The 141284-nt window shown below is 42.2% G+C and overlaps 8 protein-coding genes across 22 annotated transcripts; 6 read left to right on the top strand and 2 right to left on the bottom strand.

Moving 5' to 3' along the window:
* The first annotated feature begins 6046 nt into the window (after positions 1 to 6046).
* LOC146555881 (sodium-coupled monocarboxylate transporter 1-like) lies at positions 6047 to 21619 on the top strand. Of its 2 annotated transcripts, none has more exons than XM_085252140.1 (17): positions 6047 to 6306; positions 6669 to 6788; positions 6963 to 7025; positions 7139 to 7190; positions 7283 to 7350; positions 8247 to 8285; positions 8718 to 8833; positions 8956 to 9096; positions 9420 to 9549; positions 9643 to 9731; positions 9858 to 9967; positions 10094 to 10161; positions 12831 to 12917; positions 20024 to 20238; positions 20777 to 20874; positions 21010 to 21098; positions 21181 to 21619. In XM_085252140.1, the coding sequence occupies exons 1-17, from the start codon at positions 6082 to 6084 to the stop codon at positions 21283 to 21285; spliced, it is 1815 nt and encodes a 604-aa protein (XP_085108266.1). In that variant the 5' UTR covers positions 6047 to 6081; the 3' UTR covers positions 21286 to 21619. The 2 variants fall into 2 exon arrangements, with proteins under 2 accessions (XP_085108266.1, XP_085108265.1); XM_085252139.1 differs by having other exon boundaries at positions 6963 to 7028.
* Positions 21620 to 31928: 10309 nt separating this feature from the next.
* Positions 31929 to 42147, top strand: LOC146555880 (sodium-coupled monocarboxylate transporter 1-like). Its single transcript, XM_085252403.1, has 17 exons — positions 31929 to 32153; positions 32516 to 32635; positions 32810 to 32875; positions 32986 to 33037; positions 33130 to 33197; positions 34025 to 34063; positions 34492 to 34607; positions 34705 to 34845; positions 37279 to 37408; positions 37501 to 37589; positions 37716 to 37825; positions 37952 to 38019; positions 38190 to 38276; positions 40341 to 40555; positions 40914 to 41011; positions 41145 to 41233; positions 41316 to 42147. The coding sequence occupies exons 1-17, from the start codon at positions 31929 to 31931 to the stop codon at positions 41418 to 41420; spliced, it is 1818 nt and encodes a 605-aa protein (XP_085108529.1). The 3' UTR covers positions 41421 to 42147.
* An 8291-nt stretch (positions 42148 to 50438) lies between these two features.
* On the top strand, positions 50439 to 64279 carry LOC146555879 (sodium-coupled monocarboxylate transporter 1-like). 2 transcript variants are annotated; one of them, XM_085252028.1, is made up of 17 exons: positions 50439 to 50741; positions 51104 to 51223; positions 51349 to 51414; positions 51525 to 51576; positions 51669 to 51736; positions 52633 to 52671; positions 53106 to 53221; positions 53336 to 53476; positions 53800 to 53929; positions 54023 to 54111; positions 54238 to 54347; positions 54479 to 54546; positions 57194 to 57280; positions 62891 to 63105; positions 63520 to 63617; positions 63751 to 63839; positions 63922 to 64279. In XM_085252028.1, the coding sequence occupies exons 1-17, from the start codon at positions 50517 to 50519 to the stop codon at positions 64024 to 64026; spliced, it is 1818 nt and encodes a 605-aa protein (XP_085108154.1). In that variant the 5' UTR covers positions 50439 to 50516; the 3' UTR covers positions 64027 to 64279. The 2 variants fall into 2 exon arrangements, 1 of the variants encoding a protein (XP_085108154.1); XR_014889209.1 differs by lacking the exons at positions 50439 to 50741; positions 51104 to 51223; positions 51349 to 51414; ... (11 more) ...; positions 63751 to 63839; positions 63922 to 64279 and adding an exon at positions 58620 to 62734 and having other exon boundaries at positions 62891 to 63024.
* A 9460-nt stretch (positions 64280 to 73739) lies between these two features.
* On the top strand, positions 73740 to 80187 carry LOC146555878 (sodium-coupled monocarboxylate transporter 1-like). The gene is made up of 17 exons (XM_085251481.1): positions 73740 to 74024; positions 74387 to 74506; positions 74681 to 74746; positions 74857 to 74908; positions 75001 to 75068; positions 75897 to 75935; positions 76363 to 76478; positions 76560 to 76700; positions 77026 to 77155; positions 77248 to 77336; positions 77463 to 77572; positions 78033 to 78100; positions 78246 to 78332; positions 79154 to 79368; positions 79494 to 79591; positions 79669 to 79757; positions 79840 to 80187. The coding sequence occupies exons 1-17, from the start codon at positions 73800 to 73802 to the stop codon at positions 79942 to 79944; spliced, it is 1818 nt and encodes a 605-aa protein (XP_085107607.1). The 5' UTR covers positions 73740 to 73799; the 3' UTR covers positions 79945 to 80187.
* A 1155-nt stretch (positions 80188 to 81342) lies between these two features.
* On the bottom strand, positions 81343 to 84428 carry lyrm5a (LYR motif containing 5a). 3 transcript variants are annotated; one of them, XM_085251484.1, is made up of 4 exons: positions 83778 to 84427; positions 82504 to 82556; positions 82243 to 82298; positions 81343 to 82155 (listed from the first exon to the last, which is right to left on the bottom strand). In XM_085251484.1, exons 3-4 carry the CDS (start codon positions 82285 to 82287, stop codon positions 81943 to 81945), a joined length of 258 nt encoding a protein of 85 aa, XP_085107610.1. In that variant the 5' UTR covers positions 82288 to 82298; positions 82504 to 82556; positions 83778 to 84427; the 3' UTR covers positions 81343 to 81942. The 3 variants fall into 3 exon arrangements, with proteins under 3 accessions (XP_085107610.1, XP_085107611.1, XP_085107612.1); XM_085251485.1 differs by lacking the exon at positions 82504 to 82556 and having other exon boundaries at positions 83778 to 84428; XM_085251486.1 differs by lacking the exons at positions 82504 to 82556; positions 83778 to 84427 and adding an exon at positions 82400 to 82487.
* dnai7 (dynein axonemal intermediate chain 7) lies at positions 82573 to 94981 on the top strand. 3 transcript variants are annotated; one of them, XM_085251477.1, is made up of 16 exons: positions 82573 to 82632; positions 84656 to 84673; positions 84867 to 84945; positions 85953 to 86041; positions 86152 to 86256; positions 86344 to 86481; positions 86719 to 86853; positions 86958 to 87061; positions 88578 to 88766; positions 88843 to 88949; positions 90753 to 90913; positions 90994 to 91153; positions 91226 to 91440; positions 91535 to 91693; positions 92481 to 92594; positions 94652 to 94981. In XM_085251477.1, the coding sequence occupies exons 1-16, from the start codon at positions 82588 to 82590 to the stop codon at positions 94925 to 94927; spliced, it is 2094 nt and encodes a 697-aa protein (XP_085107603.1). In that variant the 5' UTR covers positions 82573 to 82587; the 3' UTR covers positions 94928 to 94981. The 3 variants fall into 3 exon arrangements, with proteins under 3 accessions (XP_085107603.1, XP_085107606.1, XP_085107605.1); XM_085251480.1 differs by lacking the exon at positions 94652 to 94981 and adding an exon at positions 94161 to 94339; XM_085251479.1 differs by having other exon boundaries at positions 82613 to 82632; positions 84791 to 84945.
* Positions 94982 to 95019: 38 nt separating this feature from the next.
* Positions 95020 to 125627, bottom strand: irag2 (inositol 1,4,5-triphosphate receptor associated 2). Of its 8 annotated transcripts, none has more exons than XM_085251469.1 (39): positions 125252 to 125627; positions 121861 to 122576; positions 120503 to 120613; positions 119496 to 119676; positions 118737 to 118798; positions 118518 to 118593; positions 118208 to 118366; positions 117992 to 118109; positions 117511 to 117561; positions 117273 to 117350; positions 117025 to 117081; positions 116814 to 116873; positions 116420 to 116484; positions 116139 to 116232; positions 115166 to 115309; positions 114921 to 115016; positions 114093 to 114244; positions 112668 to 112779; positions 111458 to 111737; positions 110124 to 110176; positions 107943 to 108042; positions 107143 to 107323; positions 106125 to 106206; positions 103222 to 103268; positions 103021 to 103109; positions 102759 to 102895; positions 102053 to 102137; positions 101921 to 101963; positions 101810 to 101837; positions 101353 to 101493; positions 100822 to 100956; positions 100590 to 100737; positions 100286 to 100329; positions 100111 to 100176; positions 99448 to 99506; positions 99109 to 99207; positions 97990 to 98115; positions 96355 to 96503; positions 95020 to 95796 (listed from the first exon to the last, which is right to left on the bottom strand). In XM_085251469.1, exons 2-39 carry the CDS (start codon positions 122519 to 122521, stop codon positions 95654 to 95656), a joined length of 4512 nt encoding a protein of 1503 aa, XP_085107595.1. In that variant the 5' UTR covers positions 122522 to 122576; positions 125252 to 125627; the 3' UTR covers positions 95020 to 95653. The 8 variants fall into 8 exon arrangements, with proteins under 8 accessions (XP_085107595.1, XP_085107597.1, XP_085107598.1 ...); XM_085251471.1 differs by having other exon boundaries at positions 107143 to 107320; XM_085251472.1 differs by lacking the exon at positions 97990 to 98115 and adding an exon at positions 97093 to 97119 and having other exon boundaries at positions 125252 to 125626.
* Positions 124498 to 138801, top strand: bcat1 (branched chain amino-acid transaminase 1, cytosolic). Of its 2 annotated transcripts, XM_085251482.1 has the most exons (11): positions 124498 to 124752; positions 125138 to 125197; positions 127472 to 127666; positions 128008 to 128118; positions 128246 to 128365; positions 128451 to 128611; positions 128798 to 128940; positions 129514 to 129599; positions 129843 to 129983; positions 132766 to 132837; positions 137948 to 138801. In XM_085251482.1, the coding sequence occupies exons 2-11, from the start codon at positions 125168 to 125170 to the stop codon at positions 137984 to 137986; spliced, it is 1098 nt and encodes a 365-aa protein (XP_085107608.1). In that variant the 5' UTR covers positions 124498 to 124752; positions 125138 to 125167; the 3' UTR covers positions 137987 to 138801. The 2 variants fall into 2 exon arrangements, with proteins under 2 accessions (XP_085107608.1, XP_085107609.1); XM_085251483.1 differs by lacking the exons at positions 124498 to 124752; positions 125138 to 125197 and adding an exon at positions 125873 to 125936.
* The last annotated feature ends 2483 nt before the right edge of the window (positions 138802 to 141284 follow it).

Genomic DNA, 141284 nt, shown 5'->3' with positions numbered 1-141284 from the left:
ACCATGAGGATCCCGCCACAATGTCAAGGGTCTCATCTATACGTGGTAGAGGATATGGGTCCTTCTTTGTCACCTTATTCAAAGGCCGGAAATCTACGCAGAACCGCCAGTCTTCCTTCACTTTCTTTGGAACCATAACAACTGGGGAGGCCCAGGGGCTGGTGGATGGTTCAATGAGTCCAGCACGCTGCATCTCTTGCAGAGCCCTCTCCGCTGCAGTCTGTCTGGCCAGGGGGCGGCGTCTAGGCCTCATCTGAATGGGCTGTGCATCTCCAGTATCGATGTCATGTTGAAGGAGGTCAGTGTGGCCCATATCATCCTCTGAGAAGGAGAAGCAGTCCTTAAAGTCCAGCAGCAGCTGCCAGAGCAGGCCCTGCTCGCTAGCAGTCAGTCCATCGCAATTCTCCTCCCACACCCCCCTCACAGCTGAAACTCTCCCGCCCTTGTCCGGCGGTTCCTTGGGGAGAAGGGGAGGGCATGAAGCGGCATGGGGTGCAGTTGAGGTCAGTGTAAGTGGTTCCTTGGGGGCGGCCGGACTACCAGTCAGGTCCGGGGAGGAGTCGGCTGCCAGCTCAGAAAGGGCGTGGGCCTCAGGGTGATCAGGTTGGGGTGGCCACCTCAACATCCGAACAACACCACTGTCAGGGAACGAGAGCGTCCCCCCCCCCTTGTGTCAATAACGCAGTCCAGTGCCCTGAGTACATCCAGCCCCAGTATACAGTCTTCCAGGTCTGCAACCCATACAGAGCAGCGGACTGACTTCCCCCCCACACTCAGGGTGAGCAGTGCTTCCCCTAGCATGGGGGCCCGCTCTCCCGTCACAGTCTGAAGCTTCACCATGGTAGGGAGGATGCGATCCCCCCTTCCCACCACATCAGGTCTTAAAACTGTCGCTGAAGACCTGGTATCCACCAGGGCTGAGCACCATAGTCTATTCACAACTAATGGAGCATACCAGCAGCTGCCAACCCAAGTCCTGCCCAACAAAACAAGACGCTCCACCTGTCCATCCACAGCTCCGCAGGGGCGCTGTGCACCCCCGTGGGCCCTGAGCTGGGTTGTTCCTCTCGGAACAGGAGGTCGGGACACAGCCCCAGGGTCCTGCATCGTCCCGGTTATGCAGACCCCATGTCGTTTCCCTGATCCTGGCGGGCGTGGGGACAGTCTCGGGCTAGGTGACCCGGCCGTCCACATCCCCAGCAGACCCTCGGCCCTCTTCTCGGCCTTTGTTCCCCACGTAGCGTGACAGCTCTCACCAATTGGGTCAATCCCTCCGCCCATGCGGGTTCAGCAGCGCCCGGTGCAGTCCCTCCTGTAGTCCCCGTCTGCAGTCCCCGTCTGCGGTGGCCTGGTCAACTCAGTCAGGGGTTTAGCAGCCCCAGCACACAGTAACTCTCTCTCTGTAGCCAGCTCCAGGGCCTCCTGAAGGGATTTTAGGGTGAGCTAACAGTGTCTGGATCCTCAGCTCATCTGGAAGCAGGGCCTGGAGGAAGTGGTCACAAGCTAATTCGCCCTGGATGGTGGGGGGCATGTGGGCATAGGTGCGGTGGACCAGCCCTTCAATGTCATTAGCTAGGTCCCTAATGGATTCTCCTGGTCGACGGCGGCGGCTGCACAGTTCGGAGCGCAGCAGGTTCGGAGCAGAGCAAGAACCAAACCGCCTCTTCAGAGCCCCAACCAAAGCATCATAATCCCCCCTGCCCTCTGGGCTCAAAAGCAGCAAGCTAGACAGGGCATCGCCAGTAAGGCACATAGCTAGCTGCAGGGATTTCTCTTCAGCAGACCACCCACCAGCCCTGGCCAACAGTTCAAATTGTGCATGAAAAGCTTCCCAGTCAGCCTTGCCATCATACCTGGGGGTCTTCATGGAAGCGTGGAAAGTGCCTCTATGCGTCGGTATGTCTTTCTCCACACCCCCAGCCGCTGCAGAAGTCCCCAAATAGCTCTTTCGGCCACTCGAACGGTGAGAGGATGCAAAGCCGGCTTCTCTCGCTCACCCGCTCTCTGTGCTCCGCGAACCTCCGGTCCCCGGCGGAGCAGTCGTGTCCGTGAGCTTCCGCTGTAGGTTTTCGCTTGATCTTGGAGTAATCCATCGGAAGCATTCCGCAAAGTCCCGCAAAAATCTCCAGCGTCCACAGCCAATGCCGTGAGTCGGGGCGGCGTGAGCGCAGATAACTCCGGAGGTGAAAGCTTCGCTTTTACTTCTGACACCAGTGTAGCGTCCCTCGACAGAAGACACAGACGATCAGCGTTCCGGTTACCGGTGTTTATTCAGAATAGTAACACGGGCTACTGTGGGCCGTAGCCAACGCCAAAACAACAGGGAAAAAAGTGCGCTCTACAGCAACAGCACAACCCCCGACACTCTCTCTCTTCCGCCCCACACCACACACACTCTCTCTAACCCCCGCCCCCGAACACTCTCAGCCAACCACACACCTGCTCTCCTCCAGACTCTCTGTCATTGGTAGCTGATCTGATTGACAGGCCAACCGGCCTCTAGACTACCGCACATTCAAGGACACTCAGTAAATCACCATGCTGCGGGTGTGGTCCAACTATGCCATAAGTAACTGGCAATTCTGAACACAAAACACTGATAACACAACAGTCAACTAACTTGTAACCCAGTCCATTACAATATCATTAAATAACTTTAGAAAAACTTCCACTTGACTCTTTACATGTAATGTTGTAAAAATATATATTTTTATTGTTTAATTAATCTGAAAATGTTAGTCTGCCAAATGTGCAGCAATTTAATTTATTTATTCTCTTTAGCTGATAGTTTGTGGGGCCCAGGTAGACTGTATAACTGCATATCTACCAGTTTCTCTGCACTCCAGCCTCCTCTGTGCCATGTGAAGGGATTTTCCTTAAGGCAGGAGAAATGATCTCCACGAAAAGGAACAGGTTCGGCCATCGCACACTAGAACAAATTCTCTTTTTAAATAAAAATGAAAAAGGGTTACCTTAAATGCATCATGTTTTTAATTTGCAAGTTCATAAGCATTTTCCTTTTCCATTTCACAATCAATTCTACCCCCAGGTCAAAAATATGTCTGGGAAAATTTCCCTAATATAATATTATTTATAAATACACCCGTCTAGCAATTAATTGCATAAGTGCATGGAGGCAAGACCTCAGAGCAGAAGCATATTCCATAATGTGTTGTACATTATTATATGTATATATTATATTAAACGTGGTATTTTTCAATTATTGTATTTACCAACATCAAGAAGTCACAAGCAAAGAAAGACCACACCATGGTGCATATTTAAACAAGGAGAGTTTACTGGTCAAAACTATTTATTAAACAAATAAAACACATTTTTAACCACCAAAAAATACACGTTCAAAGCAACACAACAGCGGCCCAATATCAGACAGAATTCCACTCTGTAGAGTGGGCAATCATAATGAAGCAGTTGGTTTTATTTTGTGGATTCAAGCTGCTCTTCATATTTTTGGCCACCAGATGTCACCAGAGAGGACTGTGTTGAAAAGCTTCGAGTAATGAACCGTTTTTCAATACAAGCTTCAGTGCTTCAGGAAGCTTCATTTGGCCATCACTAGTAGAAAGTAAAATTAAATAGTCGGGGGGGGGGGGGGGGGGATGACGACTGACGACTGCTCAAGTGAACTACAGATACCTGAAAGTTGTAGGCCCTAGTAGGGCCTCCTGAATTTGCCTGTGTCAGTGTGTCCTACCATCTGTCCTGCCTTAGGTGCACCTTTTTCTTTTGTACAGCTGAAAGGTGAGCTCTGGTGCCAGAGAGCCATGTTAGTTGCAGTTAGTGAGGGGTGTGTGTGTGTGTGTGGGTGGCTGTGTTCGGTGGTTATTTACCCCTGCTCTGCGGAGAAGAGTGTTTAATGACTAAACTCTTTTTTTACTTTTCAGTTTACTGACCTATGCCTGAGTTTTTGTTTGTTTCTGAAAATGGTGATAGCGGCTTGTCCGTCTCTTTTAGTTGAGTTATTAATAGAAACTTTAATAACACTTTTTAACCCTTTTGCCTCCCTGTGTCCTTTTTCCGACCCAACACTTTTTGTTACATTCCCTCATCGCCTGGACCCTTTTAGGGGAAATATAAAAAAGTATTTGTACTTTGTTACTTAACACCTCTGGGCCACATAGTTTACTTAATGCAGCTTGTTTCCTAGCTGTTTCCATCACTTAAATGATAAATGTCAAATGTGAAGTACAGGATTTTAATAACTTTCATTACACTCAGCACAGTCTCTCATCAATCATCAACACATTGGCTGCAGTGACTCTAGAGGAGCTGATCAAGCCAAATGTCACACTGACTGACAGACAATTGCTTTACATCTCCAGAGCACTGAGTACGTACCTGATCTGTTCACAGTACATGGTGAACTCTGTCCTTTGAGCACTGGTATGTGACTGAGGCTAAAGCTGAATTAGTTAATAAATCTTCATGATTAAAATGTCAGTTGTTACACGATGTTGTTGCAGGTTGCGGTATCGGAGGGTTGTGTGTTTCTATGGCTGGCCTGGCATCACTTATGGGACTACTTGCTCAGGTAGTGAGAATCTGTTGATACAAGTCACAACATGAAAATGCATGAATCTTAAATGTGGCCTACCAAACACTTGAACTTTTTAAACATGTGCATGTGTATATAAAGCATTTAAGGTTTCACTTCAGATGTCTCTCACAGGCAAGAACCATCATGGGTGGGGTCAGTGGAAGTTATAGAACTGTTTGGTCTGTTTGTGTTGGGTATCCTGTGTCCATTTGCCAACTCTGCCACTTTTTCCTCTTCCTTTGATTTCATTACATATATATGATCAGATAACCATGACAGGACAGCTGCACACAGATTGAAGATGCATTCAAAAACATTGAGCCAACTTAAACGTTGAGTCAATTGGGAAACATCTCCCTAAGTTAACAAGTGACTTGCTCATTTAAAATGAATTTGACTCATAGTCCATCCATTTCTTCCACATATACACTCCGGGTCACGGTTGGACTGGAGCCCATTCCCGCTGTCATTGGATCACTGTAAAAATAAAAAGTGACTAAATTATTCTTAGCACCTGCTGGGGTTATTAAACCCTAAACAATCAGAACATAGATGGGAAGGGAAAGGTGGGATTCATAAAATCCATCAAATGAAATGTTAGAGTGAACTTTATTGTTATTCGTACGAGCATCCAGCATTATACCCTGCACAGTGAGAAACTAAAACAATCGCTTCACATGTGAAAAGGTACAACACCAGGGAAGCGACTAATCACTAAACAGAAGAGGCAGTTTATGAAACTCTTATCAGCCACTTACAATTTATTGTTATTACTGTGGACCCATTATGACAATACAACAAATGAAAAATACTAATGAAAAATTTCCATTGAGAATGAGAAACAAACAAAAAGAGGAAGGTTTCTGTCATTGAATTATTTATCCCTTACTTTGGTGTATAATATGAATGGTCATGGTGAACATCTTTATCAGGAAAAACTGTGAAACTTATGAAGATACAGTCAAAAGTCCTAAGTTTAAGCTCTAAAGATATCCAGTGGGGCAGTCTTTTGGCCCACGGGCCCTATGTTTGGCACCTTTAGTCTATAGGATTACTTTTAATGGAGAAGCACAATGGTTAAACAAGTGCTTAGGATGCCATAACAGTGTCTTAAATGCAATAACCGATTATTAAGAGAGCCCAGAACAAATACACATGGTGTTCCAAATGCAAACACAGTGTAATTTGCAGAAATGACCCAAATCTCAGGACAAAGAGCACATCCCTGTCTGACATCCACCAGCCACATGCATCCAGTTTTCTGATAGTTTTCTGGTGGTGGCACAAAGTACTATTGTTACCCACGTTTTATGTGTTTGGGTTCAAACTCTAACTTCTAAACTTTATTCATTAACTTTGAGTGTCAAGTTAAACTGAAAGGACGCGTGCGCGCACCGTCTGGAATAATTTATCTTACAGTTCAATAGAGTACCTGGAGGTGATGACACCGCCTTCCCAGTGATCTACAAAACACTGCCTGATAAACGCTTTAGCTTTATTTCAGTTTTGCTCCGACTGATAAAATGTCCGGGGATGCTCACTTGCTCGTGGCAGCAGACTATGTGGTGTTTGCTGTCGTTCTGCTCCTGTCTGCTGCTGTTGGTTTTTATTACGCCTGGAGAAGCAGGAAACAAGGAACCTCCAGGGACTTTTTAACTGGGGGCCGAAAACTCAATGCCCTGGCTGTCTCCATGTCCCTCACTGCCAGCTACATGTCATCCGTCACTGTGCTCTCCAACCCAGCCGAGGTAACGTGTCGGGACTGTCCTGGATCTGCACTCAGCTTCCTCAGCGCACAAACATTTATTCAGAGCTTAAATTAGAATTTTACAAAATGCGTAAAACTGTGATTTCTGTGCATTAGAAGACGGCTGGAGTCAGCTAACCGAGCATTACTTTGAGTGCACCGCTTTCAATTTCAAACAAATCAAATAACGAATTTAAAGTTTTCGTGTTACTCACCAGAGTTCAGCACTGTTCATATGTTGCTCCAAAGCTCATTCAGTATCAGCAGCATCAGCGTTTCAAATGATCTCCGGCAAAGTTTCACCAGCCAACCAGCTGTTTTGCTATTTTGTGTTTCCATAAATCTTTTTCAACCTGTCTGTAGGTGTATCGCTACGGAGCCATATTTGGCTATTTAAGTATTTCCTATGTAATAGCAGTGGTGTACACATCCGAGGTCTTTCTCCCAGTTTTCTACAGACTGGCCATCAACAGCACATATGAGGTAACTGTGGTTTTGTTTACAACATTATTTTTGCTATATTTTAAACTGTTGGCTGGGCTACACCTGTCAGTAAGTGTACAAAGTACTAGCTTTGAATTGGAGGGAGTGAGGGGAACTAGAAGTTTCATGTATCAGTATCAATATGCGTCTTTTCTCTGTCTGGTCTCTGCCAAGTATCTGGAGCTGCGTTTCAGCAGAGCCACTCGTCTCCTGGGAATGCTGATCTTCTTTTTTAACGTAGTAAGAAGCCAGTGGTTCAATCTTTGCAGTGCTTTGACTTCTGCACATAAAACTACGTTGGTATCAGCAGAGACATGTTGTTGCTGTGACTTTCTAACTCTTTGCCACAGTTGCTCTACACTGGACTTGTAATTTATGCTCCAGCTCTGGCTTTGAACCAAGGTATGTCAGCTCCAGTTCACAGCAGTTAAGTTCGTGAAGGGATCTTGAACAAGAGTGTTTCCCCTGTTAATGAATTTCCCTTCTTTTTGCAGTGACTGGTATGAACCTGTGGGGTGGGATTATTTCGACAGCCACTGTTTGTACTTTGTATTGTGCACTGGTTAGTAAAACATTTATTACATACGACACACACACTGCAGTGCATCACATTGTCAGTCGAACCTCATCGAGCATCACTAAGCCAGGAACCTTAAGAGACCCCCACTTTCACATTCAGCAGAGATTAAATGAGAATATTTACATTTTCCTAAAATTCATGAGGTCCCCTTCCCATTTACCCTTTAAAACAAAATATCTCTCATGTAACATCACCTCTGATTTTTTAAATTTGATGCTTTCACATGCAATCATTAAGGGTCAAAAGTTGGAACCGTCATTGCATAATGTGTTGCATGGTCATAAGCAGAGAGGTCTCGCTGCGCTGCCCTTAGACAGTTAACATGACGAAGCTATTGAGGAAAAAAACGCCACGTATATCTTGTTTATCATGACTCTGGTTTTACGTGGCCTATCACCACAATTTAAAAACTGGTATATATCACCTTGTTGCTTTGGCATCTTAAAGTGGTCATGTGATTGGCTTACCACGACCACTTTATTCTTCCTCAGTCAAACAGCAGCACTCATGCGATTGTTTTGCCCCTTAGCTACAGGTGTTGTGCCAAATTACAGCTGCTTCCGTGCAACTTCTATAAGATGCGGTAAGCTGAAGACAGCTTCAGCCGTCTGTTTGTTGAAAAATAGTAACAGACCGCATTTTCTTGTTAGTAACGGTAATGGCGTTGTAACAAAAGGAATAGTAATTAGTTCGATTACTCATTACTGAAAAAAGTAACGTCGTTACTTGTAACGCCGTTATTCCCATCACTTGTGCTTTCTGAAAATGTTCTACTACAGAATACGGTCACATATTTCCACGTTATGCATTCTGTTCATAAATACAGCTTCCTAACCTTTTTGACAGAAATTTTTCTTGTTTTGTGGCGTTTGTTACAGGGTGGCCTGAAAGCTGTGGTGTGGACAGATGTTGTTCAGGTAGGGTTCTGGATCAAATAAAACGAAAAAAATACACAATACAACATGCCCTCCAAATAGTTGTGGTAGATGGCTGCCCCTCCTTGATGTTGACGTTTCTTCCTGTTAAAAGGAAATTTTTTGTTCACACTGCCATTTGATTGCTGGCGTTTTCTCTGGATTGTAGGGTCTTTATCTTACAATATAATGTCCTTTTGTTATGATTTGGAACCATATAAATATATTCCATATTCTATGTAAGTAAAACTGAATTAAATTGCAATCAGGTTTCAGTCTAATTTTATCGACACCACAACCACGTTTGAGTCATGTCTTGATTCTTTGCAGTATTCATGTAAATTAGCAAGAATTTGATAACTGGGACCAAAATCTGTCAACATAGTTACAGAATACAGATCTGCCAACCAAACAAATCTCTGATTTTTCTTCCAGATTGGAATAATGTTTGCAGGCTACATGTCTGTTATAATCAAAAGTGTGATCTTAAAAGGAGGAATCTCCACTATCTTGTCAGATGCCCAAGAAGGAGGAAGAATTAACTTTGTGGAGTGAGTATATGTGTGTGTGTGTGTGTGTGTTGTGCGTGTGTGTGTGTGTGTGTGTGTGTGTGTGTGTGTGTGTGTGTGTGTGTGTGTTATACTAAAATCATACTTTCATTGTGTAATCCCAGCTTTGACATAAACCCTCTGAGAAGACACACTTTTTGGACACTTGTCATCGGAGGGGCCTTTACTTGGAGCTCAATTTATGGGACCTACCAACCTCAAGTTCAGAGATACAACTCCTGCAAGAGCATTAAACATGCCAGATTGTGAGTGATTCAAAGGAATGTATTCCTTCCTTCCTGTTTAGCTTGCAAAACTAATAATTAAAATAATAATAATAAAAAAAACACCAATAAACAACGATATATGACACGTCTATTTCCACATCTATGTAAATTCTGATTCAGCCAAAGACACTACATTGGTGGGGTTTGCTGGCAAATGACACGTTCTTATCATAAACTCGGAAAAGATAGCTATGATAAATGATGACATCATCAGCATACAGTGATAAGAAATATAATCTCGTTTGCTATGCTACACTGATTTTTGTTTGCATGCTTCACTTTTTCGTGTTGTGTTTTTTCAGAGCTCTCTTCATCAACGTGTTAGGCCTAGTTTGCACCCTGACATCGTCAGTGATTTCAGGGCTGTGTCTTTATTCGTTCTATAAGAACTGTGACCCATGGAAAGCTGGACAAGTTTCATCACCTGATCAGGTACATACACATAAACAAAGAAACCACAGGATGTTTGTTTTTATTCAAGTTATTTTATGATCTTAAAATAAAAATCTTTTTTTCCCTTTACAGCTGTTGCCTTATTTGGTGATGGATATCTTGGCAGATCACCAAGGGCTTCCAGGACTATTTTTTGCTGCAGTATATAGTGCCTCTCTGAGGTTCATACAACATAATTTGATATATTTTTATTCATGTTGCATGTAACATTTAAAGCTGTGCCACATTTGAAGTGTCCGTTATGTCCATTAGTCCAGAGTAAACATGGTTCATTTCTTCATGTTCAGCACAGTTTCTACTTCAATCAACGCAATGGCTGCAGTGACCATGGAGGACCTGATTAAACCACGCATTAAACTATCTGAGAAAAAGCTTCTCTTGATCTCCAAAGGGCTGAGTAAATAACGGGTTTCCTGTTGTTTGTTTATAACACAGACTGCATGTTATATTAGATTAATTACTGCTACGTGGATGCGGCTGTTAGTCAATAAAAATGTCATTTTGTGATGTGATGTTTTTGCAGGTTTGTTTTTTGGAATTGTATGCGTTGCCATGGCTGGACTGGCATCACTCATGGGACATATGATGCAGGTAGAGGGATCTGTTAATGCAGAGCTGTCAATGTGTTCAGGCAAACACATCCAGGAATAGGAATGGGTATCATTTAGGTTTTATCCGATACCAGTACCAAACCGGTACTTTTGAAACGGTGCTGGTGCTTAAACGGTGCTCGAACCGGTGCTTAAAGAATGGAGAACACACACTTTGTCCAAAAACCTCTTATGTTTAGCTGGTTTTTTTGTAAAAAGGTAACAATGTTAGCCTTTTCTGCAGCTATAGGGCATATATGGTGTTACGTCCCTCTGCAGCCTCTAATCTGCTCAGTGTGTTCAGATGGTGCTAATTGGCCACACCTAGTCAGGTGTGGATAAAAGCATACCTGAGGCAAGTGTCCAGGGAGCTCACTAGTCTTTGCCTTGGTGGTACAAGCCATTTGAGCCAACCTGCTAAGCCATTTTAAGCTAAAGCCTCTTCACACTAACACTCTGTTATTCATCTCCGTTTTTATGTTGCGGCTTTTGAGCTGGGTCGTAACATAAGTGGCGGCTCGTCCGGGATATTTGGACATTTTAGTGGAGATTGCATATCAGTTTTTTGTATTGCTTTTAAGTGGGTGAGTGAAGGTGTTCACTGTGATTGAGTAACGTCCCTTTAGTGAGTGTGTTTCAGCTGGGTGTCTGTGCTGCCCTTTCAGCGAAGCACTTGTTTGTTGTTTTGCTTGTTTTAATTTGTTGTGTTTGGTGGCTATTTTGGGTGGGGGTACGCTTCAGAGTTTGGTAGGAGACTATATCTCTGGTCTGCTGCCTGCTCTCGAGTTCGTGTTTAAAGTTGCCTCGAGCCTGGTACACCACTGAAGACTAGGATAGGTAAAGTTAGTGTTTTGTTGTTTTTAGTGTTTTAGGCTGGGAGTTGCACATAGTAAATCAGTGGCACCAAACTTGGTAGGAGGTTTGAGACCATTCATGATTATGGTCTGTAGCTGAGGCAGGTAGGCTGTTTTTAGGTTGGCATTGTGTGTACACCATGTGTGTGCATATGTCAGTGTTGATGGATGCTAATGAGATCTTTGTGAGGTGAGTGTTTTGTGTTGTGACCGTTAGTGTTGTGGGGAATATGGCTATTTTGTTGGATCACTTGTGAGTGTTGTTGGCCAGGTGATGGCAATAACACTGTGGGGTGCTGAGCCACCCTTGATGTGATCATTGTGTGGCCGTAGCTCTCCATTTTGTGGTTGGTCACTAGTGTGCTTGATTTACTGAACTTTTTGGATTAAAGTAACTTGTTGTGGTATAGGGCCACTTGTATGTGACTGTTTGTGTGGTGGAGACAACAGATCACTTAGTTGTGATTATTTGTTGCTACTTTTGGTTTTGTGTTGTAGCAGATCAGGTAATCATTTTGGGTTTGTGACTGTTGTGCTCCTTTGTGTTGGTCACATGTTACTTCAAATCCTCATGCCCATCCATGCTTAAATATGCCAACTTATTTTTGAGGGTTCAAGGCTTCAGAGGGACTTTTAATTTGTTTAGGGGTCCTAGAGGGACCCTTTTAAGGGAGGTGTTACGTCCCTCTGCAGCCCCTAATCGGCCACACCCAGTCAGGTGTGGATAAAAGCATACCTGAGGCAAGCTGCAGGGAGCTCACTTGTCTGTGCCTTGTCTTTTAGCCAACCTGCTATTCCATTTTAAGATAAAACCTCTTCTCACCCATACTCTGGTATTCATCTCCTTTTTTATGTTGCGGCTTTTGAGCCGGGTCGTAACAATGGTATCACTCTTGGCTGGAAGCAGTGCTTAAACAATGGAATAAACACAGACTTTGTCCAAAAACCTCTCATGTTTAGCTGTTTCCCTCTTTTTCTTTGGTCATTTTAGCCTTTTTGGCCAGGGTGAAGGGAGTATCTGCCATCAAACAAGAAGACAGCCGCATGAAACTACGACGGTGTTTGCTAGTTCACCTTACGTGCATTAAATTAATAACGTGGTTAGCCTACTCAACGTAAATTACACACGAACAACATTAAACTACTCACGCAGAGAAGAACGGCTGCTGCCATCATCATCCGTCATCATTTCTGCTACACTGGCAGGGCTAGGGGCCAGGACTCTCCTCTTCGGGTTCTTGGGGGATGTTGCTAACTCCGGGTCCGATAACAGGGGCCACACCCGCAGTAGATGTGCTCGGTGTGAGGTCTCGCAGCAAGCTATCAAATACGGCGCACTTCTCGGCTTTTAACAAAATGCTACACGTCGCCAGGTGTTTCATCAGATTCGAGGAGTTACCTCCCTTGCACAGTATCAGCTTAAAGCACTTGTTGCAGGCTGCTGAGTTTGCATCTTTTGCTGTCAAGTACAGCCAGACTTTTGACCGCTTCGCCTTGGGTATTTTTAATCTGTAGCTCTATTCTAAAAGAACGTACAGTACGTACCTGGGCCCGCCTACTACGCTTGCAAAGGTAAAATGATTGGCTAGAATCCAAAGTGTATGACATCTCAGGAAAAAAACGAAAGCACCGAAATGTGCGCTGCTTTTCGGTCTGGTTACTACCGTTTGTCAGAACCAGTACTGGTACCCATCCCTATCCAGGAATGTTGTTGTTTATTAGAAAGCATGTTAATTACGTAAATAAGTACATTTTTCACCTCAGTAAATACGACCATTTGTAAAGTGTTTTTTGAGCTGCAGGTCTCTTCAAACAGGCAGTGTCCATCATTTGGGGGGTCACTGGGGGTCCTTTACTCGGTCTGTTCAGTTTGGGTGTCCTCTGTCCATTTGTCAACTCCAAAGTAAGTCCATTCTCATTTTGGTATTTTCCTAAATCAACCTAACATCAATTTATCATCGTATAACATAGTACGGGAGCATTTTTCTTATTAACAGTATTAAAAAACACTTTATTAAATGCTTAATGTTTTTAAAAAAATGTTAACAGTAGGATAAAAATAATAATGACCAAACTCAGGGATGTGTGCTGAGTCCCCTGCTGTACGCTCTATACACTCACGACTGCACCCCCCACCCACCCATCCAACATTCGTATGCTGTAAATATTAACTTTAACAAGTTTGCTGATGACACAACTGTGATTGGGCTCATCACGACGGGAGATGAGTCTGCATACAGGGATGAAGTCGAAAATATGTCATCAAGGTGCAGCTGAAACAATCTGGTCGTCAATACCAAAAAACCCCCAAAGAAATAGTAGTTGACTTCAGAAGAAACAAATCTGACCCCCAGCCCATACACATTAATGGGGACTGTTTGGAGAGGGTCTCTGACTCCTGGGCCTGCACCTGGGTGGTGACCTGTCCTGGAAAACAAACACCACAGCTATGATCAAGAAGGCACAGCAGCGACTCCACTTCCTGAGCGTCCTGAAGAACAACGCCTTAGCCAAGGAGCTGCTAGTGTCCTTCTACAGGTGCTCCATTGAAAGTACACTGACACACTGCATCCCAGTGTGGTTTGCCAGCAGTACTGCTTCGGAGTAAGCATCACTCCAGAGGGTCATCAACACAGCACAGAAGATCATCAGCTGTGATCAAGAGCTGTACTCTTCCCTGGAGGAGGTGTACAGGTCCTGCTGCCACAGGAAAGCCTACAGCATCCAGAAGGACACATCCCACCCCGCACATCACCTGTTCCAGCTGTTACCCTCAGGAAGGCGGTACTGGACAATTAAGGCCAAAACAAACAGACAGAAACAGCACATACGCCAGGGCTGTTGCATTTATAAATACACTTGGGAGATAAGCCACTGCAAAAACACAACCTTCAACTGTGCAATATTTTTTTTCTTTTTAACTGTGTAATATTCTTGTTCGTCTTTTAATTGTGCAATATTTCGAAGGAACTGTGCAATATTCTGAGGACTGAAGCACTGTGTGGCAACCGTATTCTCACTTGTACATTCTTGTATACAGACTTGTACATAGTCTAAGGAGCTTGCAAAGAAAAGCGTCTGGACTTCTTTAAGTTGCTTGAAGACGTTTCACCTCTCATCCGAGAAGCTTCTTCAGTTCTAAGGTCAAATGGTGGGGAGTCCCAGATTTAAACCTAGTGGGAGTATCCCCCCGCAGAGGGACAAAAGGACCCCCTGATGATCCTCTAATCGCCTGAGCCAAGGTGTGAAACTGGGTGTGGGTCCCAATCAGCCAGAGTTTCGGGTGTGTTCATTGTGAAACCTGGCCCCACCTTATCATGCGAATTCCTGAGGTCAGATGGCCCAGGATGTGAGTGGGCTTTAAGGCGTCTGGGGAGGGATCTCAAAACTTGATTATAGATGGCAGACAATTGGTGTCGTAAACCCCCGCCTCTGTTCAAAGATGGTCGCTCACAGTGGACATAGATGGCTTCTTTCACTCCTCTTTCAAACCATCTGTCCTCTCTGTCCAAAATGTGAACATTGGCATCCTCAAAAGAGTGACCTTTATCCTTAAGATGCAGATGGACATAAAAGACGGTCTTTCTTATAACTTTCCGGAGTTCAAGTTTTGCAACACGGACGCTCCGTTTGCAGACCCCCCATTCATCTCACCTGAGACGCCTTTGTTCTCTGTCCCTGGAGGCCACAAGATCTGGCGTTCTGGTTCGACTGAGACGGCGCACTAACAGACCACCGTTACCCAGTTTATTACTGGCTAATGTGCAGTCTCTGGAGAACAAGCTGTGCGAGCTTCGGGCACGGATCTCATTCCAGCGAGAGATGCGGGACTGCTGTGTGATCTGCCTCACAGAAACCTGGCTATCGGACAAGGTACCGGACTCCGCAATACAACTACTGGGGTTCTCTGTGCACCGCGCGGACAGGTCACAGGATCTTACTGGGAAAAGCAGAGGCGGTGGTGTATGTTTCATGATCAACAACAGCTGGTGTGATTATGCGAACGTGCACCCGGTCAAATCCTTCTGCTCACCGGACCTGGAGTACCTGATGATTAAGTGCCGGCCATTCTGGCTACCGAGGGAATTTACAGCAGTGATTATTACGGCCGTTTACATTCCCCCACAAGCCGACACTGACCGAGCACTCAGGAAACTGTACAGCGCGATCAGCAGCGAGGAAACCGCACACCCAGAGGCGGCGTTTATCACAGCCGGAGACTTTAATAAGGGAAACCTGAAGAAAGTCTCACCAAAACTCCACCAACACATCCATTTCAACACTCGTGGAGACCGGCTACTTGACCACTGCTACACCTCTTTCCGGGATGCGTATAAAGCCCTCCCCCGCGCCCCATTCGGCCAATCAGATCACCGCTCCATCCTGCTCCTGCCCGCCTACAGGCAGAAGCTGAAACAGGAAGCTCCAACCCGGAGGGCGGTGCACTGTTGGACGGACCAATCGGAGTCTACGCTGCGGGACTGTTTTGATCACGCGGACTGGGAAATGTTTCACGTGGCTGCTAGGGACATTGATGAGTACACAGACTCAGTCTGCGGATTTATCAGGAAATGCGTGGAAGATGTCGTCCCATCCAGAACAGTTAAATCCTTCCCAAATCAAAAACCCTGGATTAACAGAGATGTTCGCGCGGCACTGGCGGCACGGAGCACCGCCTTTGCCTCCGCGAACACATCGGACCACAAACACGCACATTACCAACTCCAGAAGACGATCAAAGCAGCCAAACGTGAGTACAGGGACAGGGTGGAGCAACAGTTTGACAACCCTCGGAGTATGTGGCAGGGACTAAACACGATCGCAGACTTTAGAGGGAAAACCAGCACACCGCAGACCACGGCCTCTCTGTGTGAGGATCTAAACGTATTCTACGCTAGATTTGACACAGCAAACACCATGAGACCGGACAGTGTGTGCACCACGGATGACGTCAGTGCGCACACTGTGTCTGAGGAGGATGTGCGGAAGTGCTTCAGGAAGGTGAACGCACGCAAAGCTACTGGTCCGGACGGGATTCCCGGCCGCGTCCTCAAGTCATGCGCGGCTCAGCTGGCTGGAGTGTTCACGCACATCTTCAACCTTTCCCTCTCTCTGTCTGTAGTCCCAGCCTGCTTCAAAATGGCCACCATCGTCCCTGTACCCAAATCCTCCACCATCTCCTCATTGAACGACTGGCGACCTTTAGCCCTGACCCCCATCGTAAGCAAATGCTTCGAGAAGCTGGTCAGGGACTTCATCTGCTCTGCACTACCCGACTCACTGGACCCTCTACAGTTTGCATACCGCCACAACAGGTCCACTGATGATGCCATAGCCCTGACACTACACACTGCCCTGTCACACCTGGAGAAGAGAGACACATATGTGAGGATGCTGTTTGTAGATTACAGCTCAGCATTCAATACCATCGTTCCCTCGAAGCTGGACAGGAAACTGCAGGATCTAGGACTGGGAAGCTCCCTCTGCAGCTGGATCCTTAACTTCCTGTCTGACAGACGCCAAGTGGTCAGACTGGGCAGCATCACCTCATCCCCCATCACACTGAACACTGGTGCTCCACAGGGGTGTGTACTGAGCCCTCTCCTGTACTCACTCTACACCTACGACTGCACAGCCACTAACAACTCCAACATCATTGTGAAGTTTGCGGACGACACTACAGTGGTGGGTCTTATCACCAACCAAGGCTGGACTGGGACAAAAAATCGGCCCGGGCATTTTGACTGGAGACCGGCCCACCAGGATAAAGATTGAAAATGTGACGTCATTCAGGGGTAAAACCGCAAAGGGTTCTGGGAACTTGTGGCAAGAGGTACTAGCGCACGCAGGCTTTCAATTGAACTCAGTTACACAGCGATAAAAAGAAACCCAAAAAATGGCAAGAAGCTGTTGTATTATTAACTGCAATAGCCGGTCGCATGACAGCCACGGGAAGCCGACGGGTAAAGAGATGGGTTTTTTTTATCGGATTATGTCGTTGAAGAGAAATTTTTTAAGCCATGTTTCCGAAGTAACAGCCACGGATGGTCTGGATATACCAAATATAACGTCTCAGAACACTCCAGCTCACATGTTAGTCTGCTCCAAGCATTCCCACAAAGGTCAGAGTTTTGTAGTAGTTAATACGTCATTTTTCTTAACATAATTGGTGATATAGGTTACAAGCAAGTCTGGCGCTGAACAGAAATTGTCGCGCTATGCTCCTTTGTTTATTGTGCATAAATAGTGAATTGTCCTGACACAATATTGCGTTTCGCTTCTGTTATTATGGTACAGTGACAAAAACATATACTTTTATTCACAGGATAAAACAGTTGTTTTGTATCACTAATTGTCCAGTGCGATTACAACATACAATATTATTGTCACTGCTACATTTCTGTAATGCTACCAGAAATTATTTCCACTACTAATTAATTACCGTTGAGCTCAAAGGTCCTATTAATAAACGGTTAACGAATGTGTATTTATGACGACGATTTGTGAGACTGGTAAACTTACCTTTGTTCGTACGATGGTCTTTCGTTCTACACGGTGCATTTCAAGGTCCTGTACCCATCCGGCGGTAAACTGTACCTGGGCTTGTTGCAGTGACCTGAAGTTACTAAACTTCATGAGTGTATGCACTCACTCCAAGAACCGTATAATTATAAATCTGAGCGTGGTGAAAGTTGGGCAACACGCTAACGTCTTTTGTCCACTCTGTGTGCTCGTAAGGGTCTGACCCTTTCACTCCTTTGATTTTTTCCTCGTATCTTTTCTTTGTCTTTTCGTCGAGTCTGTCTTTGTACGGACCGACATTGTTCTCCTTTTGTTTTGTACATTCCTTTTTTGTGCGTCAAAGAAAAAACAAGAAGGCATTGGAACCGGAGAATGAACGTTTTGCGGTGCTGCAAATGCTTGCATTTGATGCGGTACTTGGATTGTTTTGCCACGAGTTCCCGGCATGCAATGCGCAAAAATCACGTGATTGCTAAACAAGGGGGAGGGTCCATCCGGCCTCCTCGGCTGTAATTGGTCCAGCCCAGAGTCGATCATGACCAATTGGCCAATCCAACACCTTTCATTATATATACCCTTCCTAAAAAAAAAAAAAAAAAAAAAAAAAATCCATCGGCCCATAACAACAAAAAATCGCCAGCGGCCCACCGGGCAAATGCCCGGTATGCCCGATGGCCAGTCCAGCTATGTCACCAACGGTGATGAGACGGCTTACAGGGAGGAGGTCAGCGCCCTGACCCACTGGTGTCAAGACAACCATCTCACCCTCAACGTCGCAAAGACAAAGGAGTTGATAGTGGACTTCCGGAGGTGCAGAGAAGTACACACCCCCATCACCATCAACGGCGCTGCTGTGGAGAGAGTGAGCAGCTTCCGGTTCCTTGGAGTACATCCGGCTGAGGATCTTACGTATTTAGTATACATAAACAAAACAGTGAAGAAGGCGCAGCAGCGCCTCTTCTTTCTCAGGAGACTGAAAAGATTTGGCATGAACCCCCGCATCCTCAGGACCTTCTATCACTGTGCCATTGAGAGCATCCTCACTGGATGCATCACCACCTGGTATGGCAACAGCACCGCCTACAACTGCAAAGCTCTCCAGAGAGTAGTGCGGTGCTTTGAACGGATAATTGGAGGTGAGCTTCCCTCCCTCCAAGACATCTACAGGAAGCGCTGCCTGAGGAAAGTGGGGAGGATCATCAAGGACTCCAGTCACCCCAGCCATAAACTGTTCAGACTGCTTCCCTCAGGAAGGAGGTTCTGCAGCATCCGGTCCCGAACCAGCAGACTGAGAGACAGCTTCTTCCACCAGGCCATCAGACTGCTGAACACGTCATAGACACCTCAGCTTCACTACTGGAACTTTAACATTATGCACTACATACTGTACATTAATGCCACTGTTTTGCACATGTCTCAACTCTGTATGTTTTTATATATTTTATTTTATTGTTTACTCTATTTAATTTGTAAAATATGTGTATACACACACACACACGTAGAAAAACATTTAGTATACACATCCAGAAATGCATATACTATTATATATTGTACATATATTTATTAGTTTCAGATTTAGCCATTCTTGTATTTTGCTTGTTTACGTTATTGTATTTTGCACAACTCTGTTGCTTGTGAAGCTTGCACACAAGAATTTCACTCACATGTACTGTACCAATGTACCTGCACATGTGATGTGACAATAAAAGTGATTTGATTTGATTTGATTTGGACTGCTGAGTCTTGTCCTGTGGAGGTGGCTCTTCTATGCTGTGCCATGCGCTTGTGAAGTGGCTGTTTGGTCTCTCCAATGTAGAGGTCTGGGCATTCCTCGCTGCACTGTACCGCATACACCACATTGTTAAGTCTGTGTTTTGGGGTTTTGTCTTTCGGGTGAACCAGTTTTTGTCTGAGCGTGTTGCTGGGTCTGAAATGCACCGGGATGTCATGCTTAGAGAAAACTCTCCTGAGTTTTTCTGATACACCGATAAGATTCTGATAAGAAGGACAGACGCAACAACATTGTCATCCCCTATGTAGCCGGTGCAACGAGCTCATCCAAAACTCTGGCTGATTGGGACCCACACCCAGTTTCACACCTTGGCTCAGGCGATTAGAGGATCATCAGGGGGTCCTTTTGTCCCTCTGCGGGGGGATACTCCCACTAGGTTTAAATCTGGGACTCCCCACCATTTGACCTTAGAACTGAAGAAGCTTCTCGGATGAGAGGTGAAACGTCTTTAAGCAACTTAAAGAAGTCCAGACGCTTTTCTTTGCAAGCTCCTTTGACTACGATGACCTGGATGACTGAGAACCTTCACAGACAGACTTGTACATACTATTTTTTTTTCTTTGTTTAAAATTTATTGTACATCTATACTTGTTTCTCTTAAATGTGCCCCCTTCCACTTGTACTGAATGGGTTTACATGCAGTTTTTGTTGTTCAAAAGCGCAATGGCAATAAAGATTCTGATATTTGTCCACAGGGAGGTCTATGTGGTCTCGTGACAGGATTGGCTGCAGCTGTCTCTGTGAGCATTATAGGGATGATATCCCCTTCTCCTCCTGAGATGACCCGACCTCTCTTTCTGAGCACTGAGGGTTGTAACTTTACTACTGGTAGCAGTTTCAATTGGACTACCCCACTGCCAACAGAACCAAGTCTTTTTACCACAACCCCAGGACAGAATACTGATGACATGTAAGTGTGGTTCAGTCTGTCTTGAATGAATGAATGAATGAAATATTGCCTGGTGAGATGGGATGACCGAGCTTTCCTATAATAAACGAAAGTATAGTAAAGTAAAAAAAGCCATATGATTTTAAAAAAGTGAGTAAAAGGCAGTGTTGTGAGGTCATTAATAATAATAATAATAATAATAATAATAATGATAATAAACCTGGTGGAAAGCATAAATGTGCCAAGTATCCTACTGCTGGTTTTTAGCCAAGCTCGCAGTGGCACTGTAGTCTTGTTGAATATATTTTTCATTTCAAATTCAAATTCAAATTCAAATTTTTATTTGTCACGTACACAGTCATACACAGTACGATATGTAGTGAAATGCTTGGACAACTGCTCGTGACCTAAAGAAAACAAAAAAGGAAAAGGCTATGAATAAGATTTGCAAACTGTCTTCACAAATTCCTTTGTAGCCTTCAGAATACTTTCATAATATGGTGTAATTACATTAATAAGACATTTGTTAACAAGATATCTACTAATCTCTCACCACCAGACATGCGGTTCAGTGGCACTCTCCATCCTACCTTTACTTCTGTGTCATTGGAGGTTTAACATCTGTTATTGTTGGAATAATCATCAGTCTCTTGACAGGTAAAAAACAAATGAAATAAAATAAATAAAGATTTTGCCATTAATTACCTGTACTTGGGAATGGATCTGTGATCTCAGATCTTCTTATTGTTTCATAAGGACTTTTTGTTTTTGTTCTTCCACTCATCATTTCAGGGGGATTGAGGGAGACGGTGGACCCAAGACTTATGCTAATGAAAGAAGACACTCTTTCTTATCACCTGTTCAAACGTGTCAAAGATGGGGTACGTGCTGAAGAGCAAAGGTATCAAAAGCAACCGACTGATGACAGGCGCTCAATTCTGTCTTATACTTTTCCTTCCTTAGGTCATGGGAGGAACAGACAATGTTGGTCAGCCAAACAAGGAGGATGGAATCAATAAACCTGCAGTAGGGAAATTTGACAACAATACCCGTGTCTCATCTTTTTAATGACCGATACAGCTGAAGAATTTCACAACAAAGCTGCTGTAAAGCTCAAATCCAGGATTGTACTCATCTGACTTCATAAGAAATGAGACCAAAGGAACTGAGTTGTCAGCGAGAAAATAATGTTTTTATTTTTCCAGTGATTCAGTAAAAAGTAGAAAGCACTTCTTTCAAATATCTACTTGTGTACATGATGATTGCATGTTTCTATTGTTTAGATTAACAAATTATTAATAAAAAGCCACATGATAAACATTCCAATTCAAATTTATTGTACAGCGCCAAATCACAACAACAGCTAACAGCTTCAAGGTGCTTTATATTGCAAGGTAAACCCTACAATATGACCCCCATGTTACCAAGTACTTTGGTTACAGTGGGAAGAAACCTAAATGTCAACAAAGCTAAGGGCGGTGAGGCGTCATTACGGGTGCCGCTCAGGTGCGTCCGCCTCCCCTGCAGCGGCGTTGCAGACCACGCCCCGCCACACACATTAACGTGGTAAAATACATATTTAGGCAGAATTTTGCAAATGTCTATTTTTAATTTTTTTTAGCAGCATATTGCTTTTTTTCCAATTATTTTTTAAAAGTCAGGTCGCCCTATGACAGCTGGGATAGGCTCCAGCGCCCCCCGCGACCCTGAAAAGGATAAGCGGAAGCGAATGGATGGAAGTCAGGTCAAGGCTCCAAAAGCCCAAAGGCAATATGAGGGTGGCGGCTCACAACAGTTTTTGTTAGCTACATGGATCATTTTAGTTCAGCTGGGTGTGTTTCCTTTTGTTATATTTCTTTAAGAGTTCAAAATGTGTTCATTACATAAATAAAATGTAATTTTCTCTATAGCACTTCATGGATTTCATAAGCAACAAACATTAGTTGTTCACACAATGGTAAAAAAAAAAAGAAAGGTAAAAAACAATGTTGTGTACAGTGTTATTTTCATTTTAGATGTCAAAAAGTATTTGCGGCTAATTCATTCAATTTATTGTCTTTATTTATAACTGGCATTATTGTTTCATTCTATTATAGAATCTTACAAAAAAGAGGCAAAATTGTATTCCATTATGCTTTATTAGCTGTTTCGGTGAAAAACAAATCAGCAATGCAAAAAAACAAACAAAAAAAACAAAAAAACCCAACATACTGGAAAACAGTTATTCATCACTTGATTGCTTCAATACAACCCTTGGGCACCTCGCTCTCTCTCTCGATCAAATCTCGCTGTGGTAGCAGCTTTGAACTCGTATGACCCAGGCTGATACAGTGTGCCCAGTCTGGATCCAGCATTTTGTAGTCTCGGTTGTTGTGTCCTTGGGCAAGACACTTCACCTACCGCCTACTGGTGTTGGCCAGAAGGGCCGATGGCGCGATATGGCAGCCTCGCTTCTGTCCGTATGCCCCAGGGCAGCTGTGGCTACAACTGTAGCTTGCCTCCACCAGTGTGTGAATGTGTGTGTGAATGGGTGGATGACTGGGTGTGTAAAGCGCTTTGGGGTCCCTAGGGGGGACTAGTAAAAGCGCTATACAAATACAGGCCATTTACCATTTACAGGCTGGTTTTCCTACAAAACACAACAATTATTAGCCCGCAAATCCACAGTGAACAAAGCATAGCACAACGAATTCAATTCAAATCAATATAAGATTTATTTGTAACCTACATCAACAATTATGTTATGATAAATTACGTAATAACTAACAGAGGACTTACCTTTGTGGAAATGCTTGGAGCAGACTAACATGTGAGCTGGAGTGTTCTGAGACGTTCAGTGGCGGTCCTAGCCCGTTTGGCGCCCCGGGCGAACACTCCCTCTGGCGCCCACACACACACACACACACATAAAACATATTAAGGATTATACATTAACATAAAACTGTTGTTGGAACTATACTGAATTTCACCAGAGAAACACACACAGACACACACATATGAAGAGAGAGAGAGTATGCATTGATGCATTGTATGCAAACAGCTACCAAACAGCCATCATAATTTCTCATACAATGAGAACAGGACAAATCAACAACTGACAATGACTAATTAATATTAAAATCTGTAACATATTGTATTGTTTGGAGTTTAGTCTGTTACTGTTACTGTTACTATTTTACCATTTCTTCTTGGAGCAGCTCTAATTCGCATAATTTCCTTAGGGATTAATAAAGTATTCTGATTCTGATTGTTTCAGGATGACCTGCCATTATCCAATGACACATCTGCTTACCTGTATCTTTTGCTCGTTTCTCCTCCTCTTCTTTTCTCTTTTTTCTAAACTGAGGACCTGATGGCTTTGAACTTTTCTTGTCCATCTTGGTTTTAATTTTGCACTCCAGTATGAACACAAATCCCCCAACTCGAGGATCACCACAACATAACCTAATAGACGTCTGTGAAGGTTCTCAGTCATCCAGGTCATCGTAGTCAAAGGAGCTTGCAAAGAAAAGCGTCTGGACTTCTTTAAGTTGCTTGAAGACGTTTCACCTCTCATCTGAGAAGCTTCTTCAGTTCTAAAGTCAAATGGTGGGGAGTCCCAGATATAAACATAGTGGGAGTTTCCCCCCACAGAGGGACAAAAGGACCCCTTGATGATCCTCTAATCGCCTGAGCCAAGGTGTGAAACTGGGCGTGGGTCCCAATCAGCCAGAGTTTCGGGTGTGTTCATTGTGAAACCTGGCCCCACCTTATCATGCGAATTCCTGAGGTCAGATGGCCCAGGATGTGAGTGAGCGTTAAGGCGTCTGGGAAGGGATCTCAAAACTGGATTATAGATGGCAGAGAGTTGGTGTCGTAAACCCCGTGTCGGGATACATATTGCCGTACATTTTGGGAGGAACACCCTTCAACTGGTGCGGGAGTATGAAAGGGAAACAAGGAAACTAGCGGATTATAGGAACCATCTCCGTTTCAACCTAAGATGTAGACAAAGCAGAGTTGTTCCTAAGAGCCTGCACCTTGGATCCACTCTCAGGGGATACAGAGCAGACTTGATTCTACAGAGAGCACAAAATCACCTTTTAAGTGAAAGGATAAGACAGGTCCATTTCACCATAGATGCCCTCTAGATCAAGATCAGCCAGACCCTGCAGGAACTGGAAATCCTTCTACCCTCTCCAATCTTAGAAGAGGTTTACAAGTTTGTGGACAAGGCTCAGCGGGCCCAACACTCTAAAGGAAAAGAAAGACAACGCAGGAAATTTCACACCTTGCTTTCAAAAACACACACTCCTCATCCTGAACCTTCACAACCCAGAGAAGAAAACACACCTGAAGTCAGTCAGGAGAAATGGGTTAAGAACTTTTCAGACAGGATTCTCACTGAACCTGAAAAGAGAGTATTAGCCAAAGGACTTAATTTTGCAATATGTATCCCGACACGGGGTTTACGACACCAACTCTCTGCCATCTATAATCCAGTTTTGAGTTCCCTTCCCAGACGCCTTAACGCCCACTCACTTCCTGGGCCATCTGACCTCAGGAATTCGCATGATAAGGTGGGGCCAGGTTTCACAATGAACACACCCGAAACTCTGGCTAATTGGGACCCACACCCAGTTTCACACCTTGGCTCAGGCGATTAGAGGATCATCAGGGGGTCCTTTTGACCCTCTGTGGGGGGTTACTCCCACTAGGTTTATATCTGGGACTCTCCACCATTTGACCTTAGAACTGAAGAAGCTTCTCGGATGAGAGGTGAAACGTCTTCAAGCAACTTAAAGAAGTCCAGACGCTTTTCTTTGCAAGCTCCTTTGATAACCTAATAGAACTACACCCTGGTTCACAGATTCACTTTGTCTAGGGTTTATTTCTGAGATTTCACACAACCCAGGATTCAAATCATGAATACATAATGGGCTTGGATTTACAACATTATGAATGAAATGTGCTCTATTTGGAAGCAGCTGGCCCCCCTCCCCTTTCGACGGGTTGTGTGTGAGACTTTAAATCATCAAACTGTAAATTATAAATTTTAAATTGTTATTGATCCCTTTACCCCGAGTCCTAAAGTGTATATTTTTTCTTACTCTTTTATATATATATTGTTTGTTTACTTGCACTGCTGTAACTGGAGCCTCGTCGTCTCGTCTCTCTATATACTGGACTGGATGTAGCGGAGATGACAATAAAGTTAACTTTGACTTCAGCAGCAAGCAGGCGCACCGAGGGCTCTCGCGCTCACTTTTCGTATATAGAATTTCGAATTTCAAATTATAAGTGTGTATTATAATGTCTGGTGTTTTCTTGTTTGTTGTTTTGTTTTTATTTTTGTTTTATTTTGCGAGTTGGTTATTAGATGCTGCTCCAGCCAGCCAGAGAATCCCCCGCCGCCCCGCCCTCTCCTCCCTGTGCCGCAAGCAGCAGGCGCACCTCGCAAACGGAGGGCGCCCTTACTCCTAGCAAATGGGCGATAGAAAACCGATTGGTGCCTATGCCATTCCCAGTATGCGCTGGCTGATGTCGGGGCAGCATAAGTACGAGCAATTTTTAATTTTTTTTTGCCGATATCCGTGATGCCGCCCCCCACGACGATGCCACCCCGGGCAATCGCCCGTATCTAAAACCGCTACCGGAGACATTATATTTGGTCTTGGAATGGCTGCAATCCAGACCATCCGTCGGCTCTTTGTTACTTCGGAAACATGGCTTGAACAATTTCTCTTCCATGACGGAATCCGATAACAACCGATCTCTTTACCCATCGGCTTCCCGTGGCTGTCATGCGACAGGCTATTGCAGTTAATAATACAACAGCTTCTTGCCATTCTTGTGTTTTTTTCTTTTTATCGTTGTGTGACTGTTTTCATGTGAACGCCTGCATGCGCTAGTACCGCTTGCCACTCGTACCTACAATCCTTTGGGGTTTTACCCCGGAAATGACGTCACATTTTCAATCTAGTAGAGATTGAAAATCACTCAGATGAGTGATTGAAAAAGAAAAAATCAACTATTTTTATAGAGAAATTTTTTTTTAAAGGGAACATTTATTTTATTTATATTTTATTTTATTAGTATTTTCCTCAAATATGTCAAATATATATTTTCTCATCTAAATGTCCACTGAGCTGTGTGCCAGAGGGCGGTAATGCTCCTTAACATTGGTTGCTAACCAAGAAGAAGAAGCTGTGAGCCAGGAGGGAGGGGGTGAGTGAGTCCTGAGTGATTCGTTCATGCTATGATTCAGCACAGGAGGGAGGGGGTGAGTGAGTACACAAACATCAGTACTAAATAAAGGAAAACAAATAGAAAACAATATAACAATTTGAGACGCACTTGTGGCGTTGTCATGGCAACCCACACAAACGTTTCAGCGTCAGCAATGGGGGTCGTCTTTTTTTCATAGCCCGATATTTTCAAAGGAAATGCAGAGCTTCTAGCTCCTTAATGACATGATTCCCCCTGGACCACCAGCTGTTTGATCTTCTCCGGGCTTGTCACGTCTTTGTCTGAGTCTTCATGAAGAATAGACTGTTAATTCATTTGAAAACCTGATGCTTAGCCTTGTCCACCCCAGCTGTAAAACGCAAAAACCAGTCTTGTTATCATTTATCGTCCACCTGGGCCTTACACAGACTTTCTGTCTGATTCCTCAGACTTTCTGTCTGATTTAGTGCTCAGCTCAAATAAAATAATTATTGTGGGTGATTTTAACATCAATGTAGATGCTAAAAATGACAGCTTCAATACAGCATTTAATCTGTTATTAGACTTAATTGGCTTCTCTCAAAATGTAAAAGAACCCACCCACCACTTTAATCACACTCTAGATCTTGTTTTAACATATGGCATAGAAACTGAACATTTAGCAGTATTTCCTGAAAACTCTCTCCCACTGATCATTTCCTGATAACATTTAAATTTACAATAATTGATTACACAGCAGTGGAGAGTAGACTTTATCACAGTAGATGTCTTTCTGAAAGCGCTGTAACTAAGTTTAAGCATATAATCTGTGGTACCGGCCTGCTTCAAATCCACCTCCATCGTCCCGATACCCAAAAACTCCAACCCATCTTGCCTCAATGATTACCGCCCAGTAGCACTCACCCCCATCATCACTAAGTGCTTAGAGCGACTGGTCCTAGCACACTTCAAATCCTGTCTCCCCCCCACCCTGGACCCCCACCAATTTGCATACCGCCGGAACAGGAGCACAGAGGATGCAGTCTCCATCGCAATGCACTCTGTCCTCTCACACCTGGACAACAACAACACCTACGCCAGAATGCTGTTTATAGACTTCAGTTCAGCATTCAATACAATCCACCCCTCACAACTCATCAGGAAACTGACAGACCTGGGTATCAGTTCCCTCATCTGCAAATGGTTACTGGACTTCCTGACCAACCGCCCCCAACATGTCCGGCTGGATAACCGCTGCTCATCTACCATCACAATGAACACCGGTGTACCACAAGGCTGTGTGATGAGCCCTTTCCTCTACTCCCTCTTCACCCACGACTGCAGACCTGCTGATGGTTCCAACACCATCATTAAGTTTGCAGATGACACCACGGTGATTGGCCTCATCAGTGACAACGATGAGGCCGCCTACAGGGAGGAGGTGGATCGTCTGGCTGAGTGGTGCGACAGAAACAACCTGCTGCTTAACACCGAGAAGACCAAGGAGCTCATCGTGGACTACAGGAGGAATGCTGACCCACATCCACCCATCCACATTAAGGGGACGGCTGTGGAGCGTGTGAGCAGCTTCAAGTTCCTGGGAGTCCACATCTCCGAGGATCTCACCTGGACGACCAACTGCTCCAAGCTGGTCAAGAAGGCTCACCAGCGCCTCTTCTTCTTGAGGACTCTGAGGAAGAACCACCTGTCCTCAGACATCCTGGTGAACTTCTATCGCTGCACCATCGAGAGCATCCTGACCAACTGTATAACAGTCTGGTACGGGAACTGCTCTGCCTCGGACCGGAAGGCGTTGCAGAGGGTCGTGAAAACTGCCCAGCGCATCGCCGGAGCACCACTTCCTGCCATAAAAGACATCTACAGGAAGCGGTGTCTGAAAAGGGCTGGGAAAATCATCAAAGACCCCAGTCACCCATCACATGGACTCTTCACCCTCCTGCCCTCTGGGAGGCGCCACAGGAGCCTCCGGACTAAGACCACCAGGTACCGGAACAGCTTCTTCCCCACAGCTGTCAGACTCCTGAACTCTGCCTCCTGACATCTGACCCACGTTAAACTCATGGACTGAACATACACACACCCACAATGGACAACTGTACCCTCAAACACAATAATAACATGGACTGAACCACCACTCACAACCACTAGCACTTTATATAGCCTCTGTAGAAACTATCTACACCCTCACTTATCTTAACTGCACTACTGTATAGCTCTGTGTAAATAATCATTCTGTACATTCGATAATTTTTAATCCTACAACTGTTTACAACTTGCATAGTTCCCATTTCTGTATAGCTGTATATCCCAGATTCTGTAAAGTTATTTATTTCATATTCTGTATAGTTTTTCATATTTATATCCTGTTCATATCCTGTACATAGCTTGTACTCACTACAGCCTGTACATACTTATAGTTATAGAATATTCACAACATACTTCATACCGTGTACATTATAACATACCATAATAGACCCATTTCTGTAATATACTCACATATCTATATTATTGCTAATATATATTGTAATATATCTATATCACTAAAGCACTTCTGGATGGATGCAAACTGCATTTCGTTGCCCTGTACCTGTGCATGTGCAATGACAATAAAGTTGAATTCTATTCTATTCTATTCTATTCTATAATCTACCCACTGTTATCATCTTCAATGCCCTGTACCAACACAGAGCAGAGCAGCTACCTGAACGCTACTCCAACAGAGGTCGATTATCTTGTTAATAATTTTACCTCCTCACTGCGTACGACTCTGGATACTGTAGCTCCGGTGAAAACTAAGGCCTCAAATCTGAAGTACCTGACTTCGTGGTATAATTCTCAAACACATAGCCTAAAGCAGATAATTCTTAAGGTGGAGAGGAAATGGTGTGTCACAAATTTAGAAGATCATCGTTTAGACTGGAGAAATAGTTTGCTGCTTTATAAAACAAAAGGCCCTAGCCAAAGCCAGAACATCTTACTACTCATCACTGATTGAAGAAAATAAGAACAACCCCAGGTTTCTCTTCAGCACTGTAGCCAGGCTGACAAAAAGTCAGAGTACTGTTGAGCCAACCATCCCTTTAATGTTAACTAGTAATGACTTCATGACTTTCTTTACATATAAAATCTTAACCATTAGAGGAAAAAAATACCCATAATCATCTCACAGATGTAATATTATCTACAGCTACTTTCAGTACCATTGATGTTAAGTTAGACTCTTTTTCTCCAATTGATCTTTCTGAGTTAACTTCAATAATTACTTCCTCCAAACTATCAATGTGTCTTTTAGGTCCCATTCCTACAAAACTGCTCAAAGAAGTCCTGCCATTAATTAATGCTTCAATCTTAAATATGATCGGCTATGTACCACAGGCCTTCAAGCTGGCTGTAGTTAAACCTTTACTCAAAAAGCATCTTTAGACCCAGCTGTCTTAGCTAATTTTAGGCCAATCTCCAACCTTCCTTTCATATCAAAACTCCTTGAAAGAGTAGTTGTCAAACAGCTAACAGATCATCTGCAGAGGAATGGCTTATTTGAAGAGTTTCAGTCAGGTTTCAGAGCTCATCACAGCACAGAAACAGCTTTAGTGAAGGTTACAAATGATCTTCTTATGGCCTCTGACAGTGGACTCATCTCTGTGCTTGTCCTGTTAGACCTCAGTGCAGCGTTCGATACTGTCGACCATAATATCCTATTAGAGCGATTAGAACATGCTGTAGGTATTACAGGTACTGTACTGCAGTGGTTTGTATCATATCTATCTAATAGACTCCAGTTTGTGCATGTAAATGGAGAGTCCTCTTCACACGATAAGGTTAATAATGGAGTTCCACAGGGTTCAGTGCTGGGACCAATTCTGTTTACATTATACATGCTTCCCCTAGGCAGCATCATTAAAAGACATAGCATACATTTTTATTGCTATGCAGATGACACACAACTCTTTCTATCTGTGAAGCCAGATAACACACACCTGTTAGTTAAACTGCAGGAATGTCTTAAAGACATAAAGACCTGGATGAACTCTAACTTTCAGATCAAACTGAGGTTATTGTACTCGGCCCTGAAAATCTTAGAAATATGGTATCTAACCAGATTCTTACGCTGGATGGCATTACCTTGGCCTCCAGCAATGCTATGAGGAACCTTGGAGTCATTTTTTACCAAGACATGTCCTTTAATGCACATATTAAACAAATATGTAAGACTGCTTTCTTCTATTTGCGCAACATCTCTAAAATTAGAAGTATCCTGTCTCAGAGTGACGCTGAAAAACTAGTTCATGCATTTATTACTTTGAGGCTGGACGACTGTAATTCATTATTATCAGGATGTCCTAAAAACTCCCTGAAAAGCCTTCAGCTAATCCAAAATGCTGCAGGAAGAGTCCTGACAGGGACTAGAAAGAGAGAGCAGATTTCTCCTGTTTTGGCTTCCCTTCATTGGCTTCCTGTTAAATCCAGAATTGAATTCAAAATCCTGCTCCTCACATACAAGGTCTTAAATAATCAGGCCCATATCACCATATCACCCTATTAGAGCACTTCGCTCTCGCTCTGCAGGCCTACTTGTTGTTCCTATTTAAAAGTAGAATGGGAGGCAGAGCCTTCAGTTTTCAGGCCCCTCTTCTGTGGAACCAGCTTCCAGTTTGGATTCAGGAGACAGACACTATCTCTACTTTTAAGATTAGGCTTCAAACTTTCCTTTTTGCTAAAGCATATAGTTAGGGCTGGACCAGGTGACCCTGAAAACTCCCTTAGTTATGCTGCAATAGACGTAGGCTGCCGGGGATTCCCATGATGCATTGAGTTTTTCCTTTCCAGTCACCTTTCTCACTCACTATGTATTAACAGACCTCTCTGCATTGAATCATATCTGTTATTAACCTCTGTCTCTCTTCCACAGCATGTCTTTTATCCTGTCTTCCTTCTCTCACCCCAACCGGTCGCAGCAGATGGCCCCCCCTCCCTGAGCCTGGTTCTGCCGGAGGTTTCTTCCTGTTAAAAGGGAGTTTTTCCTTCCCACTGTCGCCAAAGTGCTTGCTCATAGGGGGTCATATGATTGTTGGGTTTTTCTCTGTATCTATGAAGCGCCTTGAGGCGACTTTTGTTGTGATTTGGCGCTATATAAATAAAATTGAATTGAATTGAATTGAAACACAGTGTAATTTGCAGAAATGAACCAAATCCCAGGACAAAGAGCACGTCCCTGTCTGACATCCACCAGCCACATGCATCCAGTTTTCTGATAGTTTTCTGGTGGTGGCACAAAGCACTATTGCTACCCAAGTGTTATGTGTTTGGGTTCAAACTCTAAATTCTAGACTTTATTCATTAACTTTGAGCTTAACCTGAAAGGACGCGTGCGCGCACCGTCTGGAATAATTTATCTTACAGTTTAATAGACTACCTGGAGGTGATGACACCGCCTTCCCAGTGATCTACAAAGCACTGCCTGATAAACGCTTTAGCTTTATTTCAGTTTTGCTCCGACTCATAAAATGTCTGGGGATGCTCACTTGCTCGTGGCAGCAGACTATGTGGTGTTTGCTGTCGTTCTGCTCCTGTCTGCTGCTGTTGGTTTTTATTACGCCTGGAGAAGCAGGAGACAAGGAAACTCCAGGGACTTTTTAACTGGGGGCCGAAAACTCAATGCCCTGGCTGTCTCCATGTCCCTCACTGCCAGCTACATATCATCCGTCACTGTGCTCTCCAACCCAGCCGAGGTAACGTGTCGGGAATGTCCTGGATCTGCACTCAGCTTCCTCAGCGCACAAACATTTATTCAGAGCTTAAATTAGAATTTTATAAAATGCGTAAAACTGTGATTTCTGTGCATTAGAAGACGGCTGGAGTCAGCTAACTGAGCATTACTTTGAGTGCACCGCTTTCAATTTCAAACAAATCAAATAACGAATTTAAAGTTTTCGTGTTACTCACCAGAGTTCAGCACTGTTCATATGTTGCTCCAAAGCTCGTTCAGTATCAGCAGCATCAGCGTTTCAAATGATCTCCGGCAAAGTTTCACCAGCCAACCAGCTGTTTTGCTATTTTGTGTTTCCATAAATCTTTTTCAACCTGTCCGTAGGTGTATCGCTACGGAGCCATATTTGGCTATTTAAGTATTTCCTATGTAATAGCAGTGGTGTACACATCCGAAGTCTTTCTCCCAGTTTTCTACAGACTGGCCATCAACAGCACATATGAGGTAACTGTGGTTTTGTTTTCAACATTATTTTTGCTATATTTTAAACTGTTGGCTGGGCTACACCTGTCAGTAAGTGTACAAAGTACTAGCTTTGAATTGGAGGGAGTGAGGGGAACTAGAAGTTTCATGTATCAGTATCAATATGCGTCTTTTCTCTGTCTGGTCTCTGCCAAGTATCTGGAGCTGCGTTTCAGCAGAGCCACTCGTCTCCTGGGAATGGTGATCTTCTTTTTTAACGCAGTAAGAAGCCAGTGGTTCAATCTTTGTAGTGCTTTGACTTCTGCACATAAAACTACGTTGGTATCAGCAGAGACATGTTGTTGCTGTGACTTTCTAACTTTTTGCCACAGTTGCTCTACACTGGACTTGTAATTTATGCTCCAGCTCTGGCTTTGAACCAAGGTATGTCAGCTCCAGTTCACAGCAGTTAAGTTCGTGAAGGGATCTTGAACAAGAGTGTTTCCCCTGTTAATGAATTTCCCTTCTTTTTGCAGTGACTGGTATGAACCTGTGGGGTGGGATTATTTCGACAGCCACTGTTTGTACTTTGTATTGTGCACTGGTTAGTAAAACATTTATTACATACGACACACACACTGCAGTGCATCACATTGTCAGTCGAACCTCATCGAGCATCACTAAGCCAGGAACCTTAAGAGACCCCCACTTTCACATTCAGCAGAGATTAAATGAGAATATTTACATTTTCCTAAAATTCACGAGGTCCCCTTCCCATTTACCCTTTAAAACAAAATATCTCTCATGTAACATCACCTCTGATTTCTTGACGTTTTCATTTGGATGATTTAATTCAAATGATTTGTTTTGTTTCATGAAAAATATGTGCCCATTTTTAAAATTTGATGTTTTCACCTGCAATCACTAAGGGTCAAAAGTTGAAACCGTGATTGCATAATGTGTTGCGTCACCTGTTTTTTTTTTTTTCTAAAAGTCTGCAAACATTTGAAAGCTTAGAAACCAGTTGTTGTAGTTTACAGAGCACAGTGTTTTCTCATTCATGGGTAATCTAGGACTTCAGCTTTTCAACAGTCTCCACAAAAAATGTGACTCTTCAGACAGGACAAATTTTCACTTTGCTCCACTGCAGATTAAACAGAGGTATACAGCTGCCTGTGGATGCATTAGTTGTTAGTAATCTCTGGCACTTTTCCATAGCTTGTCCTTTGTCCTGTCCCCCCCTTATTAATGTACTTATTACTGAAAAAAGTAACGTCGTTAGTGACGCCGTTATTCCCATCACTTGTGCTTTCTGAAAATGTTCTACTACAGAATACGGTCACATATTTCCACGTTATGCATTCTGTTCATTAATACAGCTTCCTAACCTTTTTGACAGAGATTTTTCTTGTTTTGTGGCGTTTGTTACAGGGTGGCCTGAAAGCTGTGGTGTGGACAGATGTTGTTCAGGTAGGGTTCTGGATCAAATAAAACGAAAAAAAAATACACAAATGCCTCCAAATAGTTGTGGTAGATGGCTGCCCCTTCCTGACGTTCACGTTTCTTCCTGTTAAAAGGGAGTTTTTTGGTTCACACTGCCATTTGATTGCTGGCGTTTTCTCTGGATTGTAGGGTCTTTATCTTACAGTATAATGTCCTTTTGTTATGATTTGGAACCATATAAATATATTCCATATTCTATGTAAGTAAAACTGAATTAAATTGCAATCAGGTTTCAGTCTAATTTTATCGACACCACAGCCACGTTTGAGTCATGTCTTGATTCTTTGCAGTATTCATGTAAATTAGCAAGAATTTGATAACTGGGACCAAAATCTGTCAACATAGTTACAGAATACAGATCTGCCAACCAAACAAATCTCTGATTTTTCTTCCAGATTGGAATAATGTTTGCAGGCTACATGTCTGTTATAATCAAAAGTGTGATCTTAAAAGGAGGACTCTCCACTATCTTGTCAGATGCCCAAGAAGGAGGAAGAATTAACTTTGTGGAGTGAGTATATGTGTGTGTGTGTGTGTGTGTGTGTGTGTGTGTGTGTGTGTGTGTGTGTGTGTTATACTAAAATCATCCTTTCATTGTGTAATCCCAGCTTTGACATAAACCCTCTGAGAAGACACACTTTTTGGACACTAGTCATCGGAGGGACAGTTGGTTGGAGTGCAGTTTATGGGACCTACCAACCTCAAGTTCAGAGATACAACTCCTGCAAGAGCATTAAACATGCCAGATTGTGAGTGATTCAAAGGAATGTATTCCTTCCTTCCTGTTTAGCTTGCAAAACTAATAATTAAAATAATAATAATAAAAAAATTTTTTTAAAAAAGCAACAATATATGACACGTCTATTTCCACATCTATGTAAATTCTGATTCAGCCAAAGACACTACATTGGTGGGGTTTGCTGGCAAATGACACGTTCTTATCATAAACTCGGAAAAGATAGCTATGAAGCTATTATAAATGATGACATAATTTAATTTAATTTAATTTAATTTAATTTAATTATTTATTTCACACTTGGTCAACAGTTTCCACAGTTAGTTCTTTCAAACAAACCAACTACACTTTCTGTCAGTAAAGCACTGCAACCATGTGTGAAAAGGAGCAGGCAGAAGAATATATTCTTATTAAACCCTGCCCCCTATCTACAATCCAACTTATTTCGCAAGTGGGCACCAAAAGTCAAGGAACAAACTAACATTAACACTTATTTCCAGTCCTAACTCAAACCAAACAACAAATTTACAATCAGAATATACCACTCCACCAGGCACGTGCAGAGGGGGGGCTAGAGGGGCTTGAGCACCCGCCCCTTTCCTGATGGGTGCCCTTTTGATAAGGCAACTTTTTTAAAAAAAATTATTTATTTTTTTATGTGTGTGTGCGTGCGGAGTCCTGTCTGTGCCCCTCAACAATAATATTTAACTATTAATCACAGTTTTGCTAAATAAAAGGATCTGGCTTGCATCAGTCACATGATCACATTTAACCAATGATCGCCCTCGACGGCAGAACGCGCTGGTTACGAGACGGGAACGAGCTCACAAAGAGCACGCGCATTTTTAGCGGTCCGGAGCTGTAGGAGAAACACAAGTTATCTCAGAGACACAGACTGATGCGACAAACCCAGTAAGTAGGTGTACAGCGTACACTGTAGTGTGTAGCACCCAGGAGTATTAGCTTATTACGTACACGTTGGTAAGATGTCTTGTGTCAAATGACGAACTGAAACAAACGAGCGTGCTGTGTGTGCAACAGCGCGACAAACATTACTTGTCCTTTTATTAACTGCACAGGTAGTGCTGGTCATAGCTGCTGGCTACCTGTGTAAGGCTGTCATGGGTCTGTAGCTCTGTCACCGTTTTAGGGAACATATTTAGTTTTAAAGTATTTAGAACATATTTAGTTTTAAAGTAAGTTTCCGGGCTTTTCCTGCCTTTCTGGAGGGATTATATTTCACTAAAAAACGATCTAATATGCATGTCCACATAATTATGCATTATAATAATTATAATACATTAAAAAAACACACGCTGTATTTTAAAGAACATACATTAAGAAGCAGATTATATTAGATTTATATTTTAAATAAGACAAAATTTGGATTTTACAGCAGTAAAATGATTGTATCTCTACAGTTTAAAAATGTAATAAGCTTTGCCCCTGCACAGAGTGGATAGTGAAACAAATGGAATCATCATAATGACATTATTTCATATTTATTACTTCCCCCTCCTCATTGCTTTATTATTGTAGCTCTAGTAATAAATAAATTTAAAAAAAAGATTCTGGATCAGCACCATGATGCCCATAGTATATACAGTATTCTGAAGAAGGTCTAAAATGTCATTGTGTGTGCATGTGTGTGTTTCATTTAGATGGATTTTTAAAAAAAATATTACTCATGATATAACATTGTCCAGACATGCCTGGTAAGGACATGAGGAGGAAACAGCAGGAGCTGTGTGAGGCTACTAAAGGCAGTGCTATAACATTTTTCTGTCATCATTTTATTATAGATTAAGTGCAAGAGTTGTTAGGTGTGGATAATTAGATTATAGTTTATTGCAATAGCAAGTTGTGCCTTGTTCTCAGATAGACAGCAAGTGGAGAGTGATATATGAAATGATGGGATGGAAGGAAGAAGAGAAGCAAAGAGTGAATCACAGGCAGAGCCTAAATTATTTCTCACAGTTTTTTGTTGCCTTATGGTTCCAAGCGCTGTCACCAATCTTTGCATTTTGTTATTATCTCATGACACTTGTTTAATCAGCTACCATCTCTCCTATGGACTTTTTAATGTCTACAGTCTCAGATCAACACAGCCCTGCCCTTCCCATATTAGATTCTTGATGAATGTGTGTTGTTGTTATTCAACCTGGTTCAATGTGCCCCTTTTTAACTTTGAGCATCCGCCCCTTTAAACCTCTCTGCACGGCCCTACACTCCACATAGTAACGAGGAGAAAAGATAAGTAAATAAAATAAATGAAACAAAAAATAATGGATCCTTATTCAATTAACTCCAACTTCATTCACATTCTTCATATTGAGTTATCGTTTTAGACATCATCAGCATACAGTGATAAGAAATATAATCTCGTTTGCTATGCTACACTGATTTTTGTTTGCATACGTCACTTTTTCGTGTTGTGTTTTTTCAGAGCTCTCTTCATCAACGTGTTAGGCCTAGTTTGCACCCTGACATCGTCAGTGATTTCAGGGCTGTGTCTTTATTCGTTCTATAAGAACTGTGACCCATGGAAAGCTGGACAAGTTTCATCACCTGATCAGGTCCATACACATAAACAAAGAAACCACAGGATGTTTGTTTTTATTCAAGTTATTTTATGATCTTAAAATAAAAATCTTTTTTTCCTTTACAGCTGTTGCCTTATTTGGTGATGGATATCTTGGCAGATCACCAAGGTCTTCCAGGACTATTTTTTGCTGCAGTCTATAGTGCCTCTCTGAGGTTCATACAACATAATTTGATATATTTTTATTCATGTTGCATGTAACATTTAAAGCTGTGCCACATTTGAAGTGTCAGTTATGTCCATTAGTCCAGAGTAAACATGGTTCATTTCTTCATGTTCAGCACAGTTTCTACTTCAATCAACGCAATGGCTGCAGTGACCACGGAGGACCTGATCAAACCACGCATTAAACTATCTGAGAAAAAGCTTCTCTTAATCTCCAAAGGGCTGAGTAAATAACGAGTTTCCTGTTGTTTGTTTATAACACAGACTGCATGTTATATTAGATTAATTACTGCTATATGGATGCGGCTGGTAGTCGATAAAAATGTCATTTTGTGATGTGATGTTTTTGCAGGTTTGTTTTTTGGAATTGTATGCGTTGCCATGGCTGGACTGGCATCACTCATGGGACATATTATGCAGGTAGAGGGATCTGTTAATGCAGAGCTGTCAATGTGTTCAGGCAAACACATCCAGGAACGTTGTTGTTGTTTATTAGAAAGCATGTTAGTTACGTAAATAAGTAAATTTTTCACCTCAGTAAATACGACCATTCTTAAAGTGTTTTTTGAGCTGCAGGTCTCTTCAAACAGGCAGTGTCCATCATTTGGGGGGTCACTGGGGGTCCTTTACTCGGTCTGTTCAGTTTGGGTGTCCTCTGTCCATTTGTCAACTCCAAAGTAAGTCCATTCTCATTTTGGTATTTTCCTAAATCAACCTAACATCAATTTATCATCGTATAACATAGTACGGGAGCATTTTTCTTATTAACAGTATTAAAAAACACTTTATTAAATGCTTAATGTTTTTAAAAAAATGTTAACAGCAGGATAAAAATAATAATGACCAAACTCAGGGATGTGTGCCGAGTCCCCTGCTGTACGCTCTATACACTCACGACTGCACCCCCCACCCACCCACCCAACATTCGTATGCTGTAAATATTAACTTTAACAAGTTTGCTGATGACACAACTGTGATTGGGCTCATCATGACGGGAGATGAGTCTGCATACAGGGATGAAGTCGAAAATATGTCATCAAGGTGCAGCTGAAACAATCTGGTCGTCAATACCAAAAAACCCCCAAAGAAATAGTAGTTGACCTCAGAAGGAACAAATCTGACCCCCAGCCCATACACATTAATGGGGACTGTTTGGAGAGGGTCTCTGACTCCTGGGCCTGCACCTGGGTGGTGACCTGTCCTGGAAAACAAACACCACAGCTATGATCAAGAAGGCACAGCAGCGACTCCACTTCCTGAGCGTCCTGAAGAACAACGCCTTAGCCAAGGAGCTGCTAGTGTCCTTCTACAGGTGCTCCATTGAAAGTACACTGACACACTGCATCCCAGTGTGGTTTGCCAGCAGTACTGCTTAGGAGTAAGCATCACTCCAGAGGGTCATCAACACAGCACAGAGGATCATCAGCTGTGATCAAGAGCTGTACTCTTCCCTGGAGGAGGTGTACAGGTCCTGCTGCCACAGGAAAGCCTACAGCATCCAGAAGGACACCGTGACAGTTTCACCTCTCATCTGAGAAGCTTCTTCAGTTCTAAGGTCAAATGGTGGGGAGTCCCAGATTTAAACCTAGTGGTAGTGTCCCCCTGCAGAGGGACAAAAGGACCCCCTGATGATCCTCCAATCGCCTGAGCCAAGGTGTGAAACTGGGTGTGGGTCCCAATCAGCCAGGGTTTCGGGTGAGTTCATTGTGAAACCTGGCCCCACCTTATCATGCGAATTCCTGAGGTCAGATGGCCCAGGATGTGAGTGGGCGTTAAGGCGTCTGGGGAGGGATCTCAAAACTGGATTATAAATGGCAGACAGTTGGTGTCGTAAACCACCGCCTCTGTTCAAAGATGGTCGCTCACAGTGGACATAGATGGCTTCTTTCACTCCTCTCTCAAACCATCTGTCCTCTCTGTCCAAAATGTGAACATTGGCATCCTCAAAAGAGTGACCTTTGTCCTTAAGATGCAGATGGACTGCTGAGTCTTGTCCTGTGGAGGTGGCTCTTCTATGTTGTGCCATGCGCTTGTGAAGTGGCTGTTTGGTCTCTCCAATGTAGAGGTCTGGGCATTCCTTGCTGCACTGTACAGCATACACCACATTGTTAAGTCTGTGTTTTGGGGTGTTGTCTTTCGGGGTGAACCAGTTTTTGTCTGGGCGTGTTGCTGGGTCTGAAATACACCGGGATGTCATGCTTGGAGAAAACTCTCCTGAGTTTTTCTGATACACCGATAAGATTCTGATAAGAAGGACAGACGCAACAACATTGTCATCCCCTATGTAGCCGGTGCAACGAGCTCACCCGAAACCCTGGCTGATTGGGACCCACACCCAGTTTCACACCTTGGCTCAGGCGATTAGAGGATCATCAGGGGGTCCTTTTGTCCCTCTGCGGGGGGATACTCCCACTAGGTTTAAATCTGGGACTCCCCACCATTTGACCTTAGAACTGAAGAAGCTTCTCGGATGAGAGGTGAAACGTCTTCAAGCAACTTAAAGAAGTCCAGACGCTTTTCTTTGCAAGCTCCTTTGACTACGATGACCTGGATGACTGAGAACCTTCACAGACAGACTTGTACATACTATTTTTTTTTCTTTGTTTAAAATTTATCGTACATCTATACTTGTTTCTCTTAACAGTGCCCCCTTCCACTTGTACTGAATGGGTTTACATGCAGTTTTTGTTGTTCAAAAGCGCAATGGCAATAAAGATTCTGATTCTGATATTTGTCCACAGGGAGGTCTATGTGGTCTCGTGACAGGATTGGCTGCAGCTGTCTCTGTGAGCATTATAGGGATGATATCCCCTTCTCCTCCTGAGATGACCCGACCTCTCTTTCTGAGCACTGAGGGTTGTAACTTTACTACTGGTAGCAGTTTCAATTGGACTACCCCACTGCCAACAGAACCAACTCTTTTTACCACAACCCCAGGACAGAATACTGATGACATGTAAGTGTGGTCGGGTCTGTCTTGAATGAATGAAATATTATCTGGTGAGATGGGATGACGGAGCTTTCCTATAATGAACGAAAGTATAGTAAAATAAAAAAAAGGCCATATGATTTAAAAAAAAGTGATATAGTAAGGGGCAATGTTGTGAGGTCATTAATAATAATAATAATAATAATAATAATAATAATAAACCTGGTGGAAAGCATAAATGTGCCCTAGTCTTGTTGAATATATTTTTCATTTGCAAACTGTCTTCACAAATTCCTTTGTAGCCTTCAGAATACTTTCATAATATGGTGTAATTACATTAATAAGACATTTGTTAACAAGATATCTACTAATCTCTCACCACCAGACATGCGGTTCAGTGGCACTCTCCATCCTACCTTTACTTCGGTGTCATTGGAGGTTTAACATCTGTTATTGTTGGAATAATCATCAGTCTCTTGACAGGTAAAAAACAAATGAAATAAAATAAATAAAGATTTTGTCATTAATTACCTGTACTTGGGAATGGATCTGTGATCTCATTTTCTTATTATTTCATAAGGACTTTTTGTATTTGTTCTTCCACTCATCATTTCAGGGGGATTGAGGGAGACGGTGGACCCAAGACTTATGCTAATGAAAGAAGACACTCTTTCTTATCACCTGTTCAAACGTGTCAAAGATGGGGTACGTGCTGAAGAGCAAAGGTATCAAAAGCAACCGACTGATGACAGGCGCTCAATTCTGTCTTGTACTTTTCCTTCCTTAGGTCATGGGAGGAACAGACAATGTTGGTCAGCCAAACAAGGAGGATGGAATCAATAAACCTGCAGTAGGGAAATTTGACAACAATACCCGTGTCTCATCTTTTTAATGACTGATACAGCTGAAGAATTTCACAACAAAGCTGCTGTAAAGCTCAAATCCAGGATTGTACTCATCTGACTTCATAAGAAATGAGACCAAAGGAACTGAGTTGTCAGCGAGAAAATAATGTTTTTATTTTTCCAGTGATTCAGTAAAAAGTAGAAAGCACTTCTTTCAAATATCTACTTGTGTACATGATGATTGCATGTTTCTATTGTTTAGATTAACAAATTATTAATAAAAAGCCACATGATAAACATTCCAATTCAAATTTATTGTACAGCGCCAAATCACAACAACAGCTAACAGCTTCAAGGTGCTTTATATTGCAAGGTAAACCCTACAATATGACCCCCATATTACCAAGTACTTTGGTTACAGTGGGAAGAAACCCAAATGTCAACAAAGCTAAGGGCGGCGAGGCGTCATTGCGGGTGCCGCTCAGTTTTCAGGCCCCTCTTCTGTGGAACCAGCTTCCAGTTTGGATTCGGGGGACAGACAGTATCTCTACTTTCAAGATTAGGCTTAAAACTTTCCTTTTTGCTAAAGCATATAGTTAGGGCTGGACCAGGTGACCCTAACTGTAACATCAGTAAAACCTTTTCTCTGAATGTATTATTATATTATAGGCGACTGTTGTTGTGGTTTGGCGCTATATAAATAAAATAAATTGAATTGAAAATTGAAGGCTGGCTTCAGGTACTGTCTGTAGTACGCTGCTCCCCAAGGGTATTTACGGCCAAGATACAGGAGCTTGTTTGGAGATGAGAGACACATTTTTAAAGCTCTACAGCATTGCACACCACCCAGCCTTTTCTGTTTTAACACCAGTGTACTCACATTTTTGTACAGCCTGAGAACTTCAGTTTTTGGCCATGGTCTTTCACACTTTTCAAAGCAGAAGAGGAGAAAGTGAAGGCCAGGAGAGAGAGCACACAGAAACCATTACACAACAGTAGAAAGTAGTAATGGCCCGCTGAAGCTGAAACTCCGGTGCGTGTGTCAAAAAAATCAACACACTGCTTCAGAAGCACTGTATCGAAGCTTGATTCATTTGGCCAGAGTCACGTGATTAGTGACGTCCGAAGCTTCATTTAGAACCTAACTGCTTCGGTATCTGATTCAATGGTTTATAAGAAAGCGAATAATTCGCGGGATTTGTGGAGTGTTTTGATGGTGACGGATAGCGAACCACTGATCATTCCACTGAGAGATTTGGAGCCAGCGAGGAATAGAGGTGGTTCTGTTGTGTGGGAGGATTTTGAGTTGATTTTTGTCAATCGGGTGGATTTTCCAGCTTTGTGTTCTGGCCGTTTGCTTTTGTTTGTGCGTGTTTATTTTATCTTTTTTTTTATTTTTTATTTTTTATCTGAAAACGGGAAAAAGGTAAAATGTCAAAAATCTGCTTCCATAATATAAATATTGTAGCGTCCCTCGACAGAAGACACAGACGATACCCCATAGGGTACCCTGAAGGAAACTGTTGCAGTTGGGCATGGGATTTGGCTGTGGGTCCCTTCCGTGCTGTACAGCTGTCACAGTGGCGGCAAAAGTCCTCTACATCCCATCTATGTCGGGCCCAATAGAACCCCTGCCGGAGGCGGCGGAGTGTTTTGGTGACACCAAAGTGGCCAGACCCTGGGGCCCCATGCACTGCGCGAAGCACCATCTCCTGCAGGGCCCGCGGGACAACCAACTGCCACCTCGTCTCGCCCGTAGCCGGTTCCTTCCAGCCCCTTTGTAGCACTCCATCGTGCCGCCGCAAGGCATTAAACATGGACCAGAGTCCCTTTGTGGCCCGTGACAACATGGCGATTTCCTCCCATTGGGGTTGTCGCTGTTCCTTAATCCACCCAAGCACTGGCTTGATGTCAGCATCCTCCTCCTGTTGACGTCTCCACTCCGTTACATCCACAGCAACCAGCCTCTGACTGGATGGCCATTCCTCCACCCCCGTCACAGCACACTTTACATCGGGCACCAATTGGTCCTCCTCCTGAGCTTCCTTCCTCTCACAGTAGTGGCATCCATCCTGGGCACAGGGTCTGCGGGAAAGCGCATCTGCGTTTCTGTGTTGCACGACCGCAAAATCATAAGCCTGCAGGTCCTCAATCCAGCGTGCTAGCTGCCCCTCTGGCTCCTTGAAAGACATGAGCCACTGCAAGGCAGCATGGTCAGTTCTGACCGTAAAGTGGAGGCCCCCGAGGTAGTACTTAAAGTGGCGTATGGCACATACCACTGCCAGCAGCTCCCGCCTTGTGACACAATAGCGGCGCTCAGGTTTGTTGAAGGCCCGACTATGGTATGCCACCACTTTCTCCCCGCCGGGTGTCACCTGGGCTAGCACTGCACCAGATCCGACACTGCTGGCATCTGTGTCAAGGACAAAGGGCAGAGTGGGGTCAGGCGGAGAGAGCACTGGGGCCCCCACTAGGGCTTCCTGCAGTGAGGTGAAAGCTACCTGGCAGCCTGCTGTCCACCGGAAGGTCACACCCTTTTGGAGCAGGTGGAACAGTGGCGTGGCTATGCAGGAGAAACCCCTTACAAACCGTCTGTAGTACGATGCCAAGCCCAGGAAGCTCTTTAACTCCTGCACAGATTTTGGGGTGGGCCAGTCCTTAACAGCTTGGGTCTTATCATCCATGGTGCTGACCCCCCGGCCCCCAGTGGGTGGCCCAGGAACGCAACCTCATGTCGCATTAAGCAGCATTTCTTTGGGTTGAGTTTTAGCCCTGCTGCCAATACCCTCTCCAGGACCCGTCTGAGGGCCCCGAGGGCAGCGTGGAAAGAAGCACCATGGACCAAGATGTCATCCAGGTAAACCACGCATTCTCCGCGGGGAATTCCAGTGAGCACCTTATCCATGAGTCTCTCAAACGTGGCAGGGGCATTGCAGAGGCCGAAAGGAAGAACTTTAAATTGTCATGAGCCTCCGCTGGTAATAAATGCAGTCTTTGGTCTGGCATCTGGTGTGAGGGGTACCTGCCAGTACCCGCTGCGTAGGTCTAGGGAGGAGAACCATGAGGATCCCGCCACAATGTCAAGGGTCTCATCTATACGTGGTAGAGGATATGGGTCCTTCTTTGTCACCTTATTCAAAGGCCGGAAATCTACGCAGAACCGCCAGTCTTCCTTCACTTTCTTTGGAACCATAACAACTGGGGAGGCCCAGGGGCTGGTGGATGGTTCAATGAGTCCAGCACGCTGCATCTCTTGCAGAGCCCTCTCCGCTGCAGTCTGTCTGGCCAGGGGGAGGCGTCTAGGCCTCATCTGAATGGGCTGTGCATCTCCAGTATCGATGTCATGTTGAAGGAGGTCAGTGTGGCCCATATCATCCTCTGAGAAGGAGAAGCAGTCCTTAAAGTCCAGCAGCAGCTGCCAGAGCAGGCCCTGCTCGCTAGCAGTCAGTCCATCGCAATTCTCCTCCCACACCCCCCTCACAGCTGAAACTCTCCCGCCCTTGTCCGGCGGTTCCTTGGGGAGAAGGGGAGGGCATGAAGCGGCATGGGGTGCAGTTGAGGTCAGTGTAAGTGGTTCCTTGGGGGCGGCCGGACTACCAGTCAGGTCCGGGGAGGAGTCGGCTGCCAGCTCAGAAAGGGCGTGGGCCTCAGGGTGATCAGGTTGGGGTGGCCACCTCAACATCCGAACAACACCACTGTCAGGGAACGAGAGCGTCCCCCCCCCCCTTGTGTCAATAACGCAGTCCAGTGCCCTGAGTACATCCAGCCCCAGTGTACAGTCTTCCAGGTCTGCAACCCATACAGAGCAGCGGACTGACTTCCCCCCCACACTCAGGGTGAGCAGTGCTTCCCCTAGCATGGGGGCCCGCTCTCCCGTCACAGTCTGAAGCTTCACCATGGTAGGGAGGATGCGATCCCCCCTTCCCACCACATCAGGTCTTAAAACTGTCGCTGAAGACCTGGTATCCACCAGGGCTGAGCACCATAGTCTATTCACAACTAATGGAGCATACCAGCAGCTGCCAACCCAAGTCCTGCCCAACAAAACAAGACGCTCCACCTGTCCATCCACAGCTCCGCAGGGGCGCTGTGCACCCCCGTGGGCCCTGAGCTGGGTTGTTCCTCTCGGAACAGGAGGTCGGGACACAGCCCCAGGGTCCTGCATCGTCCCGGTTATGCAGACCCCATGTCGTTTCCCTGATCCTGGCGGGCGTGGGGACAGTCTCGGGCTAGGTGACCCGGCCGTCCACATCCCCAGCAGACCCTCGGCCCTCTTCTCGGCCTTTGTTCCCCACGTAGCGTGACAGCTCTCACCAATTGGGTCAATCCCTCCGCCCATGCGGGTTCAGCAGCGCCCGGTGCAGTCCCTCCTGTAGTCCCCGTCTGCAGTCCCCGTCTGCGGTGGCCTGGTCAACTCAGTCAGGGGTTTAGCAGCCCCAGCACACAGTAACTCTCTGTAGCCAGCTCCAGGGCCTCCTGAAGGGATTTTAGGGTGAGCTAACAGTGTCTGGATCCTCAGCTCATCTGGAAGCAAGGCCTGGAGGAAGTGGTCACAAGCTAATTCGCCCTGGATGGTGGGGGGCATGTGGGCATAGGTGCGGTGGACCAGCCCTTCAATGTCATTAGCTAGGTCCCTAATGGATTCTCCTGGTCGACGGCGGCGGCTGCACAGTTCGGAGCGCAGCAGGTTCGGAGCAGAGCAAGAACCAAACCGCCTCTTCAGAGCCCCAACCAAAGCATCATAATCCCCCCTGCCCTCTGGGCTCAAAAGCAGCAAGCTAGACAGGGCATCGCCAGTAAGGCACATAGCTAGCTGCAGGGATTTCTCTTCAGCAGACCACCCACCAGCCCTGGCCAACAGTTCAAATTGTGCATGAAAAGCTTCCCAGTCAGCCTTGCCATCATACCTGGGGGTCTTCATGGAAGCGTGGAAAGTGCCTCTATGCGTTGGTATGTCTTTCTCCACACCCCCAGCCGCTGCAGAAGTCCCCAAATAGCTCTTTCGGCCACTCGAACGGTGAGAGGATGCAAAGCCGGCTTCTCTCGCTCACCCGCTCTCTGTGCTCCGTGAACCTCCGGTCCCCGGCGGAGCAGTCGTGTCCGTGAGCTTCCGCTGTAGGTTTTCGCTTGATCTTGGAGTAATCCATTGGAAGCATTCCGCAAAGTCCCGCAAAAATCTCCAGCGTCCACAGCCAATGCCGTGAGTCGGGGCGGCATGAGCGCAGATAACTCCGGAGGTGAAAGCTTCGCTTTTACTTCTGACACCAGTGTAGCGTCCCTCGACAGAAGACACAGACGATCAGCGTTCCGGTTGCCGGTGTTTATTCAGAATAGTAACACGGGCTACTGTGGGCCGTAGCCAACGCCAAAACAACAGGGAAAAAAGTGCGCTCTACAGCAACAGCACAACCCCCGACACTCTCTCTCTTCCGCCCCACACCACACACACTCTCTCTAACCCCCGCCCCCGAACACTCTCAGCCAACCACACACCTGCTCTCCTCCAGACTCTCTGTCATTGGTAGCTGATCTGATTGACAGGCCAACCGGCCTCTAGACTACCGCACATTCAAGGACACTCAGTAAATCACCATGCTGCGGGTGTGGTCCAACTATGCCATAAGTAACTGGCAATTCTGAACACAAAACACTGATAACACAACAGTCAACTAACTTGTAACCCAGTCCATTACAATATCATTAAATAACTTTAGAAAAACTTCCACTTGACTCTTTACATGTAATGTTGTAAAAATATATATTTTTATTGTTTAATTAATCTGAAAATGTTAGTCTGCCAAATGTGCAGCAATTTAATTTATTTATTCTCTTTAGCTGATAGTTTGTGGGGCCCAGGTAGACTGTATAACTGCATATCTACCAGTTTCTCTGCACTCCAGCCTCCTCTGTGCCATGTGAAGGGATTTTCCTTAAGGCAGGAGAAATGATCTCCACGAAAAGGAACAGGTTCGGCCATCGCACACTAGAACAAATTCTCTTTTTAAATAAAAATGAAAAAGGGTTACCTTAAATGCATCATGTTTTTAATTTGCAAGTTCATAAGCATTTTCCTTTTCCATTTCACAATCAATTCTACCCCCAGGTCAAAAATATGTCTGGGAAAATTTCCCTAATATAATATTATTTATAAATACACCCGTCTAGCAATTAATTGCATAAGTGCATGGAGGCAAGACCTCAGAGCAGAAGCATATTCCATAATGTGTTGTACATTATTATATGTATATATTATATTAAACGTGGTATTTTTCAATTATTGTATTTACCAACATCAAGAAGTCACAAGCAAAGAAAGACCACACCATGGTGCATATTTAAACAAGGAGAGTTTACTGGTCAAAACTATTTATTAAACAAATAAAACACATTTTTAACCACCAAAAAATACACGTTCAAAGCAACACAACAGCGGCCCAATATCAGACAGAATTCCACTCTGTAGAGTGGGCAATCATAATGAAGCAGTTGGTTTTATTTTGTGGATTCAAGCTGCTCTTCATATTTTTGGCCACCAGATGTCACCAGAGAGGACTGTGTTGAAAAGCTTCGAGTAATGAACCGTTTTTCAATACAAGCTTCAGTGCTTCAGGAAGCTTCATTTGGCCATCACTAGTAGAAAGTAAAATTAAATAGTCGGGGGGGGGGGGGGGGGGGGGGATGACGACTGACGACTGCTCAAGTGAACTACAGATACCTGAAAGTTGTAGGCCCTAGTAGGGCCTCCTGAATTTGCCTGTGTCAGTGTGTCCTACCATCTGTCCTGCCTTAGGTGCACCTTTTTCTTTTGTACAGTTGAAAGGTGAGCTCTGGTGCCAGAGAGCAATGTTAGTTGCAGTTAGTGAGGGGTGTGTGTGTGTGTGTGTGTGTGGGTGGCTGTGTTCGGTGGTTATTTACCCCTGCTCTGCGGAGAAGAGTGTTTAATGACTAAACTCTTTTTTTACTTTTCAGTTTACTGACCTATGCCTGAGTTTTTGTTTGTTTCTGAAAATGGTGATAGCGGCTTGTCCGTCTCTTTTAGTTGAGTTATTAATAGAAACTTTAATAACACTTTTTAACCCTTTTGCCTCCCTGTGTCCTTTTTCCGACCCAACACTTTTTGTTACATTCCCTCATCGCCTGGACCCTTTTAGGGGAAATATAAAAAAGTATTTGTACTTTGTTACTTAACACCTCTGGGCCACATAGTTTACTTAATGCAGCTTGTTTCCTAGCTGTTTCCATCACTTAAATGATAAATGTCAAATGTGAAGTACAGGATTTTAATAACTTTCATTACACTCAGCACAGTCTCATCAATCATCAACACATTGGCTGCAGTGACTCTAGAGGAGCTGATCAAGCCAAATGTCACACTGACTGACAGACAATTGCTTTACATCTCCAGAGCACTGAGTACGTACCTGATCTGTTCACAGTACATGGTGAACTCTGTCCTTTGAGCACTGGTATGTGACTGAGGCTAAAGCTGAATTAGTTAATAAATCTTCATGATTAAAATGTCAGTTGTTACACGATGTTGTTGCAGGTTGCGGTATCGGAGGGTTGTGTGTTTCTATGGCTGGCCTGGCATCACTTATGGGACTACTTGCTCAGGTAGTGAGAATCTGTTGATACAAGTCACAACATGAAAATGCATGAATCTTAAATGTGGCCTACCAAACACTTGAACTTTTTAAACATGTGCATGTGTATATAAAGCATTTAAGGTTTCACTTCAGATGTCTCTCACAGGCAAGAACCATCATGGGTGGGGTCAGTGGAAGTTATAGAACTGTTTGGTCTGTTTGTGTTGGGTATCCTGTGTCCATTTGCCAACTCTGCCACTTTTTCCTCTTCCTTTGATTTCATTACATATATATGATCAGATAACCATGACAGGACAGCTGCACACAGATTGAAGATGCATTCAAAAACATTGAGCCAACTTAAACGTTGAGTCAATTGGGAAACATCTCCCTAAGTTAACAAGTGACTTGCTCATTTAAAATGAATTTGACTCATAGTCCATCCATTTCTTCCACATATACACTCCAGGTCACGGTTGGACTGGAACCCATTCCCGCTGTCATTGGATCACTGTAAAAATAAAAAGTGACTAAATTATTCTTAGCACCTGCTGGGGTTATTAAACCCTAAACAATCAGAACATAGATGGGAAGGGAAAGGTGGGATTCATAAAATCCATCAAATGAAATGTTAGAGTGAACTTTATTGTTATTCGTACGAGCATCCAGCATTATACCCTGCACAGTGAGAAACTAAAACAATCGCTTCACATGTGAAAAGGTACAACACCAGGGAAGCGACTAATCACTAAACAGAAGAGGCAGTTTATGAAACTCTTATCAGCCACTTACAATTTATTGTTATTACTGTGGACCCATTATGACAATACAACAAATGAAAAATACTAATGAAAAATTTCCATTGAGAATGAGAAACAAACAAAAAGAGGAAGGTTTCTGTCATTGAATTATTTATCCCTTACTTTGGTGTATAATATGAATGGTCATGGTGAACATCTTTATCAGGAAAAACTGTGAAACTTATGAAAATACAGTCAAAAGTCCTAAGTTTAAGCTCTAAAGATATCCAGTGGGGCAGTCTTTTGGCCCACGGGCCCTATGTTTGGCACCTTTAGTCTATAGGATTACTTTTAATGGAGAAGCACAATGGTTAAACAAGTGCTTAGGATGCCATAACAGTGTCTTAAATGCAATAACCGATTATTAAGAGAGCCCAGAACAAATACACATGGTGTTCCAAATGCAAACACAGTGTAATTTGCAGAAATGAACCAAATCTCAGGACAAAGAGCACGTCCCTGTCTGACATCCACCAGCCACATGCATCCAGTTTTCTGATAGTTTTCTGGTGGTGGCACAAAGTACTGTTGTTACCCACGTTTTATGTGTTTGGGTTCAAACTCTAACTTCTAAACTTTATTCATTAACTTTGAGTGTCAAGTTAAACTGAAAGGACACGTGCGCGCACCGTCTGGAATAATTTATCTTACAGTTCAATAGACTACCTGGAGGTGATGACACCGCCTTCCCAGTGATCTACAAAGCACTGCCTGATAAACACTTTAGCTTTATTTCAGTTTTGCTCCAACTGATAAAATGTCCGGGGATGCTCACTTGCTCGTGGCAGCAGACTATGTAGTGTTTGCTGTCGTTCTGCTCCTGTCTGCTGCTGTTGGTTTTTATTACGCCTGGAGAAGCAGGAAACAAGGAACCTCCAGGGACTTTTTAACTGGGGGCCGAAAACTCAATGCCCTGGCTGTCTCCATGTCCCTCACTGCCAGCTACATGTCATCCGTCACTGTGCTCTCCAACCCAGCCGAGGTAACGTGTCGGGACTGTCCTGGATCTGCACTCAGCTTCCTCAGCGCACAAACATTTATTCAGAGCTTAAATTAGAATTTTACAAAATGCGTAAAACTGTGATTTCTGTGCATTAGAAGACGGCTGGAGTCAGCTAACCGAGCATTACTTTGAGTGCACCGCTTTCAATTTCAAACAAATCAAATAACGAATTTAAAGTTTTCGTGTTACTCACCAGAGTTCAGCACTGTTCATATGTTGCTCCAAAGCTCGTTCAGTATCAGCAGCATCAGCGTTTCAAATGATCTCCGGCAAAGTTTCACCAGCCAACCAGCTGTTTTGCTATTTTGTGTTTCCATAAATCTTTTTCAACCTGTCTGTAGGTGTATCGCTACGGAGCCATATTTGGCTATTTAAGTATTTCCTATGTAATAGCAGTGGTGTACACATCCGAGGTCTTTCTCCCAGTTTTCTACAGACTGGCCATCAACAGCACATATGAGGTAACTGTGGTTTTGTTTACAACATTATTACTAGTTTTGCCTCTGATTTGTAGGGAGTGAGGGGAACTAGAAGTTTCATGTATCAGTATCAATATGCGTCTTTTCTCTGTCTGGTCTCTGCCAAGTATCTGGAGCTGCGTTTCAGCAGAGCCACTCGTCTCCTGGGAATGCTGATCTTCTTTTTTAACGTAGTAAGAAGCCAGTGGTTCAATCTTTGTAGTGCTTTGACTTCTGCACATAAAACTACGTTGGTATCAGCAGAGACATGTTGTTGCTGTGACTTTCTAACTCTTTGCCACAGTTGCTCTACACTGGACTTGTAATTTATGCTCCAGCTCTGGCTTTGAACCAAGGTATGTCAGCTCCAGTTCACAGCAGTTAAGTTCGTGAAGGGATCTTGAACAAGAGTGTTTCCCCTGTTAATGAATTTCCCTTCTTTTTGCAGTGACTGGTATGAACCTGTGGGGTGGGATTATTTCGACAGCCACTGTTTGTACTTTGTATTGTGCACTGGTTAGTAAAACATTTATTACATACGACACACACACTGCAGTGCAGCACATTGTCAGTCGAACCTCATCGAGCATCACTAAGCCAGGAACCTTAAGAGACCCCCACTTTCACATTCAGCAGAGATTAAATGAGAATATTTACATTTTCCTAAAATTCATGAGGTCCCCTTCCCATTTACCCTTTAAAACAAAATATCTCTCATGTAACATCACCTCTGATTTTTTAAATTTGATGCTTTCACATGCAATCATTAAGGGTCAAAAGTTGGAACCGTCATTGCATAATGTGTTGCATGGTCATAAGCAGAGAGGTCTCGCTGCGCTGCCCTTAGACAGTTAACATGACGAAGCTATTGAGGAAAAAAACGCCACGTATATCTTGTTTATCATGACTCTGGTTTTACGTGGCCTATCACCACAATTTAAAAACTGGTATATATCACCTTGTTGCTTTGGCATCTTAAAGTGGTCATGTGATTGGCTTACCACGACCACTTTATTCTTCCTCAGTCAAACAGCAGCACTCATGCGATTGTTTTGCCCCTTAGCTACAGGTGTTGTGCCAAATTACAGCTGCTTCCGTGCAACTTCTATAAGATGGGGTAAGCTGAAGACAGCTTCAGCCGTCTGTTTGTTGAAAAATAGTAACAGACCGCATTTTCTTGTTAGTAACGGTAACGGCGTTGTAACAAAAGGAATAGTAATTAGTTCGATTACTCATTACTGAAAAAAGTAACGTCGTTACTTGTAACGCCGTTATTCCCATCACTTGTGCTTTCTGAAAATGTTCTACTACAGAATACGGTCACATATTTCCACGTTATGCATTCTGTTCATAAATACAGCTTCCTAACCTTTTTGACAGAAATTTTTCTTGTTTTGTGGCGTTTGTTACAGGGTGGCCTGAAAGCTGTGGTGTGGACAGATGTTGTTCAGGTAGGGTTCTGGATCAAATAAATTGAAAAAAATACACAATACAACATGCCCTCCAAATAGTTGTGGTAGATGGCTGCCCCTTCCTGACGTTCACGTTTCTTCCTGTTAAAAGGGAGTTTTTTTGGTTCACACTGCCATTTGATTGCTGGCGTTTTCTCTGGATTGTAGCGTCTTTATCTTACAATATAATGTCCTTTTGTTATGATTTGGAACCATATAAATATATTCCATATTCTATGTAAGTAAAACTGAATTAAATTGCAATCAGGTTTCAGTCTAATTTTATCGACACCACAGCCACGTTTGAGTCATGTCTTGATTCTTTGCAGTATTCATGTAAATTAGCAAGAATTTGATAACTGGGACCAAAATCTGTCAACATAGTTACAGAATACAGATCTGCCAACCAAACAAATCTCTGATTTTTCTTCCAGATTGGAATAATGTTTGCAGGCTACATGTCTGTTATAATCAAATGTGTGATCTTAAAAGGAGGAATCTCCACTATCTTGTCAGATGCCCAAGAAGGAGGAAGAATTAACTTTGTGGAGTGAGTATATGTGTGTGTGTGTGTGTGTGTGTTGTGCGTGTGTGTGTGTGTGTGTGCGTGTGCGTGTGTGTGTGTGTGTTATACTAAAATCATCCTCTCATTGTGTAATCCCAGCTTTGACATAAACCCTCTGAGAAGACACACTTTTTGGACACTTGTCATCGGAGGGGCCTTTACTTGGAGCTCAATTTATGGGACCTACCAACCTCAAGTTCAGAGATACAACTCCTGCAAGAGCATTAAACATGCCAGATTGTGAGTGATTCAAAGGAATGTATTCCTTCCTTCCTGTTTAGCTTGCAAAACTAATAATTAAAATAATAATAATTAAAAAAACACCAATAAACAACGATATATGACACGTCTATTTCCACATCTATGTAAATTCTGATTCAGCCAAAGACACTACATTGGTGGGGTTTGCTGGCAAATGACACGTTCTTATCATAAACTCGGAAAAGATAGCTATGATAAATGATGACATCATCAGCATACAGTGATAAGAAATATAATCTCGTTTGCTATGCTACACTGATTTTTGTTTGCATACGTCACTTTTTCGTGTTGTGTTTTTTCAGAGCTCTCTTCATCAACGTGTTAGGCCTAGCTTGCACCCTGACATCGTCAGTGATTTCAGGGCTGTGTCTTTATTCGTTCTATAAGAACTGTGACCCATGGAAAGCTGGACAAGTTTCATCACCTGATCAGGTACATACACATAAACAAAGAAACCACAGGATGTTTGTTTTTATTCAAGTTATTTTATGATCTTAAAATAAAAATCTTTTTTTCCCTTTACAGCTGTTGCCTTATTTGGTGATGGATATCTTGGCAGATCACCAAGGTCTTCCAGGACTATTTTTTGCTGCAGTATATAGTGCCTCTCTGAGGTTCATACAACATAATTTGATATATTTTTATTCATGTTGCATGTAACATTTAAAGCTGTGCCACATTTGAAGTGTCCGTTATGTCCATTAGTCCAGAGTAAACATGGTTCATTTCTTCATGTTCAGCACAGTTTCTACTTCAATCAACGCAATGGCTGCAGTGACCACGGAGGACCTGATCAAACCACGCATTAAACTATCTGAGAAAAAGCTTCTCTTGATCTCCAAAGGGCTGAGTAAATAACGGGTTTCCTGTTGTTTGTTTATAACACAGACTGCATGTTATATTAGATTAAACTGAGCACTGCTACGTGGATGCGGCTGTTAGTCAATAAAAATGTCATTTTGTGATGTGATGTTTTTGCAGGTTTGTTTTTTGGAATTGTATGCGTTGCCATGGCTGGACTGGCATCACTCATGGGACATATGATGCAGGTAGAGGGATCTGTTAATGCAGAGCTGTCAATGTGTTCAGGCAAACACATCCAGGAATAGGAATGGGTATCATTTAGGTTTTATCCGATACCAGTACCAAACCGGTACTTTTGAAACGGTGCTGGTGCTTAAACGGTGCTCGAACCGGTGCTTAAAGAATGGAGAACACACACTTTGTCCAAAAACCTCTTATGTTTAGCTGGTTTTTTTGTAAAAAGGTAACAATGTTAGCCTTTTCTGCAGCTATAGGGCATATATGGTGTTACGTCCCTCTGCAGCCTCTAATCTGCTCAGTGTGTTCAGATGGTGCTAATTGGCCACACCTAGTCAGGTGTGGATAAAAGCATACCTGAGGCAAGTGTCCAGGGAGCTCACTAGTCTTTGCCTTGGTGGTACAAGCCATTTGAGCCAACCTGCTAAGCCATTTTAAGCTAAAGCCTCTTCACACTAACACTCTGTTATTCATCTCCGTTTTTATGTTGCGGCTTTTGAGCTGGGTCGTAACATAAGTGGCGGCTCGTCCGGGATATTTGGACATTTTAGTGGAGATTGCATATCAGTTTTTTGTATTGCTTTTAAGTGGGTGAGTGAAGGTGTTCACTGTGATTGAGTAACGTCCCTTTAGTGAGTGTGTTTCAGCTGGGTGTCTGTGCTGCCCTTTCAGCGAAGCACTTGTTTGTTGTTTTGCTTGTTTTAATTTGTTGTGTTTGGTGGCTATTTTGGGTGAGGGTACGCTTCAGAGTTTGGTAGGAGACTATATCTCTGGTCTGCTGCCTGCTCTTGAGTTCGTGTTTAAAGTTGCCTCGAGCCTGGTACACCACTGAAGACTAGGATAGGTAAAGTTAGTGTTTTGTTGTTTTTAGTGTTTTAGGCTGGGAGTTGCACATAGTAAATCAGTGGCACCAAACTTGGTAGGAGGTTTGAGACCATTCATGATTATGGTCTGTAGCTGAGGCAGGTAGGCTGTTTTTAGGTTGGCATTGTGTGTACACCATGTGTGTGCATATGTCAGTGTTGATGGATGCTAATGAGATCTTTGTGAGGTGAGTGTTTTGTGTTGTGACCGTTAGTGTTGTGGGGAATATGGCTATTTTGTTGGATCACTTGTGAGTGTTGTTGGCCAGGTGATGGCAATAACACTGTGGGGTGCTGAGCCACCCTTGATGTGATCATTGTGTGGCCGTAGCTCTCCATTTTGTGGTTGGTCACTAGTGTGCTTGATTTACTGAACTTTTTGGATTAAAGTAACTTGTTGTGGTATAGGGCCACTTGTATGTGACTGTTTGTGTGGTGGAGACAACAGATCACTTAGTTGTGGTTTTGTGTTGTAGCAGATCAGGTAATCATTTTGGGTTTGACTGTTGTGCTCCTTTGTGTTGGTCACATGTTACTTCAAATCCTCATGCCCATCCATGCTTAAATATGCCAACTTATTTTTGAGGGTTCAAGGCTTCAGAGGGACTTTTAATTTGTTTAGGGGTCCTAGAGGGACCCTTTTAAGGGAGGTGTTACGTCCCTCTGCAGCCCCTAATCGGCCACACCCAGTCAGGTGTGGATAAAAGCATACCTGAGGCAAGCTGCAGGGAGCTCACTTGTCTGTGCCTTGTCTTTTAGCCAACCTGCTATTCCATTTTAAGATAAAACCTCTTCTCACCCATACTCTGGTATTCATCTCCTTTTTTATGTTGCGGCTTTTGAGCCGGGTCGTAACAATGGTATCACTCTTGGCTGGAAGCAGTGCTTAAACAATGGAATAAACACAGACTTTGTCCAAAAACCTCTCATGTTTAGCTGTTTCCCTCTTTTTCTTTGGTCATTTTAGCCTTTTTGGCCAGGGTGAAGGGAGTATCTGCCATCAAACAAGAAGACAGCCGCATGAAACTACGACGGTGTTTGCTAGTTCACCTTACGTGCATTAAATTAATAACGTGGTTAGCCTACTCAACGTAAATTACACACGAACAACATTAAACTACTCACGCAGAAAAGAACGGCTGCTGCCATCATCATCCGTCATCATTTCTGCTACACTGGCAGGGCTAGGGGCCAGGACTCTCCTCTTCGGGTTCTTGGGGGATGTTGCTAACTCCGGGTCCGATAACAGGGGCCACACCCGCAGTAGATGTGCTCGGTGTGAGGTCTCGCAGCAAGCTATCAAATACGGCGCACTTCTCGGCTTTTAACAAAATGCTACACGTCGCCAGGTGTTTCATCAGATTCGAGGAGTTACCTCCCTTGCACAGTATCAGCTTAAAGCACTTGTTGCAGGCTGCTGAGTTTGCATCTTTTGCTGTCAAGTACAGCCAGACTTTTGACCGCTTCGCCTTGGGCATTTTTAATCTGTAGCTCTATTCTAAAAGAACGTACAGTACGTACCTGGGCCCGCCTACTACGCTTGCAAAGGTAAAATGATTGGCTAGAATCCAAAGTGTATGACATCTCAGGAAAAAAACAAAAGCACCGAAATGTGCGCTGCTTTTCGGTCTGGTTACTACCGTTTGTCAGAACCGGTACTGGTACCCATCCCTATCCAGGAATGTTGTTGTTTATTAGAAAGCATGTTAATTACGTAAATAAGTACATTTTTCACCTCAGTAAATACGACCATTTGTAAAGTGTTTTTTGAGCTGCAGGTCTCTTCAAACAGGCAGTGTCCATCATTTGGGGGGTCACTGGGGGTCCTTTACTCGGTCTGTTCAGTTTGGGTGTCCTCTGTCCATTTGTCAACTCCAAAGTAAGTCCATTCTCATTTTGGTATTTTCCTAAATCAACCTAACATCAATTTATCATCGTATAACATAGTACGGGAGCATTTTTCTTATTAACAGTATTAAAAAACACTTTATTAAATGCTTAATGTTTTAAAAAAAATGTTAACAGTAGGATAAAAATAATAATGACCAAACTCAGGGATGTGTGCCGAGTCCCCTGCTGTACGCTCTATACACTCACGACTGCACCCCCCACCCACCCATCCAACATTCGTATGCTGTAAATATTAACTTTAACAAGTTTGCTGATGACACAACTGTGATTGGGCTCATCACGACGGGAGATGAGTCTGCATACAGGGATGAAGTCGAAAATATGTCATCAAGGTGCAGCTGAAACAATCTGGTCGTCAATACCAAAAAACCCCCAAAGAAATAGTAGTTGACCTCAGAAGGAACAAATCTGACCCCCAGCCCATACACATTAATGGGGACTGTTTGGAGAGGGTCTCTGACTCCTGGGCCTGCACCTGGGTGGTGACCTGTCCTGGAAAACAAACACCACAGCTATGATCAAGAAGGCACAGCAGCGACTCCACTTCCTGAGCGTCCTGAAGAACAACGCCTTAGCCAAGGAGCTGCTAGTGTCCTTCTACAGGTGCTCCATTGAAAGTACACTGACACACTGCATCCCAGTGTGGTTTGCCAGCAGTACTGCTTAGGAGTAAGCATCACTCCAGAGGGTCATCAACACAGCACAGAGGATCATCAGCTGTGATCAAGAGCTGTACTCTTCCCTGGAGGAGGTGTACAGGTCCTGCTGCCACAGGAAAGCCTACAGCATCCAGAAGGACACATCCCACCCCGCACATCACCTGTTCCAGCTGTTACCCTCAGGAAGGCGGTACTGGACAATTAAGGCCAAAACAAACAGACAGAAACAGCACATACGCCAGGGCTGTTGCATTTATAAATACACTTGGGAGATAAGCCACTGCAAAAACACAACCTTCAACTGTGCAATATTTTTTTTCTTTTTAACTGTGTAATATTCTTGTTCGTCTTTTAATTGTGCAATATTTCGAAGGAACTGTGCAATATTCTGAGGACTGAAGCACTGTGTGGCAACCGTATTCTCACTTGTACATTCTTGTATACAGACTTGTACATAGTCTAAGGAGCTTGCAAAGAAAAGCGTCTGGACTTCTTTAAGTTGCTTGAAGACGTTTCACCTCTCATCCGAGAAGCTTCTTCAGTTCTAAGGTCAAATGGTGGGGAGTCCCAGATTTAAACCTAGTGGGAGTATCCCCCCGCAGAGGGACAAAAGGACCCCCTGATGATCCTCTAATCGCCTGAGCCAAGGTGTGAAACTGGGTGTGGGTCCCAATCAGCCAGAGTTTCGGGTGTGTTCATTGTGAAACCTGGCCCCACCTTATCATGCGAATTCCTGAGGTCAGATGGTCCAGGATGTGAGTGGGCTTTAAGGCGTCTGGGGAGGGATCTCAAAACTTGATTATAGATGGCAGACAATTGGTGTCGTAAACCACCGCCTCTGTTCAAAGATGGTCGCTCACTGTGGACATAGATGGCTTCTTTCACTCCTCTTTCAAACCATCTGTCCTCTCTGTCCAAAATGTGAACATTGGCATCCTCAAAAGAGTGACCTTTATCCTTAAGATGCAGATGGACATAAAAGACGGTCTTTCTTATAACTTTCCGGAGTTCAAGTTTTGCAACACGGACGCTCCGTTTGCAGACCCCCCATTCATCTCACCTGAGACGCCTTTGTTCTCTGTCCCTGGAGGCCACAAACGCCGACGCAGAGGGAGAAGATCTGGCGTTCTGGTTCGACTGAGACGGCGCACTAACAGACCACCGTTACCCAGTTTATTACTGGCTAATGTGCAGTCTCTGGAGAACAAGCTGTGCGAGCTTCGGGCACGGATCTCATTCCAGCGAGAGATGCGGGACTGCTGTGTGAGCTGCCTCACAGAAACCTGGCTATCGGACAAGGTACCGGACTCCGCAATACAACTACCGGGGTTCTCTGTGCACCGCGCGGACAGGTCACAGGATCTTACTGGGAAAAGCAGAGGCGGTGGTGTATGTTTCATGATCAACAACAGCTGGTGTGATTATGCGAACGTGCACCCGGTCAAATCCTTCTGCTCACCGGACCTGGAGTACCTGATGATTAAGTGCCGGCCATTCTGGCTACCGAGGGAATTTACAGCAGTGATTATTACGGCCGTTTACATTCCCCCACAAGCCGACACTGACCGAGCACTCAGGGAACTGTACAGCGCGATCAGCAGCGAGGAAACCGCACACCCAGAGGCGGCGTTTATCACAGCCGGAGACTTTAATAAGGGAAACCTGAAGAAAGTCTCACCAAAACTCCACCAACACATCCATTTCAAGACTCGTGGAGACCGGCTACTTGACCACTGCTACACCTCTTTCCGGGATGCGTACAAAGCCCTCCCCCGCGCCCCATTCGGCCAATCAGATCACCGCTCCGTCCTGCTCCTGCCCGCCTACAGGCAGAAGCTGAAACAGGAAGCTCCAACCCGGAGGGCGGTGCACTGTTGGACGGACCAATCGGAGTCTACGCTGCGGGACTGTTTTGATCACGCGGACTGGGAAATGTTTCACGTGGCTGCTAGGGACATTGATGAGTACACAGACTCAGTCTGCGGATTTATCAGGAAATGCGTGGAAGATGTCGTCCCATCCAGAACAGTTAAATCCTTCCCAAATCAAAAACCCTGGATTAACAGAGATGTTCGCGCGGCACTGGCGGCACGGAGCACCGCCTTTGCCTCCGCGAACACATCGGACCACAAACACGCACATTACCAACTCCAGAAGACGATCAAAGCAGCCAAACGTGAGTACAGGGACAGGGTGGAGCAACAGTTTGACAACCCTCGGAGTATGTGGCAGGGACTAAACACGATCGCAGACTTTAGAGGGAAAACCAGCACACCGCAGACCACGGCCTCTCTGTGTGAGGATCTAAACGTATTCTACGCTAGATTCGACACAGCAAACACCATGAGACCGGACAGTGTGTGCACCACGGATGACGTCAGTGCGCACACTGTGTCTGAGGAGGATGTGCGGAAGTGCTTCAGGAAGGTGAACGCACGCAAAGCTACTGGTCCGGACGGGATTCCCGGCCGCGTCCTCAAGTCATGCGCGGCTCAGCTGGCTGGAGTGTTCACGCACATCTTCAACCTTTCCCTCTCTCTGTCTGTAGTCCCAGCCTGCTTCAAAATGGCCACCATCGTCCCTGTACCCAAATCCTCCACCATCTCCTCATTGAACGACTGGCGACCTTTAGCCCTGACCCCCATCGTAAGCAAATGCTTCGAGAAGCTGGTCAGGGACTTCATCTGCTCTGCACTACCCGACTCACTGGACCCTCTACAGTTCGCATACCGCCACAACAGGTCCACTGATGATGCCATAGCCCTGACACTACACACTGCCCTGTCACACCTGGAGAAGAGAGACACATATGTGAGGATGCTGTTTGTAGATTACAGCTCAGCATTCAATACCATCGTTCCCTCGAAGCTGGACAGGAAACTGCAGGATCTAGGACTGGGAAGCTCCCTCTGCAGCTGGATCCTTAACTTCCTGTCTGACAGACGCCAAGTGGTCAGACTGGGCAGCATCACCTCATCCCCCATCACACTGAACACTGGTGCTCCACAGGGGTGTGTACTGAGCCCTCTCCTGTACTCACTCTACACCTACGACTGCACAGCCACTAACAACTCCAACATCATTGTGAAGTTTGCGGACGACACTACAGTGGTGGGTCTTATCACCAATGGTGATGAGACGGCCTACAGGGAGGAGGTCAGCGCCCTGACCCACTGGTGTCAAGACAACCATCTCACACTCAACGTCGCAAAGACAAAGGAGTTGATAGTGGACTTCCGGAGGTGCAGAGAAGTACACAAACCCATCACCATCAACGGCGCTGCTGTGGAGAGAGTGAGCAGCTTCCGGTTCCTTGGAGTACATCCGGCTGAGGATCTTACGTGTTTAGTACACATAAACAAAACAGTGAAGAAGGCGCAGCAGCGCCTCTTCTTTCTCAGGAGACTGAAAAGATTTGGCATGAACCCCCGCATCCTCAGGACCTTCTATCACTGTGCCATTGAGAGCATCCTCACTGGATGCATCACCACCTGGTATGGCAACAGCACCGCCTACAACTGCAAAGCTCTCCAGAGAGTAGTGCGGTGCTCTGAACGGATAATTGAAGGTGAGCTTCCCTCCCTCCAAGACATCTACAGGAAGCGCTGCCTGAGGAAAGCGGGGAGGATCATCAAGGACTCCAGTCACCCCAGCCATAAACTGTTCAGACTGCTTCCCTCAGGAAGGAGGTTCTGCAGCATCCGGTCCCGAACCAGCAGACTGAGAGACAGCTTCTTCCACCAGGCCATCAGACTGCTGAACACGTCATAGACACCTCAGCTTCACTACTGGAACTTTAACATTATGCACTACATACTGTACATTAATGCCACTGTTTTGCACATGTCTCAACTCTGTATGTTTTTATATATTTTATTTTATTGTTTACTCTATTTAATTTGTAAAATATGTGTATACACACACACACACGTAGAAAAACATTTAGTATACACATCCAGAAATGCATATACTATTATATATTGTACATATATTTATTAGTTTCAGATTTAGCCATTCTTGTATTTTGCTTGTTTACGTTATTGTATTTTGCACAACTCTGTTGCTTGTGAAGCTCGCACACAAGAATTTCACTCACATGTACTGTACCAATATACCTGCACATGTGATGTGACAATAAAAGTGATTTGATTTGATTTGATTTGGACTGCTGAGTCTTGTCCTGTGGAGGTGGCTCTTCTATGCTGTGCCATGCGCTTGTGAAGTGGCTGTTTGGTCTCTCCAATGTAGAGGTCTGGGCATTCCTCGCTGCACTGTACCGCATACACCACATTGTTAAGTCTGTGTTTTGGGGTTTTGTCTTTCGGGTGAACCAGTTTTTGTCTGAGCGTGTTGCTGGGTCTGAAATGCACCGGGATGTCATGCTTGGAGAAAACTCTCCTGAGTTTTTCTGATACACCGATAAGATTCTGATAAGAAGGACAGACGCAACAACATTGTCATCCCCTATGTAGCCGGTGCAACGAGCTCATCCAAAACTCTGGCTGATTGGGACCCACACCCAGTTTCACACCTTGGCTCAGGCGATTAGAGGATCATCAGGGGGTCCTTTTGTCCCTCTGCGGGGGGATACTCCCACTAGGTTTAAATCTGGGACTCCCCACCATTTGACCTTAGAACTGAAGAAGCTTCTCGGATGAGAGGTGAAACGTCTTCAAGCAACTTAAAGAAGTCCAGACGCTTTTCTTTGCAAGCTCCTTTGACTACGATGACCTGGATGACTGAGAACCTTCACAGACAGACTTGTACATACTATTTTTTTTTCTTTGTTTAAAATTTATCGTACATCTATACTTGTTTCTCTTAACAGTGCCCCCTTCCACTTGTACTGAATGGGTTTACATGCAGTTTTTGTTGTTCAAAAGCGCAATGGCAATAAAGATTCTGATATTTGTCCACAGGGAGGTCTATGTGGTCTCGTGACAGGATTGGCTGCAGCTGTCTCTGTGAGCATTATAGGGATGATATCCCCTTCTCCTCCTGAGATGACCCGACCTCTCTTTCTGAGCACTGAGGGTTGTAACTTTACTACTGGTAGCAGTTTCAATTGGACTACCCCACTGCCAACAGAACCAACTCTTTTTACCACAACCCCAGGACAGAATACTGATGACATGTAAGTGTGGTCGGGTCTGTCTTGAATGAATGAATGAATGAAATATTGCCTGGTGAGATGGGATGACCGAGCTTTCCTATAACGAACGAAAGTATAGTAAAGTAAAAAAAGCCATATGATTTTAAAAAAGTGAGTAAAAGGCAGTGTTGTGAGGTCATTAATAATAATAATAATAATAATAATAATAATAATAATAATGATAATAAACCTGGTGGAAAGCATAAATGTGCCAAGTATCCTACTGCTGGTTTTTAGCCAAGCTCGCAGTGGCACTGTAGTCTTGTTGAATATATTTTTCATTTGCAAACTGTCTTCACAAATTCCTTTGTAGCCTTCAGAATACTTTCATAATATGGTGTAATTACATTAATAAGACATTTGTTAACAAGATATCTACTAATCTCTCACCACCAGACATGCGGTTCAGTGGCACTCTCCATCCTACCTTTACTTCTGTGTCATTGGAGGTTTAACATCTGTTATTGTTGGAATAATCATCAGTCTCTTGACAGGTAAAAAACAAATGAAATAAAATAAATAAAGATTTTGTCATTAATTACCTGTACTTGGGAATGGATCTGTGATCTCATTTTCTTATTATTTCATAAGGACTTTTTGTATTTGTTCTTCCACTTATCATTTCAGGGGGATTGAGGGAGACGGTGGACCCAAGACTTATGCTAATGAAAGAAGACACTCTTTCTTATCACCTGTTCAAACGTGTCAAAGATGGGGTACGTGCTGAAGAGCAAAGGTATCAAAAGCAACCGACTGATGACAGGCGCTCAATTCTGTCTTGTACTTTTCCTTCCTTAGGTCATGGGAGGAACAGACAATGTTGGTCAGCCAAACAAGGAGGATGGAATCAATAAACCTGCAGTAGGGAAATTTGACAACAATACCCGTGTCTCATCTTTTTAATGACCGATACAGCTGAAGAATTTCACAACAAAGCTGCTGTAAAGCTCAAATCCAGGATTGTACTCATCTGACTTCATAAGAAATGAGACCAAAGGAACTGAGTTGTCAGCGAGACAATAATGTTTTTATTTTTCCAGTGACTCAGTAAAAAGTAGAAAGCACTTTCAAATATTTACTTGTGTACATGATGATTGCATGTTTCTATTGTTTAGATTAACAAATTATTAATAAAAAGCCACATGATAAACATTTCAATTCAATTCAGTTTTATTTATACAGCGCCAAATCACAACAAAAGCTTCAAGGCACTTTATATTGTAAGGTAGACCCTACAATAATACATACAGAGAAAAACCCAACAATCATATGACCCCTGTGCAAGCGCTTTGGCGACAGAGGGAAGGAAAAACTCCATTTTAACAGGAAGAAACCTCCAGCAGAACCAGGCTCAGGGAGGGGCGGGGCCATCTGCTGCGATGGAGTGAAAGAAGGAAGACAGGATGAAAGACATGCTGTGGAAGGAATAGTCGGAATAGTTCAAACATAAGTGTTCCTCTCTTTCTGGAATGTTTGAATTTCTCTGACCAGGAGGGAAACGTAGACTTTAATGAAACATCCACAGGATACAATCCACACAAACAGGCAATGAATACATTCAAGGTAGTTTTGATGCTATTTATTATGAGTCACAAAGCTTTTTTAGCTTTGGTTTATTAACCCAAATGTCAAGAAACTCTGAAAGCTACAGTAATGGTGAAAAGAAATTACACCCTCTTTAATGGTATGGTTTTACATATTAGAGCAGCAAAAAATAATCTAGTGCTTAATGTATCTTAAAATTAATAAAATGCAACATCAGATGAACGACATCTGATGCACATACTGCATCATTTTATATCTGACAAAAACTAATCCACAATGCAGATTCAATGTGCGAAAAAATTAAATACACCCATACTAAATCCGTAGGAATTAGCAGGGTGTGTAGCAACTGTGTGCTCCTAATTAAAAGCATTTGATTAACTAATTATCAGCAAGTGTGACCACCTCTATAAAAGCAGAAGCTTACAGGTCTGGAGCAGTGAGGTATGTGTTTTACACAATGCTAAGGAGGAGGAACATCAGCAATGACCTTAAAGAAGAAAAGAAATCCAAGAGCTACTCCTCAGGCTCTCTTTTTCATAAAAATGAACATGGCAGCATGGTTCAGGCTCACAAAGTGGAATCTGAACAAACCACAAGACGACGTGACCATTATCCTTCAGAAAGACAACAGCGCCACATATTTGCAAAAGTTAAACATAGCACTTCAACACAACCACCTCATGACAATTGTCAAGCCCGGTGGTGGAGAGGTTACAATTTGGGCTCTATTTCCAGCGACAGGACCCGGGCACCTTGCTGTCAGAGACAATCAAACTCCTTTGTATGCCAAAGTATTCAATAGTAAGATATGAAACCATCTTTCTGGCCAACAGTTAAAGCTTGGACCAAATTGTTTCATGAAATAACACCAGCTAGTCTATAACAGAATGGCCAAAAAAGAAGAGTCTGGTGTTGCAGTGGTCCAAACTCCAGACATCAGCTCAATTAAAACACTGTGGCAGGATCTTAGCAGAGCTCTGCATGAACAAATACCTGCAAACTGAAGCAATACTGAAAAGAGAAGGAGCCAAGATTCCTCCACAGGAATGTGAGAGACTGAATAAGTCCTCAAGAAAACATTATTTCAAGTTATTGCTACTAAAGGTGGGTCTACAACCTACTGAAAGATGCAGTGTAAGATTTCATAGCCCTATGAGAACCCCCCTTTTCAGAATCCAACTGTATCTTTTAAATGGCTGTGAGACTGACACCCACTACACCCTTTATACACTTTTCTCAGACAGGCATGAACATTTTCAAACTTTTCTCTCTTGTTTAAACACTCAAAGTTCAAACCTTCGTAGAAAAAGAAATCCCGTATTATGGGATTAAACCAAAGGCACCCGCAGGTGCCTTTCACAGTGCAAAATGTTGATGTGTTTGTCGGGGAGAAAACTTACAAACATACAGTACAGCGCTTCAGAGTTTTTTTTTATGACACCGCACGAGGAGATTGATTGACAATGGTCTACAGCCAATCAGAGCGCAGAATACAATGCGCTGTTTAAAAAAAAAGCATGCAAAAGGTGAACCGCGTTATTTGCATGTAATTGTGGGAAAATTCCATGAGATTACATTATTTTTACGGTAACTCACCGTACTCATGGAAACAGCTGTAAAATACAGCAAATGTAACAATTGGTGATGTTACTGAGATTATATTCACACACACATTCACACACTGGTGATGGCAGCTACATTGTAGCCACAGCCACCCTGGGGCGCACTGACAGAGGCGAGGCTGCCGGACACTGGCGCCACCGGGCCCTCTGACCACCACCAGTAGGCAACGGGTGAAGTGTCTTGCCCAAGGACACAACGACCGAGACTGCCCAAGCCGGGGCTCGAACCAGCAACCTTCCGATTACAAGGCGAACTCCCAACTCTTGAGCCACGATCACAATTTTTAACAGCCACACTAAAATTTAATTCCTTGAACTGAATGGAACCTCATATATTAATAAATGTATTTGTTTGTTCAAACAATGTGAAACATTATTAATACTATTAATTAATAGTATACTTGTAAGGTTAGTATTGTGATAGAGTCGAGTATATTTTAACTATACTCTTGTAGACATTATGACATTATGCTAGTGTAACGTGAGGGTTCACTAGATGGTTTGGAATCTCTCTGAATAATTAGGAACAGCAAGACGGAGACGGATAACTTTTTAGCAGCCTCTTTACTTTTAGCACACGGCAACAACAACCCACACTTCCTGTGTGCCGCCCTCATGAATACTTCACTGGCCTCTCAGAAGCCAGGAAATCTTACTCAGATCAAAACAGGGAAAACAACCAGGTAGATATAACACATACTTATTACTGGTTTGAACATGCATGTCTAAACATTCAAACATGTAAACATGTAAATATCAAAACACGTAACCACCAAATAGCTACATAACTAGCTTTATAACCTTTGTAAACACCTCTTTGTATATCAAATTAGATTTAAATTTACTTCTACACTTTACACTAGTACAATATGGTGAACAAAAAGTACATCTAAAAGTTAATTTCAAGAATACTGTTATGTACTAAAACGGGAGCCAATATAGTCCCAAGAAGCATTATTAGAATACGTACTAGGTAAGGTATACTTGGGGAATATGATTGAAGTATACTTATTTTTTGTATGGCCAGCAACAAAAACTAATGGCTACATTTAGAGTAATGTTTAAAAATGGCTTCATTTAGCAGGGTGTTCCTTTTTTTCTCTTCTTATTCTTTCTTATACTGGACCTTCATTTGTTTTGTATAAGGTGGTACTTTTTAAGACTCAAATAAAGCTGCAAAGCAGGAGAACAACATGGCCATCAACTATTCTGTGCTACAGATCCAGTTCGCTGCAGCACAGAGTAATGATGAGACCGTTAACATGTGCAACTTAGAAGTAGTCAGAGGTAACTGGATGTTCAATCAGGTTAAATGCAAGGTTGATTGGATTATATCTGAAGATCATATGCTATTCGTGATAACTCTGCTAGACTCCAAATTGCTCATCCATGCGGGAGTATCTCAAAATTAAATGAAACCACTTAACACTTTTTCCCTAAAACGGACTGGCATGGGACACATTAAAGTTTGATCGGAACCTGCTAATCAGTCTGAAGGTAAGTGTTTTTTTCACTTATTCGAGAGAAGTCCGAAATGCGTTCTTATTACTGTTTGTTTTGACTTTTAAGCTACCCTACCAGGATATTTTCATTCAAATGCTAAGTCAAAATGTCAATATCTATGAATGTGGAGACTCAAAAGACTAGTTTGGTAATAGTTGCCGATGGATTTATGAGACTTGATAGAAACTTGGACGTTTCCAGCAGGTGAATCGGTGAACTAGGTTGCGCCCAAATGCTTAAAGCTGTTAGCTGGTCAGTGTTTTCAGGTGTGCTTGTACTACCTGTATGGTGCGGAGTGCTGACTAAGTCATGTTAAACCCATTAAAGCGTCGAGCTCAAATATCTTTTCATTTTTCTGCACTGTTCTCTTGTCGGCACACATTTTCTGTTTATTGTAGCCTTTTGTGAATAATTTTGATCATGTAAAAACTGGGAATTGGTCCCTATTGACAATACTCTTATTTTTTGCATTGCATATGTCACTTAGGAAAGGTAATTGGTCACTGAACTTTTTGCAACTATGTGTATTTCTAAATTTTGTGGCTTCAGTGCACGCAAATTTATATTGTTCAGTTTGCATGTTAAAAGCCTGCCAAGCACCCCAAGGCTGATTATGCTTGGTAAGAAGTCATTCATGAAATAGAGCTGATTAGACCATATTAAAATTTCTGTTTGGCACAGGAGCTTTTCGTGGACACAGGTATCCAGCCTCTGTTTTGTTAGCTCAAATTTCTGTAATTTCCTTTATAAACCAAGGTTGTTGGACATGTGTCTCAGTGAATCCAGCAAAGTAACAATATCAAATTTCACATTACATATTACTGATCAACATAGTAGTCTAGCTACACCAACAGCAGAAATACTGAAGTCAATACTGTAAAGTTTAACAGCAGCACAAACTATAACTCCAAAATAACCATACAGTTGATTCATCTCCGGTAATTTAACTGGGCTGACTCTTTGTTAGGTGTGTTTAATGTGCAAAATAATTCCCAATTATGTACAATTATAATATTTTAAAATGGACTTATGTACATAAGGCCATTAATAATTAACTGTACATAGCTATTTGCTTTATGACTATTTAGACAGTGTGAAGAAGTGAAGTATTGAAATTATTTTATGTTGCATAATGACAACATGTTGCCCCTGTACATTTAAGGACAAAGTTCAATGACCGCCACCTGCTGGATGGTGAGTGCAGAGGGCCGTGTAATTGTTGAGCTGGACAAAGAGAACATCTTTGCTGATGCAATGTCAGTCTTCTTTGGTTCATTCTATGTATTGAACCTGGAATACCAGGAGTCAGCGTGTGCAAGGTTTTTTGTAAGGATAAACCCTGATGAAGCGCCTTGAGGCGACTTTTGTTGTGATTTGGCGCTATATAAATAAAATTGAATTGAACTGAATTGAAGAGGGAACAAAATGTACCTCCAAGGTTGGGACAAGCAGAAGGACTGAAGCGAAAGGTTGTTCACATTAACCCTCATGTCACAACTTTCCTCCAGCGGCTTACTGAATTTGAGTGGAGAACTTCAAATTAGGTAACTGTTTTTGCCATTTTTAGTGAATTTCTTGTATAATTTAAGTGTCCAATGTGTTGTTACCCGTGTTTCCACAGATGATCCATGGCCCATGCTTTCTGGACATTTACACAAGACGAACAACAATGAAGACAAGCTCTCTTGCCATCTTGTAAGACGCTGTCTCTGTCCAATAGGTTTTTTTGAGTGCGACAGTTTTGATTTTTTTCCCTTCTTTTACCCGTTTGTTAAAAATTATTTCAGCTACTTACACTTTAATTGTCACATGTATTGGCTCACCCTACAAATCAATGAACTCAGTCCACAAAGCAAGATCAGGGTTCAGTGCAGGACAGTCAAGTTACTTCACACCACACACCCTTATCCATGTCCTTGTGGACCCTGTTTTGTGCATTGATTTGGTGGTGTGAGCCAGTATTTTGGACAAAAGGCAGAAGTGTGGGGCTTGATATTATATTCATTACAATTCAGTTTATTTGTATGGTGCCAACAAAATGAATGCCAAGGCACTTCACATTGTAGGTTTAAGACCCTACAAAATATAACTAAGAAAACCCAACACTTGAGCATATGTTGTCTGCCATGATATGGATATGACATAATATCGTTATTGTTTGTACAACCATCTGAGGAAATAATGTATTACATGGTTTAGTAAAAACAAGTGCTTCCTCAATGAAAATATGTTTTCAGTTCTTTTCAGTTTTTGATTTTGGAAATGTGTATTTCAGCAGGGAAAAATCAGAATTGAAATAAAGTGGTGCAAAGCACATGAATTATATTTTGTGTGTGTCTATCTATCTATCTATCTATCTATCTATCTATCTATCTATCTATCTATCTATCTATCTATCTATCTATCTATCTATCTATCCATCCATCCATCCATCCATCCATCCATTTTTTTGGAATCCTCCAGTCTCTTACAGTATGTTACTGTTAACTGAAATTACGGTAAATTACGACCTGTTAAACAGTAAATGACCGCCTGTTGGGACACGGTATCCTCTAGCAGAGATGAATATTTTTGGTACTGATGCGTGATAACGGTAAGTTACTGGTTAATATATTGCAGTTTATTACCTTGCAGCGGGCTTACAGTGACAAACCGTGAATAAACGGTAGTATACCAATGTCTTAATCACAGTATGATGTTACTTTGTTGACGTAATTTACGACATAACGACATAACAGTATCTCATTGGCGACAGTGACGCCGTGATGTCGTTATGTCGTAAAAAAGGCTACGGTGCGTTACCATAATTTGTCCAAGAGTATTATACCACACCAGCAAAAAACGGTATCATCCTGCAGAACGGAAAGCTACCGTAACACGGCGTCACGGTATGATGCTGGCAACAGTGACGCCAGTATGTTACCGTAAAGTGGCGATGAAAAGTCTAACAGTGTACTTTGTTACTTCCCACCTCTGGGCCACATAGTTTACTTAATGCAGCTTGTTTCCCAGCTGTTTCCATCACTTAAATGATAACTGATAAATAAACAATGATGATAATTGTCAAATGTTAAGTGCATGATTTGCAGACATTTTAATAACTTTTATTAAACTCAGCACAGTCTCATCCATCACCAACACAAATGATCAAGCCAAATGTCACACTGACTGACAGTCAATTGCTTTACATCCCTAGAGCACTGAGTACGTACCTGATCTGTTCACAGTACATGATGAACTCTGTCCTTTGAGCACTGGTATGTGACTGAGGCTAAAGCTGAATTAGTTAATAAATCTTCACGATTAAAATGTCAGTTGTTACACGATGTTGTTGCAGGTTGCGGTATCGGAGTGTTGTGTGTTTCTATGGCTGACCTGGTAGTGAGAACGGGTTGCAACTCCACAATATGTCTGTGACTTTTTCCTCCTGCCTTGATTTCATTACATATGTATGATCAGATAATTTGTCTGCAGCACTCCTATCATGGTTGAGGCCACATTCAAAACATTGAGCCAACTTAAATGTTGAGTCACTTGGGAAACATCTCCCCAAGTTAACAAGACTTGCTCTGGGAAAACTGTGAAACTTATTGAAATACAGTTAAAAGTCCAAAGTTTATGCTGCTCACTTTTCCTAAAGATATCACGTGGGGCAGAGTCTTAACCTTCCTCTCGTGTTAGCTTTCTGTTATCATCTCTTATGTTAGCGGGTCGGTTTTGACCCGTGAATTAAATCAGCTATAAAATATACTAAAAACAATAAGTTATCATCCAATTTGTTTCTCATCTCTTGGTTACCTTGTTAGGCTTCCTTATTCATGAAAATGTTGGTTTTAATACTTTTGGTGTGGGCCTCTGGGTCTTTTTTTGTCACTATACCCCTCGATTTCAATTAAAAAAAAATTGTAAAATTAACCTCAAGAGAATCATATTAATAAATAAAAGGTTTCTGTGTTACCTGAGTATTACTGAGGGGTATAGGACACATCTCTTAAATAAATCTGTTTTATTGATTTTTTTCATTTTAAGATTAATAACTAAAATGACATCTATGGTGTTACGGGTCAATTTCGACCCATAGACATTTACATCAAGAAAAGACAAAAAAAGTTTTTTTTTTCAGCAGTAGACCTTTAATATAAACTGAAAAAAAGAAAAAGTCCTCTCCTCCTTTGTTTTGGTTATAGCCGTGGGTAATTGTGGGCTTTTTATCACTTCCCAATGATACAGCTTCACCTCAGTTTCCTTTGTGAAGTTCTTGTCCGAGGTCATATCTGGTAAAAAATAAAATAAAATAAAATATCACAGCTGATATTGTGATCCTGCAGTCCAGTGGTCATATGGAGGACCACACATTTTCATTGTTTCTTCTCAGGGGTGCCACTCGCAGCTTTGACTGTGAAAATCTGTACATTCCAGGCATAGTTGGTTTTTGCATCACAGGCTTCCCAGATTTTTCTGCCGTTTTTCCCTTGCTTACTGGGTATATATTGCCGGAAGGGGCATTTTCCTCAAAAAGTGGACAAGACATTCATCCACTGTCACTGGCCCTGGGATGAACATCAGTGGAAGAAGCTGCACCCATCTCTCCCAGACATCCCTGATGGGAGCAAGTTTGTCAGACCTCGGTCTGGTCTCTCTGTTGTCAAATCTGAGGACTCTTGAATCAAAATGATATCAAATGTGTGAAGTGACATCGTTGCCCAGAAAATGTTTCTGCCTGTCGATGCATCCCATAGACGATCAGTGGCCTCATTGCAGCATCTGTACACTCCAGCAAGAACAATGAAAGCATCCAGGTATTCCTCATCATGTCGCCATGGACTTTTTTTCCTTCAAGGTTTATCATAGTAATGATGATTCTTTCTAGTGACAATGGCATAAATATCTCAAAACATCTCTTGATGTCACTGACTTTGGTCAGAGCAAACCTTGTGATTCCAGGGGTAATTTTGATGACATTTGCAGCAGCTGCCCTGCCATGTACATCATGAGGTACTGAGCTCCAAAAGATCTTACCATTTTTGGACTTGAATCTTTCAGCAGGAGTAGCTTCAGCACCAGCGACCTCCACCTCTGATCAGATGTGTCTGTGTCTTCTGGATGATAGTCCACATTGTCTTCCTCCTTAGAAACCTGCCCATCTGAATCGCTATGCTGCTCTGTGTCCTCTCCTTCATTTTCACCAAAAATATGATCCAGAACTTAGCTCACTGTGAATCTTCTTCTCATTTTTTGTATGCTGCAAATTGTAAATGTGCACTCTGGAAGTCAAATGGCCACTCAAATAGTGAATTCACCTCACATGCCCGTGTTTATTTTGTTTTGTTTTTGTGCAGGTATACTGCAAAAAACATGCAAAATAAGAATCCCCTAAAGCTCATATGATTAGGAGAGGCGCTTGCTGTAAGTGTTTTAGCTGACAGTGCACTTATGATTTCAGTTTTGGCTTTAATTATTGCTTTATACTCATAATATTATACCTGGGTCGAAACCGACCCTAACAACACAAAGGTCATAATTTCAACTAGGGCATTTTATAATTTAGTGAAAATAATTTTTTTTATTTTATTTTGTAGAAATAGAGGTTCCTGACAAAGTCAAAAAGCCTTGATACAATAAACAAATGTATGTGATTTTTTTATGCATTTGAAATTTAAAATGGGTCGGTGCCGACCCTAACACGAGAGGAGGGTTAAACAAGTGTAATAAAGGCGCTTAGGAGGCCATAGCAGTGTGTCTTAAATGCAATAACTGATTATCAAACCTTCAAATATCACAGAGGGTTTTATGTGTTTCTGTTCTAACTCTAACTTCTAAACTTTTTTCATTAACTTTGAGTGTCAAGTTAACCTGAAAGGACACGTGCGCGCACCGTCTGGAATAATTTATCTTACAGTTCAATAGACTACCTGGAGGTGATGACACCGCCTTCCCAGTGATCTACAAAGCACTGCCTGATAAACGCTTTAGCTTTATTTCAGTTTTGCTCCGACTGATAAAATGTCCGGGGATGCTCACTTGCTCGTGGCAGCAGACTATGTGGTGTTTGCTGTCGTTCTGCTCCTGTCTGCTGCTGTTGGTTTTTATTACGCCTGGAGAAGCAGGAAACAAGGAACCTCCAGGGACTTTTTAACTGGGGGCCGAAAACTCAATGCCCTGGCTGTCTCCATGTCCCTCACTGCCAGCTACATGTCATCCGTCACTGTGCTCTCCAACCCAGCCGAGGTAACGTGTCGGGACTGTCCTGGATCTGCACTCAGCTTCCTCAGCGCACAAACATTTATTCAGAGTTTAAATTAGAATTTTATAAAATGCGTAAAACTGTGATTTCTGTGCATTAGAAGACGGCTGGAGTCAGCTAACCGAGCATTACTTTGAGTGCACCGCTTTCAATTTCAAACAAATCAAATAACGAATTTAAAGTTTTCGTGTTACTCACCAGAGTTCAGCACTGTTCATATGTTGCTCCAAAGCTCGTTCAGTATCAGCAGCATCAGCGTTTCAAATGATCTCCGGCAAAGTTTCACCAGCCAACCAGCTGTTTTGCTATTTTGTGTTTCCATAAATCTTTTTCAACCTGTCTGTAGGTGTATCGCTACGGAGCCATATTTGGCTATTTAAGTATTTCCTATGTAATAGCAGTGGTGTACACATCCGAGGTCTTTCTCCCAGTTTTCTACAGACTGGCCATCAACAGCACATATGAGGTAACTGTGGTTTTGTTTTCAACATTATTTTTGCTATATTTTAAACTGTTGGCTGGGCTACACCTGTCAGTAAGTGTACAAAGTACTAGCTTTGAATTGGAGGGAGTGAGGGGAACTAGGAGTTTCATGTATCAGTATCAATATGCGTCTTTTCTCTGTCTGGTCTCTGCCAAGTATCTGGAGCTGCGTTTCAGCAGAGCCACTCGTCTCCTGGGAATGGTGATCTTCTTTTTTAACGCAGTAAGAAGCCAGTGGTTCAATCTTTGTAGTGCTTTGACTTCTGCACATAAAACTACGTTGGTATCAGCAGAGACATGTTGTTGCTGTGACTTTCTAACTCTTTGCCACAGTTGCTCTACACTGGACTTGTAATTTATGCTCCAGCTCTGGCTTTGAACCAAGGTATGTCAGCTCCAGTTCACAGCAGTTAAGTTCGTGAAGGGATCTTGAACAAGAGTGTTTCCCCTGTTAATGAATTTCCCTTCTTTTTGCAGTGACTGGTATGAACCTGTGGGGTGGGATTATTTCGACAGCCACTGTTTGTACTTTGTATTGTGCACTGGTTAGTAAAACATTTATTACATACGACACACACACTGCAGTGCATCACATTGTCAGTCGAACCTCATCGAGCATCACTAAGCCAGGAACCTTAAGAGACCCCCACTTTCACATTCAGCAGAGATTAAATGAGAATATTTACATTTTCCTAAAATTCACGAGGTCCCCTTCCCATTTACCCTTTAAAACAAAATATCTCTCATTTAACATCACCTCTGATTTCTTGACTTTTTCATTTGGATGATTTAATTCAAATGATTTGTTTTGTTTCATGAAAAATATGTGCCCATTTTTAAAATTTGATGTTTTCACCTGCAATCACTAAGGGTCAAAAGTTGAAACCGTGATTGCATAATGTGTTGCGTCACCTGGTTTTTTTTTTCTAAAAGTCTGCAAACATTTGAAAGCTTAGAAACCAGTTGTTGTAGTTTACGGAGCACAGTGTTTTCTCATTCATGGGTAATCTAGGACTTCAGCTTTTCAACAGTCTCCACAAAAAATGTGACTCTTCAGACAGGACAAATTTTCACTTTGCTCCACTGCAGATTAAACAGAGGTATACAGCTGCCTGTGGATGCATTAGTTGTTAGTAATCTCTGGCACTTTTCCTTCGCCTGTCCATTGTCCTGTCCCCCCCTTATTAATGTACTTGTTACTGAAAAAAGTAACGTCGTTACTTGTAACGCCGTTATTCCCATCACTTGTGCTTTCTGAAAATGTTCTACTACAGAATACGGTCACATATTTCCACGTTATGCATTCTGTTCATTAATACAGCTTCCTAACCTTTTTGACAGAGATTTTTCTTGTTTTGTGGCGTTTGTTACAGGGTGGCCTGAAAGCTGTGGTGTGGACAGATGTTGTTCAGGTAGGGTTCTGGATCAAATAAAACGAAAAAAAAATACACAAATGCCTCCAAATAGTTGTGGTAGATGGCTGCCCCTTCCTGACGTTCACGTTTCTTCCTGTTTAAAGGAAATTTTTTGTTCACACTGCCATTTGATTGCTGGCGTTTTCTCTGGATTGTAGGGTCTTTATCTTACAATATAATGTCCTTTTGTTATGATTTGGAACCATATAAATATATTCCATATTCTATGTAAGTAAAACTGAATTAAATTGCAATCAGGTTTCAGTCTAATTTTATCGACACCACAACCACGTTTGAGTCATGTCTTGATTCTTTGCAGTATTCATGTAAATTAGCAAGAATTTGATAACTGGGACCAAAATCTGTCAACATAGTTACAGAATACAGATCTGCCAACCAAACAAATCTCTGATTTTTCTTCCAGATTGGAATAATGTTTGCAGGCTACATGTCTGTTATAATCAAAAGTGTGATCTTAAAAGGAGGAATCTCCACTATCTTGTCAGATGCCCAAGAAGGAGGAAGAATTAACTTTGTGGAGTGAGTATGTGTGTGTGTGTGTGTGTGTGTGTGTGTGTGTGTGTGTTATACTAAAATCATGCTTTCATTTTGTAATCCCAGCTTTGACATAAACCCTCTGAGAAGACACACTTTTTGGACACTAGTCATCGGAGGGACATTTGGTTGGAGTGCAGTTTATGGGACCTACCAACCTCAAGTTCAGAGATACAACTCCTGCAAGAGCATTAAACATGCCAGATTGTGAGTGATTCAAAGGAATGTATTCCTTCCTTCCTGTTTAGCTTGCAAAACTAATAATTAAAATAATAATAATTTAAAAAAAACACCAATAAACAACGATATATGACACGTCTATTTCCACATCTATGTAAATTCTGATTCAGCCAAAGACACTACATTGGTGGGGTTTGCTGGCAAATGACACGTTCTTATCATAAACTCGGAAAAGATAGCTATGATAAATGATGACATCATCAGCATACAGTGATAAGAAATATAATCTCGTTTGCTATGCTACACTGATTTTTGTTTGCATACGTCACTTTTTCGTGTTGTGTTTTTTCAGAGCTCTCTTCATCAACGTGTTAGGCCTAGTTTGCACCCTGACATCGTCAGTGATTTCAGGGCTGTGTCTTTATTCGTTCTATAAGAACTGTGACCCATGGAAAGCTGGACAAGTTTCATCACCTGATCAGGTCCATACACATAAACAAAGAAACCACAGGATGTTTGTTTTTATTCAAGTTATTTTATGATCTTAAAATAAAAATCTTTTTTTCCTTTACAGCTGTTGCCTTATTTGGTGATGGATATCTTGGCAGATCACCAAGGGCTTCCAGGACTATTTTTTGCTGCAGTATATAGTGCCTCTCTGAGGTTCATACAACATAATTTGATATATTTTTATTCATGTTGCATGTAACAGTTAAAGCTGTGCCACATTTGAAGTGTCAGTTATGTCCATTAGTCCAGAGTAAACATGGTTCATTTCTTCATGTTCAGCACAGTTTCTACTTCAATCAACGCAATGGCTGCAGTGACCACGGAGGACCTGATCAAACCACGCATTAAACTATCTGAGAAAAAGCTTCTCTTGATCTCCAAAGGGCTGAGTAAATAACAAGTTTCCTGTTGTTTGTTTATGATATACAGTGGGGCAAAAGAGTATTTAGTCAGCCACCAATTGTGCAAGAGAGGCCTGTAATTTTCATCATAGGTATATCTCAACTATGAGAGACAAAATGAGAAAACCTTGTGAAGATTTACAGAAAACGTTTGACCTCTGTCATTGCCAACAAATGGTATATAACAAAGTATTGAGATGAACTTTTGTTGTTGACCAAATACTTATTTTCCACCATAATTTGCAAATAAATTCTTTAAAAATCTATGATGAAAATTACAGTCCTCTCATGTTTTTAAGTGGGAGAACTTGCAAAATTGGTGGCTGACTAAATGCTTTTTTTTGCCCCAGTGTAAGCTGCATGTTATGTTAGATTAAACTAATCTCTGTTTTGTGGATGTGGCTGGTAGTCGATAAAAATGTCATTTTGTGATGTGATGTTTTTGCAGGTGTGTTTTTTGGAATTGTCTGCGTTGCTATGGCTGGACTGGCATCACTCATGGGACATATGATGCAGGTAGAGGGATCTGTTAATGCAGAGCTGTCAGTGTTTTCAGGCAAACACATTCAGGAACGTTGTTGTTGTTTATTAGAAAGCACCTCACCTCAGTAAATTCAACCATTTTTAAAGTGTTTTTTGAGCTGCAGGTCTCTTCAAACAGGCAGTGTCCATCATTGGTGGGGTCACTGGGGGTCCTTTACTCGGTCTGTTCAGTTTGGGTGTCCTCTGTCCATTTGTCAACTCCAAAGTAAGTCCATTCTCATTTTGGTATTTTCATTTGAAAATTTCTACCTCCAGGGATCTCAAAATCTGGCCAAAATCAGCCCTTGGTAGCATGAAAGAATCGACATTTGTATCATTGTTTCAACTGTATTGCATCAACCTGTCATCGTATAACATAGTGCAGGGAGCATTTTTTTCTTATACGGTATTTACAGTATAAAAAGCCACCCTTATTAATGTTCAATGTTTAAAAAATGTTAACGGCATGAAAAAAAAAAACAATTACCAAATACCTTTAAAAACCAACTATAATCTTTATATTTTTTTATTTATTTATTTTTGTTTGTTTGTTTTTACTGCATAGCTGTAAAACCCCATCAATTGACCCTGTTCAGTGGAACCAACTCGCAGGATTTTATAATTTGTTGAGATTGAGCTTTTTGAGCTTATTGTTAAGATTGGATCAGGTGCTGAGCCGTCTCTTGGTTGCGCGGCGTTGATGGGGGCTTGCTGGTTGAGCATTTCCACCTCCACTCTCTGTGGTTACACACCACTTTGTAACAAATCATTAGTTATTATTCATCATCTAGTTATAATCCATCTCTCTGGATTGTAGGGCCTTTACCTTACAATATAAAGTGCCTCCAACCAAGTTTTTGTTGTGATTTGGAACTGTATAAATGAACTCAGAAATCATCCGTTTTCGCTTACATAGTTCTGCTGTCAAACTGAAAATAATATTGAAAAATGAGCCTGAGCGTTGAGTGACACTTGACTCTGACAAACATTTTTGACTGTTGGTCTATGTAATATATATTTCATGAAGCTCCTTATATTTGTCCACAGGGAGGCCTATGGGGCCTCGTGGCAGGTTTGGCTGTAGCTGTGTCTGTGACCATTGGAGAATTGATATCCCCTTCTCCTCCTGAGATGACCCGACCTCTCTCGCTGAGCACTGAGGGTTGTAAATTTACTTCTGGTGGCAGTCTCAATTGGACTACCCCACTGCCAACAGAACCAAGTCTTTTTACCACAACCCCAGGACAGAATACTGATGACATGTAAGTGTGGTTCAGTCTGTGTTAGATCAATTAATATAATATTGCCTGGTGAGATGGGATGACCGAGCTTTCCTATAATATAAATAAAGGGCATATGAGAAAAAACTAATTTCTCTCACCACCAGACATGCGGTTCAGTGGCACTCTCCATCCTACCTTTACTTCTGTGTCATTGGAGGTTTAACAGCTATTATTGTTGGAATAATCATCAGTCTCTTGACAGGTAAGAAAAAAAGAAAAGATTTTGCCATTGGAACTGTGATATCATTTTCTTATTGTTTCTTCCACTTATCATTTCAGGGGGATTGAGGGAGACGGTGGACCCAAGACTTATGCTAATGAAAGAAGACACTCTTTCTTATCACCTGTTCAAACGTGTCAAAGATGGGGTACGTGCTGAAGAGCAAAGGTATCAAAAGCAACAGACTGAAGACAGGTGCTCAATTCTGCCTTGTACTTTTCCTTCCTTAGGTCATGGGAGGAACAGACAATGTTGGTCTGCCAAACAAGGAGGATGGAATCAATAAACCTGCACATGGGAAAATTGACAACGATATCCGTGTCTCATCTTTTTAACGACCGATACAGCTGAAGACAGAGCTGCTGCAATGCTCAAATCCAGGATTGTAATCACCTTACTTCATAAGAAATGAGACCAAAGGAACTGAGTTGTCAGCGAGACAATCGTGCTTTTATTTTTCCAGTGATTCAGCAAAAAGTAGAAAGCACTTCTCTCAAATATCTACTTGTGTACAATGATGATTTCTGTCTGTATTGTTTAGATTAACACGTTATTAATAAAAAGCCACATGATAAACATTTCAATTCAATTCAATTTTATTTATACAGCGCCAAATCACAGCAACAGTCACCTCAAGGTGCTTTATATTGTAAGGTAGACCCTACAATAATACATACAGAGAAAAACCCAACAGTCATATGACCCCCTATGAGCAAGCGCTTTGGCAACAGTGGGAAGGAAAAACTCCCTTTTAACAGGAAGAAACCTCCAGCAGAACCAGGCTCAGGGAGGGGCGGGGCCATCTGCTGCGACCGGTTGGGGTGAGAGAAGGAAGACAGGATAAAAGACATGCTGTGGAAGGAATAGTCGAAATAGTTCAAACATAAGTGTTCCTCTCTTTCTGGAATGTTTGAATTTCTCTGACCAGGAGGGCAACGCAGACTTGTCTGAAACATCCACAGGATACAATCCACACAAACAGGCAATGAATACATTCAAGGTAGTTTTGATGCTATTTATTATGAGTCATAAAGTTTTTTTAGCTTCGGTTTATTAACTCAAATGTCACAAGACGACGTGACCATTGTCCTTCAGAAACACAGCAGCTCCGCATTTTGCAAAAAGTGAAACATAGCACTTCAACACAACCACCTCATGACAATTGTCAAGCCCAGTGGTCATGATTTGGGCTCGTTTTCCAGCTACAGGACCCGGGCACCTTGCATTCAGAGTCACAATGAACTCCTCTGTATACCAAAGCATTTTAGAGTAAGATATGAAACCTTCTGTGTGCCCGGCAGTTAAAGCTTGGACCAAATTGGATCATGAAATAACACCAGCTAATCTATAACAGAATGGCCTAAAAAGAAGAGACAGGTGTTGCAATGGTCCAGTCAAGGTCTAGACATCAGCTCAATTAAAACACTGCAGCAGGATCTTAGCAGAGCGCTGCATGAACAAATACCTGCAAACCTCAATAAACCGAAGCAACACTGAAAAGAGAAGGAGCCAAGATTCCTCCACAGGAATGTGAGAGACTGAATAAGTCCTCAAGAAAACATTATTTCAAGCTATTGGTGCTAAAGGTGGGTCTACAACCCATTGAATCATGCCAAGTACTGTGTCATAGGATTTCAGTCTCATGAAAACTTCCTTTTTCAGAATCCATGCAGACTGACACTAGATCTGCAAGGTTTAGGTTGATTGCAATAGCAGGAATAAGTAACACTAAGCTGTGTTTGTGGTTTATTATGACACGAGACACCACTCTAAGAAATCTGTAACATTTATGTTTGCCTTTTGTGTAACAGCACATGAATCCATTCCCATGTACACTTATTTCTCAAAAAATGTGAGCATGTATTTACAAATATATACACTGAAATACATTCTAAAACTCACGTATTACATTAAAGACAGCTGCTTTAAAAAAAAAAAAAGTACACAACCTCTTGTACAAATGATCAATGTTACAATTTGGACACCTTGGTGTAAACACTGGGTAACTCATCTGGTGAAGCATTTGTTTTAAATACACTAAAATGTGACAATGGGACAAAGAATGCATAAAACATATTCTAGGCTTACAAACAGTATATGAAATTGAAAGAGTGGCCTTAGGTACAAAATATCAATGACAGTGATGATCGCTTTGCAACACCCAGAGATGAGGATTTTATTTCCCTTTCAGAGGCAACCTTAGTCGAGTTTAATAAAGGAGCAGCTGATGTAAATTCTGTTCTTTGTTTTGTTAAAAGGTGTTTGTGAATCCGAAATAACCGATTACCACACTGTAATCCAGGAAAACCACTTGGAGCTATCAGCGTGTGCCATTATTTTTCGGGTTCATAGTATCTTTTTTTCATGGCCCGATATTTTCGGAGGAAATACAGAGCTTCTAGCTCCTTAATGACATGATCCCCCCGGGCCACCAGCTGTTTGATCTTCTCCGGGTCGGTAACGTCTTTATGCTTCATGAATGCTGACTTCAGGCGCTGTTTGAAGTACGCTGCTCCCTGAGGGTATTCACGGCCGAGATACAGGAGCTTGTTTGGAGAGGAGAGACACATTTTTAAAGCTCTGCAGCATTGCACACCACCCAGCGTTGTTTCTCTTAACACCAGTTTACTTACATTTTTGTACAGCCTGATAACTTCAGTTTTTAAAGGGTTGGACATGGCCTTTCACACTTTTGGAACGAGAAGAGGAGAAAGGGAAGGTCAGGAGAGAGAGCACACAGAAACCATTACACAAAATTAAGTTTAGCTTAGCAGCTAGCTTACGAATTACCATGTAGAGCACCGCATTTATGCCAAGCGCAACAAATTGACATTTACACGTGTTATATTATGTACGCCAATGAAGAGAAAAATGTCTTTTCCTTGCGTCCTTACCTATGAATGCAAGGGACAACTCCGTAGTGCACGTTGTCGCACGTCGTTTCGTTCTGTCGCAAATAAAAAACATAGCAAGTACGCATGCGTATAGGTTGCCACGGTTACCCAGACGCGCGGACGAACATGGTGAGGGTTTTTCCCCTCTATTATTTCCTTATAATAGACCAACTTAAATATTATTTTTAAAGGTCTATGTGATTACAGGCTACCAGTTAGCGCAATTACGTAGTAACCTATTAGTTTACTGTACGAAATACAGTTTCGTAGTTCTTAACTTCGACACTTTCTCTCTCTCTCTCTCTCTTTATATACAGAGGTGGCAAAAGTACAGACGTTCTTTACTTAAGTAGAACAACTAAGTAGTACAGATACCTGGGTTAAAAAAATGCTCCACCAATAGTTGAAGCACTGAAGCAACTGTTTTACTCAAAAGAGGAAAAGTACAGGCTCTGAAATGTACTCCAAGAAAGAAAGTAGCTCTTTGTAGGACAATTCTAACAAGGAAACTGAACCTCCTGCTATATTAATATAATATAATATCATTATACTATTAGTACATGATAACATAAATACAATAATCTAAATTAATACAATAACATAAATTATAATCCCAGTGAATATGCCCAGTTTGAATGTGTTATATAGGACCCAATGCAGTGGAAAGGAATATTTAAAAAAAGAAAAAAAGAAGCGGTTTTCTGTTGCCTCCACATTTAAACATTAACTCTTGATTTTAAAGTGAGATTCAGCAGGTGGGGGACACTAAGATCTGTGGAGTGGCTCAGCAAAGGGAAAAGAATTACACCTCATAATAATGTCTAATGTGAGATTCAGTAGATTTTATTTGTGTACATGCTGTGGTCAGCTGACCTGCTGCTCTTTGTGAATTTACACAACTGAATTTAGCAAGATGTCAGCAGTTTTCACAAGATGTCCTGGGTGATGTCCATCCTCTACACTGACACGGACACCACTCCTCTACTCATTAGATTGTCTTTACAGTAGACAGTATAAAGTTCAGTGAATTAATCTAAACATCATCAGCTTAAGTGTGAAGTTATTTCACAGTCTTTTCTCTCCCTGTGAAATAAAACCGTAAATAAACAGTCTGTGTTTTAGCTGATAGAAATGTTGAATTTGAAATTACCTGCCACTTAGCGCTAGCTAGATTATGAAGTTCCACTAACACAAAAGGTCACCTGCACTACTTCTGGAAATGTAGGCAGTAAAAGTAAAAGGGTGTCAGAAAAATAAATAATTAAGTAAAGTACCTGGATTTTCTACATAAGTACTGAAGGAAACGGTTTCCAGGGCCTAATCCGTGGATCGGCTTCCTCCGAGGCGTGGACGTCTATCAGCAGAGAATGTACCTTCACCTATCAGCAGAGAATGTCCCTTAGTCTGTAACACAGTCAAATATATTCTCAAGTAATATTCAAGCATGCCATTCAGCGTGTTAGTACGAGCTCGGGAGCAGCTTGGGAGAACAAGAAAACAGAGACTGCTTTAGATTGTCTTCCCAAAGTGACTCAACTTTATTCACAAGTACAACAGTTTATATAGAGGGTAAAATTCATGAGACAGCAGATTATCAGTTTAAACCAGTACAGACCAAGATAAGGCAGTGTCTTCCTGCCCATGGGTGAAGAAGCATCCTTTGTGTAGTTTATTAGTTCAGCTACAATTGTGATTATCTCAGCGACATATTTTCAAGGCACAAAACGAAGAGTTCTTACATTAGTGAAATCTGAAACAAACCATTTGGCCTCAACAGGCGTCTCCTAAAAGATTAAGAAACTAATGTAGCTGAGGGAGTGATCTCTGTGGTATTTCAACCTTGTACCAGCCTGTGATTCTCACACATCAATTCTTGGGTCAAAGAGAAAAATAACTAAAACAAAGGGGCCTTATTGAATGACAGAGTTTTCCTGCATAATGTCACTATAAAACAATATCCAGTAAATGCTACCATGGTACTAAAATACCTAACAAGTACTGTAACAAAATATTTGTATTTAGTTACTCCCCACCTCTCTATATCTATCTATAGTGTATATAGATATAGATAGATACATAGTTTCTTGAATTTCTGTTGTGAAACATGACATTCTGTAACTTTCTCTCTGTCTTTTTTTCCTGTGAATGAAAGCTTCCCAAGAAACAACAGGTATGAGCAACAGGCAGTCAGTATATCGTCTGTCTTTGACAATTAGACACAGAACTCAGCTCAAGATACACACAGGAAGCTTCCTTACTCTCTTTCTCGCTGCTTCGTTCTCTTCAGCAATATATCCATTTGCTAGTAGGTACACACTGAACTGTCACTGTTAAACTACACTTGCAATGCTCTGATGCCACAGAAGAAGGCCGGTAAGGTGTCCAAGGCTCAGAGGACAAAGCGGCAGCAAGAGGAGGAGGAGAGGAGACTTCGAGAGGAAGGTGAGCAGTCTCTCTTAATTTAAACCTCCAGTGTAGGTGGCGTTTCTGGCACTGAGACTTTAAAGGGAAATTGACTTTTAAAAAAATGAATCTGTTACACTTTTTGAGCTTCTCTCAAGATTTGTTCATTGTCATTATGTTGCTAGAACGTAACAAAAATTGCAATGGTGCTCTCGGTAATAAAGAAAATGTAGAAAAGATAAATAAGATTTACTTAAAGATAAATGCAGAAGCCTTTAGCAGTCTTTAGAGTAAAGTGACTGGATGTGAGTGTTCGTGCAGGTGGTCCATGGGGAAGGGCAGGTGGACGGATGGCTTTCACAGCTCTTGGAAAAATAGCTGTCCCTCAGCCGGGTGGTAGTGGTCTTTATGTATCTATACCATTTCCTAGATGGCAAAGGTATGAACAGTTCGTGTCCCGGGTGAGTGGGGTCAGCAGCAATATGGCTGGCCTTCCTTTGCAGTCTGCCAGCTTATACTGAATTGAGGTCTGTTAGCTGCTTAATGTGTCTTTGGAGGATCCTCTCAAAGAACTTCATGATGACTGGGGTCAGTGCGACTAGGCAGTAATCATTTAGGCAGGCCACAGCTGATTTTTTTTTTGGCACAGGCACAATGATGGAGGACCTAAGGCAGACAGGGATAGTATAAAGTTGCAGAGACAGATTGAAAATGTCCAAAAAGACCCCAGCCAGCTGGTCAGCACATGTCCTCCCTGACACCTTTTCCGGTTTTGCAGCTTTGTTAGTGTTAGTTCTCTTCAGAGAACAAGTCACTTAGTGGAGCTGCAGGATCAGGGGCTGATGCTGCTCCTCTAGTTGAAGGGGAGCAACGGTTGCACCTCCATTAGTGTTGTCAATCTGGAGAAGAAACTGTTCAGGGTATCAGGAAGTGAGGGATCCCAACTGATCTACTGCTCTATGTAGCTGTTTATGAGTAGGAGAGATAGGCGCTTGTTGGTGGATGTGTTCTCTGTTAGCACTGTATCTGTAACATGTACATTGTAGAGGAAGCCCGGATCAGGGCAGAAAGAGAAGAACAGGAGAGAGTGGAAAGAGAGAGAAAGCAGAAGGAAGTGGAAAGGCTTGAGCTAAAGGTAAGAGCCCAGTTTAATATTAACCCTAAATGAAGCATAAAAGAAGAAATGTACATACACAGAAGAGTACTTGGGAATGCTTTGTGTGCTTGGATGTCTTTCTCTGACAGGACCTAGAGCGCAGAGAGGCCGAGTTGAAGGAACTGCACCATCTACTGGAGGAGAATCATACTGCAGTAACCAAATGGAAAACTGAAGCTGTGGAGACAGCCAAGGTGTGGATCCACAAGCATTCTGTCCAGTAGATATGGACATTTTCTTTTTCCCTGATGGATTTCTGGCAGTGTATGCTTTGTGTCCAGTGGGAGCGATACATGCGTTGCGACGGTGCACCAGACCCAGCAGTACAGAAAGAGATGAATACATACATGAGTTTATGGAGAGATGACCCTGAGGTCAACATCACGCTTGTGCTCCAGCAGTGTAATCTTGCTCTGCAGGTCTGTATGTGTTTGTTGATCAATGACAGTAAGGTTATTTTATTTCCCTATTATCAGATAATAACCAGCAACAATTTTCTTTATGTTAACTGGCAATAATTAAGTGATAATAATCAGGATGAAAAATTAAGCACAGGACAAAAGTAGCTCGAGCTATTAAAAATAGAGGTAACTAAAGCCTTGTCTTCAAGTGAGTTATCTGCTGTGTGTTCTAACATAACAAATCTGTTCTTACAGCTGGTAGATGAGTTGGAAGATTTCCTCAAAGATGTTACAGATCCCCAGGAGGGCCAGAAGTACCAGAAGGTTCTCATAAATTTGCAGGAGCTAATTCACTCAAAACACCACCTTGCTACTGAAGAGATCCTTAAGGTACAAGATACCTGATTATTCCTATGATAACACATCAGGATGCAGTTTGATTTATAGTAACAATATAGCAATAAGTCCAAAACCCTGCGTGTCCATGGTTTCAGAGTGCCAGTGAAAACGTCAGCACTGAGACAGGCAACATGCAGACTGTGATCAAAGATGACAACATTACACTATGTCTCTGGGCCAACCTCAATAAGATTCCAAGGTTTGTTCATAAAGCTATCATCTTAGAATTTCATTCTGTTATATATCCACTGTTACAGTGGTGGATGCTCATATTAAAGTTTCACATGGTGAAATCAGTGTATGTGTAAGGAATCTCTTTGAGTCAACGCTCACACTTCAGACTCTTCAGTTCTAGGAGTGAGCACAGAAGCTCAACCCTCTCTTTAGCAGCCATTCAGAAGAAAGTTGGTTTAAGTGAGCGGGAAGGAAGCCAGACAGCGGTTAGACAGACAGACCAACTGTCCGTCTGTCCACCCATCTTCTGCTGCTTATCTAGGTTTGGGTTGCAGGGGCAGCAGTCTAAATCCTGCTCCTCACATACAAGGTCTTAAATAATCAGGCCCCATCTTATCTTAATGACCTTGTAGTACCATATCACCCTATTAGAGCGCTCCGCTCTCGCTCTGCAGGCCTACTTGTTGTTCCTAGAGTATTTAAAAGTAGAATGGGAGGGAGAGCCTTCAGTTTTCAGGCCCCTCTTCTGTGGAACCAGCTTCCAGTTTGGATTCGGGAGACAGACACTATCTCTACTTTTAAGATTAGGCTTAAAACTTTCCTTTTTTCTAAAGCATATAGTTAGGGCTGGACCAGGTGACCCTGAATCCTCCCTTTGTTATGCTGCAATAGATGTAGGCTGCCGGGGGATTCCCATGATGCATTGAGTTTTTCCTTTCCAGTCACCTTTCTCACTCACTATGTATTAATAGACCTCTCTGCATTGAATCATATCTGTTATTAACCTCTGTCTCTCTTCCACAGCATGTCTTTATCCTGTCTTCCTTCTCTCACCCCAACCGGTCGCAGCAGATGGCCGCCCCTCCCTGAGCCTGGTTCTGCCGGAGGTTTCTTCCTGTTAAAAGGGAGTTTTTCCTTCCCACTGTCGCCAAAGTGCTTGCTCATAGGGGGTCATATGATTGTTGGGTTTTTCTCTGTATCTATGAAGCGCCTTGAGGCGACTTTTGTTGTGATTTGGCGCTATATAAATAAAATTGAATTGAATTGAATTGAATTGAATTGAATTGAATTAAACAGAGACAGCCAGACCCTTGCCAACTCCTCCAGTTCATCTGGGGGGACACTGAGGCATTTCCAAGCCAGCAGAGAGACACTAAAGACATCTTTTCAGCATGTTCTAGGTCAGCCCAGGGTATCCTAGTAGGACATGCCAGAAACGCCTCATCATCTCATCCAGCAGCAATGGGCTAATTGTCCACGAACTCCTGAAACCCCTTTTGAACAGGGGGACCACCACCATGATCTGCCAAATGTCGCTGGCTCCCACATTTTCCTTCTGATGCTGCCCATCCAAAAATAGAAATATGGTGCTAGAAATGAACATCATTCCAACGTTAAAGAAAGTCAATCATTTGTAGCTGTGCCTTATGATGAAGATGAAATTTGTGGACAGTACCTAAACACAGACTTGTAAAAATGTTGCCTGTAGGTACACAGGCTGATGTTTTATTCCTCTTTGTGTTTCTACCTGGTCCATCCAGGTTTAAGAGTGTCAGCTTCAGTGAGGCAGGCCTCAGCTTTGAGCTTCCCAAGCAGCTGGCTGTGAGTGACATTGCTGTGCGCATCCTCCACACCCAGTATGACCACCTATCTTCATTAGCCAGGATGACTCATCTGAGAACACACACACTCAGCAACAGGGTCTACCCGGCGATGCAGTCCACCCAAAGGTTAGGCGAGAGGGAGGTAAGATGAAAGCTTCTGTTGTGGGTTCCTTCATTTACTGGGTTCTTTTCCTTCCTATAGAATGCACATCTCACAGAGTGCAGCCAGTCTGTGGTCAAGGAGGAGCAGTCCAGAGCCTGAAGAGAGCCAAGTGAGCCACGTCCAAACACTGATGGAGGCACTTGATGGTAAGATGGTCTTTAAATACAGTGGGGCAAAAAAGTATTTAGTCAGCCACCGATTGTGCAAGTTCCCCCACTTAAAATGATGACAGAGGTCAGTAATTTGCACCAGAGGTACACTTCAACTGTGAGAGACAGAATGTGAAAGAAAAAAAATCCATGAATTCACATGGTAGGATTTGTAAAGAATTTATTCGTAAATTAGGGTGGAAAATAAGTATTTGGTCACCTCAAACATGGAAAATCTCTGGCTCTCACAGACCTGTAACGTCTTCTGTAAGAAGCTTTTCTGTCCCCCACTTGTTACCTGTATGAATGGCACCTGTTTGAACTCATCTGTATAAAAGACACCTGTCCACAGCCTCAAACAGTCAGACTCCAAACTCCGCCATGGCCAAGACCAAAGAGCTTTCGAAGGACACCAGGAAAAGTATTGTAGACCTGCACCAGACTGGGAAGAGTGAATCTACAATAGGCAAGCAGCTTGGTGTGAAAAAATCAACTGTGGGAGCAATCATCAGAAAATGGAAGACATACAAGACCACTGATAATCTCCCTCGATCTGGGGCTCCACGCAAGATCTCATCCCGTGGGGTCAAAATGATCATGAGAACGGTGAGCAAAGATCCCGGAACCACACGGGGGGACCTGGTGAATGACCTGCAGAGAGCTGGGACCAAAGTAACAAAGGTCACCATCAGTAACACACTACAACGGCAGGGAATCAAATCCCGCAGTGCCAGACGTGTTCCGCTGCTGAAGCCAGTGCATGTCCAGGCCCGTCTGAAGTTTGCCAGAGAGCACATGGATGATACAGCAGAGGATTGGGAGAATGTCATGTGGTCAGATGAAACCAAAGTAGAACTTTTTGGTATAAACTCAACTCGTGTTTGGAGGACGAAGAATACTGAGTTGCATCCCAAGAACACCATACCTACTGTGAAGCATGGGGGTGGAAACATCATGCTATGGGGCTGTTTTTCTGCCAAGGGGACAGGACGACTGATCCGTGTTAAGGACAGAATGAATGGGGCCATGTATCGTGAGATTTTGAGCCAAAACCTCCTTCCATCAGTGAGAACTTTGAAGATGAAACGAGGCTGGGTCTTCCAACATGACAATGATCCAAAACACACCGCCTGGGCAACAAAGGAGTGGCTCCGTAAGAAGCATTTGAAAGTCCTGGAGTGGCCTAGCCAGTCTCCAGACCTCAACCCCATAGAAAATCTGTGGCGGGAGTTGAAAGTCCGTGTTGCTCGGCGACAGCCCCAAAACATCACTGCTCTCGAGAAGATCTGCATGGAGGAATGGGCCAAAATACCAGCTACTGTGTGTGCAAACCTGGTAAAGACCTATAGTAAACGTTTGACCTCTGTTATTGCCAACAAAGGTTATGTTACAAAGTATTGAGTTGTATTTTTGTTATTGACCAAATACTTATTTTCCACCCTAATTTACGAATAAATTCTTTACAAATCCTACCATGTGGATTCATGGATTTTTTTTTTTCACATTCTGTCTCTCACAGTTGAAGTGTACCTCTGGTGCAAATTACTGACCTCTGTCATCATTTTAGGTGGGGGAACTTGCACAATCGGTGGCTGACTAAATACTTTTTTGCCCCACTGTAAAAAGCAAGCACATAAACTAAACTCGTTTTAAAAATACATATCACACTATGTCACAACTAACTCTATGTCAATGATTATTGTAAACTTAGCTTAGAAAGAATGTGTTTATTTCCACAGACAAATTAACCAGCGGTTCTTCTAAAAGCCTTAATGACAGTTCTGTCTGTCTGTTCACCAGTCAGGGATCCGATTGGTCCCCCGGAGGAGCACACAGTGATCAACCCTGTTGCCCAGGTGGTAGACTTGATGGAGTACACACCTCTGGGTGGAGTATTCTACTATGATGCGTTTCACCTCCCACCTCAAATTCAATATGCCCATGGCTGGAAATTTGTGCAGGTGAAGAGATAAGGGTCTTCCAGCTAGCATGAGATCAAACCTCACTTGTACTCAAAGTGCATGCCTGTTTTTGTTTGTAGGTGTTGAGGACAGGTATGCAGGTCTTCTCTTATCAGGCTGAGAAGTCTGGTTTGGATGGCCACGAGGCTCTCCCCTGTCCTCTTATTGGGGTGTCTGTGACACTGCCCGACTCTGTTGTCTTCTTGGAAGCTCCACAAGTGGCTCGCTGGGATGCTGCAGGTATACCACACTCTGAAATACATCTGAAAGACCCCACAAAGTCAAAGATATTGAAACTGTCTACTCCCAAAGGTAAGCAGTGGAGGATGGATGGTATCACCGACATCTCCTATGATGAGTCTGAGGCCAAAATCTCTTTCAAGATGGACTCCTTCCAAGCGTTTGCGCTGATGCAGAAAACCTACGCCAACCTTCCTTTTCAGAGCTGGGAGCTCCGGCCACTGGGCCAGGACTCTGCTCTCTACACTGTCAACGGGGCGTTCATAAACATCAGCATCACTATTCAGGTAAGACGGCAGGAGCACTGTGGACGCAAGACGCAGGAAATAAACAGGAGATGTGGCTTAACTGTTACAATTTGTGCATCTGTGTCACTGATAGGATAATAAATGTATGCTGCAATCAGAGCAAGAGGGGGGGCTCTCTCACCTCATCGGAAAGTGGATGAGTGGCTCGGACCTGCAGAAGGCCATGGTCGACGCTGGGGTCAACATCTTTGTGAATGAATACGCGCACAAATACGTCAGCAGCACTGCCAAGGTCTGCAACACAAAACCAAGATGCTAAATTTGAGATGCTAATATGAGAAGCTTAATAAGAATCCTTCAAAGATTGAAATGCATTTTATGAAGTCAAATGGGTTTCAGAATGGAAAAATGGACTTGAACGCCCCTTTAAATGAGGAGATTGAAAAACAAGGTTCGGCTGATATTTCACATGGTACCCACTATTTAAGCAGCTCAGACTACCCCCAGTTGTTGTGCATCTTTTCATTCATCTGACTGAAGAAGTGAATAAGTGCTTTTCATGTCACCAATTAGGGCTGTCAACATTAAGGCGTTAATGCGTCATGACGATTAAAATTTTTAACGCAATCAACCCATCTGGAGCGCAGAATGGACAAACTGCCCAAAATGCATTGACAGAGACATTTCAGGGATTTTGAGTCATTCTGCGCTCCAGATGGGTTGATTGCGCTAAAAAAAAAAAAAAAGTAAATAGCGTTATTTGCGATGACTGCGTTAGCGTTAGCATTGACAGCCCTACACCAAATATAAATGACTACAGACGGAAATGTCAGTTAGCGTGTGACTTGGTTGGTGAGATTTTCACCTGATGGTAGCATTACGTTAAAAGGTTTGAACCAAAGTTTGTATTACACAGTGCATGTAAGTGTCCCATGAAATCATAAGATAAATACGTTTTTCTGCATACACAGGGCTGCCTGAAGCGGTCCTGATATGTAGTTTTAAACAACAATTTAATTATTGTGTTTTTGCAGTATTAAGAATTTCGAAATGATCTGTGGGGTTTCTGTCCTCTTCAGGACCCACTCACACAGCACGCTGCCTACGAACAGATGGCCCTCTTTTCCTCTGCCTGTGCATTCTCGTGGAGCAAGTGGAATGCTAAATGTGGAGCTGAGCATCTGGTCATGCAGGTACTCTCTCACACATAGATACACTTTATGCAATGTAGTATTTTACTCCATTATCTACTTAAGGCCTCAGTCACACTAGAGTAAAAATAGAACGGCTACCTCTGTGCGAGCAGGAGAAAAAACTGTGGCTGGTGAGTGATTGTGCTGAAAATATTTTTGCTACCTGGGAATGACCGCAAGAAGTTGTGGGGACCACTTTTGGTTGCAAGGAGATTCAGCATGTTGCCAGGTGGGAGGTAACCTGTCTCTGCCTGATTCGGACCGACTGCAATCCCTCTCAAAGAGATTGGTGAAGGTTTGCGATTAATCGCCATCCACTTTACAAATGCAAACATGCTGTAATCAACTGGAGTCAGTCTGTACCAATTAGCACGACTCTGCTACCTGATCAATTAATGAACCAAGAAAACGTGAATTACTAAAGTTTGTGCCAGAAAATTTTGCATAAACTGTGCTGAATTTTAAAACTAAAAAACGTGTTTAGTTATTTAGAATGGGAGGTGGACATGTTTTCAGAACGATTGCATAATTAATACACCCGATTGGCTCAAAGTGGAGAGCGAGACATAACTTTGGCTCCGTCCTGTCATTCTTTACTCAGTCCTCTGAGTGTTTAGAGCTGAGCCTCGTGTATTCCTGCTGTGCAGTAACACTGGGATTTAATTAAACAGCAGAACTCAAAGAAGCATCGGAGGGAGGCGGGGGAGATGTTGGACAAATGATGCATACAAGGATGTGTCTTGTTTTGGCAACCTATCATTTTTATTATAATGGGCAGAGCAGGTTTCAGTATTCAGGGTTTTAGAGATTTGAAACATCTCTTTAGAAATGTTTTCTCAGCAGTGTGCAAAGACAGGAAATTTTAAGGTTTTCTTTTACTTCCTTAATAGATGCATTTACATAACATCTCTGTCAAAATGCAGCTGTTTGGGGACTGTGTTAGTTTAATATGCAGTATGAACAGCGTTATCCTCTCTACTCGAGAAACTGGCAAACGCAATTCAAATATTTTAAATTACCAGAATTAAATCCTGTGTCTACTTAGTGCTACTTGGCCAGCTGTACCACTTTATGGTACGTAAAGTAAAGTGAGGTGAATGTTATCTGTATCTCATTACCATTATTTTTCTTTTTTCTTTTTTTTAACTTTAAAACTCCATGTAGAGGAGGAGGCATCTTCTTCCATGTACTAAGACCAACAGCAGACGTTCAATTTGAGAATTGATAAATAAGTGAACACGTTTTACAGAATCATGAAGCGAATGAAGGTCAGGTTAGAGTTTACCTTTTAATTGAGAAGTCTAGTTGGTCTTACCAGCTGCACCACAAATTGTGTGCGTAACATTTGTTGAGCGATGCCTTCAGTTTCTAACTGCAGGATGTGTGACAGCAGCTCTGTTGCATAACACCAATTCAGTTTCACACACTGCAGAGAAGCTCAGACAGATGCATGCATTTACACATGTAGCAGAGTAACAGCACATTAACACAGACGGCAAACAAACATATTGAGTCTCCTTCGGCCCGGTCTTGTTTATCTGAATTGCTTTCTGTTTTCTGCCCCAGGCTCTGCTATAGAATCACATGTCTGATGCAGACAGCAGTAGATTTGAGAGCTATCACAGGTAATTGTGGTATTATTGAAAACCCGATTTTATGTAATTGTCAATTCACCCTCCCCCCGCATGTGGTCTCAGACCTGGGCCCGGTCTCTGAAGCAGCCATTTCAAAGTCAAGGACACGGCACACAGTTGCAACAATTGTGGTTTGGCTGCAGTCTCCAATTACCATTCTCTCTAGTGCAGCTCTAGATTAAAGCAGACTACCACCTGGGTTCTCTTAACATCAACCTTTACGCAGCCAGAGCTATGAAAAAGGTAAAACAGTAGGCTTTTTATAGAACACGAAACCAAGAAGCAAAAGTGATATTAACTTGTGACTACCTGATTCTCACCAAAAGGTTACTGACCATAGTTGAGCAGACAGAACAGAGATGAAATTGGCTAACATTTAATATGCTTTAATGTTACATCAACTTGCAAAACTCTCTTTGCCAGGTGTGTGAGCACCACAATCCCTCCCCCGTGCCCAAGGACTCATGGAGTCTGTACCTTCTGGGAGCTCAGAGGAGTCGAAAGCTGGCGATCACAGAAACAAGTGAAGCTTTTTCTCCAGATCATTATCCTGGCAGCGAGTTTCACTCCACCTTCATCCACTTGCTTCAGGACACCATGAGTCCTGATGGCGTCGCTCGGACCAGAAATTCCCATCATTTGTTTGTCGACACAGTGCAGAGCCTGCTTTGTGCCACAAGGCCCCTGATGTATTCATAATCCCAGTGAAATAAACTTAAAAATGCACGACTAAATACAACAACGAGAGAGCTGAATTTGAATTGTACACTTGGATACACATAACACACATCTTCTATTGTAGAATTGGCTACTTTATTTGTGAAAAGATCCACGCATCTCCTTTGGAACATACAAAAGTGTATGAAGTTGTGGCAACCACAGCAAAAACTTGAAGATGGAAAATACAAAAAAAAAACAAACAAAAAAAAACGTTTGTGTTGAAACTGTAATAATGCAGAAATACAAGTTAAAACTCATAATCACATTTTCCACTCAAAACTAGCAAACTCATAAATATAGACTTCATAAACACTTAAGAGTTTTATTACCAGTGTTTAAAGAGTTAAGTTATAAACTGTCCTCAGCAACCGATGAGGTAAAATTCCATTAAAAATGCTGGTATTCTCCTGCATCCTCAAGTACATAAAATGTGTTTAAAAAGCCACAGGTGGAGCAGCTCACTGAACAGCTGAGCAGCACTATCACACATGCATACACACAGATAATCTTATTTAGCAAACATAATGTGATGCATAAACTCCTCTATGGGGTTAACTATTCCTGAGGCCAGGCCTGTGCTGTCGATGCAAGTCTTATAGGAATTTGCAGGCACAGTAAACATCCCAACAGCCTCTGCTCTCCCAGTGCAATAAATATCTCTGGAGGGCTGATGAGCACTAGCACCATCGACCCTCAGGACTTCGACTAGACAGGGGGCTGGCCATTGTACCGGAGCCCTGTGTAGGGCCACAGCAGCTGCTGGATGGTCATCCAGGAGTCCCCGGTCCCTACAGGGGCTGCGTCTACGGCTGGCTGCATCACCAGGCTGGCCAGCAGTGCCAGGAGACCTATGCAAATAAACAATGATAACAATAAGAATCCTTTGTTTAATTAAGAAAACACCCCCACTTCTGCATGGATAACAATCTCTGAATTATTGATTTACTTGAATGTTACAGCTGTGCTATTGCTGGGTACCTTGATGCAATTTATCTGAAAAATACTAGGTAAAGATTTAAAACGCACGGTATCAAGAACAAAGTACAATATTGGTGTCAAATGCATATATGGCAGTTTTGATTTTGATGGCACATTTTCAGAAAAACTGAACAGGGGGCGATATTAAAAACGCAGGTGGAGGAAGATTTTGCAATTAGACCAACTATCAACAGGTATGTAAAGTTTCATGAATTTCCAAGCATGCTTAGGCCCTCAATAAAGGAGTTTATTTGCCAAAATAACTTTACCATTATTACACAACTTAGGGGTTGCCAAAGCATCAACGTTGAGACTTCAAGGTGGGGGCATGACAAACGAGTGGAAGATGTCACGGTCTGTCCTTTATATACAGTCAATGGAGTGGTTCTCCTAGGTTTAAACCAGTAATGGTAACAAAAGGAGCCTACCCGCTAGGAGCACCATCATGGCTAGCCAAAGCCAAAGACCCCTGCCACCTCTGGCTACTGCTGCTGCCGTCCGGGAACTGGTTAAACTATGGGACAGAGACTGGGCCGCTCCTGGTTCTGTAGATGTAGGGCTGGATGAAGGGCTAGGCCTAAAGAAAACGAAATAACGTTATGACACGAACTAGGTAAGACATGGTTACTACGGGAAAAAAAAAGATAAAATGTTAAAAAGATAAAGCGAAAGACTTAAGTTACCAAAAATACTTGTGACGTAGTTAGCTTATTTCAGGACACTGTCATGAACACAGTAAAATCTGTTGGTCATTTGTGGTAACTTAATTACAGCAGGCAGTAAATTAGCTGTGACTTGGCTAAAATTACAATTTAAATGCAGTTAAGTGCATTAAACCACCCATCTTATAACTGCATCAAAGCACAACCATACACATCACTGTTAGCATAGAAAGATGTCAGCAGTTGTTAATAGCAGTTGGCACTGAGCTGGATTTCAGCATTAGCTTATCAGGCAAAGGCAACAGATAATTTTGGCCTGAGATCTGTCAACAGCAGGAATGCCGCTTCAATTTAGAGTCCGTGCAAGGTCGTAAGTGGCCTTTGACTGGCACTCCTTCCAGATAAACATAGGCCTTTTGCATGCATTAATAGTGTTTTCCCCCCTTAGACAAAGTCAGAATCCACAATCACTTCCCACTTTGTATTTTCTCCCAACACACTTACAGCATTACAAAGAGCTCATCCTGATTCCTGAGAGATGTAAAGGGAGGAAAAGAGGAAAGGATAGTTCAGAACAACACCTGATCTGCATAGTTTGCATGATCTGTCACCTCACGAAAACAAAGGAACAGGCCAAGGTTTGCACATAAAACAGGTGGCCGAGCATGTTAGTAGATGACAAAAGCAAGCCTGGAGAACTTGAACTGGTTATCACGTTGAATCAAAAAAAAAAAAAAATGCAGAAACAAGTCATAACACAACACATAAAAAAGCATGCATTAAAAAGAACACATCCAAAAACAAACAAAAACACACAAAGTCTCCAGCTGAAGGAAATGATGAATTTCAAACAAAAGCCTCTGAGCCCCTTGAGCATAGAAGCTAGTCCAGCACAGATCTACATCATGAAAGAGTTTCATCACTTAGGTCCCACAACGTCCTCAAAGTTTTGAAACAAAAGGATGTGAACATCAGATGTTAAAGACACATTACATTTCTGGTATTAATGATACTTTGACCCAGGCCTCCGTTATCATTATACACAGCAGCAGGGCAGTGTTGACCAAATAGTATAAATGGGGATGGTGTCTTAAAATTGATATCATCATTAATGCCAAAATGTTACATGACTATTGATTTATGATGCAATATCTCTATACAATCACAAAATTTCAGTAACTAGTGAAAGTTCATAAGTGGCAATGAAGCGGTTATTCCATTCTAAAATAAAAACATTAATATGCCACTTATGAACTCTGATATCACAAGACGTTCAGGTTACAACTACTGGAACCTGAGCACAGCCAAATGATCAACTCTTTCACCATGTGTCAGTCTCTTGGTTTGTTGGCAGACAGTAGTGCTACCGTACGGTAGCGGTGGGCATTTAGTTGGACTAACGTCTTAAGGGGCAGAATGAGTGAGGTGAGTTTGCTGCCCAGCTCACTGAGACTGGACCTCCTCTCCACCACTGTCTCCTCCTTCTGCTCTTCCTCGGACTGGCAGTCTGTGTTGTTGCAGGCTGTCCTGTGGGCATGCACGGGTTAGGCATTCAAACAAACTTTTGAGCTGCACAATGACATATGACCATTGCTACAAAACCACAATTTTGTGTGCACACATGCCAAAGTCATGCATATGAAGCTAACAAAAGCAAGCAGAGAGACACCCCTGCAGCAGTCATGGAATTATATTCACCTCCTGCAGACCAGTAATTTCTCAGACATGAAGTCATGTTTGAAATTATAATTTGTTTTGCATGAATCAGTTCATTCCCAGCAATGCAGAGTATATGCTTAAATATAGCACAAAGCCATAAAGCAATTTCACAACCTTTCAGTTATTTGGAGATTATTCAGCGCTTGACTTCCATCATCTTTAGCATTAGCTTTTACATTAGTTTTCCAAACATGTGAAAGCATACGGTGCCCCATAAGAAAAACAAACATGTCACAAATGTCCACAGCAAAGATGTGTCACTTCAATATTTTGTCTTTTTTTTGTCTTCTTTTATTTATTAGTACTATTTGTATTTTATCTGTTCTATTTATATATTAATTGGCATCTGTGTGTGGACAGCAAAGAAAGAACTTCATTGCACAAAGAAATGCCTTTTTTTCTTTGGACACATGACAATAAACACTTTGAATCTTGAATCATATAGAAAAGAGGCTTCAGACAAATACTTTCCCAAGCAAATGTGGATGGACCAGATGCATGAAAGATGGCTGCTGTGTGGTTTGCTGTCTCTGCGGTTTGTGCTTTCGACTTTGTTTCTGCTAACTAGCTTCACTATTCTCTTTTTAATACCCACAAAGTCAGTCAGCACTCTCTCACTAACAAAATTCTCTTGTTTTGTTCTCAATAACATCTGCTGTTGACAATCAAAATTATTTCTGCATAAACTTATACTGTAACCAATATTGCACCTAAGAGCCGCCATTTTTATGCATCAGGGTCTGCGCTAAAAGAACTTTGGTGATGCAGCCAGTGCAGTATCCTCCTCCTCACACGTCTTACCCCTTCATCACAAGCGAGGGCTCTTCAGTGTCGACCCAGGGCACAGAGCTACTAAAACGTTTGAGTGGGGGACGCGCTGTGATCTTCCCTGCCACATTCCTGTAAACCAACGTTATCACATAGGGGCATAACAACAACAACCCTCAAGTCATGATGCAACAAGCCTTGGTGGAATTAATAACCAACCAGAACCCTCAAATCTTGCTGTAAAAGGAGTCCCAAAAAAAAAAAAAAAAAAAACCCACACTGCCTTTATATACAGAGTATACATTTTGTTGTAACTTAACTTGAAGATAATTTAACACACACACACACACACACACACACACAAATACCCACCATGGGGACCGTCTGGTCAGTCGTTCCGATTCAACCTCTGAGCCATCTTGTGTTTTGGACTGTGTTGGGGGGGACAAATCAAACCATCATGAAAACCATACTCTTAAATAAAACTTAACCACAATCATATTTTGTCTGAATACATTTTCTGTATCAATGCTCTGCTTGTTGCTCTTAGTTCATTTAACTTTCCCTACGTTTTACATGTCAAGGACAACTGCAGTTTGTCTAACTACAAATACAGTCCAAGTACAGTGTGAAAATGTAATTTCAGTTTTCACTTTACACTATTATACCTCCTGTCATTTTATAGAAAAAGCACACCTAAGAGAAGACTGCTTCACAAACACCTTTGAAATTTATTTTATTTACATTTTAAATAACTTGTGGACTACAGAAAAACTACAATTACAAACTACAAAATGCCAGCCTTTGCAGGATACCGTCATCCAATGAGCTAGCTAGCTGCATTCCACTTGATCCAAAGTTCTCAGTTTCAATAATTACTTAAGAATGAATGATTTTCAAGCTGAAATATTGAGTTCAGACTTTAAAATATAAGGAAAGCTGCATCTTTGGAAATTATACATACAGTGGAGAAACAAAAACATAATGTAACATATTTCCAATGTGATGATGTAGAGTCTTGCAACTGATACTCACTGTGTCAAAATGCATGTTGCCTGGGCCAGCACGAGAAATTGTTATCATGCTGCTCCGCCGGGCTGTCTATGAGAGCACGCGCGGTGGTGGTAAATAAATATTGTAATTTACAGGATTAAAAAACAGTCAACAGAAATTTGAATAAATGATCATGATGAAATTGTGTGTAATCCACCTTGTTGTACTGTGATGACTGTTTCCTTCTTTCACGGAAGTCATCTGGAAAGAGGAACATATAGGTTACCCTTGCATGCAAAATATCACATGTATCACAATCTACACAGACCTGATTCCTGAGTCTCTACTCTAGTGAGTATAGTGGTTCATGTGAGGACAGCTACAAAAGCATTCATTGCAAGGCCCAGTGCATATTTGGCATTTAACTTGGTATATAAAAAGTAATTATGAGTTTGCAGGAGTTTACAACCTATTGTATGCTACGGTCAGACTTTGTATGTCTAACAGAAAAAGGGTACAACCTTTTTCTGTTTGTGATCCAAACGACCTCTCATTCTGCATGAGCGTCTCCCGCAGTTCCAGCAGCTCAGCATGCTCTTTGGTGTACAATCTCCTGAGGTTCTCCACGTGCTGAATCATTACCTCCACAGCCTTTCCAATACGACTCTCCTGCAAATCCCAAACAAAGGAAACCATTGAATAATGAAAAAGTTTCCTTGTTATGCAGAAAACATGTTTAAATTCTCCACTTACCTGATGAATCGCTCCTAGCATCTCAGAGCGACTGGACACCCTAGTCATGGACTGGATGAGAATATCCAGGTTTTTCTGGAGCCTCTGGATGATCTCCATTGATTGGTTGTCATTGTCACAAAGAGGACTAAGAGCCTAAGCAGAAAAAAAGGAAAAGTGAAAAGAGAGAGCTGAAGAACCAGCGAGAAAATATCATACAATTTCCTCAGTTTATTTTTTGTTTCAACATATACATTTTCTTATTTATATTATTATTAACATATATTAAATAAATCGTACAAAATACATTAAAACCATTGTCCACATTCACTCCACTACACTTCGAAGCTCTCGTGACCTTTGCACCTGTCAGCCCTTTTACTCAGTGAAACCAATAATTACACAATATATTGCAACTTCAATCACACTACGTTTGTGCAACAACCCTCTACTTCATTTACTTACAGAGTTATCACAGCTACCAGTGGTACTTTAATGACAAAGAAAAAAAAAAAAAAAAAGAGTGTGCGCTCAACAGCTGCACACACACACCTGCAGTAAGCCCTGACAGCTGGACACTTCTTTGCGGACGTTCTCCTCGGCTAGGTCACGTGACCTCTCCTCTAGCCTGAGCCTCTTCTCCAAAGTGAACATGTCACACTTAAACCCCAGTGCCAGACGCTGGAACTCTGCCTGAAAACAGAAGAGAGGCACTTTAGTCTGAAAAGAAGTACCCAAACACCACCTCAAAATAGTATAAAGTACATTTCCATACGTTCTACCTTAACATCGACAGCGGTTCTGGACCAGCAGAAAAGTTACACCATTGAAGTTGTGAAACTTCCACATGCACACACTTCATATTTCAAGAGAATTTAATAGACTTGATGAAAAAAAATAGTAAGCAATAAAGTACTATAAAGTAAAACTTACTAGCATTCTACATGGACACACCATTTTTTTACAAGGTTAAAAGGCAAACACGTGCAGGATCCAGTGGTATACATACCTCAATCTCCTTATCACTAGGTGACAGGCTGTAGACAGAAAGACAAGATCAGAAAACTTCATGTGCATACGAATGATTTACAGATTATGTTGGAATGATAAGTTGTCTTACTTGTTCTTATCTTTGAAAGTGTCAGGAATGACTAACATCTCAGCTATAAGGAAACCAAAAAGCGTGCATGCAGTCATTCAAGTCCATGAATATTAAAAATGCATTTTAATACAAGAAATATCTTAAACATACTTTCCGTGTCCGTGGCCATGCTGGCTACATTTTGGTCCTCCTGAACCTTGTGCTCCTTAACGGCCTCCACGGTGCGAGTCAGCTCCTGCAAGATCGGTACAAACATTCCAGTCTCAGTTTCTTTCTCGTCCCGCTTTGCTTCAGAGTCCGATTCTTCCATACTCAAATTCTCTTCAACACCAGTATTTCTCATGGATTTCACTACTTTTTACATAATGAATTGGAGCTGAAGAGTCAACACAGCTGGTTGTGCACTTGGCTCCAGATTCTGAATGATCCGATCCTGAGTAGAGGTAAAACTCAAACTCTCTTCCTCCCTCTCTCGTGGTCATAGACAAGTGTTCACATGATTACACGCACACACTCACTCAGCAAGAAAAGCTGCATTTCTCTTCACGGTCCAGTCAAATGTCACCTTGATGGTGCCATCTTACAGCTTTGTATTTCAAAATGCTGTAAGATTTTTATTTTATACATTTTAATTTGTTTTTTTTTTTATTTTTTAAAGATAGAATCTGACTACATGTGGTGGGAAAGCTAAAAATTTAAGATATCCACTACCTTTCTCCAAGGCCTTAAGAAGAAAACTAAAGTTCAAATTACTTTAAAAGTAATATTTATAAGTGGAGTTAAGCAGTTAAGAGCAAAGTTAGTGTGCAGGTCTTACTAGTTCTCGCCTATTTTTGTCCTTTTTTCCTTCACTAACCTCTGAATGGCTTGGACCAGAGACCGTACTGGCCATGCCACTCCCTGTTTGACTGGTGTGTGTGACAGATGATGCCGACTGAGGAGGACTGCTGTCAGAGAGGGTGGTTAGCTTGCTGCTGATGAGCCGGCCTGTCCCTGGAAAGAAGACTTGCTGTGTGGGTGGTTAAAGTTACACACAGACGCACGAACAAAAAGCATAGCCATTTCTGGTTGTGGTTCATTTCTTGTTCCAGCACGCATATCTGTAAATAGTTCTTTACCTGCCGTGCTGGGCTCTGCTTTTGGAACCCCAGCTGCACCGTCCTGCACAGTCTCCTCTTCTTCCACCAGCACAGGTAGCAGGCTTGTGCTTGAAAATATATACTTTTACTTACACAGTATTATAGCAACCTACACTTTTACGTCTATTTATGGTATTTTTTGAAACGAAGTTTTCTCCAAGCTGACGTTGAACCACTCACCTGTCCTCAGCTGGTGATCTGCTGGCCGACTGGTCCTGGCTTAGGCTCTAAGATGGACCGAATTAAAAGCGACAAAGAAAAGGATGAGAAAAAACACAAGGTGGCCTTGAAGCACATTTTCGGTCCCAAGAAATTGTTAAAAGCTGCATGCACATAAATGTTCGTGTACATGTAGCGTACCTGTCCCATGGCAGTGAAATGCTATCTAAGCTGTACAGCGTGTGGAACAGAAAGACTGGATTGATTCCTTATATAATGTGGAGCTACATGGAGAGCTCTGCTGTTTTATGAGTGTGTGTTGCCGAGAAGAGTACACAGTTAACACTGGCACAGTGCTAAGTAGTGGAGGCGGACTGTGTGCACACAGTTGTATGAATACACTCATACAACGTAGCAAGGTGAGAGCTCAGACCAAAGCAGTAGGATATTGTGTAATAAGTGTAGATAATATGACTTCTGACACAACTGCTTCTTTATTTGGCTGCTGCTTTAGGGGTCGCCAGAGCGAATAATCCCAGCGCAGCATCCTCCTCGGTGACAACAGCCAAATTTGAGCCCTACTCTCACCACCATGTTCCTGTCTTTTCTACTCTGGCTTCCTCCAAAGAGGCCTTACTCCTCTCCTCTTCCTTTGTCTTCGGCCAACTGTAGCACAGTTTTCACCGACATCCTGTTGACCAACAGCACTGGAGGTGGTCCACATCATGAAACATGCGGATGTTTGCAAACTTTTACATCAGAATCCCTTCCTGATGCAACAGTCTCCTTTTATTTGGACTCTCAACACCATTTTACACCCAAAGCAAAAGGTGGAAAGGTTTGAGGCGTGGCTGCAGGGGAGGCGATACATCTGAGCTCAAACAGCTCATCACACCTCCCCGGCATAAAAGGAGAATGAACTGGGTCCCGATGTTGTTGTTGATGTGCGCGGCTAGCTGCTGGGAAGCTGCAGCTTAGAGTGTAAAGTTACGACAACCGGAGAATAAAAGTGCAGAAAGGCGTTGAAAATGTGGTCGGGTCTGTCACGCATCATTTACACTGCCACTGAGTGACAGGAAGTGTGCACTCTGGACACTCTGGTCTATCACAGGGCTTCTCAAATTACTCTCGTGCTGTGAGGTGAAAAACCACTACAGCACCACACATTGTGAATACATTAATCTGATTAAACGTTCTTCTTGTGGTGCTAGATTTCCAATTTGTAATGCTGCATTTAGACTTTAGACCTGGACTTTCCAGGATCTGCAATGCTTATCATCTTGCAGCAGTCTACAAATATCTCTAAAAACAATGCCTGAAAATGTAGAGTACCGAACAGTTTCTGATGCACAAGCTGCAGCACACCATTCTCATCATTGAGAAAACCTTTCGGTTGCGAGACAGGAGCCCCTGCTCAGTGCAGCGACACGGGCTTAGGGGTGAAACCTGGACAATCCGCAAGCAAAATCTGCACCCTTGATGATGCTGGCAACTTTTGCTTCTTTGGCCTAGGACGGTGACGGTGTCGACATTGGGATCGATGAACAATTTCTTGTAAACTTAGTACGAAACAAGTTTTTAAATTCAGTTAAATGTTATCATTTCTAAACATGCTGTGAGTATCTTTTTGCAGTTATTAATCAAAGAATGAACAGTTTGACATTGTCAAGTCAAAAAGTCCTAAAAAATAAACAATGATTGATCAACAAAATAAATGTGTTTATTCATTTGTTTGTTTTTTTCATATTAATCTGGGAAATTTTAGACTAGTCAGGTTTTCGCATGCTGTGTCACATCCAATTGAAACTAAATAAAAAGTGCCACTATTGGGATAAATAATATGGTTGACTTTATTTATATTCTTGTTGTCAATATGAACGAAGTCCTATGAAAATGGATTCATTTACAAGTAAAATTACAGTTTGAATATATTTGAATAATAGGGTTCAAATAGAATACTCAACTTTAAAAAAGATAAAAGGCCCCAATTCTTAGTTATAAACACTGACCTGGCCATAAAAATAAAAACAATCACTATCTCTCAGTAGGGTGGCAGGCCATAAAGTTAACATCAAGTAGGAGACTAAAAACAAACCGACAGATCTGGCAGAGAGCAGGACGTACACTAGCCGTGGTGAAACAACTCAGACATCTATGGTTCCAAATCTCCAAACAAAGGAATGTAATTTGCAAAAATGTACTTTTAAAACCCATTCATCTGGACACAGAAGTCATTCAAGACCAACCAATAAATTAAGAGGTAAAAATAACTAATAAATAGCAGTCAAGTAACTGTGTAACTAACTTGTTGAGCAAAAATGCTAAAGAACACACACGTTCAGATTGTGATTAATTATATTTGAGTTAAATTCTTGTTTAAAAAATTAAAGACTCTGTTCTTGAGATCTCATATCTAATACTTTTTCAATGAATACAAAACTTAATTTTGTTTTGATTAAGCTACTATGTATAAACTTCTTTGCCTGTAAACTTTACCGATTTCAACATGCTCTGACAGATATTAGATTTTTCATCGTTTTTTATGAACTACACAAACCTGAGACATCTTGAAGTAAAGAACTTTAACACAGACTTTGATGAGCAGTATGAGGTATAACACACTTGCCTTGTATGTTAACAGAGCTGAGGGAAGCTGACAGTCAAGCCCATAACTCCTGATGTAACTAGCTTGATCAGTCTGATCACATACCTTTTCACTTTTCTAAGGAAAACCCAGCCCCTGCCCAGCCTGTTGAACTCCACCTCCCTTTATAATACACCTTCACTGACTCAACACACACAAAGTTGCAAACAGAAAAAGTGTGTCAAAAAGAGGAAGGGGAAGTAGTCATGAGTGGGCGCTGAAAAGATGAGAGGAAATTGTTTTCATTTATGCATTAAAGCACTTCTCTTCTGCTACTAACCTTAATATAGCTCATGTCTCCGGCAGTTGAGTCCACCTTGCCTCTCTTCTCTTCTCCTTCGTGGTCCACACTGGTTGGCTGGCTGCCGACAACAGTTGAAAGATCAGAGATCAACTTTTAGGTACTGTCCATTTTTGGATTCTTTATTGATATGCCTGATAAACTTTCTAGCTAGCTAATAACTGACACAGTGAAAGGCAGCAAGAGAGATGAGGAACAGACTTCATCTCTGTGGAGGTAGACTGTGCCTATGCAAAGCATGGGCACAGAGATACCAATTAGCCTTTGCACTCCTCCCACAGCAATGAAAACGCCCATTTGACTAGCAAATGTTGCCCAAGTCGCAGGGAAATGTTCAAACTTCATGAAAGACTGCTTCAGTTATGACTATTGTGACTACTGATAATTCCTTTCAAGTTCCAATTCAAAAGAGGCCGTTTATGCTGCTATGCAAGAATAACCATGTGAGACTGAGTAACAAAATTATATTGTGTACTAAAGAGACGTGTTTTCTGTGCCCCAGGTGAGGTTTACCAGTTCAGACCTCACACAATGATCCTTTTCAGTGGCACTGAAGGAAAAGGCTGACCAGGAAATGTTCATCTCCATTTCATACCAACTTTCACACTAGATGTGGTTGCAATTCACAATATATTCAAATTACCACATCACTAGTTGATCATCAGTGATAAGTAATCCTCTGGTTCTCTTCAATTTCATTATCATATTCTGTCTTTTGGAAATTCCCATTTGCACATTGATGACTCTCACTCTATCAGCACAAATAAACACAAAGTATCTTTGTTTTGCAGCTCTATCAAGTCTTGTGAACTGATTGCAACAAACTAGCCTCACAATTTAATGTAAGCTATTACAACTGTCTTTCTTGCAAACAACTTCAAAATTCTATTATTTGGCGCCCCCTAGTGGCAATGATAAAAAAGTCAATGACAGCAATCCAAGAGTCTTTTTTTTTTTTCTTTTTTCCTGGTAGCAAAGTCAAATGTTTGTCAGTCACCTCTCAGTCTGGCTAATGGTCTCGTCTGATCCAGGTGAGGTGCTGTTGGGAGAAACCATATCAGCTGCTGTGGGAGGGGTGCTAACAGGAGTTATAGTTTGGTTCTGATCAGGTGAGTTTCTCAAAGTTTCAGCTGGACCACAGGAGTCAGACTGTCCATTTTCACAAGCCTCTGCACCTGCTGATACAAGAGCCAAAGTTAGTTTATTTATAGACTATCAGTATGAAGTAATGTGAATATAATAGGATATTTCACAATTACGAGTTTCTCTTTTGTAATATTTTGCACTTAATTCAGTTCAAACTGCGTGTAGTTTACAGTACATGAGCATTAGTTATAATTACACATATACAGAGAAACCATTTTAACGCATTAGTACCACATTTCCCCTCTCTAGGTCATACTTAACCACAATAATCATCATAAAAAAGTTAATTTTGCAACTTCCTTATCCAGTAAATAAAATAGGATAGGACAAAGATAACAAGAAACAGTAATGCAGGGTTTGCTTACCAAATACAAGTTCAACCAAAATAAACACAGCATAAGGTCATTAAAAACATAAGTGATGTGACTACTTAGTAGCATGTGATCATCTTGCACGATTTAGTAAAGCCTTGTCTTGTCTAAACAAACAGCATACCAAGCCATTCAGGAAATGACTCACTCTGGTTAAGGTGTAAATGCAAACAGTTGAACTGGAGTCTAGCTGACAGCAGGGGGAGAGGAAAGTGAAACAGAAAGATAGCAAGTAATCAGCACTTCAAGTGTAATACAGAGACAGAGGAGGAGGTCTTACCGTTATTTTCTGAGTGGGGCAGATCGGGGAGAGCATCCGCCTCTGGCTGTGTAACGCTGACAGCTTGTGAGTGGGAGCTCAGTGGTACCACTGCGTCTTCCTGGAAGGAAGAAAAAAAAAAAGTGCACACACGCACACAGAAATATTGACAAATATTCAAAAAAAGAGAAAAGGAGTGAAAAGATCAAATAAGCAGCACACTAAACAGCACACACCATATACTAAAACAGCAGGCACACAGTCAATAGAAACAAATCTCTGTCAAATGAGGAGACATTACATAAGTCAACAAAATCTTACAGATGACAGAAAGCACAAAGAGTCTGCCCCATCGTTGATGGGCTGCTGGAAAGACCCCCAATTACTGTCATCATCATAGAAATTCAAAAGCAAACATCACTTTCATAATGCTAGCATTGATGAGTGATTAAATTGGTTTTATCAACCTCACAGGCATGAAATTAATTAAACAGTGAGCAAGTGGGAAGAATTCATAACATGCAAGATAAGCAAGTGCAAGACGCCAAGATTATAGCTACTTTTCCCTTTCACATCAGTGTGATCGTAGCGTTTCATCAGTGACAACCTATATTTATTAAAAAAATAAAATTTAAAAAAGCAGTTTCTGTACAAGCATGCAGACTGCTGACTGTATGTAGAGGCTGTGAATAATATGTGACGAGCAATTTGATAGGCAAATGACAGAAGAGGACAGGGAAAGGAAGGCAGAGACACTGTTTAATATCTTACATCATAAATTCTTATTTAGTGGAGTAAAAAACTAGAGACAGCCGTCAATGACAGGCAGAAGAAACTGAGATTTCAGCACATTCAAAGCAGTTATTTGCAGCTAAAGACCTTGAAATTTAATAAGTCAAAAGGATCCCTGAATAGGTAGACTTCAATGAAAGAGTCACTGCTCTTAACAGAAAGTTACTTCCGTACAGTTAATATGACAGAAATATGCCGACAATGACCTCTGCAAAACTTCAAACACCACAGATTGTCACAAATGCTAGTTGCGTAATTATTATTGCCGTTGACCACAGCCAACTGATGCTGGGTCATCCAAACTGAGTTTGTTAATAATATGAAGCATTATATTACTTCATTGCAGTCGCATGTGACAGATATGGTTATATTTTCAACTGCAGCCAAATTAAATATTAACAACTTAAATGAACCGTGGAAGGTGCAATAAGCATCAAATCAGCTTAATGGAACCGTGCTGCTGAAGTCTCATCTACTGGCAGAGTTGCTGATGATTCAGTGTCTTGCTCAAGAGATCAACATCAGTAATAGTTGAGAGTGGAGTGGGGAGTCATAGAGGAAAGACAGCCAGAGTAAATTGATTTCACAATCCACATTCTTCAGATAGATGGTTTAGAAAAAAAAAATTTTTTAGTTTACCCCCTTTAAAGAAAGCCATCTATTGAATGGCGGACATGTATTCTTAACAGCAAAATCTGAGCAGGTATTCAGACAGGTCACATTACTCTAGGTCAGGGGTAGGCAATTCCAAGCCTCGAGTGCTGGTGTCCTGCAGGTTTTAGATGTGTCCATGATCCATCACAGCTGATTTAATGACTCCTCAGCATTTCCGAAGTTCTCCAGAGGCCTGGTAATGAACTAATCATTCGATTCAGGTGTGTTAACCCAGGGTGCGATCTAAAACCTGCAGGACACTGGCACTCGAGGCCTGGAGTTGGACACCCCTGCTCTAGGTAATCAAAGGTTTCAGATGCTAAAGTGTTAGCAACAGTCTCAGTTTTAGCTAGTCAGCTAAGGCGATCCCAAATTCCACAGCAATGCTTTTAGATCTCTTTTAACAGCTACATCTAATGATATAGGACATACTTATGTACCCATTTGTCACATGTGCCATCAAATATGAATTTGGCCATGTTGATTTTAATTAAAAATACATTTGAGAATCTTGATTAAAAATATGTTTCAAGGAAAGAAAACCTGTTATTTTTTTTTTTTTTTTTTTTAAATGGGGTTTCATTCTGCAACATCCCACCAAGATGTATTCTTATTTGGCTTCAGCATAACTTAACATTAGAGCCTGTTAACCAAGTTGTGTCATTTCAAGTGAATCTTTTGATCAAGCATAATAAGAGCAAAAGTTAAAAAATGACCTTCAAATTCAAATGTAGTGAGCACCTAATTTCAATGTACCTGTAAAGGTTGACAGGTCACCTCTGGCTCTGACTCACTACAGGCTGCAGAACCTGGGACAGAGGGAAGATGAGAAAAAAAATGAAACAAAGAAATGAGAGGAGAAAGGAGGAGGCTGAGAAAAATGACAAAACAACGAGGCTGATCGCTGAGAACCCAGAGCCCTGTCAAATCCATCCTGGGGTTAATTCACAAACCAACTGCACTGTCGCCATAAAAGGTCAGACAGTCTATTATGTAAAGAACTGAGCCGAGGGAGGGGCAAAGGGGTTAAAATACCATCCATGGCTAAGGTGGCATTAATGACCACACTTGTTTTCTGTTTCTCGGCCTGCCAACCGCTCATGCAGACAGAGGAATGGGGATTACTGTGCTCACTTCATGGCCTCAGACCAGTCACACACCTGGCCATAGAAGGATCTTGAGGAAGAGAGGATTTCTCGTGCTGTGTTGACATACGCACACACACACATTCCCTCACTGAACCTTTAGAAGCCCAGGGCCACAACGACCATAGAAGGCAGGGGTCTGCTTAGAATGGCCTCAGAGATTGAGCATCCTTACAGTAAGACAGTGAGCGAGTACTGTACTGGTTCTAAAGGTAGCTGACTCCCATGAATTACTGGGGAATAATCCAGTTTATCTCACACACACGCACAAATAAATCAGCACTCAAAGACAATGGTAATCTGTTAAGAGTTTATCATATACAGCGTAGACTGATTCGTCACTGGAGGTATATGTGAATTCAAGGTCACTGAAAAAAATTGGCATTGTCTGTAAATGTTCTCAAATCAATAACCTGGTTAAACAACCTCCGTGTAGATAAAAATATGCTGTCTATAACAACTTCTGCTTGGAAGAACACTTCAGTTAGAGTTTTGCAAATTAACAAATCATTAGCTATAATTTTAGATTGGAAAAGTTCCCATTCAAACAATTGCTTCAATACTTTCTTGCTAAACATTTACAGGATGTATCAGATCACATTCGTGCTCCATGACGCTAGCTCATATTTCATTTTTAAACAGTCGATTCTCCTGCATTTAATCCAGAGCTAGGAAGAGGGAGAACACATGGGTCACAGCAAGGCTAGAAAAATACTGAACTATATTTAGCTCTATTTGGCTTGGCCAAGAGGTTCCAGTTAGCTCTGGGCCAGTTATGCTGAACACTGGATATTAAGGGCTCAAGGAAAACTCCTCAAAGGTCTCAACTTTCCTTGAGATAACGAGGAATATTTGTTCTTGTTTAAAGCCAACTCAAAATCAACACCCTGTGAGTCTTTAAAGCGTGAGCAGTTGTCGTTATGCCTAACTCTTGTCCTCACTCACCTCGACCTTCTCCCACTGTGCCCTGCCCAGATTGGGCCTCCACTGTGACAACAGACAGCGGAGTTGATGTGTCCCTCACGTCTCCCTCCCCGCCGCTATCCACCACTGTCCACCTCTCCTCTGCGTCCTCCTCTTCACCTCTGTCTGTTATTTTATCTCCCGTTTCCTCGAGCCTCTCTTCTCTTTGCCCGTCATGTACTTGGCAATTTCTCTCTGCTAGCTCATTCTTAAGGAAATCTTGAATAGCAAATTCCTCGTCCCAGTCCAAGTCATCTCCAACCTAAAAATAAAAATGCAAAAGTGAAATTTGCAGAAGCATTTCAAAACCCACTCTAGTAAAAAAAAGAAAAAAAAAAAAAAAACATCTGGAGGACTGAAGGTGGCATAGTTACAGTTACAAAAAAAATCTTTTGTACAGCTATTGCTGCTTCTGGTCAAACAAACTACACACTTAGGTATTATGAGAACTATCACCATAAAACAAAATACAGTATTTACAGTAAGAAAAGCTCTCAAACATGCCAGCTTGATGTAGAAGACGTCCACAGCAGCCTGGTTTAATTCAGGGCTATCCTGTAAAATATCTAAAACTTAAAGCTTATTTGTTATGGACAGCCTGGTTACTGTATGCATGTATATGGTTGCTGTATAAACATATACACATATGCATTTGTGTGAGGTACATCAGCACCTCACATATTCCTTTTTAGAGTAAAACAATGGTGTTGGAATGGAAATGTTCAAGTATGCGTCAGCGTGTTATTAGCAGTGCGTAGGTGTGTGCTTGCATCTGATTCTGCGTGCATGTGTATTTATGTGCGGGGGTGCACATGTCCACTTCAGTCGCCAGCTCGCAGTAAGCTCTCCTCTACTATCTCTACTCCATCTGTCTGAATACAGTGCGAGCTGTCTCTCCAGTGATGCACACACATTGTGGTTACTGGTATTAATGTAAAAAGAGCATACATATATATTATTACATCTGATTATTTTCTAACCCCAGCTGAGAGAGGATTTAAAAAGTGCAAAGTGATCTGTCAGATGGTGTACATCACACTTCAGTCTTACTCATTGAATATGCAAATAATTATGCACACAGACTATAGATGAAGATTTTTTCTAGGAATGGTGAAAGCAAGGGTCTGCAATCGTTTATGGCATAAAACTTAATAAAATAAAGCATAATGACCCCCATCCCCTGTTTTCTGACCTCCTCTTCTAGTGCAGGTGTCTGGCATGAGGCCTCTCTGCTATCCTGAGGGGTCTTTAGCTGCTCGAGCTCCTCACACAGCTGCCGCTTCTGGTTCTCCTGCTCCTGCACCCTGTATGCAATTACACGGTGCCACATTAATAACAGCTCAAGCATTATTAGTTTAACAAGAAAAGATGGGGTAGCTACATCTAAACTGTCTGAAGACTTATCCAAGCCCATGCAAGCAGATCCTAGTAGAAAGTACAGCGGACATACTGTACCCAATCCGCAGGCCCATGCAGTGTCCCATTCTGTTGCCCAGGGTGACCAGCGCCAGTTCTCCGACTGGCCCAGTAATGCTTCCTTCAGTCTGTAACAGTCTAGATTTTCAAGTGATCCAGAACTAAACCTACAGTGAGCCCTCTGCAGTTTCTTCCCCCCCACCCCCAAACAAGATCACCCTGACAGCTGAGCTTCTAAATCCCAGGTGGACAGTCTGACCAGCTCTCTCCCTCTGGTCTTGTGGTGCACCAGACCAAACCCTGTTATATATATCCAAAGGGGACGGCCGTTTCTATGAACACACATCAACAGACACGCGTAGAATGCAAGACAAATCCATCCAGAGTCAGAATACAATCCAGGAATGGCCCAGACCCAACTTAGTGAGGCAGGCCCTCCATGGTCACTGAGGTCAGGATGATTAACGGGTCTTTCCTCCATTCACTACAACAACTGACTGCCCAACTGAAACAGAGCCTGGACAAGCAGAGCCCCCCCTCAGTGACACCTGCAGCGGTCTGAGTACTCTGTGTGTGTGGTTATTTATCTAGACTAATCAAGGTTTTAGAAACACTGCTCAGATGACCCAAAAGTAGAGCTTAGCTAAAATTGACATGTTACCAGGAAAGCACCATGAAGCAAACAAAACCTGAAGTCTTGTAAGCATCCTAACAAGCCTATGCAGATAGTGTATGGACTTGAAAGGTCAGCTAGTCTAATCAGCTAACCTTGGGAACTCATTATGTCTAGACTGCATTTAAATCAGTGATTACGCTGCTATGCTTAAACAGTTTGTAGTCTTCATTATCTTCAGTGGTGCCAGTATTACTTTCTAGCAGGATATTTCCCTTTTAGCTCTGCCTATAAGTGTTTAATCCAACCAATGAAATCACGGCTACTCAAAACAACTCCGCCTCAAAAAAGTTTCCCTACCTTAAAAGCAAGTCGTCTTTGATTAGCCGCCACAAGATCCACTGGAATTCTGCTCTCTTACATCGATTTTCCCTGGCATTAATCTTTCATCCACCTCCTCTCTCATACCAGACTCAAAACGAGAACTGCCGTTAGTGTTTAACGGATCGCTCGGTTCTGACTGCCCACCTTTTTTCACATGCACAGCTACACATGAACAGGCAGCGCATACAGCAAAGATGTACTCACCTGACAGAAAGGTGGAGGATCTCAGTGCGGGACCTCCTCATGTTTCCGGCCATTTTGATCAGCTCTTTCTCCAGTGAGTCAGTGTACTGGGCCAGCTGGTCCAGGCTGAGGACCCAGTCTGCCCTACGTGCGTCCAGCTCGGCCTGCACAGTCTGTAGGAAGATGAGGCTGAGGGGTGAGCCTCTCGCTCGAGTAAAAAGGCCGCAGATTTAATAGCTGGGTGTCTTTTACGCCCCCAAAAGTTGTGACACCTAACTGACACAAACTCTTTCCGTGACAGCTAGCACGCTGAAGAACCAGCAAAACACACACTGGCACAGCTCAGGTACACTAATGATTTCTGTCTCATTTGGCATGTTTACTGCTTTATGGCAGAACGTGGCTAATGAATGCAGAGTGGCAACAATGCAGGAGGAGGGGGGGAAGAGAAACAGAGAGAGAGTGAGCGAGAGAGACACTGAAAGAGTGAAAGAGGAGGGGGAAGTGGGTTGTGCTCACAGTAAAACACTGACTAAACAGCACTGCTTGGATGGGGCCTGTTGGAGAGTTATATAAGTGAGAGCTCTCGAGACCAGAAATGGTGGGTGGGAAGGATAGAAAGAGCAGATAGGCTGTGATAAATGGAAAAAAAGAGAGCAACAGGTGGAGGAAGAATAATTTATATAATTTTATGACTCATATTTTAAAAAGTATAGCCATCTGCAGACTTGAATTACTCAGACCCAGAAATGTACACAGACACTTATTCTGTGGTCAACACTGACAGCATTATAGCTAGGCTGATGCTGACTGTAAAGTTCAAAATGTGAATGTAAAAGTGTATCTCACCTGAAGACTGGTGTCGCCTTCTGTCTGTGTGTGGTCATCTAACAAAACTCTAACTGAAGTTAAGACAGAGTCGGTTTCTTTTCTGAAGTCCCTTTTCTGAGAGACAAAAGTAAAAGAGGAATACTTCAAGACAGGATCACACAACCCTCAGCAACTCAACTTCATCTCTACACCTCAAATTCCAAATAGGTGCAGTTAGAAATGAAAACGCTGAATGTTATACAACATAAGAGAGACTGGTTTACCAGTTTATTTATGAGGTTTTTGAACTCCAGTGCCATGTGTTCAGGGCTGGGTCCCTGCAGCATCAGCAGCACCTCCCTGTCCAGAGTCTCATCCAGTGGGGAGGCAAAGCTTGTAGTGGACAAATAGTCAACTCCATGGGGAGCCTGTAGACAGGGGCAATAGATTTATATGAACAAGTCAAAGGCTTTCTTAAAAATTATTATTGCAGAGAATCAGAATACTTTATTGATCCCTGGGGGAAATAATTTTTTGTTACAGTGCTCCATTATAAACCAACATTAAGACAAGACAGACAACATGCTAACTAAGAATAGTACAATATATACATATATATACATACATAAGTCACTCATAAATAAATAGCTGGAAAAGAAACATGTGTAGTTGTAGCTGTAACCAGTGTGTTAAGTGGATGCGTTGTACAGGGAGATGGCCACAGGCAGGAAAGATTTCCTGTGTCGTTCAGTGGTGCTTTTCGGTAATCTCAGTCTCTCACTGAACGAGCTCCTGTGACTGACCAACATGTCATGGAGTGGGTGGGAGGTGTTATCCAACATTGTCTTTATCTTGGACAGCATCCGCCTCTCCGACACCACCTTGAGGTAGTCCAGCTCCATCCCCACAACATTGCTGGCCTTACGGATTAAAGAAGGTGGTCTCTTAAGTATGCGGCCTGTGAATGGCTGCATCAGATGTTAGGACAGCGGTTTGTGTTGCTTTGCAATGTGTACCGATTATGTGAGACACTCTGGAAAAGACTAATCATCAAAGAACAGTTCATTCACTATCAGAAGCAAAAGACCAGATACTGAAAACATTGTGCAAAGAAATAAGAGTAAACATCAAACTTCAAGCTAAAACAACACTAGATGGATACATTAATGAAGCAGCAGCAGAAAGCAGGTAGAAGTGGCAGTAATACAAGGCATAAAAGAAAGATGAATAAATGAGACAGAGCATGAGAGTGCTGACCTCCAGTGGTGACTGTGCCAGAGCGAGCTCTGTTTGCAAGGATCCCGAGCTGCTCTGGTTCATCCGATAAGCCACTGACAAAGAAAGACTAGCCCTGCAAGAGACAGGAGAAAGGGAATTGATGTTCAGGTTAAGAAAAAGACACTTAATAGAAAAAGTGACGATGAAATGTGCACACAAAATAAAACTTTTCAATCCATTTTGTCTTAGTTGTCCCTCAATCCTCAGTCTAAACATTTAAACTCAAATTTCTATTTTCAGGTTATTTGTGGTTCACTCACCCAGCCAAGTCTGGGAGAATCATCTGCATCTGCCTCTCCAGCTTGTTCTTGTCCACCCTCAGCAGCTGGAGTCAACAACAGATAACGCAATCATGAGTCATCCCGACCCATTAGATAGTTAAAGGCAGTCCGTGCAGTCTACCCTTTCTACACTACAATAAACATGCGGGCCATGAGGCGCGTGTTTGGATAGAGGGCAGGTGATTTCATTCCCACATCTGAACCCAACACACCAAACTGCTAGCGTGTCACTGATGACTAATACAGAGGACAGGAATATGTCGCTGAAGGCTTTTTGTCTTCAGTGACATATTTCTGTCTATAAATAACAACAAAAAAAAAAAATCAAGCAAGGTAGAAACTCAAGAGCTGATAGGATGTTGAGCACACCAACCTCTGTAATGGAAGAGTATTCCTCCACTGCTGCCTTCAGCTCATCTATCTGTCTGCTTTTCTGTATAAGAATGCAAATGACACAAAATGTGGGAGTTTTTTGAAAAAACAAAACAAAAAAACCCAAAAAACACTCATTTTATATCATTATGCAAGATTCTAAAGATAATCAGCAACAATAAAATAAAAATTCAACAAGATTAGGTACTGACCTCTACTATCACTGCATCCTTTTCACTAATGACTGCGTCAAAAGAGTGAATCTGCATCTGAGGACAAGAAAAGAGCAGTTACATAATATAAAGAAAGCACAGCAAGTTAAACATGGCAGAAACAGAAATACAATGAGCGCTGCAGATATCGTCAAATACAGAACTGAGGGCATATTTGAGTGAAGCACAGAGAGAGAGAGATAAAATAACAGTTCAAAATATAAAAGTATATTTTACAGTAAAGGTACCTGAAGGTCAGCGTTAATATCACACAGCTCCGTTATTCTCCTCTGAAGCTCATCTGTCTCCATAGTGACCTTAAAGTTCTGAGGAACCATCAGAGGGGAGTTAGAGCAGCTGGACACATCCTTTCATGAACAAACTTGTGACATTATACTACGCAAGAGGGCTAGGAATTGCTGAGTGCTACTGGTGTGCGTGCAGTAAGGTCATTCGTTTCACTGTGAACTGTGCTATAATCATCACCTCTTCCTGAAGAGAAGCAATCTTAGCGATGAGACTCTGGTTCTCTCTCTCCTGGATAAAAAAATAAAATAAAATCAATATAATAAACATTAAAAAGACATAGGCCATTATTGCGTTTGGCTCTGTTATATATTCTGAGTGTTTGCCCTAAACTACAGATTACTATTATAAATGCGTCCTCACAAGTTATGGTACATACTGTATACAAACCTGCACATAGCAAATAAATCTTATCATCCAATCAGAAAAGATCTCATTCTGAATATTAACACCAGCTGTCCATATTTCAACCACCTGTTTGCTAAAGAGAAACTGATTTCAAATAAGACATTTAAAAAGATCTCAAACAAGAAAGTGCTCAGTTTAAAACAAAAGAAAAAACTCACAAGTTTCATAAAACTACCATAACTGACTGAAAACTGCTGCAAGGCAGCGGAAAAGAAAATAATAAGACGATTCTATTTCAACACTTTTGACTCACCACATGTTTGCTGTGTGCGGAGGCACGGGCTCTGCCTTCCTCCGTACAGCTCAGAGTGGCCTTCATCTCTTCCACCTCCTCCTTCAACATCTTCTCCTTCTGTGCCAGCTGCTGGTTACTGTCAAAGACGACAAGTACAAATGGACATTACTACTGTGACTGCTCTAATACCGTGTCTGTGTTCTGTATGTTTACATGCGCATAAAAGCATCTTACATTTTTGCTTGATTGTGTAGCTCCTCGTTTTCCTCCGCAAGCTTCTGGTTACTCTCCTCCATGCTCTCCACCACCTGCTTGAGCTTTTTTACCTCCTCCTGCAGCTTTTGGTTGCTCATCTGGAGGTCAGCAACACAGTACACCAGCTCTGATGTTTCACTGAGGAAGAAAACACACAAATACACACATGCAGGCATAATGTATCTTAGCTTTATAGATCAAGGGCATGCGTAGGTGGTCACAGACAAATATAGGCAGTAACAGGTCACATTATAAACAAACACTCGGTATTGCACAAAAAATCTCTTACAATTCAACTCTGGATGCCTCCCCTCCAAATGCCTCCAAGCTTCCTGAGGTCACATTAAACAACATCGACCTCCTGGCTGGGGAAAATAATAAATAAATAAAAATCACAATCCAACATATATTACATCAATTAAGCTCCTGGTGTCACCAACACTGGACCCATACACACAACATAAAGGGTATAAAAAACAATCATGTATGTGATCATATGGAAATTCACCACACAGGCTGTCTCTGAGTTTTACTGATTCCTGGGTGATGTCATCTTCTGTTGGCCGTTCCCTGAGATAAACCAGAGAGGACAACACATTAAGATAAGGTAGTTTTATGATCTTCGCCAGAATTTGGAAGGCACTAACTACTCTTTACTTTATCCACAAACATACTGACAGCATTTTAGAGAGAGCTCTCCGACTGGCACACAGTCAATATTAATATTATAAGCAGGCAACTAGATCGATAGATTCTCTATCTATATCTAAGCAACCTTCGTTGTCAGATGATGATGATGAAGACACCCTTCTTTTCTACTCAGTAACAAGACGCACCAGTAAAAAGATACGTCATGCAGCAGTTACTCTCACTTCATGCAATGTCACTTTAACCAGCCCACACATCAGACTAAGATGCAAAACGTTAATTTTCCATGGCTTCACCTAAAACAAACTAAATATTTTTTTCTGAAATCCACTTGTGAGTGGATATTTAGTTTACCTCATCCTACAAGAATGCCTTAAAGGTGATTTCTTTTTTATATATGGAAATATTAAGCATCAAGTAGATGTGAAGCCTACTGCCATTAGGACACCTTATCAGATGCTCCAGGATGTTCACATTCATACTGCAAATCTCACAATGTCTGATTGGTTTCACCATAAAATTGCAGACCTAACAAATCCTTAGCTTTTTTTTTCCTTTTTAAACTGAAAAGCTTTCGACATACATATTTCTGAAATATAACTGTAACATTTTCTAGTACCCATTGTTGCGGCAGTCATCGATCCACTCTCTCATGACAGCATGGTATGTGTCCAGATCAATTGACACGTCTTTGTGTTCTGGATCCAGCATGTTGCAAAGTTCCTCCAATCCGCTATCTTCAGAGCTGCGACTGGTGGTGTGACGCAGATAGTCCACAATATGGGACACATACACTTTCCCTAGAAAAATAATAGGGGGGAGAAAAAAGACCCGTTAGATACACTTTGATGTTCAAGATATAAAAGAACTTTATCTGATCATAAAGCTGAAGACACTTTTTATATTCTTGTTCATTTCAAGTTGAGATTTTCTTTCTTTGCACAGTTAAACACCCCCAGATACATTGTGACAGATTGTGGTTATAGGTGTAGGCAGCAAAAGCAGTAACCATAGTGACTGAGCCACAGTTAACTTTTTGGTGGTTGGTTTCACACATTTCTCAGTGCCGACTTTACTCAACAAGCTTCAGACAGTAATCAGAAAAAAGCTCTGCGCACCATTTTTCTGAAAATCACCTGAGTAGCCTGAACACAAGAAGAGACTGCAACCTTGGATTTAATCAGATTTGGTGGTTATAAAAAAAAAGATATTTTTTAGGTTTGTCTAACTGTTTAAAAATGGTTTTATAAACAGAAGAAAGAGGCAAAAAACAAAAACCCCTCTCTCTGTTTATTAATATGCCATCCATGCAGCACCATGAGTCACAGCAGAAAATCACTAACATGTCAGAAAACACAGAAGCTTCTGTAAAAAAGCAGAAGAAACATTTTCACATTCTGAGATGTGAGAGTGGCTGTGAGCAAAAGCAGGCACAAGAGGAAGGCGCAGAGAGGACTGATACTATGCAAATGTTTTAAGCTGAAGAAATGACTTCTGCAGTCTGTACAAAAGAGGCACTGTTGCACTACGCTAAGTAGCGACTTAAAATTCATTGTTAGGCTTCTGTATTGAGCTAATGGCTAGTGCCTGACTGACTGATTACTGTGCGAGCACATACGGCCGTACCTCTGCGCTGGGTATCACAAGCATGGAAGATGGTGTCGAGCAGATTCTCTTCACAGATAAGACTGATTTCAGCCATATTCTCCTTCCCTTTTTCGGAGGCAACTGAAGGCCCTGAAGAAAACACACCAAACACAGAGAATATTCAGCTGTGTAGCAAAGAAAGCACATGATACATTTTCCTGCAGGCACAGCATGGAGTGTGTGACAGTATAACGAGGAAACATTATCCATTACAGAGTCACAAAAGGAAAGTCACTTCAGAACTACAGCTAGTAATTATTGCTTTTAATTAATAATCTACAGTCTTGAATTTAAATTAAACCGTCTGGAAGCAAAAATCTGAAAATGTTACATAGTTTCTGTCTGAAAACTAGTTCTGAACCAGCACCAGTGACTAAACAAAAGCTCTTGGGCCAAATTTCTGCCACTCTTTCCTCTCACTCTTACAGCCGCTTCCATCCAGGAATTCTAACTGGCCCGATGTTTGATATGTGGCAAGATTTACTGATTGATTTAGTTCCAGTGCGGAGGAAGAAAGTCCAAACAAAAACAGTGACACCCTCCTCAAGACAAGGACTTAAAGAAATAGTTCATGATTTTCTTGTAGTCACTCCTGCTGTTCATCCCGACTGCAGAGGACCAATGCTGGGCAGGAAAATCCAGAGTGCTCCTTCTCTGACAAAAAGCACTGTGCCAGCAGAGGACAAGGTAGAGATGCTCCAGTACATAACATTACACACTTCCAAAGTGCTAGTTGTTCAAACCCTGTCTGTGATGGCATAAAGAGGGCATTGTGAAGTAAAACACATTAACCTCTAGAGGTACCGCTTTGAGTAACAAAGCCAGCCTCGGCTCTAAGACATATTTTTGCACTGAAGCTTTCATGTTGATGCCTGCCACTTAAAAATCACTTTTTTTATGCTTACTTTGAAACTAAGGATTAGGTAATGTTAATGTACTGTAAACACTGTACTGCATATTTTAACCTATTTTTAAAGATGGGTTAATAAATCAGAATCCAGTTTAACATTTGCCCCCAGTGTGTATCCTGCACAATAGGAGTCCACAACTATTATATTATACCTGAAGCATGGCAAGGCTTCTGAAGCCCTGGGGCAGTCTGCTTTGCTCGATTGGTAAGCATGCCTTGCTGAGGTCGTTTGTTCACAAGCGGTTTTAATTCAGACTTTTAATTCAGAAGTAAATCTGCAGTTTGACATCTCCATGCTTTTCTAATCCACAGCTTCGTGACTACAATCATTTTCGAGGATCTATTGCTGATGTAACAGTTTTTGTGCAAAGATAATTTTTGTCAACTGACAGTTTTAATGATCAGTGAAGCTACTTCTGCACCCTACCTCCATCTCCCATAGACAGTCTTTTCACAACCAGAGCTGGGTAGGGTAGCTCACACTCAGCAGGGTTTGTATTGTCTGCAGAACTGAAGTTGACGTTGTAGGAGAGGGTGCTGCGACTTTGGGTGAAGTTACGAGACAAAGGTGGGCTCCTGCTCGGCCTCTCGCTATCAGGCTGTGCTGACTGAGGTCCTCGTGTGAATGTAAAGTAAGGGGAGTCCTTGGACTGGCCCGTGGGGGTCGAACAATACCCCTGCCACGTTTTAACTTGTCTTAAATCACTTCCATCAGCACATCGCCGCTCCCCCAAAGTACTAGTGATAGTGTATGTGACATTAGCTGGTGTGGAGCGGTTGCATGTAGGAGTGGAAGGTGTGGTCAGAAGGACAGAGGAATGCTGGGAAGCTGCTCTGCTCGGCATCCCCATCTCTCTCGTTTTCTCCTTCTCCCTGTTGTCTCTATGGAGGGTCCCTTTCTTCAGGATGGCTTCCAAGTTGTGCCTGAGGCCACACTGAGGGCTGTCGTAACTGTTGGAGGACAGTTTGGGAATCTGGAAAGGTGAATTGGGCTCTCGGTCACCGCGCCACTGAATCGTCTGCAGTTTGCGGCAGATGCTGTCCACGGGATTGTGCCGGCGCGACGGCTGAGGTGTGCAATAGTCCATGCTGCTGATGGCGAGGGTGTGATGTTGGTTTCCTGGCTAGAGGAGAGGCTGAAGTCTGAAAAAAGGACAAGAAAGTACCGTTTTGATAAAAATGAATTAAAATAGAACCTTGCAATATCAAACAGGTTTTTCAGCAGGGAAACCACAAACACTGAGCAGCATAACACCATGAAGCACTGGATAAATAGCACATTCACCACGTATATGACAGCTTATCTTTGGTTGGACTAACTCCAAGGTTAGAAGCAGATAATGGGCAAATAGAACTACAGCGTGAATAGTGTTATATAAGAACGACTGGGGATTTTTTTTTCTTGTTTTTTGGAGGAACCAAATAACAAAAATGAGCTATGTGATCATTCAAGTTATCCAAATATTTAGAGGTTCAGTGTTAGGAAGGGTAAATAAGCAGGAAGATATCTTTTAAAAGGAAAGAGTAATCTATTAAAATTAACTAAAAGCCCAAATAGTTTAATAAGGCATGAATGTAACAGGAGGATATACAGTGTTATATACCAACCAGTCTACAAGGCTGTAAAACGGTAGCATCTCATGATGCTAACAGATTCAAACAAATGTGTTCAGATTCGATGATTCACCTACTTTGGCGCACAGGTGTGAGAACGAGCCAATTAATTCCAGAGTTAGCTTGAGATTTAAAAAAAATACACAAAAGCGTTTTTTTTTTTTGTCTCTGTGTGTGTTTTTAGCAAAGCTTTCAGGTTTGTTTGTTTTGTTCTTTTAATACACCCCGTTTCATTTAAGTTTAAAAGTGGGCGTCATTTAATTATACTAAATCTATAGAACGAGCTACTAATTGTACGCATATCTACGTAAAAAAAACTGTGCTATAGGAACATTTAAAGTCAGTCATGCACATGCAAACCTCTTTAAATATCCTTGTTCAATATTCATACATATGCAGATATTTGTTACCTTTTTAATCTCGTATGATCGAATCCGCCACAAAATGTTTGGCCAACTGTCCAGATGCTCAAGCTGAGCACGCGCACAGGTAGTTGGAAGCTCGAGGCAGAAGGAGTTAAAACGTCGGTGGGTGTTTCTGACTCTAAAAAGTGAGTCAGCACCCCCTCCCTGTGGTTTCAAGGGGACACAGCACTCAGTGTAGCAGGCTAACAGTACGTTAGTCTCGCTTTATAGTCATTCCTTTAATTGTGTCCCACAAGCCTACTCCCCTCCACACTCAGACACAGTCCTATAACCTTATTTCCATTACCAATACAATAAAATAGAACAGGTCAAATAAAGAGAATAGAAAGAGAGAAAGAGACTTATTTCCTGCCTGTAACACAAGGTGGGTTCATTTGATTTTTGTTGCCAGTACAACTCAGTTATGGGACTGGTTTCAATTCGAGAGATTAAGTGTAAGCGGTTTAACAAGTACAACTTGGAGGTCTAGTGCCGGCTTCACTGCCATCACAGCGACCTCAGGTGTGACGTCTCCTCTCTCAAGGTAACGTATCACTATTAAAGCACTGTTAAATGTCAGTGACTGTTAGGTATTTTAGTACCATGGGAGCATTTACTGGATATTGTTTTATAGTGACATTATACAGGAAAACTCTGTCATTCAATAAGGCCCCTTTGTTTTAGTTATTTTTCTCTTTGACCCAAGAATTGATGTGTGAGAATCACAGGCTGGTACAAGGTTGAAATACCACAGAGATCACTCCCTCAGCTACATTAGTTTCTTAATCTTTTAGACGCCTGTTGAAGGCCAAATGGTTTGTTTCAGATTTCAGAACTCTTCGTTTTGTGCCTTGAAAATATGTCGCTGAGATAATCACAATTGTAGCTGAACTGATACACTACACAAAGGATGCTTCTTCACCCAAGGGCAGGAAGACGCTGCCTTATCTTGGTCTGTACTGGTTTAAACTGATAAATCTGCTGTCTCATGAATTTTACCCTCTATATAAACTGTTGTACTTGTGAATAAAGTTGAGTCGATTTGGGAAGACAATCTAAAGCAGTCTCTGTTTTCTTGTTCTCCCAAGCTGCTCCCGAGCTCGTACTAACACGCTGAATGGCATGCTTGAATATTACTTGAGAATATATTTGACTGTGTTACAGACTAAGGGACATTCTCTGCTGATAGGTGAAGGTACATTCTCTGCTGATAGACGTCCACGCCTCGGAGGAAGCCGATCCACGGAGTAGGCCTTGGAAACCGTTTCCTTCAGTGACCATGTTTGTTCTTTAGTCTGGTAGTAAGCACATTTCCTATCTCATCTCTATTTCCTGTAATCCCACCTCTTAACCAAGTGTGACAAACACAAAGAGTTGCAGTGACAATATCAGCATTTCACACTCAGCTAATTATTTTAAAGAGAAATGTCGCAATATACAGTATAACACAAACTCACACAGTCAGCAGCTCTGATGATGTTGTTCAGTAGAAATAAGAGTCCAGTACATTATATATCAAAACAAGCCACTTTAATTAGTAATGTGAAAGGGGGTTTATTGCTCCCCCTGACTAAAGCAACTTTCCCAGGTTATATGAATAAAAACTTGTACAATCCAGACACATTTGTATGCTGTTGATTTTTATTGCCATCTTGATATTGTTTAGATTGTTGTCACTGTTTTCAGGGACGCATCTGCGACCGAGCCACCACCCGAATGGCTGACGACAGTACTCAGAGCTTCAAGGTAATGAATCAAATTCATGTGTCTGAATTCTATCAATGTCTTAAAGACACCTACCCTCAGTAGCAGCTCCAGGTGTAGCATCTTGGTGATTCCTCGGCTTCTCAGCACCTAAAAATCTTCCCCGTTCCCCTACAGAGTAGATACTCCGGTTCCGCTGCTTTTCTTCATGTTGCCAAGGGCAGTGCCGAAAGGCCTTGAGAGTCAGTCATGAACCGGCGTTCATATTGTGACGACGAACACTTGAAAAACGAATCCCAACAAATCCCAGCACTTAAAGAAGTCCATTTGTTGTCAACCCGAGTAAGCCTTTTCTTTTGATGATGCTGCCATTTTTAGAGAAGGGAGAAAGAGGAGGGAGGGGGGATATGTAGTGCATTCTGGTTCTTGTCACAAGTGCAGCCTGCTCAGCAGAATCCACTTTCCCAGCTCACGCTAAGTAGCTGGGGCTTTGCTTGTTTTCTGACCCTGACCACCTGAGCAGTAGATAGCAGGCTCAGGTAGAGATTAGGGTGGACATGTGCAGACGCACACTGGCCCGGACTTGGAGATGTCTGCCAACTTTCACTTCCATTGAAAGAAATGTAAAGTTGGAGTTATGTGTTGCAGTTTGACCTGTATGTTTGGTACCTGAGCGTCTCCATCGGTTCTACCCTGAAACCTCTTATTTTCTGACAGGTCAGATATTTGAAAGGCACCTCACAGGAAGGGACTCAATTTGCCTTGTAGTGGGAGTACCCAGGTCAGACGCCCTGTGCTGCCTTCTTTCTTCTTCTTGCACATTGTAGACACTCAGCTACATTCATATTTATAGCCATTTAATCCCAGCCAAACACTGGCTGGATGCAGATAGCAGCGAAGAAGGATTATGGCTCATTCTGAGGACGGTGCATGCTGTCACATTCTAAAACTACCACTGCGTTCCGGTGCTGTTCTGTGAAGGTGTGCGACATAGGAGCTAATACTTTGGTTTGTCTGCAGAGAAGACGTGCATCACATTTGTGTATTTATGTTCAGAATGATTGAAAAACAGAATAACTGCACTCCTCTAATCAATTTCACGCAGTGCTCGTACTGCGGTCACTCACCACTAGCCACCGGAACTGTAATCTGGGATTATGGCGCAAGTAACTGTCTGCACCAGAAGGGAGTGGATAAAGTGCCGATCTAATCCTGGCCAATTCCAACACACAACTGACTGCTGGCCAGCAGGAAGTGTCTCTTCAAAAGAAGGATCACATTATTCCGTCTTGCTGAACAGCAGGAAAGGACAGCACTCCCAACTGTTCCTTTTTTTCACATAGTTCTTGATAAATCTTTCACATCTCTCTCAACCTGCTGTCACTGCAGCAACACAGAGGTAGCTTGGTGACATCACGGACTCAGAGACTGGATGACTCATATTCAAGGCGTCAGTGTTAATTTGATGCTGTTCTGTTTCATACTTAACCCACTGATCTTTGACCTCTGGGTGGTCTAGTTGAGACAGAGAGCTTCTAGGGGGATAAATATTGCTTTGCTTTTGAATGCAGTTCTCATTTGTGTGTTCCAGTCCCACTGATTTAATTATAAAGCCATATCACTGGAGGTTAACTGTCCAGTTCTTGAATTACCTTGTATCGATGTTGGTGTTACAACAACCCCTGGTGGCCAAACATGGATGGGGTAATATGGTCTAGCATGGTAGCAAAGCATAGCCACGGCCTGTTTATGAACACAGTGGGTCTCAGAGACAATCAATGTCTGTTACCAAAATCGGGCTATTCCAGATGCGGTGCACTGATGACGGCACCTGCATTCCAGTGTCGTGACATAAATGCTTCAAAGCCACTGAAAATACTTTAATAGCCAAATGAGAGCCAGCATTTAGGTAGGAGCACCAGTTGTTGTGGGCAGGGTCACAAAGGTCAACTTCAAAATGAACAGTGCAAAAATGGTGCAGCTGTGTGCTAGATACTGCATCGTCCTGTTGTTTTGTATCACTAATGAAGCATGACACAAGGAGTACTTTATTTTCTATATAACATGATTTAATGTGCTGCATTTGTCTGTGAGGAGAGGTGAGGATTGCAAAGAAAGCCACAGCATGCAGATTATATGCTTATGATCAGAAAGTGCGCTCATGAGACTTTGCAGGGAGCGCTTTTCCCTGATTAGTGGATCAGTTGGTGAAATGTGATCGCAAACGTAAATGTTAACACAGCTTGGATTCAGATTCATGCATCCCTTTATTTTAAAAAAGAAATAATAATAATTCTGCTCTGTGTTTTTAACCAGGCAGTTGACCTGGCTGTTCAGCTGTCCCCAGCTCTAAAAACCAAGCCACATGTGGTTGACTTCGGGACTGTCTTCACTGACCACATGCTGACTGTCGAGTGGAGCGTGACTGAGGGCTGGCAAGCCCCGTTCATCAGGCCGTTCACAAATCTTTCCCTCCACCCAGCCTGTTCCTCACTACATTATGGCATTCAGGTACACCAAACCCCTCCTTATTTTAATTTACGAGCTTTACTAGAGTAGCTTTGCATGATTCACATTTCAAATTCTTATTTATGTTATACCAGGCTGTTTTTAACACCTATTTTAATTTGGTACTGAGTAAAGACAAAATTTGTAAAATTCTGACTAATGGACAATAGCACACTGAGCTTTAATGGAATAAACAATTAATCTGTACTGCAGTAAAATAAATGCATATACTAACAGAATAAAGCTGTTGGCATTATTTCAGTTTACAGTTTGAATGTGTGGTTAAAAAGCCATCAGGGTTAAAGAGAATTCAGTATTTTCAATGTTCTCTGTATTCTCAATAGCTGTTTGAAGGCTTCAAGGTATACCGCGGAGATGACAGCCGACTGCGTCTCTTCCGACCGATGCTCAACATGAGCCGCATGGCTGACTCTGCCAAGAGAGCTTGTCTGCCTGTAAGATGGATGTAGAGAAAAACAAAGGGGCTTAATGTGGGAATAAATGAACGAATGAGCTGGGGAAAAACAATGATGAATAGGTTTTTGCTATCGCCCTCTGTCTTTTGTTGTCTCACTCCTCCAGGCCTTTGATCAGACAGAGTTGCTGGAGTGTATCAGGAGATTGGTAGAGATTGACCAGGACTGGGTTCCTCAATCAGACTCAGCAAGTCTGTACATAAGGCCAACATTTATTAGCACTGAGGTGAGGAGGATGGTGACGTTCTTGTGGGGGCGAATGTTTTCTAAAACTGAAAAACAATTTAATTTCCTTAATGTGTTTATGGCAGCCTTCTCTGGGTGTAAAGCGGCCTGGCCGTGCCTTGCTGTATGTGATCTTGTGTCAAGCTGGCTCTTATTTCAACTCTGAGGCAGATGCCATCTCCCTGTGGGCTGACCCAAAATACACACGGGCCTGGAAAGGAGGAACTGGAGACTGCAAGATGGGAGGGTGGGTAGATGCATACTGCATGAAAGCTTGCTTAAATTTCCTAAGATATCAGCCATGGCACTCTGATATAAGACTTAGTTTGATTTGGTAATTAAGATTTTACAGTGTGGGTATGTATAACACGCAGAACGATCAAGTCTTTTTTTTACAGGTGTATCCTAATGATCTTACTTTGGATTTCCACAGGAACTATGGATGCTCCCTGTTTGCCCAGTACGAAGCAGATGATTACGGGTGTCAGCAGGTGCTCTGGCTGTATGGACAGGACCACCAGATAACTGAGGCAGGAACTATGAATATTTTCCTGCACTGGATCAATCAGGATGGAGGTTGGTCAGTTGCAGAGACTGTATCTTAATAACGATGACGCTACTTTCAGGGGCTCCGTATGTTTGGTATGGCAGAATTACACACAAAAGTCACCCCCTGCTGGTCATTAGAAATAATGTAGGTTTAAAGCACTGTATAGAAACGATGGACATAAACCTACGTCTGTCTAATAAGCAGGAAGTGGTGACCTTTCTAGTCAAAGAAAGAACTTAAAGCTCTTTGGATGGCTGTGAGGAAACTACACTGCTAGTCACTTGATTTATTGCCTCAGTAAACACTTTTCTGATGTGTTTATGGTTTTTGTTGCTAGTTTTAAACCTTCTTTACTAATGTGTCCATTTTGTAAATTGCTCAATTTCAACCATTTTTGTACAGTGGGTCTAACAGGAAGTGGAACTGCTCTTAGGTTGAGGCTTCATAACAGTCCACAAAACCAGGTTTTACATCAAAGGGTACAAGGTTATCTTTTAATATACAGTCTATCCATAACAACAGTGAGAAAATATTGCCAAAAAACCTCATATTTCTTTTATTTTTTATTATATCAAATAATGTTTTTCTTTTTCTAATAGAGGAGGAGCTTGCAACTCCACCTCTGGATGGCATCATTCTCCCAGGCATTACTCGACGGAGCATCCTCGAACTAACCAGGAAATGGGTAACAGACACACATAGAGTCCAGATGTGCATATTTTTAAAAGAAAATGAGATTTCCTGTGTAAAATTTCATGTAATCTGTGAAGTTGGTTTGATATCAGTAGCTGCATGCCTGACTCTCTATTGTTTGATGGACAGATGAACACACTTTTAACAACAGCAGCACAACAGATGCTGATGACATATCTCAAAGGTTACAGTGCATGAACACATTTTCAAAAGATTGCTGTTCTGTTTTTTTCAGGGTGAGTTTAAAGTGACAGAGCGCTACCTCACCATGAGCCAGCTATGCTGTGCTCTCAAACAGCAGCGGGTCAAAGAGATGTTTGGCAGCGGGACTGCCTGCATGATCTGCCCTATTGGACACATTGTCTACCTGGGAGAGGTACTGTAGGCATGAAGGACAAACAACATGTTTCCTGTCTGAAACTAATTTATATACATTAAATCCAATCATACATTAAGTGTATATACACTTAATGTACTGTAGTGTGGATCACTAAAGATACTGATACGTGTTTTTGTTAAAGATATTTCACTTTATTCAAATTTTGCAGCAAATGCTATAGTTTTAAAAATGTTAGTTGAATATACTAACAGTATTTAATGATAACCACCAGTGAAGTGTGATCATAAAATCCTGGGACTCCTGGGAATCTTGGGCTAAATAGCAAGTTTAGCTAACTTGGTATTCTTACACTCACTAGCCACTTTATTAGGTACATCTTACTAGTTCTTCCTTCAGGTTTACCTTGAGAACTGCGTTAATTCTTTTTGGCACAGATTCAACAATTCAACAAGTAGCATAACATAGCTGTTGCAGATTTGTCGGCTGCACATCTGTGATGGGAATCTCCTGTATCACCACATCGAAAAGGCACTGAGATCTGTGAATGTGGAGGCTTGGTTGAACAGTGAACTCATCGTCATGTTCAAGAAGCCAATTTGACATGATTTGAGTTTTGTGACAGGGAATGTTATCCTGATGGAAGCAGCCATTAGTTGGTGGATACACTGTGGACATAAAGGCAAAGAGACAGTCAGCAACAGTGCTCAGGTAGGCAGTGGTACTTAAATGATGCTTAGTTGGTACTAAGGAGTTCAGTATGTTCTAAAACATATCCTCCACACTGTTACACCACAGACAGGATGGATCCACAGTTTCATTTTGTTCTGACTCTACCACCTAACGACATTTTTCCAGTCTTCTGTTTTATGTTTTTGTTTTAGCCCATGCAAATTGTAGCCTCAGTTTCCCTTTTACTGCTCAGCTGTAAAATTTGATGGGGTATTTTTGTTACCTCATCGGGCAAGTGGGCGGCGTGGAACCCAAGTTTGTGATTATAATAACAATTATAATAACTTAGATTTGTATGGCGGTTTTCAAGAAACCCAAGGACGCTTTGCACAAGATAATTTTGAGACCGGAGCAACGGTGCAGCCACTAAAAATCTTGAACGAGTTCGAATCTCAGTGACTTCAAGGTCAGAGGTCAAGTTTTCAAAAGTTTACTGAAATCTTTTGAATCTGATAATTCAAGAATGAAGGAACGTAGGATTTCTAAAATGATGCCATTGGTGAATCTACCAGTAATGTGTTAAAAGTAACACGTTACTGTAATCTGATTACTTTTTTCAAGTAATGAGTAAAGTAAGGTATTACTATTGCAAAAAAAAGTAATTAGATTACTGTTAGTTTCCCATAAGCACGCTGCGTTACTGCATCAGTAAACCGTGATTTTGTGTGTGAGAGTATCTCATGACAATGACGTCCGAGCGCGACATCCGTGGCAGCAACAGACGTGTGCAGATCAACAGTGGATATTATGGAGTGCAGGAGAGAGTACGACCATGCAGCGTTTAAAGCTTGGACGTACTTACATTAATTTGAGTTTGATTCCGTAAAAAGTGACTAAAAACACTGACGTCTGCTGTACGCTCTGCGTGGGAAGAAAACGTCTTTCGACAGTGAAAAATGAAACTTTAAATCTGAACAAGCACCGAGCACGCTGCCACGGGAATGTGACATTCACAGAGAAACCCCCGGATCCCCCCACTGACATGACCACTGCGGCACAGCACAAACCTCCACCCATCCCACTCCTGCTAAACAGCTGACAATAGATTTAAGAGCAACAGGACTTAGTGCCGCTGAGTCTTTGATTTTATTTATTGTTTGCTGTGTTTTACTTGCATCTATTTGAAAGAGTGAGTGTAAACACAAAACATTATTTTATTTTATATGCTGGAATATGCAGAAAATAGGTTTGAATTTTAATTTGATTTCATTTGAACAAAGTAACTGGATTACTTTCTTGAAAAAGAAATCAGTAATTACTCACTATGTAATTACTATGTTCAAGTAACTTGACCAGCACTGCGGGCGGTCACCAGTAATTTCTTAACTGATAAGTCTGGCACCTGCTGTGGTCTTCTGCTGCTGCAGCATCTGGTTCAAGGCTCGACATGCTCTTTTGCATATCATGGTTGGAACAAGCAGTTTTTGTCACTGTTGCCTTCGTACCAGCTCAAAGCAATCTGACCATTCTCCTGCAACCCCTGACATCAACAAGGCATTTACCCCCAGAGAACTACGGCTCAGTGGATATTTTCATTTTTTCAGATGATTTCCTGTAAACCCCAGAGTTGGTTGTGTGGAAAAATCCCAGTAGATCAGCATTCTCTGAAACGCACCAATAATGATGGCAAATTTCCTTAAATGGCCTTTTTTCCTCCATCCTGATGCTCACTTTGAGCTTTAGCATGTCAACGTGGGGATGAGCTGTTGAATAAGTATATCTAATAAAGTGGCCAGTGAGTATACAGCGCATCACTTTGCAAAAAGTTTTGCCATGTCACATTCTGCTTAATCACAGCTTAAAGAAATATACATTTTGTGATTACATTTCCCTTTAAGAAATTATAATGTAAGGAAAAAAGCCTGCTCCACCATCTGTATTTGATTAATGGTTTAATATGAAAATAGCATACTTTAATACTTATAGGGATTGCTTTGAATAATGAGGCTCATGGTATCCTGTGACCAGAACCCTGTGGCCTCTTGCGTTAACTCCATCTGCTCACTTAATGTTCACCCTTTTCTCTAAACTTATTTTACAACAAGTTGATTTGCAGAGACAATAAAATTATTAAAACTGTGTGTTTTAGAACTTGCATATCCCCTGTCGAGATAAGCAGTCAGTGACATCACGGCTCACAAAAGAACTCACGGATATACAGGTAGGTGGATGCCCACACATATGCTGACACTGTTTTCCCACAGATGCCTGCTCGAGCTTAGTAACAGCTGATTGAACATTTATGTTCTTTACACTCCTTTTACCCCAAGGATTCTTCTCTCAAGTATTATTAAATTACTTTGAATAAAGCCTTCAGTAATGCGAAACACTCTAACTTGAGCAGTATCCTACAAAATAAAAGATGGGAGCTGGATTTACTGGGCTAAATGACAGCAGTGTTATAATTTGTCACAGGCCTGGCTTGTTAGTTACTCACTTTTGGTAGACAACAACTAAAAGGTTTCGCTGGAAAAAAGGCAAATAAATGGAAATGTTACTAAATTAAATGATTAATGTGGCTGATGAAAGGCAAGACCTATTAAAAACAAATATTCCCTCCAAATATTCACTTATCTTGCATCTCCATAATTGCATTACAGAACAGTTATCTGAGTGGTTATTATGTAAGTCATTGAGATAAAACTATTAAACTGTTATTTTTTGAACAAACCCCCGTCGGTCGTTATTTATCATACACCCACCGATTCCATTATTTTGCTGTAAGTACATAATAAGTGAAATATCTCATTAAGTAATGAGTAATGACTTGGTAATATTGTACATGGCCTATAATCAGGTCACATTTAAAGTCTACTCAGCACTGCAGGTTTAAAGAGATTCATAATATGCTTTGCTGAAGGCTAGATTTGTGTTAATGAGGCTGTTGTGTATTGCCTTCTTTCTGTTATTGTGCTGTGCAATGAGCCTATTAGCAGCGATATGAGCTTGAGTGTGATCCTTACTTTAGTTCCTTGTTAGTTCTCAGCACAGTGCATTTTGTCCTCAAACAGTGTTTTCAACTGAAATGTACCTGTGCATGCTTAACAGATGACCTCCTACATGTTATAGAAACAAACTGACGTACAGTATATAGCCAAAGGTATTTGCTGGTCTGCCTTCACATACATATGAACTTAAGTAACATCCTATTCTTAGTTTTCACATGATGTTGGCCCACCCTTTGCAGCCGGTTGAGTGTGTTTATGGGAACTTTTGACCATTTTTACAGAAGCACATTTTTGATCTCAGCCCCAAAGTTAGGCGAGAAAGCCTGGCTTGCAGTCTTCAGTCTAATTCATCCCAGAAGTGTTCTGTTAGACTGAGGTCAGGACTCTGTGCAAGCCAGTCAAGTTCTTTCAGCCCAAACTGGCTCATCCATGTCTTTATGGAGCTTGCTTTGTGCAATTGTCCACCGTCATGTTGGACCATCTCCAAACTGTTCCCACAAAGCTTGGAAAAAAATGTCCAACATTTCTTGGAATGCTGAAGCATTAAGAGTTCATTTCAACTAAGGAGTCAGGCCCAACTCCCGAAAAACAGCCCCACACCATAGTCCCCCTTCACTTTGCACAATGCAGTCAGGTGAGTACCATTCTCCTGGCAGCCGCCAAACTCAGATTGCCTGAAGGAGAAGTGTGATTCATCGCTCCAGGGAGCACGTCTCCACTGGTCTGTAGTCCTCTGCTTTACACCATTGCATCCATCACTTTCCAATGCACTTAGTGAGGTAAGGCTTGGATGCGGCTGCTCAGCCATGGAAGCCCATTCCATGAAGCTAGTCTGAAGGCCACATGAAGTTTGGAGGTCTGTAGCGACTGACTGCAGAAAGTCAGCGACCTCTGCACACTATGTGCTTCTGTGATTTTACTTGTCCTACCACTTCTGGCTGAGATGCTGTCATTCCCAATCACTTCCACTGTGGAACATTTTGTAGCGAGGACAGTTCATGACTGGAAGGTTTATACGCCTGTGGGAATGATTGGAACACCTGAATTCAATGATTTGGTAATATAGTGTATGTTTAGTATCAAAGCTATTCTCCATACACAATGTGATGCAGCTTGAGGTCTAAATAGGCCTAAAGCTCTCTTGGCTCTCTCACAGGGTATCATCTTGCTCCATCTCACCCTATGAATCTTCCTCTTCGTCTTTTCCTCTTGCTTGGCAGCTCCATTTTCAACATCTTTTGTCCAGTATTCCATTATCCCTCCTCTGCACATGTCCAAACTATCTCAGTCTTGGTTTTTTTTGTCTCCAAACCAATCAATCTGAGCTGTCTCTTTAATGCACTCATTTCTTGTCCTGTCTTGTCTGTCCCAGGGAAAATCAACTCTTCCACATCTAGCTTGGCCCCCTGGCTTTTTGTTAGTGCCACCATCTCCAAACTATACATCATAGCAGGTCTCACTACCATCATGTAAACCTTCCCTTTCACTCTTGTTGCCATCTTTCTCCTGACACTCGTCTCCACCCTGTCTGCACTCTCTTCCTCTCTTCTGCACTGTCCATTACTTTAGATAACTAGGCTTTAAAAAAGGCATTTAAAATCATAAGGCTTAGTCTAGGATATTTGAATTAATCTATGAATAGGCTTCAGAACCAGTTGTATGTGTCAGTTTACACTCGTAAGGAAAAAGCAAATAGGGAGGCAGGTAGCAAATGAAACTATAATGAGCTTGAATGGAGAGAAAAAAAACAATTAATGCCCCTGCAGGGAAGTAGCAGGATGAGTCTAATAAAAGTCCAGGCAAAGTATTTATAACAGAGAAAAATCAATGATCCGAATGGGTGATAATTAATGAGAGCAAACCAAAAGGGAAGCAACTGGGAACAACTCCAAGACACAAGCAGGCAGGCAGGTGGAGGGTAAACTGACACATTAGTAGCTAATAGGAAACAGGGGAAACAGTCTGGGAATCAGAAAAACAGGAAGCGCTCCAATTAACACAACACTACCAAGTTAAACAGAAAGTGACATCAAGCAGTAACAAAAGAGAAAAGGTTATCTCACTTCTCTAATTTGCTTCCTCATCTCCTCTGTTCTCCATCCTCTTGACTGTGACCCGTAAACCAATCCCAGCAGTAATGTGTTTTGTTTGAGCTCCAACCAAAAAAATCTATGATGCAGTTGTGACACATATAATATTTGACTGACATCGCTTTAAAAAGAGGCTCCAAAGGACAGATGTCTCATATTAAGTGCCAGTTGACTTGACTCCCGTCTCTTCCTCAACTCCTTCACTCACATCTCTGGTGAGAGTCACTATAACAAAGTGAAAGTAGTCGAAGATGTGCAATTTCAGAAATGAAAATGGAATATAAGAAACAGAAGGCAGGGACAGACAAGACATGGGCGTAATCATAACAGAGAATGTCTTCAGTGGTACAGCAGATAAATTAAAAAACCAAAATAAATAAAACATTTCTGCATGTTTTCTGTGTGCTGGATGTGAAACTACAGGAGGCGTATTATAAAATTCAGTGGCTTCTACCAATAAATTAAAAATCTTAAATGGACTGGGTCTTATTTGGCACTTTACTCTTGCCTATGGATACTTTGGCATTCAGATTGGAGCAACCAGGCTTCCATTTAGCAGATGACATGCTTTACCTCCAGAACCATAGCCACCCAGCATCTGACTTGAACTTCTCCTTCGAGATCGTCGTCTACTACTACGTCTACTACTCGTGGCTGCTACTTTGTTGTGCTCTTGCACTTTTACTTCTGCACTTGTACTCATTTTACACTGAGGGTCACATAGGGCCCACTTTGTTTTCAATGAGCTGTGTGCTGGTGTACACTCGGACTGATCCTCCTGTGCCTTTGGTGGTGCCTCTCAACTGCTCCAGTGCTGGCCTATGCAACTGCATAGCTATAGACCCATATGCGTTATCACCACTGATGAAATCACATAGTGCACAGTATAGTGATCAGAATGAAACTTCCTGCAAACAAACTAAAAGATGGCAGCTGTCTGGACTTGTGTGGGAGATATTAAGTCATCTAAGGGTTTATGATTCTTAAAGGTCAGTTACCTTAACTGTTGATCACATCTCCTACATCCTTCGGTGTTCTGACATTCTGGACTGCAGAAACTGAAGGACTTTCAAAGCAGAATCAGTTATTTTGACTACATTTGCATTGGAGGCCTCACTACTGCATTACAGTGTTATAAAGATATTATGTCTTCTTGGTCTCCTAAATGTCCTCTAAGCACTTTGATTAGTTTATCGCTTCAACTTGCCTTCTGTCTGTCTTCTTCTCTTTACTTTCTCTGCTCTCTGTTTGTTTTTTTGTTTGTATTTGCAAGTCTGCGCTGGTCAATTAGCATATCTCCTCTCTCCATCATCCAGGCCTTGTAAGTGATATGTGCGACAAATGCACTGCCGCCATCTTTGTGCGCGATAACATCCTCCTTCGTCGACAGAGTAGAGACAGTCGCTGGCCTAATGGAGAGTTGCAGATAGGGGCAAAGACAAACTCCCGAATTCTCTCATTAAGCTTGTCGTAATTGCACAAACCCAATTATTGCCTCAGCCTTTTGTGATCTTCAAAGCCAAGATGCTGCAAATGAAGCCTCGAACAAGTGCGAGAGGAGGAGGAAGAAGAGGATTTGGGGGAAGAGGGGCGAGGGGACGGGGTTGGAGGGTGGGGGGGTGCGTAGCTTAATGAACAATAAAATTGACAAAACGCTGGAAAACGCTGCGCTCCTTCCGCAGCGCTGTTAAATCTGTTGACATTTCATTTGGAGGGAAGCAGTGCAGTGTTAGCCCCCCACACACGCTCTTCCTCCCGCCCCTCTTGAAGACAACATTGTGCAACAAACAAACGAGTGGTCTGAGGCAGCAGATGAAAGATGGGTTTACTAAGTCGCCCTGCTGTTTCTCTTTCAAGTTAATTAGAAATCACATTCTTTTGTTTCCCCTTCGCAGGCGTTTATTTACTTTCTCACTTCGACCATTAGAACAAATTTGCAACATGAGACACAAATAATTGGATTTGTCTCCGCGGCTGTCACGGATTGGGGAACATTTTGTTTTGATTTTTTATTATAGTTCCTTTCTCTGTGTTGTGTTGTGTTCCGTTTGGCGGCTGAGTTTGCAGATTCGCTTACGGATATTTGAGTTCATTTTTTGATTTGTGTTGCGCTCGCAATTAAGCAGATTGAGGCGAGAGAAGTTTAGTACTTAGTGGCATGAATTTTCTTCTGTGCGGGCCCCAAAGGACCAGATTTTCACGTAACCTTTTCGTGACCTTGGTTCTGTTGCAGTACGGACGCACACCTAGTGATTGGACTTTCATGGTGTAGCAGTGTCGAAGGAGCCTGGACACAGTGAAGCAATGTAAAGTATGTGCAATACTTGGAATTTAACTGCAATATAAGTGACTCCTTTACTTAGGTTTACACTTAAATTTAACACAAACACAGAACTGTCCAAAGTAGTTAATAAAGTAGGATAACGTCTCATGCAATTCTGCACAATAACTTACATTATCCCCGCCATGAGGACTTGCTCTGTAACTTCTTCCCAGCATCCCAGCGTTGATAAGTTTCACATGACTGCGTAAGAATTTCAAAGTTGCTACAAAATGTCTTGAACTCGTGAGGTCTAAAATAAAAACATGAACTTAAAAGTCAATTTCTGTCAAGGATGCTTATGTTTTAAACATATTAAAGTTGTGTTGGAAGTAAAATTTTCATTTTCTGTATGATGAACCAGGAAGCTGAACAGAAACAGAACAGAAACAAAGGTGTCTTCCCTGACTGGTTGGTTAGTGTTGCTTATTGAAACTGGTTGTAAAAAGGTATACAGTGTGGTATGAAAAACTTACTTTGGTCACTAGCAGCTTTGACCTTACAGGGTGCAGAAACATCTTTTTCCATTCAGGTGATGAACTGCATCAAGGCCTCTTTAAGAAAATGAAGAAATACTACCAAAAAGCACCTACAGGCCTTTCATTGGTCATTAGCAGTGCGTATTTTTACGATCATGTATAAAAACACAGACATGTATGTTAATTGTGATATTTTTCTTTTTATCTTCATTATATTATTGAATAAAACAAACAGTGATGAATAACACAGCCTCTCTGTAAGAATGAATAATAAATAATAAGAACATAGTTATTGTTATTGTCCTTCTTCTTTGCAGCATACATCAGTTACAGGCGCTATTAGTGTCACCTCTTGATTAACACCTGTTTGCAAATAACCATGACAACACATTCCACTAAAAAAATAGTTTAACAACATGTATTACGAAGCACCAATGTGCAGGTATACGTAACATATATGTCAACAGCATACACCTACGCATGCTCATAACATGCATGTGATCTAATATATATATATATATATATATATATATATATATATATATATATATATATATATATATATATATATATATATATAATTTGAGTGTTATAAAAAAAAGTTATGATTCCCAAAAGCTATATAGATATTGATAATCCTGGAACATTCAGCAGTTTTTATAGCAAGTTTCATCCAGTTTGATTAACGCCTCCAATAGGAGTTAGGAAACAGATCTAAGTACGCGGACATCACTCGAGTAATATTTTGAATGGTGAAAAAATAGAAAATAAAAATATGGAACTGGAAATCATGATAACGGTTCCACTTAAATATAGACTACTCTGATGAAACTGACTAGAAACTGTTAATACTGTGTAATTAGCCATGTTTTAAACTTAGCTTGTAAATTGAGCTCTTGTCCATAACTAGCTTACTAGCAGTTTGACTCTTATAATCAATAAGCAGTGATTAGGAGGTTATTAAGGGCAAACTCAGCTAATGTCTCAGAGGACACAGAGTTTGGTTTTGGAAGAATAAGTCAATAATAATAATAAATGTTTTCTAATGGTTAATAAAGGGCAAATAAGCTACAAATGTACATGCCTATAAGCCACAAGTTAATGGTGAATATGTGTACCTTAAGATAAAGCTTTATCAAAATTAGATATAATATGTTAATTGCTGAGTTTTACTGGCTGCTGGCTGTAGCCTCACAGTTCTTAATGTAACACGAGAAATGCATCAGTCTCTCACCGTCACAGCACCTAACACGTAGCTGTATTCAAAGATTCTCTATGGGGTCTTACCACACATCATGGAAGGAAAACTTATTTCCTTCTTTTATTTGCACATCTAATAAATGAACTGAACTCTTTCTAGCTCTCTTGGTTTGGCAGATATGTAGGAAAACGTATGAGGTGTAAGAAGAAGGATGCAGTCCCACATGCATCTCACCTCTGTATTTTCAATGTGAGGAAGATGTTCCATTCAAAAGACCCTGTCCTTGACAAAGAAAGACCCTTTGAATGGAACACATGATACTCTGTGTGTGTGCTGGAAATCACTACTTCTTTTTCACTGAGACGTTTGCGGTGCTGATGCAAGTCAACATCTAAAGAATTTATAGCAGCGTGCAATGGTTTTAAACAAAGTACTAATGCATGAGTAGTTCTATAATGCTCCAGGCTGTATGTTGTGGGTCATTACACAAAGCTAAAGAGATGTATTTACCATTTAAATTGTATATTTACAAATAGTTTAAAAATCAATCTTAGGATCAATAACAGCATGGAATGCCAATTTGAAAGAGTTAACAGGTGGGTTCAGAAGTAAGCAAGCACATCAGGTGGTTAACTTCCTCTTTGGAGAGTGGTGAGAAGTGGGCAGGCAGTAATAATAAGAGGGTGATTGTGCATCCAGAGAAACTCCAAGGGAAAACAGAGCTGAATCGACTGACTGGAAAACGAGCTGAGAGATCGAGGACCTGAAGCTGAGATGGCTGTGACGACCTGGTGACGAGTGGATGTTGAACCAGCTCTTTTATATGCACACTGATGAGGAAATGGGAAGCAGGTGCATCCACTGGAATTCCGCCAGTTGCTAGAGCAGACCTCTGGGAGGGCCACGTAGTGCAGGTAGGTGCCGCCCACACTCTCAGAGGAGAGAGGGAAAGCTAAGAGAAATGAGAATAAGGAAAAGAGAAAGAGAGAGGAAAAGCAGAAGTAACCAGAGCCAGCAGTGGAGTCCAGGCAGTCCTGTTTGATACAGGGAACGTGAAAGTCAAGTGGAATTCTGGACAGGCGGTGCAGAATCCTCTCAGGATGTCAGAGCCTGGCTTTACAGAGATGCCTCGACAATTCTTAATGATGCAAATGTTTTTCTGTCATCCTCTGTGCGCACACACACAGACACACAGTCTCCCTGAAAGAAGCTGGAACATAACCAAAGTAATTAGCATTATGGAGTCATAACAGAAAGCCATCAAAATGGAGAGTGCTTATCTGTTTGTGTGTGCCCATATACACACATACGCATACACACACTCGTGAATTCAGGTAGCTTAAAGATGGGGGTAAGTTGTGTCCACTAGTAAATTCATGTGCTATTAAAACTGTCGTTAAACTAAGCTGTCATAATCTGTCTGTGCATCCCATAGTTTGTGTGTGTGTGTGTGTGTGTGTGTGTGTGTGTGTGTGTGTGTGTGTGTGTGTGTGTGTGTGTGCGCGCGGGTGCGGGGTTGCCCGGTGGTTGGACAATTTTTGGATCTTTCTGAAGATGGCTCATTTTGGCA

Source organism: Mchenga conophoros, linkage group LG17 (assembly GCF_057382185.1).
Source record: "Mchenga conophoros isolate Kocher_MC1m ecotype Shallow Benthic linkage group LG17, M_conophoros_male_GT1.1, whole genome shotgun sequence".
NCBI classification, from domain to species: Eukaryota; Metazoa; Chordata; class Actinopteri; order Cichliformes; family Cichlidae; genus Mchenga; species Mchenga conophoros.
Note: the sequence above shows the minus strand (reverse complement) of the source record. Positions and strands in the feature narration are given on the sequence as shown.

Excerpts from the sequence above, each read along its gene's own strand:
- LOC146555881 (XM_085252139.1), top strand. The coding sequence starts at position 6,082 with ATGTCCGGGGATGCTCACTTGCTCGTGGCAGCAGACTATGTGGTGTTT. Across the intron at positions 9,097-9,419 it reads AGCATTAAACATGCCAGATT|AGCTCTCTTCATCAACGTGT; the intron begins GTGAGTGATTCA and ends GTGTTTTTTCAG. Across the intron at positions 12,918-20,023 it reads GTCCATTTGTCAACTCCAAA|GGAGGTCTATGTGGTCTCGT; the intron begins GTAAGTCCATTC and ends ATTTGTCCACAG.
- LOC146555880 (XM_085252403.1), top strand. The coding sequence starts at position 31,929 with ATGTCTGGGGATGCTCACTTGCTCGTGGCAGCAGACTATGTGGTGTTT. Across the intron at positions 32,154-32,515 it reads TGCTCTCCAACCCAGCCGAG|GTGTATCGCTACGGAGCCAT; the intron begins GTAACGTGTCGG and ends ACCTGTCCGTAG. Across the intron at positions 33,198-34,024 it reads GTACTTTGTATTGTGCACTG|GGTGGCCTGAAAGCTGTGGT; the intron begins GTTAGTAAAACA and ends CGTTTGTTACAG.
- LOC146555879 (XM_085252028.1), top strand. The coding sequence starts at position 50,517 with ATGTCCGGGGATGCTCACTTGCTCGTGGCAGCAGACTATGTAGTGTTT. Across the intron at positions 51,415-51,524 it reads TGATCTTCTTTTTTAACGTA|TTGCTCTACACTGGACTTGT; the intron begins GTAAGAAGCCAG and ends TCTTTGCCACAG. Across the intron at positions 53,477-53,799 it reads AGCATTAAACATGCCAGATT|AGCTCTCTTCATCAACGTGT; the intron begins GTGAGTGATTCA and ends GTGTTTTTTCAG.
- LOC146555878 (XM_085251481.1), top strand. The coding sequence starts at position 73,800 with ATGTCCGGGGATGCTCACTTGCTCGTGGCAGCAGACTATGTGGTGTTT. Across the intron at positions 76,479-76,559 it reads GGAAGAATTAACTTTGTGGA|CTTTGACATAAACCCTCTGA; the intron begins GTGAGTATGTGT and ends TTGTAATCCCAG. Across the intron at positions 77,337-77,462 it reads GTATATAGTGCCTCTCTGAG|CACAGTTTCTACTTCAATCA; the intron begins GTTCATACAACA and ends CTTCATGTTCAG.
- lyrm5a (XM_085251485.1), bottom strand. The coding sequence starts at position 82,287 with ATGTCCAACCCTTTAAAAACTGAAGTTATCAGGCTGTACAAAAAT. Across the intron at positions 82,156-82,242 it reads TTATCAGGCTGTACAAAAAT|CTCCTGTATCTCGGCCGTGA; the intron begins GTAAGTAAACTG and ends TCTCCAAACAAG.
- dnai7 (XM_085251477.1), top strand. The coding sequence starts at position 82,588 with ATGCGTATAGGTTGCCACGGTTACCCAGACGCGCGGACGAACATG. Across the intron at positions 84,946-85,952 it reads GAGGAGACTTCGAGAGGAAG|AGGAAGCCCGGATCAGGGCA; the intron begins GTGAGCAGTCTC and ends TGTACATTGTAG. Across the intron at positions 86,257-86,343 it reads AAGCTGTGGAGACAGCCAAG|TGGGAGCGATACATGCGTTG; the intron begins GTGTGGATCCAC and ends CTTTGTGTCCAG.
- irag2 (XM_085251469.1), bottom strand. The coding sequence starts at position 122,521 with ATGGACTATTGCACACCTCAGCCGTCGCGCCGGCACAATCCCGTGGAC. Across the intron at positions 101,964-102,052 it reads CATGGCCACGGACACGGAAA|CTGAGATGTTAGTCATTCCT; the intron begins GTATGTTTAAGA and ends GTTTCCTTATAG. Across the intron at positions 100,957-101,352 it reads GCTGTCAGGGCTTACTGCAG|GCTCTTAGTCCTCTTTGTGA; the intron begins GTGTGTGTGTGC and ends TTTTCTGCTTAG.
- bcat1 (XM_085251482.1), top strand. The coding sequence starts at position 125,168 with ATGGCTGACGACAGTACTCAGAGCTTCAAG. Across the intron at positions 128,612-128,797 it reads GGAGACTGCAAGATGGGAGG|GAACTATGGATGCTCCCTGT; the intron begins GTGGGTAGATGC and ends GGATTTCCACAG. Across the intron at positions 129,600-129,842 it reads TCGAACTAACCAGGAAATGG|GGTGAGTTTAAAGTGACAGA; the intron begins GTAACAGACACA and ends TGTTTTTTTCAG.